We start from the raw sequence: 129,622 nt of genomic DNA, 5'->3' as shown, positions 1-129,622 counted from the left end.
GCTTCCGACGTTCCAGCGGCCAGGTCTCCCGCTAGGTGTCGCAGCGGACGGCAGCATCTGGCCGGTCCATCCCGCATCCTCGCGCACGCGCTCGCCGCGGCGGTGGAAATAGCAGCGCGGGAGCGGCATACGTCGCTCAGCGGCGTTGCCTTGTCCCCTCCACTTAATCCGGGCTTTGTCGGCAGACGGGGGATATTTCACGGCGGAGCAAATAATGGACGCCGAACCCCCCCTACTCTTTCCCGAAACACACACACACGCACACTTCCCCAAAAACGGCGCCCGGAGCAAAGTTTGCTTAGCAGCGTTTTGCGGGCCAGCCTTCTCTGATCCTCCTAATCCGACGACTAAGGGCGTCACACGCACACACACGCAGCGAAGCCGCCGCCGCTCTTTGCTAGCAACTCAACGAAGAGATACAGTATAACGCACGAATCGAGCCAAAAAAAAAAGCAAAAGAAAACAACCGAACGTGAGCGCGGGAGGTGTGGCAGTTGGGAGGGGGGATGCTTTGAGCGAATTAACACGTTAATTGGTGGCCCTGGTTGGAAAGGGGGGGGAGAGATGAGATGGAAGACACAGAGACGCTTGACTTACCGGATTAAAACAATACGGGCACCGCTCTGCTCTAATCGGATGATGTGTGCCAATTAGAAAGGGTCGCCGCATACGCAGACTGCTTGCCTCGCGCGCTTTTCTGGCGGGGAGATTAGGCAAATGAGCCAACGTTTGAGAGGGACTAGGGAAGTGGTGGGGATAGGGGAAGGGGGGAGTTGGGGGAGAGACGGGAGGTCGGAGATGCGCAACCCCAATTAAGCGAGAGCTTCTAGATTTCGCAGAGCGTGTATCGCTTTCTCGGGTTTACGCTCTGGGCAGTCTGCTTTCTGACAGAGGGAAGGGGGGCGATGTGAAAGGGGAAAGAGGGTTGTTTGGGTTTCTTTCGTCGAAATCTCTGCCCACTTGGGCTGCCGCGTTTTTGGGGCGGCCCCAGTCGCTTATAAGGTTTTCGCCAGTGCAGTTTTTCTTTTCTAGCATTTCTTTTGGGTTTTTGTGTTCTTTTTTATGTATGGGTGTTTGAGAAGCGTTAAGGTTGGAAGATGTACGTATATGCATATTTAGTTGGACGAGTCGCGTGTGCGCGAGGCTCGGTTCCGTTCCTAACTTAATTAGGGTTATCATTTATTTTCGGAGCTCGGAGGGTGTTCGCTGAAAGCCGCCGTCAAGTGGGGAAGCGAGTCTGCTTTATGTCACTTCCCTCCTCCGTTCTAATTTATATACTTATTCGTTCACTGAGTATGGTAACGCTTCAATCTTTAGTGAAGGTCGTTGATGGAAAAAAAAAAAGGATTAACGCGGGGACAGTTTCTTGCAGAGTTAACTGCACCCCTTCTTATGTGTATTTTGACAGATATCACTTGCACGATGTTCGATATTTCGCAGAGATGAGCTTCTCTCCATGTTTGGAACGCGTGCCAGAGCACAGTAAGCAAAGATGACAGCGAGGCGATTACTAGAACTACAGCGACCGGAACGCGTCTCCGAATGGCAGTCTTTTACACGTTACTCTAAGTCGTTGTTTGTTGGTAAACAAGTTCATTCAAGTTTCCGTGCAAGAGCGGCTGGGCACGGCAGCCAGCGCCACCGCATCGTTGGCGAGGGCTGCGGGAACTAGAGTTGGTGGTAATCAGATTTGTACACGTAACATGATTAAAGTGAACGGTTTCAATTACGATTACTCTCGGTTAAGAAGTGTTCATAGATTACTCGATTACATGAGAGGAAAAGTAATTAGCCGTATTTTGAAAATGAAACAGTTACTTTTCCGAATACTTCACATTTTCAAAACGTCAGACGTTTCTGTCACTTTGAAAACGGGCCTTGCGTACTGCTCGTTGTTATATTACAATCACCGAATATTAAACTATTTTCTTTTTTAATCCACCAATTTTGGTAAGCCATACTCCTATTGGAGATTTGGATCAAGGATTCCTTGGAAGAAAACTTGTACAAACAAAGAAGGGGAGGGAAAACTAGTAAGGTTTTCAAGTAATTATAATACTTCCAAAGGTGATCAGATTACCCCCGATCTCCACCTAATGACGTCGTAGAAGAATTCATGCCGTCGCCGGCCGCGGTCCTGGCGGTGTCACAACGGTGGTGCTGGTAGACGTAGCAGCAGACACCTGTCCTGTCGCAGGTCATTTTCCAGCTCGACAGTCCACGAGAGCTTCAGGAGGCAGGGGCTGAGAAGCCGCGGCGACAGCGACGCTCGCGGTCCCTCATTCCTTTTGTTTTTCGTACTTTTACGCCCAACCGCCAGGATAGCGACATCCGACAGCGTGACGGGTGGGCTCCAGTGAAGCCATTTGTAGCCACTTAGGAATCATGTTTGATGTACAGAACGCTAAGAACACTAGTCGCAGACGCGTTCCGGGCATCTGACTCGAACGGCCGGATACGTGGGCGAAAGAAGCACGCTTCAGGAAAAGCATTCGCATCTCATGATTAGCCTTTTTCACATGGCAATGTGCGCACATATACATATAAACTTGCAATTGAAATTGCACAAGCGCCAACGAGCGTGTAAATTTGAGAAATGATTAGGTCAGACGTCACTCGACTGTTCCACCTCAGTCTCTGACGACTCGTAACGCAACAAGTGATGAATCAGCTCGCAATCTGGAAAAAGTGATTAGATAAGATTTAAAATCCCCAACGGTCCCCTATCTTAAAACTCTATATTATGTTGAGTTTGTGTTTAAAAAGCAGAAAGTCAGTCAGCCCCGATGGCTGACCACCACACGGCAGTACGATGCTCATCCAGATTCCAAGGGACAGGTGGTGGGGATTGAGCCCAGGCTCGCCGGGTTTTGCAGCGCGAGCTTTCGCTCCACTTACCCTGAGCTGGTCTGCGCAAGCACCCTCGGCCACCGATTCACAGATAACGATGGGAAAAAAGTATGTATTCTGGGAATGGGCTAACTTTTAAATGCACCTTTTAAGAGAAATCTACCTAACTATAAAAAGTTGCCAAATGCTCCAACATTTTGCTTTTTTTTTTTGCAATACGATGTAATATATTTATAACAATGTAGTACTGCTTATAATGATCAGTTTATAGCCTACAAACACTCAAAATCTAATCCAGATACAACAATAATCTATTTTAACGATTTAAATGTTGGGGTTTTTTTTTTCGTTATCATTAAAAGTGTAGTGTACTACTACACTGTAGCACTGTGGTATAAACACGTGAATTTAAAAGAAATTGTAGAAATATCTTTGCAGTCAAGAACACGCGCCGACGTATCGGTATACGAAAGAAACATTAAAGTGGCACCGACAGATTCAAATCAATTTTTTTATTTATTATTATTATCCGAAACGATTGAAAACGATGCTAGGACATTACCCTCAAAATTCGAAACTTGCCAGAGACTCATCATTTGTGAATTAAAAAACAAACAATTTCCAAAAGCCGAATTTGAAGTTCCCGCGCGATCCGCGCCAGTGCAGTGACGTCAAAGATTGGGTCGTCCTGCAACTCGAATTTCTCTCACGCCTCGGAACCGTCCAGACCCAAAGTGTCGTGTTCGCCCGCATCCCGCGATCAGCCGCTCTTTTCCGTGCGTGTCGCCTATCGCTGTGAGCGGACGACGCTTCACTTTCCAGTTTAAAGCTCTTCTGGGGCCCTTTCAGAGATCTCAAATTCTTTGAAACGCTGTGAGGTCGAAAAAAACGCGCAGTGGACTGTTGTGAACGACGTGAGGGGCCACGTCGTGCCGGCTCTGCGTGAAAGGCTGCCCCGGCGGAGTCAAAACCGAAACTACAGTACACAGACACCAAACCCAGATGTCTTGACCGTTTGACGATTTCCATTTCGAAGTCTGAGAAGTCCTCGGGGTACCTAAAGAAGAGAACTTCGTCCGATTGCCCGACTTACCGATCATCCTCAGTGCTACTTCTACATGTGCCCAGCTCCGCCATGCTTTCCGAGGGAGAGAGAGAGAGCGAGAGAAAACTTCTTTATTGACCCTTAGTTCAGAGAGGATAAAACGCTAGGAGGCGACATCACTCCGGACTTCCATTATCGGTATTTCAAAAAGAAGGGCCGTAGTGCATTCGCAATTGCGTTAAAAAAAAACATGTTTTGCGAATGTCGTTCTTAAATAGTATAAAAATGTCGCTTAGAAAACTTCTAAACTTTATAATCGATTACGTCACAAATAAAATGAAGCGAGGAGATGAGAAGCGGGCGAGAAAAACGCCAAAGATAAAAAGGCGCGCGCGCGCGTGTGGAAATTATTTTGCGCGGTGTGGTATTGTATTCCGTGTATATGGCTACAACTTGCATCGTTTTAGACAACGACAAAAAAAAAATACGACCTTTGGGGTATCAGTGCCCCTTTAAAAGCACGAGGAGACACCCGAATAAGGGACCAGCTTGCACGCGCAGTTACATAACTCGTCTCTGAGAGTGGCGATGTAGAAGAAGATGGAGAAAAGACGTCGCCGGATACGATGGTATCGGGTTGTCTCGGCTCGTGTCGGTTGTTTATGCGATCGGAGACACACGAAGGTAGCGTAACATGTCTTCGCTTCGAACGAATAATTACTTTCTCTTTGTTCTTTTTGTTTTCTTCTTTTCTCCCTCTCTTTCTCTTGTGTGTTTCTAGGAACGAAACTGTAGAAAAGGGGGGGGGGGGGGGGATACAGATAATTTTGTTGACTTTTTGACTCGTTTTGCGTCCTATTACTTGGATTCGTTTAGATTATTATTTGAATTCCTATTTAGATTCGTTCTTTTTTTTTTTTTGCTTCCAAATTTATTTTTTCATTCGATTTCGTCTTTCTTTCTTTTTCTTTTCTTTTTTTTTTTGGGGGGGGGGAGTTTTATTAGAATTTATTTTGATTTTGTTTTTTATTATTTTGATTTTGATTCGATTTGCGTCCTACTATCGCTCCAAGCCGATGAAATTGCGGTATCAGTTGACAAGGGTGCCGAAGAGCGAAAGACCGGAAGACAGACGCTTTGTCGTAACAGGTCCCCCCCTGCGTTTGTTAAGTTGTCGGCGTCTAGAGTAGACAATATAGTTACAGTCAACTTAACATATACTCCGTTAAACATCCCGTGACGTGTTGATGTCGGGCAACATCGAGACGTGGCGTGCCACGACGACCTACACGAAACATAACCGGAGAAGAGCCCAAAGCAACCTTCGCCGTTAAAACACAAAAAGAAAAAGAAAGACAACTCAATATACCTTTCAGTTAACCCTGACGATGCCGTTTTCTCCCGATGGGTTCAACGTAATGAAACCCGTCGAAACGACGCGGAGAAAAAGTACCCGGCGCACACGGGCTCTGCGGTTTCGTACAGGTATTCTCCCGGTCGACGTGAAAAGCGAACGCGCGGCGCGTCAGGCTGGGAGAGAGGCAGCCAATAAAAGCTCCCCCCCTCTCCCTCTCTTTCCTCCCCTCCCCCTTTGCGGCAGCTAATAAATCCTGGCAGGCCCTCATTTAATTAAATTTTATGGCGCGCTGCCTCCTTCGCAGGCAACACACCGACCACCGCCCTGCAGCGTCAGCGAGCTGCGATATGCAAGGTTAAGAGACACCAGACAAAAAAGGAAAAAAGAAAAGAAGCATCGAATTAATCTAGAGTAGGCGCCGCCACGCGCTGCGCCTGTGAGTTGAGTCGCCGCGCGTAGGTTGTGCTCTGGAGAGCATTCACTCATTTTAATGTGGACGTGGTGGACCGGCGCGAAAGGTTAGAAGAGACGCGGCGGGCCATCGGGGTGCGTCACCGCGTTCCGCGGGACCAGGTGAACCAATGGGCGGGCGCGGTCACCCCATGACGTCACTCATCTTGGGCTGTGCCGACCAATTAGGTTTTTGGGAAATGGTTGACGCGACGTTTCTTTTTGTAGTGTGCACGAGCGTGCCGTACCTCGGTTGCGCTCCAAGTTGGGACTTGAACGGTGTGGAGTTTGAACCGCAGCTTCGAGAGAGGGAATAAGAGTTTGGCATGCGACACCACCGGCGTCGCTTTGCGGACCTCCACTGCGCGTGCGTCGGAACTTGCATTTTGATTTTGATTTTTTTCTTATTTCTTTTCCTTTTTTATATATTTTTTTTTTAATTCGCTGCTTGCTCTTTTTCTTTTCTTGTTTTTTTTTAATCCGGAGCGTCGCAGAGTTTGAACTCCGGACTCGGAACATGTGGTTCGACTGAAGCCGTGTTCTCTTGCCACAGTGGCGGTTCCTCCAAAGAAGCGAGCTTTACCGTCGAGTTACACGGAAGGAGACAGTATAGAGAGCTTTAGCAGAGATCGTTTCGATGTCTCCGATAACAATACCCGATCCTCCACCACCGCCTTTCCGCTACATCCTCTTGTTATCGGGTATATCGTTATCGGGTGTATCGGAGGCATCGGAGGTATCTTTAATTTTGTTTATAACACGATCTAGTTGCACGAGCGCGACGGACCCCAACGATCTTTCACGGCACGGCTTGCGTGGATTCTAAAGGCGCCGTTCACACTCTTGCGACCGGACCGGTTTTTAAGCCTTTTGCGACTTCTTAGGATCGGATGCGAGGCAGCGGAGCTGGTCCTAAGAGATCGCAAGAGGCTTAAAAACCGGTCTGGTCTCTCTCGGTCGTACTCGGTCGCAAGCATGTGAACGGGCCTTAAAGGCCGCACTAAACGGCTCTCGATTTGTCCGATATGCAAGACACCGCGGGCACTGAGGTACGCAACAGAGTGGTACGGCACGGAGGCGACGCTGCATCCACGAGGGCACGTACGACTCGTCAGACAAAAGCACACATGCTTTTCAGTGGGACGCTCGCCGATGCCTGACTCCACTCCTCTTTCGAAATAGATCAGAACTCTGCACACTCGGAAATATTTCAGTCCTCCATAGACCACTCCAAGAGTCACTTTCTGCTCGCTGTCGTCTTAAGGCTTGTTCACAGAATGCGACCGAGTAAGACCGAGAGATACCAGACTAGTTTTTAAGACTCTTGCGACGTCTTAGGACCATCTCCGCTCCAGAGCATCCGGTCCTAACACGTCGCAAGAGGCTTAAAAACCAGTCTCGTCTCTCTCGGTCGTACTCGGTCGCATATGTGGGAACGGCGCTTTAAGGCCCGACCAGATGGACGCGTTTTTCACTCGTTTGGTCGGTGTCCGCGTTTCTCGGCGTCAGCGGCAACTGACGAGAGGAAGAGCGGCCGACCCCATGGGGACGCGCCAACGCGCGTCGGTCGGGCGCTGCGCAGTGTCCCCCAGATCGACTAGGCCTAAATCATAGGACAACCGGCGACAACCACTTGTTCACAGTGTATTAGTGCTGCACCAAGAAGTTTATTCAGAACTTAAAAACCTTTCATTTTAACTTTAAGATCAGAAAAAAAAAAAATGTTTACAAACCTTTAACGCGAAATTAGACCGCTGCTCTGGAAGAGGAGGGGGGGAGGGTGCGGATGAAGGGTATGCCCCTCCTTTTCCTCCTGTGCTCCTCTTCTCCTCTTCGTCATCCTCTTCTGCTCCTCGTCCTCCTTTTATCCTTTTTTCCTCCTCTCCTCATCCTCCGCACGTTACGTCAATTTTTTAGCTAAATTTAAGGGGAGAGGTTGAATTCGTTCAATGGTGACGTGACACCAAGTCACGTGACGTAATTTTCCCCGCTAAATTAAGCGGAGAAAGTGAATTGGTCTTGCGGTCACGTCACGTCAATTGTACCGCTAAATTAAGCGATCAATTGAATTGCTGTTAAGGTGACTTGATTTCAATTTTCCCGCTAAATCTAGCGGAGAAACTAAATTTGTTCATAGGGGACGTGACACCGAGCCACGTGACGTCATTATCCCCGCTAAATTCAGAGGGGAAACTGAATTGGTGTTGAGGTCCCGTTACGTCGATTTTCCCGCTATATTTAGCGCCGTTATGCGGATGCCGCGAAATTCCGAAGCGGGCACCTAAGAGCTGCGCTCTAAAACAAGCCACGCGGAAGACACTTACGGCTGCTTACGTGTAGGAGTGCGAAAGCATTGTAGTGAAATGCTTTGCTCCGGTGCTGACATCACGCCCCCGCCCCCCCCCCCCCCCCCCCCCCCCGCAATGCGCAGGTGCGGTGCCCCCGCCGGCTCCACGGCTTCTGTGACGAAGCATCCGCGTTGCCGTGCTTTCCTTTGTGTATTATTTCTGAGGCGCATCTGCTTTGACCTTGAGCGACGCGTGCTTGATGAAGTATTTTTATGACCATCTTTCGGGCACAACACCGTCCCCTCTTTTTCCCGTAATGGGACATATAAGGCTTTCCCCTTGGTAATCACCTGTCAATCCCATGACTGTCGTACACCATGCTGCACGCGTCGGCAAGCATCATGCGCCGAGACTGACTCGGATGTTGCAGAGGGCACGCCGGGAGCGCCCGGCCTCACTTCCGGACACTGTGACTCTGGTTGGTTTCTGCCTGGCAAGCCACTTAGGGCTCGCGCGCGTCGCATTGTTGCGTGTGACTTCGAGCGACGCGCTCTGACGCTGGGAGACGCCGACGCGGCTTAGCTGCGCCAAAAACGCCCATGTGGTTAGGGCCTTAGTCTCCTGGGTGGTGGAGAGCGTTTTGGGCATGAGCAATGGTTCTGCTCTGCGCAACACCAGGAGGCGCGCAAGCGTCCACAGCCCGATGACTCGGCCTTTTTCGCCGGGTTGATGAGCGCTGGAAAACTGAATGGTTAGCATATTTCACGAGTTACGAAAAAGACGGACAGGCCTGAAGCCACCAATTATGGATGGTAAACGCCTCTGAATAACTATTCTGAAGCGGTGTTTTCATCGAGAGAGTTAACCAGCCGAACTTTTGAAACCATGAGCGATTCTTCCACCCATACTCCACCCGCGGGACGTTGGCGGGAAAACGTGTTTCGCCGATACGACTCAATGTTGAACCTCGCTTCGCCGAAGCAGAACTCGTCACGCTGACGTCACTTTCGAACTCACCCCATCACCCCGTTGGCATCCCCCCTTCTTTCCCTCCATGAAAGATGCTCGTCCTCGAATCCTGGGCGGATCAGAGGCAACCCCATACCCCCTCCCCTCCCCCTCCTCGTCGTCCGTAGTGCCCTTTAGACCCTACGTCCACCGGCGTACACATTTCCAAAGTGCCCCCCCCCCCCCCCCTTTTTTTTTTTTTTTCCACGCATGAGCTTTCGCGAATCCAGACTCCATCCATCCTCGAACGCGGAGCATGGCTTTCAGCCGCGCAGCGCTAATCGAGTTGGCGATTTAAAAATGGCCGCCGCCGCCGCCGCCGCACTTGGCGAGGTCACGACTCCGCCGGCCGGGCGTCGTCACCACTAACAGGGTTAGCACCCCTTTGCCCCGCGACGACCCGTGGTCGGGGAAAAACGGCTCTCCGGGACCTCGGTCCGCGATCGAGTGCGAGTCGCGAGTCCCGGCCTGGGCGCATCCCACTCGGGTCGCGCTCCCCGAGAACCCTCGGCCCTTTTTCGCCGCCATTCTCAAACTGACAGTGGACGATGAGCGTACGTTTCTCGCCGGACCAATCAGCGTCCGTCTCGCGGAATCGTGTTACCACGCTCCTCCGTTTCGCGATGGCCCCAACGGTTCCGTCCTGGCAAATAGTAGGGACTTTTAGTATGTCGTTTCGGTACATATGGTACCGATACCCGATAACGATACCATGGGGTTTTTTAGTAGACCGTTCCCATAACTCCGGCGACGCTACCCGAGAACGATAGTAGAATGCATGCGCAAAGGCGCCAGCGAAGTAATCGGGTATCAGTTATCGCTGCGATCTGCTAAAACTTCCTAACAGTCCGACGTCCTGCAACTCTTTTGAACCCGAAACGAACGCCTCCGTTTCACCCCTGACAGTGAAGCGGGAGCTACCTGCTCCTTCGGACCTGTAATACGTCCATCTTTTCCCCACGTGATCACGTGGCTTCCACCCGTTCCCCACACGCAAGGAAAAGGAGAGCCAGATCACGTGGCGGAAGGGAAGCCGGCTGATTGGTCCGGTGGTCACGCAGACTCCCACCGCACTGTCAGCTGAGGGGCGAAAAAGAGTGTAGCGCGTACGCCGGCGAAGGCGTCGTCCTTTCCGCTCCACTATCGCCTATCCCTATTCGGGAAACGAGGAAAGAGATGAAAGCGTAGGGGTACGCAGGGAGGGAGGAGAGGGTGTTAGCGGCGCCGTCAGAGTCTTAATCGACGGGGGTTCAGACCCGTGGTTGGCGTAACCCCACTCGTATACGATGGCGGAACTTGAGCCCTAGCCGACCCTCTCCCACTTTCTCTCCCTCGCGCCGCCGCGACGACTGGGGTTGCGTCCCGAGGGAGCCGACGGGGTTGTGTCGTTCCGTGTCGCTGCGCACAACTGTCCTCAGCTGAGGGCACTTACTCTCTCTCTCTCTTTCTTTCTCTCGCGCGCGTTTTATGCGTGCCCGTTCACGACGGTTTTTCCCCAACTCCTCCCTCTTTCCCCAATTGTGTTGCCGCCGCGTTTAAAGCCCCGTAGTGTTTGCAGAGTGTGTGTGGTGTTTCCATGTGTGACTGCGTGTCCATGCGTTGGAGGAAAAGCAAGAGTGTCGTTTGAAAGAAAGGGGAGTTAGGGATCTTCCCCACACCCCTCGTTTGTCCCCGTGATGGGAATCAGTGAATTACTTGCTGTTTAGAGCGTTGTTTAAACAGCTGACGGTGTTATTTTTAAAGCGATAAACTCTGGACTGTTTCTGAAAACGAGCCCCGACTGCGTGTAGAAACGGGCGTATATGGTCCGTGCGTGAAGTGTTGCGATGCGTGTTTTTATCCGCAGAGGACGGTTTGATCAATACGCTTTTGTGAAAGAGGATTGAGGACGCTGGTGTGCTGGTGAATATTTGGCAACATAATACAACCGGAGACGCGTAAACAAATAAGGACGTACACAACACCGCGTCGGGTTGACCGTGCCTCTGTACGTTGTTTTTGCCTGTGTATATGGTTGTATGATGATATGTTATGGTGCGTTAACTGTGTTGTGCATGTCAGCTGTGTGGAGCCATCCGCTCGAGCATGGTGTTTTCGAAAGTGCAAATTCCGTTTTACTGAGACGGCGTTGCGTGTGTCCTTTTTGTTTCCCTGTCTCCGGTTTTATTATGTTACATATCTGTGGGACTTGTGGCACTGCGCGTGAGTGATAAGGAGTTTAGGCCGAGCAATTATTGCAGGGAGGTATTTCGGGAAAAAAAAAAGGGGGGGGGGGATCCATTACAAATTGTTACTCGAGAACTGATTTGCACAAGTTAATTCACCTGGTAATGAATTCGTAGGTTTAGTAGATCATTTCTATGACTCTACGATAGCGATACCTGACAACGTTATGATGCATGTTCAAAGTCGCCAGCAGAGTTTCTGGTATTGTTATCGGAGTTAAAGGAACAATTTATTGAAACACTTTATTGCTATCAAATAAAATTACGAGTGCCTTTACGGTGTGAGGTTTTCTTGCGCAGAACAAAAAAAAAAAAAAAGGTGAAAGTATTGAGTTTTTGTTTGGCGAATCGAGAAAACCACCAATCAGTAAGCTTGCGAACGAAGAAAAAAAGAAAAAAAAGAAAAACGAAATGAATGTGCGCTCGAAACGCATACGTTCGCTATCCGTGACACTGCAACGTATAGCGGAATCCCCGGCAGAACAGTCAGATTCTTTGTACCAATGCTATTTTTATGCAGTATTTTTTTATTGGTTACACAGATATTCGTTGCATAAATATTCGTTGCATTAATTATGCGTAAAAAAGAGATGAGGCGTCGGAGGTTTTTGCTGTAATGCAGAAATTTAGCCGCTGAAGTAGGACAAATAGTCCGGGCTCCTCTTCTGAAGCGTGAATTACGTAGTAAGTGTTACACGACCTTGCACTGAAAATAATAATAATAATAAACTTTGTCTCCAGCCTTTAATTAGGCTGGTGCTCGTTTCCGTTTGCCACAAAAATGGCGAACGTGAGCCGATAACTTATATATATATATATGCAGAAATAATTCTTAGGTAACTTTTGTTTTGTTTTAGGGGTGCTTACGCTAAAGCAGAACTTCAATAAAGAGTTCTAGTAAATCGTTCCAGTAAGTCCGATAACGATATCCGATGACGAAACTACGCATGCGCAAAGGCGTCTGCGGAGTATCGTTATCGAAGGTATTAGAACGATCAATTAAAACTTTTTTTTTCTAATCTGGTATCGTTATCGGTACTATCTGTACGGTATACTAAACCTTCCTCGTACATCTGCGTTATGCACGACATCGGAAGAGCCACCGCTATCGCAGCCTTCGCTGCAATCAGTGAGGCGCGCGGTGTTCGCCAAAGCGCCTTGCATGTTTACGCGCGGGAACGAAAATCTATACATAACCGAAATATTCGAATTCGCGTCAAGGCATCGTGTGTCAACTACACCTGCTCCCCCTACCGCGAAAAGGCCTCGAGTGGTTTTGAATGGCTGTGAGACTAAACAAACGAGGATAACATTTGACGCGCATCAACCCGTCAACCCCCTCGCGTTCAGAAGCGGCGTTGCTAGTGTTTTTTATTTTTTTTTTATTTTTTATTATTGTTTTGTGTTTTTGTTTCAAGACAATTTTTGTCTTCTTTTGTCTCTATCGACTCTCATTCGGTTGTTTCTCACACACAGACACTCACGGGGTGGGTGAATTTGTATGACCATTCATATGCGGCTTTTGCTAAACGGCGTTTTTTCCTCTTTCGTTTTTTTTTTTTTTTTTTTTTTTTTTGGGGGGGGGGGGGGTTGTATTTAAAACATTCAAGGGACGCTGACAGGGTATTTATGGTGTCCAAGGTTTTCATTTGTACATGACATACGAGAGCTCAACTACCCAGAACACAATTTGCGACTCGAAATTCGGTCTCTTTACGCCCGAAAACCGCCGATCGAGGACTGGTCGGTTTGAGTCGCCCTCTCTCTTCTCCGTGGTCACGGGCCGTGTTCGATAGTCTATACACGACCACGAAAGGTAATCAAAGCCGTGGATCATCGAAGGCAGACACTCAATATTATAAATAGAAACAAAATATGACATCTATTTTTTGTGGCTTTTAAAACACTGCAAATACGTTGATTGAAAGGAAATAAAAAGTTGAGCAGTTACGTGAATTCTGGCAGCACTCCCTTCCGCTACATTTCTTTTCCTCCCAAGTGCAGTTTCGGTTTCGAGCAGATGCGCTTTTTGATTTTCTTAAAAATATTGTTTGGGTAGTCTTCTAACAAACAAGACAGAACATTTGAAGATGTCAGTGTTTTTTTGTTTTTTTTATGTTCAAATTAGACCTATGTCTCTATTTGCTCTCTTTTGGGTGCGATTCTATTGCTTGTAAGTTTGATATAAAATAAAAATTGCGTAAAATTCGAGTGGTAACCCTACGAGAGTGAGTGAAATTTCGGCAGTCAACAGCAGTTCAGCAATGTATTTTGTACTTTCTTTTTCTTTTATATAGGTTTTTAGATTGCATATACAGCGTCGCCTCGATTCTATGATCGTCGCGTGTGTGCTGATATAAATTCCGCATTATTTTTGCAAAAGAGTACAAGAAGTACGAGGAGAAGAAGAAAAACACAAAGTGGATTTCGACCATCGGTGCTTTTTCAGCCATTCTTAAAATGAACTATCGGTGTGCGTTTATCCCGGTCTCTCAGGAAATACAGAGAAATCAAAAACTTCTATAGTTGTGCACGAGTCCTTGCTGTGAGGTAGGTTGTTGGAGAGTAACTTAATTTTAAAAGGGTAAAAACGGCGCAAAAATACACTGTCGGGGAAGAAGTACACACAGAGAGCGCTGTAGTAACCCAAGGATGCCTCAATACAAGCGCGAACTTCATATCTGAGAAATTGTGATAATGTAACTCAGCAGGGCTCGCGCTCGTGTAGCGGGCGATGACATTTTTGGTAAGAGCTACCCACTAGCGATTATAGCCTCCATACGGCCGTTGCTCTAGAAAGAAAACTGGCGCCTAACTAAAATTTCCAGCGTGTTAATTTTTTTTTTTTTTAGTTTGATTTGGTAAAATGTTTTGCTGTCTTCCTGTTTACTTTTTTTGTGTGTATAGTCATCGCAGATGTTACATATTCGTTGGAAATTAAACAAATATATGGTGCGCGCGTTAGCGACAATTCACGTGAGAGCGACAGGCACGCGAAACGACGTCTTGCGTCGCCTTTATCCGCAGCAGTTAAAAGTTACGCTTTTTTTTTCATGCCTTTCGAGACTATTATATTCTCAAACGCGCACAGCCGAATAAATTATTAAATAAATAAACATCGTAACTCTCCCCTATGTTGTGTTCTCCCTCTCTTTGATTCTACTCTCTCCATTCATTTAGGCCTAATTCGTGACAAATTACCGCCGGACTAGAGTACTACGCTAATACCTTACAACCCCATCCATTACTCGCCCGCGGTGTCGCTGAGCCCACAACCACCGCCAGAGGGCTACCCTCGCGGCACAAGCGCGGCCAAGCCTCATGCGGTGCGAAAAACGCAAGAACAGCTGGTGTGCCGCTTAACCCCCCTCCCCTCATCCCCCGGCAACGTTAAATCCTCCGTAACCCGAACACCGTACACACACACGGCGACCACGGGATGAGCAGAGTCCTATACCACCGACACCGCCGCCGCACACAGCACGCGAAACGAGGCAAAGCCAACTCCGCTGCGGTAACTAATGGTCTCCTGTCGCGGAGCTCGAAACCAGGGTTACAACCCCATGTCCCCTCTCTCTTTCTTTCTCTCCCACGTGCACCGGACGAGTAGGCAGCTGGACCGCGGTGTAAACAAATGCCGCAACGATCCCGAAGTCTAGCCTCCTTTCCAACGGCGTACGCACCTCGCTACACTGTCCGTCTTTTACACCTGACGATGGACCGCGGTGACCGCTACGATGAGCCATCCCTAAAGAATAGTCAGAGTAACGCCGAGCTGGTGTAAGTTGAACATGGTGGTGAACCTGATACTGGGGTAGGAAAACAAAAAACGCAAAGAATCACAAACACACAAAAAAAAAAAACACAGAAAGAACAGGCAACGTCTGTATTAAGACGTTGCCTGCTCTTTTCCCGTCTTCCTTCGCGTTTCTGTTTTCCGGTTTCCATCATGTTCAAGTTGTTTTATCCCTTCGTATTTGTATTTTTATTTCTCGGTGTCTCGGGGTTTTTGAGTGCGACGTTTCCTAACCAACCAGCTCGCCGCAAGCTTTCGCTTCCACGAAAACACCCCGACTCCGTGCACCCCTAAGTTGACGACAGTAAGCTAGAAGCTGCGTGCTCGTGGTACCAGTTACGCGCCCACCTTTCGTCACGTGATTGCGCTCTCACCCATTACCCGGGCGCAGAAGGAAGCAGGGTCACGTGGACAAAAGGAAGGAGGTTGATTGGTCCGGCCAGAGCGTACTTTCCACCATACTGTCGACTCAGACACGAACGGAGTTGTACACCGGCGCGCCCTTCACAGACAAGCGCGCGTTTCCCCCCTCACTTGGCGTGCGGCGCTTGGCGCCCGTAGAAACTAGATTCGCGCGACGTAAAGCGTCCGTGCGCATGCGCAGTTTTCGACATCGACGCCACCACAGCGGCGTGACTTCGAAGAGTTGAGTCGGTGCACACGCGGCCTCCGGTCGTGTCGTATCAGCGGCTTTTGCAGTAACCTTGCTGCAAAGCGGGCGAATCTTTTTTCTGCAACCTGCATGTCGCGCCATCGATTTTGTTTTGTTGTTTTGTTTTTGTTTTCCTGGACAAGAACGAGCGGAAATTACCACCAGGAGGAAGCGGTGACGTCACGTGCAAGCCGCGTATATGAGCCCCTGCTCCGCGTGTCACGTGACACAAACGCGGCAATTTGATTGGTTTAGGAACGCACCTCGTAGCTTTGCTTTCCTTACCCCCGGTCCAGGGCAAGGTAAAAACGGAGTCTGTTGCCGCGCTCGCGCGCGTATCTCTGCGCGGGGGAGTGTGTGTGTGTGTGTCGGGGGAAATAAATAGGGAATTGGGGGAAGAAAAGGGGGGGACAGCCTCCGGGACGGTCTTCTTTCCCCAAATCCGAGCCGCTTACAAGCGGGATCTGGGGCGTCCCGCGGCGGGGATTTAAAAAGCATTTGTCTCACTCAGGTGAAGGGACCAGCCGCCAGGCGCGCGCTCTAGGGACCTTACTAGGGATGCGTTCTCTTCCACCGCAGCTCCCTCCCCAATTACCCGCCTAGATGCTCCCTTTTTTTACCCTCTTTTTTTGCTTCGTTCCGGCAGCGATGCTGCTTCGACGTGTTGGGGAGGTTCTTTTTTTTTTATCTGTGTGTGTGGTTTGGGGTTGTCGTTCGATACCTTCTGTCGCTGTTCTGCTTCGTTGTGTTAAGAAGAGTGTACGGTGTGTTTTACTACTCAGTCGAATAGTTGATCTGTGCGTGTGTGTGTGTGTGGGGGGGGGGGGGGGGGCGATCCGTTTGCTGATGTCGTAACCTTGTAAAAGAGCCCGGTGTCCACTAGAGGGGATTATTATCGATCTGGTTAGATGGTGATTGTGTGCAACACGGTTGGAAGGATTGCGGCTGTCCATGTCACTCCCGTTGCGGAGAGACCGTGAAAGAAACAAGGAGTCATATGTGCTAGGCCCGGTACCGTGAAAATGCGTTTCGTAACCGCCTTGCGTTGAAGTAATGATTAAAAAGCGCGACAGGACAACGGAGAAGGAGACACAGGCGCTGTGTCTGTGTCTCCTTCTGTGTCCCTTGCCCTGTCGCGGTTTTCAATCATTATGAATCACCAACTTGCCCAACTTTCTACCCCGCGTTGGGGTGTTCACGCCTTGTGCTTGAATCACATGGTGCGATTATACTTGCGATTTCGCAGTGGCATCGTCGCTCGAGAAGAAAAAAGAAACGCGTGGCGAAAGCATCGGTACTTACTGTTGCACATAAGACATCGAAAGCGAAATCGCACCATGTGAACTGGGCGTTACTTGGTATCGTGGTGGGATTATACATGTTGTAACATGTTAGAGCGTTGCCATCTTAACAGTGCTGAACGTTTTGCGAGTTGGCGAGTATTCAGTTCATGGTGGAAACGGCGTAAATATAAGAAAACGAAGGACCAAAGCAGACAGGACCGAGCGTTAGTAATTCTACAGTTTTGTTTGAAAATGAATGCATCGATCACTTCCGCCTTGAATAGTTCTGCGCGGGCCCAACACACTGCAATATGAAAATTACATTCTAACCTGAAAAAAAAGTGAAAAAAAAAAAAACAACTCCTGAACGCTTACAAAGGCTATCACGAATCTAAAAATGCCTCAGGGTTGCGAACAGGGGGCACCTAGCTCAGTCGCTGGTCAGCGCCCCTGGTGGACAAAAATAGCAGCATTGGGAAGGCCATGGTACTATGGCACGAGCGTTGTGTCACTGTTTGGCAGAGTATTGAGATGTTCATGCACGTGATCGGGTCCAATGGTTGCGGTCGTCGGCTGCCTCAAGAGTAGCGAAACCTTTACGTAAGTTTACATGTCGAACCACACATCACTGCCCGGCCGGTTGAACCACCATCTTAGTAATTCGGGATGATGATGTCAGCGCTTCCTGCTAACTCAAACGGCGCTGCCATGTGATCGAGATTTGGGTCGCTGACGTTACCTCCTTCTTCGGTGAGGCCCAAAGGGGCAGATGTCTCCATCCGTGGAATAATAAAGCCGTCGCCAGTTCTCTTCATCCGGAGCCGACGACGCGCGTGAAAAACCTCTGGCCGCCTCGACTTGGACTAAAGCGAAGCATAGGGCATGCTGGAAGGTGGGCCGATGTCAAGAAGTCAGTGAAGACGTCGCACGCCATCGAGGATTTTGACCGGTTTGGCCGGGAGCCGTAGCCTCGACTCTGGTCCAGGTTTGGTTGAGAGTCAATAGTAAAGGAGCGCGAGCGTACGTCAGGGAGCTTGATTTTTCTTTCCCACGACCGACACAAACCTGCGTGGTATCGGACGGACCTCGGCGTCGGTTGTCTGATGGATCACCCAGGGCGCCTCAAAAGCGTCTGCCGTGACGGATCCTCCGAGACCCGGGAAGCCATCTCAGAATTCCCAGACTCCGTTAAGAAAAAAAAAAAAAAAACCAATAAAGGTTAGAGAAACTAGTGCGAGATATTGTGCGCAATAACACATGTAAAAACGCGAAAAAAAATTTTTTTTTCGGAACGGTCGGGTTTTTGAAAACAATGTACGAGAGTTGTGACTTGAGTTACCAGACGACATGGTGCACAGTTTCGGTTTCTATCTCGCTGCGCCGTCTGCTCGGATGAATCTGGATAACGGAGGAGCTATAAGTGTAGCATTAGTATACAAGTGAACCTCTATGCCGTCTCGTATGCAATATAGTTCGACAAGCTTCACCTCTGAACTGGTACCACTGTTGCACGTGTAGTTCCCCAAAAATCTCGGGTAGGTTGCCAATGAGCTCGAGCATTCTGCAATCTCAGTGGCTGTGAAGCGATAATGAGATGTTCGGGACTCGCCAAGCCCCGCCTTTCTTAAGAAGCCGTGGTCCAAGATCTCCCATACACAAGGCACGGTGTTCGGTGCAGGCGTGATGACAGAATTGTTTCTGACACACGTCAAGCACTTGTTGTTCAAAACATGACTATTCCACATATATGCGTGCTTCGAACATGTCTGCAGACAGTTTTTGGATGACCGATGTGACAGGAGCGCCATACAAGGAATGATAGATGTATGTTAATGGCTATGCCCTTTGTACCGGGCGGTAACTTGCGCCACCTAGCCTAAGAAAACAAACATTTGATTCCTCCCGCCCTTCTAAGATGCACGCCTCAAACAGAGTTTGCAAACTGTCTTTTTAGTGCTATGTGTTGGCAGTGTGACCGTAGCTTTAAGCTATCGCTAACAAAATTGTGAATAACTAACCTGGATAGGAAAAAAAGAAGCATTTGCGAGTAATATAAGATAAAAACTATATTGGCTTTTGATGGCCATAGAAGATACTAACCATCTAAGGACAGTGTTGTCATAAGTTTTGGGTTTGTCGACGCGAACGAGCTCTAAGCAAAGGGAGCACCTTGCATGTCCCGTTTGAGCTTACAAGTCAGAACGCCAACACTTGAAAACTCGTCCATTGTGGCCTTATTTACAATGGGTTTACTCGGCACGATGCGAGACCTATCGCGCCACAGGCTGTAAAAGAGCAAGGACGAGGAAGCCATGGACAGGGTAGAGGGGCTTAACGTTAGAGACCTCCCACTCGTGTGGCGAACCCCCCCTTCCCCGCTGTAAATGTAAGCACACAGCAGATGCGGGGTCAGCGTCAATGCCGGCGGCTGGAGCACTACAGGTTCGAAGGCAGCTGGCGGTCCGTCAGCGATGGATTTATACCCGGTCAGCAGGTGTGTGCGTGGAGAGCGTGCACAAACGGGACACTTGTCCTTTCCGTTCGGAGTCCGAATCCGGAAGTTGGCGGAAAAACGATGATAAGATGATCGAAATAGACCCTTTTCAAATGTTCATCAGGCAACACTGGTGGTTGCCGTCACCGTCTAGGCTAGATGGCGCAAGCTATTACCCTTCATTAAGGCAACAGCCTTTAGCATCCATTCAGTCATCGTGATCGCCATTGCTCGAAGACGAGACGCGTGATTGGATCCGAGTCCTCACCGAGCGCTGACGTCAGACTCGTTCTTGGATGAGAGGTGAGACCGAGTTCACGCCGAACGCTGACGCAGGCTCTCCTCTCCAATATACGTGCTTGGAGTGCGTGATCGAGCAATGGCGGACAGGCGTTAGGCGCGGACGTTTGTAAAGGGTCTGTTCACCATGGTAGGCAGGGCTGTGAACGAAGCTCCCAGAGTTTGTCTATACGACGAAGGCCCGGGAAAGTCATACGTCGCCGCAGACAGGGACGCTCTGACCACGACAAACCCATAGCGCCGTGACGGCAACAAGTAGCGCAACTTTACACCCGTGCCGATGCAGAGTGCAAAGCCGCTGACATACTGCTCGTACGTCATACAAAAATGCACGGTGTCCCTGCAGACATTTGGACAGTCTTATTTGCCGACACGCCTAAACCATGTTCGTAGCACGTTTGCATCATTTATATGCATGCCTCGAACATCCCTGCAGGCGCTTTTTGTATGACCAATATGACCGTCGTACAAGAGAGAACACACTTAAAGGGGCCATGAAACGAATTTTGGGTTGGGATGAATGATTTTAAATTGGGACTTTACTAATCGCATATCGTTTAGTTGGCCAAAAGAAAGAGGCTAGAAAGTCAAAAGCCAGCTTTTTGGTACGAACATTTGAAAATATAGCGAACTATTTTGTACCTTCTTGCCTTCGAAAGCTCTCCGCCTTTTTACTACGATACATCCGCGGTTCCAAAAGCGCGTCACCGGCGCCAAACTGACGTCAGCAGAGCCCAGCTCACGCTTTGGACACGAGAACTGCGTCACCCCGACGTATGCGCTCGTCAACAATCAATCCGTCGACGAATATTCGGATTCGCGTTCGTGGCCAATGAGTGCCCTGACGGAACTTATTGTAACTGGGGAATGACAAGTTCTGTGGTGTGCATAAAAAGCACGGTGGAACCTAGAAGTCATCGCGCCGGTGCCGAAGGAATGTCACGACCACGTGATTTCACAATTCGCATTTGAGTTGAGGATTAAAGTTAAGGGGGAAGAAGTAGGAAAATCGTTTCATGACCCCTTTAAGACGGTGTTTGCAGGCTGTCTTTTCTATGTTGTAATAGCAATTGTGACCGCCGCGTTAGGCATAAAAAAGATGTTGGACGCAAAGAACTCTGCCAAACACTTTCGGTTCAATACCATTGGTCGGGTGTCGTCTCAAACCGTGAAATAATCTTTTTTTTTTCTTTTTCTGATGCAGTTATTTTAAGCATTATTTATCCCCCATTAAAAAAAACAACAAAGCTATACTGATTTATACGGTAACCGGACAAAAGCTCACCGGACAAAAGCTCACCGGACAGAAGCTCACCGGACAAAAGCTCACCGGACAAAAGCTCACCCGTTTTTTGACAGACCCGGACAAAAGCTCACCCGTTTTTTGACAGACACGGACAAAAGCTCACCTCGATTTCTCTTTTTTTACTATCCGGGCGAAACACGGGCTGAAATAAAGTGCGGACGCAATGGGCATTGGACCATTTTTAGGAGAACTTGTACCTCATCCACCATTGAGTTGAGTATTTTTTTTTTAATATTTTGAAAGAACGGGAGTTCGGCCTTTTGGAAAAGTACAAGACAGATGACCAATTTAAAAAATTGTGCGGTATTTTAGATAGGCTCGGGTTCCTTCCACCACAGCTTGTTCCTCAAGAACTGACCACCAGGGAAAAGTCTACCGGTGACATCGCTACCTACTGGACTATTTTGATTGCACGTATTTCAACGGCCGCTTCCGTTATGCTTCTGTTCCATCTGCGGCGGCACCCAGAGCGAATTCTTCCCTTCGCCTGCCTCTGCGCCGACGGCGACCGGAGTTTCCCCCGGTACGGAGGAATATGTACGACACCACTCTTCAAGATAAAGACTGGATGAGCAACACCTGCGAAAGATAGAGTACCGGGTTCCAGAAGCCCGTCGGCCACGCCCATCCAAGCGTCTTGAGGCTGATTGAATGCCTACAGCAAAATGAGGCGCTCGTTGCCACGGCATTGACAAAAGCCCGGAGAGGTGAGCCCACCGTAAAGCGGGTGCGAAAAATTACTCTGCACCTGCAGAACCGTCTTAGAAATATTTGCGAGGGCTTGATGTATACATCGAGATCTACCAAGACTGCTGGAGCTAGTGGGGCACTGCATTCGCTTCTAACCAATCGATAAATAAACTTGTTTCTATTAAAATCAACAAACCATGCGCCTGTCAGATTTAATTTATCGTTGCCTTTTTGTGTCGCACGCATGCACCTAAGTTGTCCGCACTCGTGTTAAGACCAACATGAAATTTTCTCGTGGTGAGCTTTTGTCCGGGTCTGTGAAAATATGGGTGAGCTTTTGTCCGGGTCTGTGAAAAAATGGGTGAGCTTTTGTCCGGTGAGCTTTTGTCCGGTGAGCTTCTGCCCGGTGAGCTTTTGTCCGGTGAGCTTTTGTCCGGGATTCGATTTATACACCCAGTGATCAAATTCATCGAGAACGAACACTGCACATGCTATGTACAGTGAGCATGCCTGAACGAATCAAACGTTTCTCACCTGGTTGGACGCTGGATGAAACTCTATTTAGAGCGCACATCATGATCACGCTTGTAATTGAATAGGGGTTGCCCCGTTAAGCTGGGACACTTGAACGACACAAAAAAAAAAAAAAAACCCTACTCCCCGACTGGTCATTTTTTTGCGGCTCGATGTTCGAATGTATCGGAAAGGTATAAGGCGCAAGACGTAAGCACGGCAAAATGTCTAACGCGACGTACGATACTAACCACAGGGCGTTTTATCGTGCTTGTAGATCGGGCTTTAGCGCACTTTTCCGGCTTTCATTAACGTCCAGGCTGCCTTCAGGGGTTCTTCGGTATCATGTGAGCCAGAATCACGAGCTCTCAAAACCGCAGCATCACAAAAGGCTAAAATCTCGCGCTTGTATTTAGAGCATTAAAAATAAAACAACCGTCACATTTACGCAGTCAAAACAAAAGAGAGTTCAACCATCCCGACGTGTTTTCCGATATATCATGCCTCGATGGCCTAAGCGACCACAAGCTTGTTCACCTTCATGCCATGTTCCCAGTGTGTACTAATGTCATTTCGCGAAAAGTTGTCAGAAATTACGCAAAAGGTAACTATGATGCAATTAATGCTAATTTGACAATGTTCGCTCAAGATTTTCTTTTCGATTTTTCTTCTCGTACAGTGGAACACAACTGGCTACTGTTTAACAATACAATGCTCGACCTAGTTGAAAAATTTGTTCCCATCATCAGTATAAAAACAAATCATCCTGCGCCCTGGTTTAACCGGGATCTGATGCTAATACTAAATTTAAAAAAAAAAAAAGAGTCGCTTCAGGAAAGCCAAGCGAAGCCGCTCCAATTCTGACTGGGCGAGTTATAAGGAGTGCCATCGTTTGTACAAGGGGAAGAGGCGGGAAGCTCCTAGAAAATATTTTACTCAAGGAAATTCGGAAAGGCGGTTAATCCAAAAGCCAATGCCGCACTTCACTTAACTGATATTGGGAACATTGTGTCTGAGGAAGGGTGTGCTTCGCTGTTGAATACGACTTTTGGTGCCGTGTTTCCTCAGGAACCACTGGGGGCAATCCCTCCGTTTCCTTCGTATTTTAAGCAATAGCATGCCTAACTTAAACATTACACTGTACGGCGTTCTTAACCTTATTAACAGCACTAAACTTTCTACATCCGCTGGTGAAGACGGCATTAGCTCGAAATTATTGATGTGTAGTAAGGATATTAGCTGTGTCAAACTATCCGAAATATTTTCCCAGTCATTACTAGAAGGTTGGCTGCCTAATGATTGGAAAATCGGGCGGGTCGTTCCTGTCTTCAAGGGTGGTGATAAATCATCTGCTAATGACTACAAGCCAATATCTATAAGCAGTGTGTCATGTAAATTACGTGAACACATAATCTATACTAACCTTGTTACTTTTCTTGAGAACAATCATTTCTTTTCTCCTCATCAACATGATTTTAAAAAAGTACTGTCTTGTGAGATACAGCTAGCTGGTTTTCAACACCATATTGACACTGATTTGGACAGCAATGTGGTTACTGATGCTATTTTTCTCGACGTTTTTAAGGCATTTGATCACGTTCCTCATCAGCGTTTGCTCTCGAAATTATCTGAACTGAATATTGACCAGCATGCATTAAAATGGATTAAAGACTTTTTACATAACAGGACCCAGTACACTATCGCTAACAACCATCGTTCAAATCCTGTTCCCGTGATCTCCGGTATTCCTCAGGGTAGTGTACTGGGCCCGCTTCTTTTTTCTATCTACATTAACGATTTACCTAACTCCTTGACCTCAAAAATTCGTCTTTTCGCCAATGACTAACTTATTTATCGTCGTATCAGTAACCCATCAGTTTCTACTGCCCTTCAAGACGACTTACGGAATATCAGCTCATGCTGTACTAAAAACTGGCTCATGATTTTAAACTCTTCTAAATGCAAGCACGTTCGTTTCATTCGTCCTAATAATTCTTGTTTGTACCCCAGTCAATATCACATTAAAAATACCCCGTTGGAATTAGTCCAATCTTACAAATACCTAGGAGTTCACCTAGCCTCCAATCTATCAAGGAACACGCATATTGTTTACATTCTTTCAAGAGCTAACCGTAGTCTCGGTTATTTAAAAGGTACCCTTAATTCTGCCCCATCATCTCTTAAACGATTAACATATATCACGCCTGTTCGACCTATCTTGGAATACGCTTGGAGCATTTAGAACCCTCACTATTATTACTTATCTGCCTCACAGGAACCACTCTAAAACAAAGCAGTTCGTTTCATTTTTTTCTGATTACTCACGTCATACTAGCGTAACTAACCTTAAAACTCGTGCTGACCTTCATTCACTTGAGGCACGCCGCACGGTATCAAAGCTATGTCTTCTGCATGAAATTTACTACTCGCCATCGCTTCACTCATCGATTCTCTCTCAACCCTTTTATGTTTCAGCCCGCGTTGATAACTTGTGTAAGATTAAACTTATTTCTAGTAAGTCATCCTTGTTTTTCTGCTCGTTTTTGCCGTCCGCCTATGCTGACTGGAACGACTTGCCCTATAACATTGTTTGTCAACGTAATCAAGATCTTTTTCGCTAAGATATAACTACGTTTTGGAGCCCTTGATGCATGTCTACTTAAGTGTGGTTGATTTCGTTGTTTTTGTGCTCTGTACTTTCGATTTATTCTGCTTTGTAACCCCCCCCCCCCCCCCCCCCCCCCCAATTTACATAATGCCCCTTGAGGGTGTGTAAGGTATTTAAATAAATAAATAAATACATATAAAACGAGAGTGTGGCCGGTGCCATATTGGGTGTTCGTGGTATGGCGCGTGCTTTTTTCGCATTCCAAAGTGACGAACACGCACGTGCTGGGCTGGGAAGGTCACACGCTAAACTGTGATTTTGTAAACATTGGAAAAGTCTATACCATTTCCCAAATTCAATATTCTAACTGAAGTCGTTAGGTTCTTGAAAGACAGCAGAATAAAAAATGGCGGCACTGCCAGGGGCGACAGCACCCTGGCACAAAGACGTCAACATATTTTTTCTTCGTGGTAGCAAACATCACAGGCGCAGGATGTCTCGGTATACCTTTGGTTCCCGCAAAGAGAACAGGATAAAAAATGGCGGTACTGTCCAGGTTGGCAGGACACTGACACAAATTAGTCAACATCGCTGTTTCTGCGTATAACACCACGCGCCCACGACGTCTCTGTGCCTTTTTTTTTTTTAAGTTAACAGCTTAACAGAGGTCGTGAATTTTCCCAAAAATAGCGGCTTTGTCAGGGTTAATAGCACTTTAACACAAGGACGTTAACGTCCTTGTTTTCGGGTGTAACACCACGCGTGCAGGACGTCTCTGTACCGTTTTCTAAAGTCAACAGCCTAACGGAAGTCGTTAAGTTCCCCAAAGAGGGTAGGATCAAAAAATGGCGGTACTGTCAAGGTTGACAGCACTCTAACACAAAGACGTCAACATCAGTGTTTCCGCGCGTGACGCGCGCGCGGGACGTCTCTATGGACGATGAAAAAAACAACTAAAACCCGAGGAGTGGGGAACGAAGCGGATGGAGGGGAAGAAAGGGAGAGGATGCAAAACTGCCACGTGACGGGAGTATAGTAAAAATCGGGAGGTGGGATGGGGAGTGGATTCGTACGCCAGCGCGGAGGCATTAATCACGTCGCCGCGGACGGAATTAGCGCCTTTTTGTCGGGAGAAGAGAGAGCGCCGTCGTCGTTAGTGCCCGAGGCTCGATTAATTATGGCGCTAATGGAGGCACCGCGCGTGACGCAACCTTAGATGCCGCCGTCTTGGACGCTCGCGCGCGCCCTCTACCGCTCGGGGCGCAAACTCCGAGGAAAAGGAAATAGCGTCGCGGTGTTTCTGTGAAGGCGGCGATTGAGGCTTGGATGCCGCGGTGTGCGAGTATTGTCGTGAGAAAAGGGTTGAAAGGCATGGTCATCGGTGAAAAAGAGCTGCGTATGAAAAGCGATCGGCTCGATGGATATCGTTCTATCGGGCGGGCCTGCAGGACCGCCACCGTGGTGTATATACGTAATACATATCGAAAACCCAATTTCTGTGACGTTTTTTGTTTTTTTTTTTGTTGTTTTTTAATGCACGTGTTTTTTTGTTTTAGAGAGGGAAAGCGCGTGATGGTAGAGTTACGCTCGCTTGATTCGATTTTTAGCGGTCCCCAATGAAACAGGGGATACGGACGACCTTTCTGAATCGGGTGGTGTGGAGCACCAAGTATAGCTAGCGACAGACCGCTTCAGAAATGCGGGACATTGTGTTAATTATGTTAACGCACTTCGTGATTTGTGTTTTAGGCGTTCTTATCTGCCAACCCCCCCAATCTCACTGTAGCTGCGTGCGGTGCGATGTAATAAAGTGCTCGGGAGTCACCACGTTACACTGCCCAAACATCGTCCAAAAGACACACTCCACCCTTCCCCATCACGCGCGCGATAATCGCGTTTGTCACCTTTAACGCTAGTGGATGTATACAGGTTGACGAGAGTATAACAGAGACATGGAAATCAAAAACGGCTGCAGGAAGCTTTTTTGTTTCTGTGTGAAATGGTATGCGTGCTTGTGTGCTTGCGGGTATATGTTGTCTGAGTAAGTACGTGTGCTTGTGTCCGTATCAATATGTTTGTGCGTGCGTGTGGCGCTGTGCAACTCAGTTTGCCTCAGTACTTTCAAGCGCCGATACAAGAAAAAAATAAAATAGATATGTATACAGGGTTCGTAGTCGGAGGAAGCGCCACCTTAACGCGGCCGAGCGAACAGGTCTGACAGCTGCGTGTCTGGCGCAAAGAGCCCCCTGCGGCGACAGGCGCATGCAGATGAGAGGCCATTCGGTGATGGAGACGACCGCGCTCGCTGCCGCCCAGACAGCGACGACGCGAGCGAGACGTCGGGAGCGCGCTTGAGAGCTCCGGGGCCCCCCGTCACCGCTGCCTCCGGCGCGCCTCGTCGCTGACAGGGCCAGAACCCCCACCCCCCTACGGCCGCGGTGTCAGGACCCCGAGGTTCGGTGAGGGTCGGGACACGGGTGTGCCGACATGCCGACGATGCATAAGAACAGCTCCTTGCGGAATAGGTTTTGTATCTCTTGTTTCTAACTGATTTTGAGAGGATTCGTACAAGTTTGCTTTTTCCTCGGCTGCTTACTACGGGTTTGGGGAGTTTGGATTCTGTTTTGATTTTATTCATTTATTTATTTTGATCGGGGTTTGTGTTTTACGATGAAAGAACGGATGTACGGGCTGCCACTGCATTTATCTCTCGGGCTTCGTATTCTGTGTTATCGTTAAAATAAAAGTTTAAAAAAAAGTTTTGGGATCGGCAAGTAATAAAGGCCAGATTTTACTCACTTTGAGACTTTCGTATACATACCGGGGAATCTCGTCTTTGCGTGCCAGAAAAAAAGGCGCACAAAGATGAGGCAGTAAAAAGCGTCAGGGAGGTCAAATTGGTCGTTTTAGTTGCCTTTGAAGAACTGAGGTGCTAACATGCAATCATAGTATATGAATACCTGCGGCTCTATGCAGGGATTGATAGACCTAAATCTTCAGATTCAACTGATAAACTCCTCGTATTCGCATAATTCAATCTTTATTTTCGTGCTTCAATCTTGTTACTATGTGTACTTAGCTTCCTTTCGCCTGCGCGTTCTTCATATCATCTTTCTATCCATAGTAAACCCGAGACGTAGGAATAATAAAATAGCGGACACAACAACGAAATCTCTATAGAGACTTTGTTATTCTATCCGTTTTTTTTTTTTTAATATTGTTCCTACGTCTTAAGGTTTCTATGGATGTCATTCATCAGCTCGCCTGCATATTCTACCTTTCATCATATTTGTACCTTCTCTAAGCACTAAAACAGCCACTACAAGATTGCTTGCTAGTAGCATGTGCACGATTCGTTGAAGATTATATACATATAGTAGAACGGGTGATATAAATTTGGTAAAAAAAAATAATAATCTATTGAATTCGAGGCGAGTATGCAGGGGCCGAGCTGGCTAAGAAAAACGGACATTGTGACTCTGGAACTGGGCGAAGGGCCAAAGAAAATATAAACACGATGCTCCAACCCGCTTGTGTTTTTTTTTTTGGCCCGAGCTCCCCACACTCCAAGGTTAGAACTTGGTCTACTATTTTACACATTCAAAAGGTAATCCGGGTTCAAGGTCGACGACCAGACTCGAGATTCTGCAAGGCAGAAAATCCTCCTCACTATGAGGGAGGAGGAAACAGGAAACGATGGACCGGGTAGAAGGGGGGAGAAGAGGAAGCGAAGGAAAGCTGGAAAGCGCGAACTGGTCGTCGGTACTAAACCAGTGTATACTAGCTTCCCGATATTTTACGGCGAAATTCGTTCTTGGCGAGATTGTAGGGTCATGACGTCATATGACGTCAAGTCACGTTACGCCACTTTCGACGCCGTGACGTCAGGAGAAACGCTTCCCGCCGGGAAAGTTATGCGAGGTGACACAACATGAAATTCCCGCTAACTTTAGTGGAGAAACGTATCCGATAAAGTGAGTGGAAATTTAGTCTGACGTGACGCCATAATGTCAGGTGACGTCTTGGCGTCGCGTGACGTCACATTGTCAAACGAACACAGTACGCTACCTTTGGCGGGAAGTATAGACCCGCCAAATTTAAACACGGAAGAGTATACCTGTGCGCGGCAAAATGTGCAACGCCGGCTTTCGTCGCAGTTCAACGGACCCTTTTTCAAAAATGCGCGCCGTCTAGTGGCCGCTGAGCCGACTATCCGGGTCCGCCGTTGTTCGGGCAGACGTACTCACGTATTGGACACGAGTGTGACGTCAGCGTTCGGCTAGGGCTCGGATCCAATCGCACCCTTCGTTCCCACGCAATGGTGACAGCCAATGTTGCTTGATCAGGTTTTGAGACGTGTGTAATGATCTAATCAAGGAGCCGTTACTTTTTTTTTCTAGTTGCTTTTTGCACCTGAATCTGTTTTTGCATACTGACAGCACCGTCTGCAATATAGTTTCCAACTTCTTTCTTTTTTTTTTTGCTACGTTTTTGTTGTTTGCTTTCTCGGAAACCGCAATATTAAAGGGACTCTTTAGGCTGAAGTGGGGGTGGTTAGTGTAATATAAAAACGTCGTAGCAGGTACCAGGGCCTCCTCGCGGAAGTGTCCACAAAATTTCTGCTCGCCATTCGAAGGTATAAAACGGCTCTGTAAATTTCCGTATTGCAACTCACTCGAGGAATGAGCCGTGCCCGTAACAGGGTCAGGATGCCGTATCCTTACGGCGCTCCATCCTCCGTCCTCCTCGCCATCTATAGACCGTCTTATCGAGGGTAGCGCCATTTTGATTACTGTATAGCGCCATCAAGTGAGCGTTAGGTTTTCGCGGCCACGTTGAGTGGTTAGAAACGTTGGCGAAAGATGCTCTTCGGGGCGCCGCTCTCATGTTGGAGATGTTGGTTGGGTGCTCCAAGGTGCTAAGTATCCGACTTAGGGTGCGTCTTGTGTTCTTGTGTGTCGTGGATGGCGTTTTTCCGCTCATCAGGAACGTTTCTTTCCCCGCATTATGACATCCGTCATTGCGGCGATGGAAAGAGCGACCGCGCCACCGAAAGAGATCGGAGGTGACTGCTCAAAACACTGTCTCAGCTTACGGCGATTGTTCTTTTTTTTTTTTTTAGATGCAGTATATCGGGAATTTGTTTGGCGTTTAGTGTCGTCCACAACAATAAAATGTAATGTTAACAAGGACGCGCTAAATAGGAGCATTGCAAAGAACGATCGAACGCAGCTCCCTCCGGCTTGCAGATGTTTATTAAAGTTTTAATTACGGATCCCGTGTCGAGGGGTGTGTCCTTTGTCTATAACTGAAAACCGCAAAGTCGAGATGGGCCCATTGTTGTAGCGAGTCTATCGGGTCGATCAATGATTCAACGATTCGAAGTCGATGCGCGAGCATGTTTCAGCAATAGAAATTGAAGTTTTCTTTCCAGCTACGTTATGTACTAATTTGCAAGATAAGAAGAACGCAGTCGTCTTGTGACGGTCAGCGTAAGTTCACTGCTCTCTGCTATCGATTCAAGCAAATTGATAGGTCTGAATTTTCGACAATTTCAAGCCACACCCGGCGGCGGAAATGAGCCTTCAACTAGGTGTTGTGGATGATAAAATAATGTAAATGTAATCGCTGTAAGATATCAGCATTAAGATAACTAAAGTTACGAAACGTTACAAGCTGAAACAGCGATCCTCACGAGAAAACTTTACCCACCTAGCGAGCGTAGGTCATGTTCATCGACGGTACCGCGAAAAGTTCGGAGCGCCCTCTATTCACGAAATGTTTCGGCCACCCTTGAGAGGATGGCGTCGGGGAAAAGTATTTAGTGTTTACGAACGCAACCAACTGCCGACGGACGTTCTGGTCATTCGGAAAGCGATGGAGTTTGAAGACATCGCAGCAGCAGTTGCCTCATCGGATCCCGTGCTCGATACAGATGTTATTCAATAATATTCTGCGCTTTTGGTTGTTATTCTTGCAGCCTATTACCGAATGGTGTCTGAATGACCAGGAGATTGTCGCCCACGAGTGCTCTAGCTCTAATTACATCTGGAAGTAAAAAAATCGAGGAAACCACGAAGAAAACAAGCGAACTCGGACCAACACTCGCACCCAAGGCGTTCAACCGGGTCAAGTCTGCTCGTTCCTAACACACCAGCAAGGAGGAAAGCGCTGGTAACCCTTTCCCCTTTTCTCTCTTGCATTTTTTTCTGTTACGGCCTCTGGGCGCCGCCATCTTGCTGCTGGTGTGGATAGACCGTCTGATAGTCTAGCATTGCTGAAGCCGTGGGTACGCCTCAGCAATGCTTAACTATCAGACGATCTATCTATCCACATACCACAAGCGAGCTGGCGGTGCTTAGTGGCCGTGCTCACAAACGTCTATACACGTTTGCAAGAAAGGCTCCTGTGCGCTGCCATATTTTGAGTGATGCTGGCGTTGCGTAACGTTTCCGCCATGTTGGGGTGCGCTAGGGGCACGTCATTGGGTTGCGTGATGGCAAGATGGCGACGTCTCCTGCATTGCCGACGACGAGCGTTAGCGACGCATTTACTGTTTCGGAACGCAGGAGGAGGTATCCACGCAGAATCGTAGCATCAAATATTGTAAGGGGTTGGAACTGATTTTATGACGATCGCAGTGTCTGTTTCGGCACGTCATGGTAGCCAAAGCTGCCGCGAGCGCAGCCATCGTTGATGCAATGACCATGCGGCTTCTGACGCATTGTGATTAGCGCTTTGAGATTACATGCTTTCCTGATTTTTCGATTTGTTGCCGGTTACCTGTTACGCCACGGGTTTCGTCGAATGACGAAACGAAATCGTGTGTGTCAAAATCTGAGCTTTTGGAAATAATTTCCTGATTAAATCTTAGCGATTTTGGTTCGGTAATTTTGCAGCGTATTTGGGGGTATACGTAAAACTGCACGAGATATGAAGGCCTACGATCGCTATTTTTCCTGCCAATACGCGCAAGCCATGTATCGCGTTTCCGAGCACGGGCCACATTTCTCCTCGCATACGCTTATCTGGCCGACATCGTCTTCAACACATTCACCGTTTGTATAGATGTCAACTCGCGGGTCACATAGAATGCCATCAATCCTTCGCGCGCATATTGAGCCCTTCGCCATCAACAAACAAACACCGTCCGAACCTCCGAGGCCGTTGAGCATATGCGAGCCACCAGCCGCAGACGATATTCGCAACACCAGTGGAGGCAGCGCGCCACCCAGCGGAAAAGACGCAAAGGAAAGAAACAGGGGGCTCCGCCTGGCGATAGAAACGTGAAACTGCGGAAAGGGGATTATAAAGGCGCGACAACACAAGAGCGTTCTTTTTTTTTTTTGCGTGTATGTGTAAAGTTAGCGCGTGCGTGAATGCATAAGTTTGAAAGTAAAGAGTGGAGACGCTTTAGCACACACGTAAAAACAGAGTGGCTTTTTTCTTGTGTGTGTTTCTGTGTGTGTGTAGGCCCGACTGTTACGGCGTTTGAGTCCTTCCCCGTCAGGAGCGGTTCGAAAGCTCGAGCCGTGCGGTGCCGAAGAGCAGAAGTGCGTGATCCGAGTGTACGAACGCGGGGCTTGAGGGCCGTTTCGTGCATATTGCTTCGTCGGCGACGTGTGAAGTGTGCCGTCGCGCTGGGAAGCGGCTGTTATGGCGAGGACGGGTGTACGTGTCATCATGGCATCCCAAGTACTATCGGCGCTCTTGACGTCGACGTTTGCCTTCTTTGGCTACGACGGTTATTTGAATAGCGCGGTGCGATCCCGTTCTTCTTGTTTTGGTGTCAGCTCGAAAACTATTCAGTGGGTGTACGCTGTTCTTGTGTTTGCGTGTTTGTGTCTTGTGTTTGTGTGTTCGCGCGTGTGTGAGAGAGAGAGGGAGAACGAGAGAGACAGTGAAGGGGGGGGGGGGGGGGGGGAAGGGGGGGAGAAGTGTAGGTGTTATTGGTCCCAAGATCGGATGATACGATTTTGGAGCGTTGCGGTGAAAAAGTGAGCTACACTCCGTGTAATCCTACAGCTGACAGCACAACGCAAGGCATAACTTCACGACGACAAGCCGAGAAAAATGATGTACCGTTTGAGGTACAAAAGAATTATCTAGTGTACTGTGTTTCGTATGTGAGGTGTGCAATACTGTTAAAGCTGTACATGAAAAAATATCTGCGTACGGGGTTGTTAGTTAGCCTCTCATTTGCACAAGAGCGCGATAAGTCTGATAAGTTGATAACCACATTTTCCTCTTTTTGCTATTGGTTGCTTACATTGAAATGTTACAAGCATCATGGAAAAAGCAACAAGGCAGACAAACTCGCTGAGTAAGATGATTACACTCTAAAAAAAAGGGGGTGTAGACGTTACAGCCCTTGTCACATATACGACACCCCAAAACTTCAGCCGTATGTACAGCACACTGACGTTGTACCGACGCTACCAAATTTCACGAGCGGCTTGATAGCCGAGTTGTACAACTCATTAAAATAGTTAATGTAAGTGAGACTGACTGCAAAAAAAGTTATCGGGGTTTTCTAGGCTCAACTGCAAAACCTGTGTGTTTTCTTCTAGTAGACTTTGGTACGTACTTTAGCTGCTTAATATGTTATATCTCACCGTTCTCAAGCACCTCGCAAAAGTTGGGGCAGTCAGTACGACGTCAGCGCGCTGTACGTCGAACTGAAGTTTTGGGGTGTCGTATATGTGACAAGGGGTGTAACGTCTACACCCCCTTTTTTTTAGAGTGTATATATGTCTAATCATTTCACCCAGCGAGTTTGTCTGCCTTGTTGCTTTTTCCTCGATACTTGTTACTATATATATATTGTCACGGGTGGTGACCAAAAAAAACAGGAAATAAAAAGGAAGAAATAAACGTTTAATGTGGCGAACTTGTGCCAAAAATAAAAGGGTACAAAAGATAATAACAGAGCGTCGCGGGAGTCGAAGTCGGCGAGACAGCAGAGTCGAGCACTTGGGGCGAAACTGACTCGACAAGGTCGCGAGCGGCGTCTTATCTAGAGTGAGTCACTATCTCGAAGAATCGGCGGAGAAGGTTCGAGCGCAGCGCGCTCGGGGCGAGAATGAACACGCACTTTCTAGAACAACATAAGCAGGGATAAACGACAGAAGTTATGTCCGGAGCAAGAATAAACGAGAAAGTTCTAGAAGTCCGTGACCCTGCGCGCGGCAATATATATATATATATATATATATATATATATATATATATATAGATGCAAGGTGACGGTAGAAAACAAACCAGGAGGATGGAGTCGTCGGCTCTAATTCACGGAATAGAATTGGATATATATATATATATATATATATATATATATATATATATGTATATCCAATTCTATTCCGTGAATTAGAGCCGACGACTCCATTCTTTTCAACTCTTAGGGATGGAGACACTGGACCAATTCCCACTCCTGGAATGGCTCAACTCAGCCATTCTATTCCTCTAATTATTATAAGTTAAAGAAATGGCCAGTGACAGCAACATTATCTAATTGAGGAGAAAAAAAAAAAAAGCAGCGTAAAGCTTCTGACGTATTCAAGCACGGAGGCTGCTGCAAAAGTATGCAAAATCTTCCTCATAGAAAGGCTCTCATTCTGCTAAGCCCAAGGGTGGTCACAAAAAGCGCTCCGTAGCACTTGGTGTCATTGCATATATCGATCGCGCGATCAAGCATATGTGGACAAAATAACACTAAAACGAGGGGGCAAAAAAAAAAAACAAAAAAAAAAACAGACAGACACGAACTTTTTTTTTTGTCCCCTCGCTTAAAGATTATTATGTCTATCCTTAATCAGCTCGCCTGCCCACTTCCTTTAATGTTAAGCATATATTACTTGCAAGCCGCAACAGACGCCAAATATTAAAACTACCCATTTTCTTCTCAAACGTCTGCACCATGGTATGGAATTCGCATTGAAACGCAAACGTTGGCGTTTGCTGCACGGTTCTTGCGATTTCTAAACACATTTAATCAAATTATTTAGTTGCGTTTCACGCAAAGGCTTCAAGGTCGGCTGGGTTCAGAGCAGGGAGTCGAACCGGTGATTAGTCCGGTTTGGTTCGGGTTCAGTAGCTTTGCGTTTAGTTCCAGTTGGGTTCTGATTCAGTGATGTTTTTGAAATAAAAGTTCGGTTACCGGTTATACGTACCAAGCGCAAACCAGTACAAACCGGTTCTTTAAGAAAAGGTCACAGCTCGTAGTCGTTAAGAAGAAAAGATGAGTTCAACACGGCGTCATCTGCATAAAAAAAAAGAAAAATTAGGTCATCAGATGCCGTGCTGCAGCAGCGAGGACAGGAAAAGAAATATATGCTTAATTTTGTCTTGTACTTGCACTTTTTCATGGATTTTTACTACAAACACTTTTATGAAAAGTACGTAGTTATACAGGTGCCTAGAAACAGTACATAAAGTGGAGCAAAATGAGACAAAATCTTTTATTTCAATAGTAATTTTTATTTTTGCTTCAATATTTAATAAAAACACAACATGGAGATATCCTTCGATGTCTTGGCTCTATGTTCAGTAATTATTACTTAGCCGGAGCAAGCGATACATTAAACAAAACTATAATAGCAGAAAGTCACAAAATGTCTAAATTTGCCCCGCCCTGTGGGGCAAAATGAGACAACGTAGTGGAGTATAACAAGACACACTTCAAAAACTTGATATGCATTCAGTTTCTGCAATAAAAGCAATTGAAATACACTGTCTGAGCTCCAACGCACTCTTGATGAGCGCACATCTTGCATTCTATGCACTCGATTTATACTGAAGTCTAGGCTCCAAAGTTTTTTGCATGCCACACACTGCCATTCTCTTGCGGTGTGACCCGCAGGGTCTGCAGAACACTCGGACTCTGCACGGCGACGGTGATAACTCTCCTCAGGTCGATGAATCTTTATGTGCCTCTATTTTTAACGAAGTTTTCACTAAATCTTTTCCTGACCCTATCAGCAACACTAATTCGTCTTATTGTGCAAGCAGTTTTCATTAATGGATCATGTCATCATTAATCCCGATGGTGTTTCAAAAATTATAAATGGCCTTAAGTTGTCTTCAGCTACTGGCACAGACGATATCAACTCCAAATTTCTCAAAGCAACTAATCAGTACTGTTCCCTCATACTCACGAGAATATTTCAACAGTCACTTGATATTGGGGTTTTACCAAATGACTGGAAAATTGGGAAAGTAATTCCTCTCCACAAGGCTGGTGACAAGCACTCCCCATACAACTACAGGCCTATCTCACTAACCAGCATTCATTGTAAAGTCTTCGAGCACATCATATACACGCAACTTGTTAACTTCCTTGAATCTATAACTCCTTCTTCACCTCAGCTCAACATGGGTTTAGGAGAATGTTTTCATGTGAAACACAGCTACTTTCCATTACTAATGATTTTCATGTTGCTTTTGATCAGGGATCTCAGGTGGACTGCATATTTCTTGATTTTTCAAAAGCTTTCGATAAGGTATTCCATAGACTTCTACTCCATAAATTAAGCAAACTTAACATCGACCCTAACGTGTTTAATTGGCTGATAGGATTCTTAACGAATCGTTCACAATTTGTAACCTGTAACGGTGTTAACTCTACCCTCACATCTGTTTCTTCTGGAGTACCTCAAGGGTCTGTTTTAGGTCCATTACTTTTCCTGATTTGCATTAACGAACTGCCCAATGTTGTACCCTCCTCTGTAAGACTATTTGCTGACGATTGTGCCATCTATCGTATAATATCTAATGACTCGGATTCCCGACATTTACAGCATGATTTGGATTCTATTTTGAAATGGTGCGAGCTTTGGTCAATGGAACTTAACATTAAAAAATGTAAATTCATGCGCGTAACCCGTAAAGTTTCTTTTCCTACTACTTACAAACTGAATAACACACCATTAGAACCTGTTGACTCTTAGAAGTATCTGGGTGTAATCCTTATCTCTGATCTTTCCTGGAATCTGCATGCTACTTACGTGACTAATAACGCTAACCGCATGCTTGGTTATCTCAAACGGAACTTTTTTCTGGCCCCTTCATCCTTCCAAGCTTTTTCTTTATAAAACTCTAGTACGCTCTAAACTTGAATATGTAGCTTACATCGGGGATCCCGATACGACCTACCTTAGTGACCTAATCGAATCCATTCAGAGTAAATCCGCACGTTTTATACTAACTAATTATAACCGTACCGCAAGTGTCACATCAATGAAGAACATTTTACTTTGACCCAGCCTCGTACATCGCCGTAAAATTTCTAGCATTTGTCTTTTTCACAAAGTATTCCACCACAACCCGGTACTCAGAAATCAGCTATTACCCCCACCATCCTAGATCATCAGCACAAGGTAGGAGTTTCATCTTGCCGTTATAACAAATATTTTAACTCATTTATCCTGAGAGTCACAAAAGAATGGAACCAGTTGCCTCCATCCCTAGCATCTATTGTTGATTGTGACCTTTTTCGCACAAGTGTTAGTAACAATGTTTTTCCTATTACTTAACTGATGTTTCACTGTTGTTTCATGATGTTTTTGTTTTGTTTGTTTTTCCCACTCCCCTTTGTAATGCCTCTGGCCCTGAGGGTAAAATAAATAAATAAATAAATAAATAAAATCTTTGTATTCTGTTTCACGATTTCTTTTTTTATTTTCTTTGGTGGAAAGGGGGGGGGGGGGGGGGGTTGGGAAGCGTAGAACACCGGTTCTTGGTTGCTTTCGCAAACATCAGCTTTGCTGTGTGGGGAGATGATGTTAGAACTGTGCCGCTCTCCGACCTGCTCGTTCTCGTTTTCGATCCTACTTTAGGTACAGAAGAAATGTTCTTGAAACTTGAAACGCCAGAAAGAAGGTTCCTTTTGTAACCCAACCGTTTTTTCTTTTCTTTTTTTTACATTCCTCAGTCGTCAGCTCGCCTTTGAAGCGCATCCTTTGTTACGCCAAAAAATGTGGCAGCAGTGCGAAGGAAGTGACGCTCTTACTTGACACTTTCAAGAGGTTTCTTCATGTCACTTTCGCGCTATGAAGTCCCCGTTTTTCTTTAACACGTTCGGACCACCCTATAGACACTGGGAAAAAAGAAATATGGCACAGGAGGAACCAGGATGCTCGAGCGTTGTGTACATGCGCGTCATGGAATGCCAGATTATATTTGGTTCGCATGGAGCTAATAAAGCATACCAATAAAATTAAAGCTTACAGTGGCAGAATAGTCGATGTCAACCGAGGTGCACGTCTCAAAGCGAAACCTCGCGCTGTATTTTGCGCCTTTCTGGCCGGGAGGGAGGGGGGGGGGGGGGGGAAGGGGAAGGGCAAACACGTCAACCTCAACTTTGTATTTATGTTTTCCAGAGCACCTTTGGGCCGACAGCTCTCATTTATTACACACGCGAAGTGTACAGGTCACGGCACCTCTCGGTGAAGTTTGAACGTACTCCGATTGCTTGTCTAGGATATGGATGGCACTGAGCACAAATTGACTCATTTTGCCCCGCGTCTAATTTTAAACTTCCTTACCTTACCAAATTAGAGCACTAACATGTAAAGTCAATCAACCAGCCCGCACAGTGACACTGTAACGGTAGGAAGCACCATACTTGCAAACAACCCACAAAAACAAATTGTTACTCACTGTAGATGAGAAGTTTAGCCACTGCTGCGCGACTGCTAGCCCGGGACCTTTAACGGGCGTCACGCAGCTGATAGTTATACATGACCACACGCCGGTACGATGCTCATACAGATCAAAATGGCAAACTACCCGCACGCGCGGACGACTTGCTCGAACGACTGTGCTGAAAAAGAGAAAGACAGCGAAGGTCGACCGAAAGACGATTAAGACAAAAGAAGGACATAGAAAGAAAACTGGCGACTTGCAGTTTCTAGGAAACGCAGACAAACGAATTTTCTGCAAGCAGCGTCCAGGCTCTGGGTGACTGGCTTCCCGGCGACCGGCGCCGCAGTGTCGAGCTCGTCGCGGCTTCACCTCTTGGCGCCTCCAGATTTCGCAACCGCTGAACAAACCCGCCGACAGCCGTCAACGTTTTGTTTTTATTTTGATGTTTATGTTCGTTCTGCTTTCTTGATGAATATCGCCTAGCAGCAAGAACCGAAAATACACGTACACACAAACAAAGAATAGCTCTTTAGCATCTCGGCATAGTCACATATGCCAATCTGTAGTTCTTAGCTTGTCGCGTGACTTCGCGTTCCCTGCGTTGCTCCGCCCTACTGGAAGGGCACGTGACACCCTCCGATGTATGAACTGGCTCTGGTGGCTCGTAGGGTCTTTTTCGGTCCACCGTAAGTTGAAACGAAGTATAGAAGTGCCTCCAAACCGACTCGACGGCGCCAATTCGTGCTCAACATACACGTAAAGTATACTTTTTTTTAATTATTTTTGAGCCGTCTCTTGTCGTCGCTGCCGTTTGTTTAGTCAGAACTGAGCCGCAAATGCCACCGTCGCGAAAATGTAAACAATTTCGCACCGCAACCTGCAAGAAGGCTCGGCTCACATTTTCCGTTTCTATAGAACCGGTAACCGCCACATGAGGTTACGGTGCCGTTCCAGTTTGGGTTCAATATCAAATATTTGATGTCGGTTACAGTTTCGCACCGGTTTATTAAAAAAATAACGGTTCTGGTCCGGTTTTCGGTTCGGGCTTGGTTCGATCATTATGGTTAAAAGCTGCCGGCTAATTTCGTTGAATATCCGCTTTGTCGCGTCTCGCGGCACCAGGAGCGACACGTTGTACGTTTGGTTGCTTTACTGAGGGCATGCCATTTTCATTCTCGAAGGAGCCTGAGCCATTGGGACAATCAAGCCGTCAGTCACCTCCAGGGCAAGGATACTGTTTCAAGAGCCACTTACTATGCACCAGCGCATGGCGCATCAGCCCGTAGTCCCTAGATAAAAATCGACACAGCTCGCATAAAAACTGAGCCCATTCCATTCCCACTTTATTCCGGGCGAAAGGCATCTAATTCCAGTCCCATTCCATTCCCCCAGGAATGGGAATGGAATGGCCCCATTCCATTTGTGTGTATGTGTGTGTGCGCGCGTGTGTGTGTGCGTGTGTGTGTGTGTATGTGTGAGCGTGTGTGCGTGGGTGCGTACGTGTGTATGTGTGTGTGTTTGTCAAACGGGCATCATATCTTTTAGTTACGCTTAATTAAGAGTGGTTAGCAATTACTGGAATATGGCTGAATTCACCCTTACGTCGTATATCGAACGTCCTGTATGAAAGAAACAAAAAAAAAAAGTAGGCGTGTTTTTTTCATCACCAAAAAAAAAAAAAAAAAAAAAAAACACTACGCATCGTTATAAGCTTAGTTTGTGCTCAAATGTAAAGCTGTAACGCCATGTTGGAACTATAGATGCCAATGTTTCAGAACTTAATGTTATCTGGTTTGAGTGTTATAAGATACTTACGGAAATTGTTTTAACGAGAAAGTAAAGTCTGTTAGGGTAACAGCAGACGCCTTCGTTGACCCGCATATTTGTCCCTAAAAATCAGTCGGTAATGGCCTCGTAACTTTAAAATTATACTTCATTTCAGCTTAAGTCAAGACGCAGTCGACGCTGCGACGTAGGTAGCAGCGTGAAAAGCGCAAGTCAGTCGGTCTTTACTGCTTATGGTTGGCTCAGCGACGATAGAACACGTACGGAAGCATCACTAACAGAATCGATGGTGCGCTTTTGATGCTGTCTGATTGATCCCATCTGTTCGTAGCGTCGGCTGCGTTTGGATTTAAGCTGAGATGAAGTACACACACGAGCAACTTCTGGAACTTTGGCATCTTGACCGAACCACTAGCTGGCCCGTAGCTCTCAAGTTTTGAGCAGAACTCGAGCAAAGAACTCGCGAGCAAAATCAAATATTTTCAGGTCGTGTTCCGATCACGCTCCCTCGCGTTGCTGAAAGGCGCTATGAAAGAAAACGTGAACGTAACCGCCGAAAGGAATGCATCCGTTAGCGTTTCGACACCGCGAAGCCAACATTACAAGGTCGCGTCTTGTGGACGCACTCGGGCACCCTAGGACGCACTCGCGCATCCCTGTCCGCAACAGTGCAAGAGGCTGAACTTTCGGATATTCGCAGCGAGAAAAACAAGGTTCTCATTGGCCCCAAACGACCGATATAATACATTCTTGCAGGGGATCTGCAGGTGCCAAATATGGCGGCACGCGACGCCAATCACAGCCTCCTGTTTCCAGCAACCTGCCCCCAATACGCCCCCGGAACACGCACCATACTCTGCCGTATACTCGGTGACTCTTATTTCCGCACCCTCAGTAACTCGCGTCATTTGCGCCCCCTGTATATGATGACACTCGCAGCGAGTTTAGATGCATTATACCACAACGGGGCTCCCCTCACCGGGTCCACGGAGCTGGGGAGAACTGATTTATGCAATCTTTAATATTATTTTTTGTTTTTGTTTGCTTGGCTTTACAAGGGTTCGAGGGTGACAGATGGATTGATCCATCACCGTCGACAGCTCACCGGGTTGGCTGAGGGAACTGAGCGAGCCGGGGCCATTTGTATCGACGAAAAACGTCTGCACCGTGAAGGCGCCCTTCTGCGATGACGCCGCAGAATTGGGGAACGCATGCATATACCTATAGACTACGTGAAAAAGTTTCTCATGAATGCTATAGCTAAAAAATTGGCTTTCGGTGCAACTTTTGTTTCTCTCTTTCGTTTTCAAATAAAAGATGTGTTTAAAGAATATGCATGCCTAAGCCTCCCAAATGGTATCGTTGCAGCAGGGGTGAATACCGTCAGAAGACTCAGGTGCGGCGCTGTTGGTGGTGACCCACTAGACCTGTTCCATATACCCGAACTGGCTAAACTAGTTCAGCAGTGCAGGAACAGTCGCATTCCGCGGGTTCAACCGGAAGTTGTATACGGGGGCTGTACCAGTGCGTTCGATTCATCCCAGTTCTGAACGGGTTTAAGACCCAGTTCCTCAAAACCGTGCACCGGTTCCGAAGTAAGTTCAGCATCCGCGGAGAAGCACGGCGACGAAAGCAGCTAAAGTTGAAGCTTGCGCGAGTTGGTATATACGACATACTTTAGATGATGAAAACAGCGCAAAAAACGACGGACCGGATGAAGGAAGACACGGACAGAGCGCTGACTTGCAACTAAATTTTATTGAACACAACGGTGCAATATGAACAAGCAGCCGAGAACAAAAAGCGAGAGGATCCGCCTAAAAACACGGAACAAAATGCACAAAAAGCCGCAGACAACGAGAGCAGACGACACTCTGCTCGCGGTACCATTTCTTGGGGCTCTTGCTAAAATGTCTGCGATGTTTGGTGCCGAGACGGAGATTACATTTCCTCTCATCGATGAAAATACTGTACTCGTGTTGGACACAGAAGCGCGAGGCTTTGACGAAAGCTATAGGATCGAGCTCGAACGTAATACCTTGAAAGCGTCTCACTCACCTGCTCGTGTTTTCTGTACTCTCTGTGGTAAGCGCCGAAAGATTAGTGCACGTCAATTGTTTCTTTTTTATACTACGTTAACATTTATTATATTTATATTATATTTAAAAAAATATATGAAAAAGAAATACACTCGTAATAGTCCTGCTTGGCAGTTCCACGTGCATCTTTCTGGAGAGTCAAAATAAACGCTTCAACTTAACGTCAAAGCGTCCGTCGATTACATGTTAGGTCAAGGCGATGCTCTCATTCAACCTTTGTCTTCGAAGACTGTTACTTCCGACACAAAATCATCATACTACCGCGAACCTAACATCAGAATGCGAAAGTCGAAACGCTTGGAACTCCATCTACTATTTCCGAATGCATGTAAATGCTATCGTGGCGTAAGTGCGGTCGAAGGACACAAATGCTCATGTAAAGAATAGGAACCGGAAGGTAACTGTCAAACATGCAGAGAGGATCGCATTTTGTGCTGAAAACGTTTTTATGAGGAAAACGGTGTGCGAACGATCCTATCGTACCACGAAGAATATAGAGGGTAGCATCGTGGCTCGGAGAAACAAAAGCTAACAGATGCAGACGACACCCATGGGTTCCGCTCGGGAATTCGATCACAGCGCCAGTCCGCGGTGGTTGTCCTGGCTCTACGCCGTCGCTGCGCGACCCCTGCATGCACACCTCTGGACTCGGACTGAACTATTTTAGAACTTTACTGACGAATCGAACATACACAATGGACGATTGCAAACAGGGCACCTGGCCCCCCGCCAGGTTCCTGCCTGCCAAAAACCATGGAGGAGGAGGAAAAACTTTATTTGACCTTCACGCGCGCGCGTGCTGCGTGTGCTTTCACGCATGGGACACCGGTCGAGACGCCATGATTGCAAACGTGCTGACCAGCGTTTGTCTTTGAAGGGGATTTTTGAAATCGATAAAAAGTATTGGCTTGGCAAGAAGGCGTTATCAGTAAATTCAATACAACGTATCCGTTTTTTTTAACACCTTCTTTTATTTAGAGTGGTCATTTTCTGACGGTGTGTTGACTGTATTTTCAACTGTGGCTGCACTGAAGGAGGTCTCCCTTGGCTATTAGCCCCGTGCGCGACCGAAAGCGTCGCTGTGGTCGGCCTTCCGCGATTGGCCCAAAAGCTGACTATGACGTCGGAAAGGGTATACCATCGACGGAAATAAGAGGAATGAAAGAACTTTCATTTCGACGGTGTTGGCTATGTTGCTTTGAGAGCGCAATGATTTCAGGCTTCCACCATGCTATTTACAAACACCATCGAACTTGCTGTTCGCAAGGTAATGACGTCACAAGGGGGAACCATAGGAGGGCGCCACCAAAACATCTCGCCGCTAATAGCGCTCTCGTCCGCAAGCCATATAGTCTCGTGGCTAATTCAACCCCTCGTCGGAGCAACGCCACAGGTTCCTTTCGGTGGTCACTCGGCCGTTTCGGCCTTTCTTGAAAACGACTGTATACAGAAATCGAGTCTGTATACATGGCTTGCCCGTGACGTGATCGCATCCTGCTGGTGGCCATTTTTTTTTTCTCGTGGCTGGTTTAGACATTTGCGACTGCCTGCGACCCGAGGGGCTAAAGGCCCGTTCACCCATTCTGCGTTTGACTAGGACCGACTTCGACAAGACCGGCTTTTGAGTCTGTTACGACTGGCTGACGGCCGACTGCACTGATTTGGAGCCGGTTGCAAAGGTCGGTTCACACACAATTGCGTCGAGTCCGACCGCGACTACGAAGGTTGCTATGGCAACAGCTGCGTCGGCTCCGACAAAACGGGGTTAAAACCGGATTTGTTGGACCCGACGCTGCTGTTGCCATGGCAACCTTCGCAGTCGGTCGGACTCGACGGAAGTGTGTGAGTCACACCTCAAGTCGTCACAAAAGGCTTAAAACCGGTTTCTAGCGCCTCCTGCCGTTAGCAGTCGCGAGCGCTTCATTCTTGCCCAGGAAAAACAAATTCTGTGGTGCGTAATGTGCGTTGCAGAAGCTATATAGATGCTTTACAGCAGCTGTGCATGGGCGCCGCCATAACCGACCTTCAGTTTTTGTTTCCCCTTATTTTTATCACTTGCCTTCATCATTACTACAGCAGGGCAGGCTATAGCCAATTCAGATTTGACGGTGTCCTTCTCCCCAGCGTTTGCCTTTGTGGAGGCTCGCCAAAGCCCTCTTCAGTGGTTTGGTATCTCGGTAAGACAGAAGAAGGTCGGCAATGGCGGCTGTAATTCGGCGCGTGTGTAAAGCGTCTATACGCGCTCAGCGGCAAGACCACCACAATGGCTGCTTGTGTAACGTCAGTCCGACCCGTTATTCGGCCATTTCTTCCCACCATAGCAAAAGGTACTTATCTGCAGGAGTGACCTCTCTCGGGCGTCGGCGGCCCCCATCACGGTTGTCAACTTAATATTTTTCGGAATGATTACGATGGGTTAGGCATAAAACCGCGGTCAGACTGCCCGTTATACGTCATGCAAAAGACGCGGCGGTCGCCTCAGGCACGATGAGAAAGTTATATCCTGACACGCCTAGCATTTTCAAAGCATGTTCGCTTCAAACACGTGTATGTTTCACACAGTTTTTGCAGGGCCGATCTTACCGGACCGTTACACGGAAAAAGCACGCCGCACACACTGTCTGAAACCTGTTTTTTTTTGTTGTTGTACGAGGTATTAGCAGTTTAGTTACGCGACTTAAAGTCCCTGGATACATCACTCTTCAAGCAACGACGACGAACATAAAAATGACGTAATATATTCCTCCGTTAAAAAAAAAAAAAAAAGTATTATTTAGTTGAGTGGAATACGTTACGCTGCCACTGTTTTCCGAAAACCCGCACAGCCACGCAGTCGACGCTTTAAAAGAACGTCGGTACTGTGGTTACTGAAAGCTTAAAGTGCTCGGGGTTGGTCAAGTCCCGCGTCTTATTATCGCGCAGCAGCCAATGGCGTCGTGGCCTTAACAGATAAGACAGCCAAACAACGAATCAAAAATCAAGAACCGTGAACATGCATAATCCACTTCCTGCGTGACATAAGATTTCAAAACTAGACATAAAATTTCCAATGAAACAAATGGGACTTATTCCAGCTAGAGTGCCTTCATACACAGGCTCGCTTTTGCTGGAGTGGTGACATCTCAGCCATTGTTTCGCCCAATCGTTTTTTTTTATTCATTTTGAAGTGCGTGCAATCCGGTGTCACTCAGCTCGAGCGCGTAGCTTTGGCTGATGCATAGACACCATTTTCCCGCCCAAGTCACGCACCGAGTGCGCGACAGCGTCACGCGCTGGCACCTTCAGGGAAACAATGGATGTCTTCACCCTGAGACAGACAGACATTTAGGCACCCTAATTCCAGCCGACGGCATACGAACCTCTCGCTCCCTTTGAGGGCTTTGTCGGCCGTCATTTTTTGATTACAGATCTCTGATAATAGCTTATAAGATTTCAACGAACCAGATAACGGCAACATTGCATACTGTTTTCGCGGACACACGGTATTTTGTTTACGTTTCCGAGGAACCGTTACAAGTCGTCATCATCATTATCGTCATTTCTTTTCCTCGAAGGCCCCCCAAGGGGTATTACACAAAAGGGAGAGGAGATATACCTATACGTATACTACATAAACTCAAATTCGACAAGTCTCCCAAAGGAGACGTCTCAACTTCGCTATAATGATTTGATTTTGTTGCTTCTTGTTTTTACGTTCTACGTTTCTCGGTATTCTCAGACTGGAAGCGTTTCTCAAGCTGCGAGGGACTTAATATGCATTGTTACGATACCCCACTTCTCTCTGTAACGCGTTCGGGCCCTGAGAGGAAAATAAAAATAACTTAATCGATATTCTGTTTGTCTCGACGCGTTTCTTCCGTTTTTGTAACCTCTTAACAATGCACACGCAGGGAATAGATTTGAAGGTAGGAGACTACGACACTTGCGACATCGACCCCGGAGCACATCAGAGCGCTCCGGAGTGCCCCGGGTTGCACCGGACGCGTATTCGAAAAAGCTTGCGGAGCAATTCGGGTAGCAGTCCAATTTCGGCATTCTGTCTTGTCCGTTTTCATGAACATCAGATTGCAATTTTTACGGAGGGGACGAGATATAAGATGGCCTGGCTCGAGGCTTAGGCAAAGATGGATGGATGCTAATGCCCTTTGTAACGGGCGGCAGCTTGTGCCACCTAGCCTCAGTAATCCACACGCTAGCCTTTAGCCTGCTCATATTTTCTTAGGCTTGTCGAGCAAGCAAAATCTGAGAGCCGGCTGAAGAACAGAGCGGGAATCGCTAAAGTGTGTTTACCTAGGACCCTCCCCCCCCCCCCCCCCCCCCCCTTTTCTCTCGCTCGACCCCGTAAACCAGCTGATGTGGCGCTCAGGAAAGAGGGCCAATCAGGTTGACGAAATGGAACTGTTTTGACTTCTTCGCAAGCTTTTTCGAATGTGCGCCCCGGACCCGAACTCTGGGCTCAAATCCCTGAGCCCCGCTGAATGCTTCCCTAAACAATAACATCGACATCATTTCAGTCAGCATGAGAGGTTTGCGTAAAAAGCTAACTAAAATACGATGAATGAATTAGCAAAAATAAGTTTATTTTGTATTACGTGCTTGTACAGGTTTATGTTGTATATGTTATATATATGAAACTACAAAGCAGCAAGGTGCTTCATCAAGCTGGTAAACCGCTTCTTTTCCCCCTTGCTTCCTCATTCATGTAGCGGAATGGAAAATAAAGTTGTTCAAACCACCCCCCCCCCTCTATTTTTTTTTTCTTCTGTCCTCTCTCTCTCTCTCTGCACAAACGAGGCGATGTGACGTCCATGAAAACGCACCAACCGTAGTGCCGAAATTGGTCGGTTGTCTTCCCCCACAAGCGTTTCCGAATCCGCGGCCCGGACCCGACCCCTGGACCCGAGCTCCGGAACCCCGCGCGACGGTCACGCAGCGGATCGAGACTCCGCTCCCGCCGCTGGCTCGTCCTCCCCGACCGCGGGCCCATCGTCCGGTGCGGAGAAGACCGCGGGTCGCCGCTAATTGTGGAGTTAATGGGGAGGCCGGCCGGGCCCCAAATCAATGGCTCCACTGCCCGGCCTCCGCCACCGCGAAACGAGCTGCTCTTCGGGTCATCTGGAGCGGAGGGATACACAAAACAAGAAAGAAAGAGTGCGCTACTAGGGTGCGCGTGCCACGGGGTGTGCCTGCGCGCGCGCGCGCGGAGGGAACCGACCAATCAGTGTGCAGGGTGGCACTTTGGGGCGGGACAAACCGGTTACGCTCCGCCCCTGCGTTTCGAACGCGGCCGCACTCTGCGCTGACGCGCGGGACGCCGAGGACAGCGCCGCATGGACACACCGTCGGGTTTAGTGGGCCCCATGGCACTCAAGTTCGCCCAGGTAAGTTCCGGACGGCCTTTTCTTTTGCCTTGCCGCTCACGGTGTAGTTGGAGCCGGTAGTCACCGGAGTTAGGCCCGAGTGCTGGTGTGGGTGGCCTGGTAGTGTCCGCGGGACACCGGAGGATTTTCTTTTTTTCGTTGGCTGCCATCGATCCGTCGTTGCCGGGCTTCGCGCCGGCCGTCCCGACTTGTCCCTGGCGGTTGTGGTCCCAGTTGAGGATCGGAGGAGCCATCACGGAGCTTTTTCTTGAGTTCTGGAATGCGTTGTGATCGGTTGCGGGCTTCGGTTGTGCGCGTCTGTTTCGTGCTCCGACTGGGTGCTGTGTCGTCCGGATCGTCTGCAAGACTCCGTGCGCCTCTGCTATGAGCTACAAGTTCACCTGTGGCAAGGTATTTGTAATTTTGTGACCTCTCAGTTCGTTCGAGATTGGCTGCAAGTTGGACTGCGTTCTTTATGCCTTGTTTGGGGGACCAACGCCTCGGTTGATATGTTATGAGTTGCGTTTGTCGTCTACAAAGTACGACACCAACCACGAGATCCTGTTCATCTGCTGTAAGATACAAGTTCTGCTGAACTAACGCATTGATCAATTGACGAACTCGGACTTCAACCGAGATTGTCGGCAAGTTTGTCTGCAATCCTTTTGACTTGTTTAGAGGACCAGTGTCCCAGCGTATCTCTTATAAGCTCCGTTTGTGGTCTGCAGACTTTGCATCATTTACGAGATTCGGTTCGTTTGCTAAGAGCTACAAGTTCTACTGTACTAACTTCTAATGTATTTATCACTCTACATACATCTGCGTTTTTTTTTTTTATTGAGTTGACGTATGTCCGAGTTTATCCAATATTAATTTCGCCCGTGGTCTACTGACGCCGACATCGCCTGCAAGACTTTGTTTATCTGCTTATGAGCTACAAGTTCGTCTGCGTTACGGCATTCATATCCTACCAACTTTCAGTTCGTCGCAGATTGGCTGAAGTCGATATGCATTCCGTCTGCCCTATAAACGCACGGATGTCCGAATCCCTCTGGAGTTACGTCTGCTGTCTACAAACGTCGACATCGTCTGCAAGTCTGTTCATCCTCTGTGAGCTGCAAGATTGGATATTTGTATTTTTATTTTATTATCACTGAATTTGTCCAAGATTGCCTGCAAGTTCGTCTGCACCCGGTATGTCTTAATTAGCGCCCAAGTGTCTGCGTCCTCCTGCTATGAGTTCCGTTTGTAGTCTATAGACTTGAACATCATCGGCAAGGCTCGCTGTTCATCTGCTCTGAGCTATAAGTGACAACTTATGTCAGGATATTACTCATTTTACGAACTCTAAACTGGTCTGTGATTGGTTGGACGTTTGCACTCTTCCAATGCCTGCTACTTGATTTGAGTTCCGTTTGTGGTCTATAGACCTGAACATAATCGACAAGGCTCGCTGCTCATCTGCTGAGCTATAAGTGACAACTTCTGTCAGAATATTATTCATTCTATGAACTCTGAACTGGTCCGGGATCGGCTGCAACTTCGTCTGTACTCTTCCAATGACTGCTATTTGATTTGGGCTCCGTTTGTGGTCTATAAACTTGAACATCATCCGCTATAACCTAGCTGTTGTTCCGCTTCGAGTTATATAAGTGACAACTTGTGTCAGGATATTACTCGTTGTACGAACTCTGGATGCGTCCGGAATCGGCTCCTCTACACACCCTTCCAGCGCCCGCGTCCTAATATTACGAGTTCCGTTTGTGGTCTATAAACTTGAACACAATCGCCGATGCTCGATGTCTATTCGGCACCGTCTGCTATATGCTCCTGCAAGATTTGCTCGTCTGTTATAGCCGCCTCGTTTATGGACTCTATACAAATTTGGGCATCGTCTGTTCTTGTCGTGAACACAGTCATCATCCGAGCGGTCAGGGATCACACAAGATCTTTCAGCTCTCTCTGTGCGACGATTATCCAGTGAGCTTTAACTGCGCCCGGCGTGAATTAGCAAAACCCATCCACTTCAGGCCGTGTTCACGAGTTGCGGGGGTTATTATTTCTCGCCCGATGCGAACTTCTCCCGTCCATACTTATCTTAATTCGTGTGCCATTAATGCTTTGAAAATAATTTGTCTTTTTCTCAGCGTCGTTGTCTGAAATGACGCTGAATGTAGACGTTTTACGTTGTTTACATTCGCTTACTACATATAATCCGCCATAGTTGCTCTGCAAGGATGCTCGGTTGGCCTTATATGTGTGTGCTCATTTCGTCTGCTCTGCTACAAACCTCAGTATATTTCCACCTTCTTCCCATGTTTCGTGAGTGCGACATTATATGTCTATATTACGAGTCCTGTACTTTTCGTTTCCGCCGTTTTAGTCTTTGTGATCATGAACTCTGATTTTGTCATCGTCAACCATCGCTTGACCGCGTTCGTAATTAGTTAATTTTTTTTTTGTGCCGAAGAGCAGCCAAGTTATAGTATTGGTCCCGATTTGTGTCATTATTCGATACTATATGCACAAAATAAAAACTGTATTAACAAAAAAACTGGAATGTGCAGAATTACTTCATCAGGTTCTGATGTAAACATCAGAACAAGATGAAGTAATTCTGCACATTCCAGACGATACACCGGGTTATAACTTGTAACTTCTCCACTCATTAACGTGGAAATTGTTGTTTCATCTTAACGCAATCAATCCGGAATCCAATAGATGGCCTCAGTATACTGCAGCAAAAAAAAGTATTGTAAACATTAAAGAAAGTATATGAACGAAGTGCACCTCAAATTTTTGTTTGGTTAGTTATTCCTAGGGAGTGCCAAGCGACAGAACAAAATTCAGCATTGGTATCAATTAAATTAGTTAGTGATATCATCAAAACACGGGTACCTTCAGAAGTTTCTCGTAATTTATGCTACGATCACAAGCACACGATATGAGACAATAACTACGTTCACCAACATGCCCGTTAAACGGTAGGTACGAAGCAACGTAAAACAATATGGGATCAAGTGTTGAACAGTGGGGAACTTCAGAGTCAGCGCAACACCTTGTAAAAGAACACCGCTTCACAACTTCGATTGGCTGGCATACAATGGCAGCAAACCGCAGTAGTATTTGTAGATTTAAGATCCTCAACCTTGCGCATCGTACTTACAATGGAAGGTTAGAAAGAAATGTGAGGAAACTACCAATATTCTAATTAATAACCACTACCGTAATATCATAAGCGAGCGCCCAATCAAAATATGGAGATAATCACATAAAACTGGGGGAGGGGCGCTTGTTAGGTCAACATTATGCAATGACGTGTCCTTTTGCGTAATTTCCGAACAGAAAATTGAGGGGTGGGCGAATGTTGTGGGGTGGGCGGAGGTTCGGTATCTCACGATGCGTGTCAGATAGAACGGATAAAAGTTGCAAAACTGGGTTTCTCCCAGGTGCACTTTTTTTCTTTGCAATAATTTTTTTTTAGACGTAGAGTGGTAATGTATGTTAAATCAATTTTCATATTGAAAAAAAAAAAACTGATATCGAAGTTGACGGCGGTGAGGAAATACATATTGCGCGAGAATGGCGTGCTTATAATCATATGACTGCCGTTGAAAACAAATTAAACATTGAAATAAAAGAGTATTGGTTCTATGCAGTTTGCGCAAAGAAAAAATAAATACTAGTTTTCACGTTTACCACACTAAAAAATTACACGCACTTCTTTGAGGTCTTGTGTCTACGCAGAAATCACAACACGAGGCAGTAAGAAACGAAATATCGTCAGCTCGCCCTTTAGGCTTAGCGCTTTCAACAGATGTAAAGAAAGGGTTTGATTTCGAGAACGCAACGCATGTCGGCCAAAGTCGTACATAAAACTAAAGACGTAAAAACAAGCTTCCATTCCCGGTGTGCGTTTGTCCCACAAAACGCGAAAGTCTACAGTCAGTGTATTTTGCTATTTATTTGATCTAACGGAAAACAGTGGGAAATTTTCGACCGGGGCAAACGCACGAAGACGTTTCAGCAAAAATACTTTTCACGTCGTTACTCTACGCAACAAGTGTCGAACTTTCCTTACGGAAAAAACCGTGTGTAGAGATTTTCGCGTGATTGTATGCGCACACTGTGTGTACTCAAATCGAACAAGGCTATTTTTGCGAACACCTTCGTGCAATGTGCGCGAGGTTCCTACAAACGTAACGTGAGCCGTATATTTTGGCCCTCTGTGTAATATTTTAGACTACTGTGCGATAAAAGATAGAAGAAGAAAAGACAACACGCAAAACACCAAAATCTTTTGAACTTCGTTTCGTGCCACGTACGTCCCATTCGCCAACAGCCCAGCCAAAGCTCAACGTGCGTGCTGGTCCAATCAACTGTCTCCTCTCACACCACGTGACTTCGCTATGTGCACGTTCACGTGATGCAAGAGTTCATTGGACGAGAGAGGGCACCTTCGCTTTCGAGTTCGCACTTCCTTCCGAGTAACGGCCAGCCAGACAAACTCAACGAAAGAGCAACGATCTCTCACCAAACCCCACAACAACAAAAGTGGAAAGGGTGACACGAGAAAGGGGAACTTTAGTACAGAAACGACTCGGCCTGTCTTCAAAGAGACAGGATCATCAGTAGCATGCAGCAGGGCAATGCGACGATCTTTCTCTTCACGAAGTCCACGGACGGCATACCGCCTTCTGCAGGGGAGAATGAGCTCTTGCAGTGGTGGAGGACACAGTCACCAGTTAGGCAGGGTAAGCGATGGAGGCATCAACGCCGCTAAAGTTACTTTAGCTACCGCCAGCCTTTTGGCCGATACGACGCGGCGAGAGGGGCGGTGGGTCGGTCGGCGCCCCCGGGGTGCTTTGGGGGTGTCCTTGCACGCACTAATTGGGCCCCGTGCTCGCAAAGGGTGCCGCTGATGAGGCACGTCGTTGTGGAGACACCCCGAGGACCTTTCTGCTCGTTGTCGTGAGCGAAGCGAGTTTTAGGGAGGGGGGGATTTGGAGATCGTTGCGGTTTTTGGGGAAGCCAGCCGTGGCGCCTTGAAAATCTTGGAGACGCGGGAACGAAGTAGTTTTTGTCGGTCGCTCGCATCTGGGCTTCTTGCTTATAGTGTACTTTTATATGGTTTCTGTTTGTTGTTGTTGGTTTTTTTTTTTTTTTTTTTTGGAAGGGGGGGGGGGTAGTTAGAAGTCGGAATTCTTCCCCATCTTTGTTCAGTTTGGGAAGTTGTCTAAGGGCTATCGCAGGCTTTCCGACGGGCAAGCTCTTGTGCACTCTGACCTGTCTTCGTCCTAATAACTTCTTGTATCGTTTTCTTTTTTTTTTTTCTTTTGCATGCAAGAGAACAAGAAGGGACAGTTTGGGAATTGGGGAAAACTGGTTTTAGTCGAAGTAGAAGGAGAAAGAAACGGTGGGCGGCATATTTGAGTCTTTTGTCGGTGGGTGTCTCTCTTTAGCCGCCAAAGATGCTTCTCGCTTTTGTTGGTGGCCGTGGCTATTCCCGTTTATGACCGACGTTTTTTTTGTATTTTGTTTCCCTTTCCGATTATCTGGAGGACTATTAAACGAAGCATCCCCCCGCCCCCCTTTTTCAGGGCGACGGGGACAGTGCAGGGGTGGGCTTCCTCCAAAGGGTGATTACGCGACAGACTTTTATGACCTTTGCGGGTTCAAGGGCGCGGCTCATTGGTTGTGAGACGGCCGAGAAGGAAAAACACTTCGATTTGGGCACGCGCTTGAACAACGTTGTTATTGTCCAGACCGGTTAGAACGAAGTCAACGGGAATCGGAAAACGGTTCGCCATATCCGCTATTTCGTTATAACCGACTTCGGTGATAACGAAGTGCGAAAGGGAATGAGAAATCGTGCTCGCTTTGCTGTAGCCGCTATTACGTTATAACCGACAAGTGTCGACGGCGGACTTTCGATAACTGCCGCGCTGTCATACATTGCTCGTACAAAGACGCGGTGGCAAAACTGTCTCCAGACACGACTCATCGAACGTCTTTGCTTCATACATTTATTCATGTTTTTTTTAAACGTGTCCGCAGCCAGTGCTTTTCTTTTTTTTGGTGCGTGAGCCCAATGCCAGGGTGACGTCCGTACGAGAAAGAAACGCGCCTCAGACAGTTTTAGGGAACCCGTTTTCTTACAGGTCCGATACGGTATATACGATACGCCCTCCGGTACGAAACTGCGCATGCGCTATACCGCAGAAGACTTGCACCTGCGCAGTACGTACCGGAGGGACCATCGTATACCGTGTTGGATGTACAAAAACGGTTACCTAAAACTCTCTACTGTCTGCAGACTGTTTTTTGTACGATGTGCATTAGCGATACCACCGCGGAAGATTGATCGCGTTGCTTGAATCTGATCATGGGGTGTTTTGGGAAAAGTCCCACTCGCGAATATCAACACCGGTTATTTTTATCTTTTTGTATTTTATCTACCGAAAAAACACACACACAGACTAGATGAGCGTTCTGGTTACCCGAACAGTCGCCGGCATTATATACCGCTTCTCTGTATATATACATGTGTTCCTCGGTGGTCGCTTCTTCGTAATCGAGGGTTTTCGTTGCATTAGTCAATTCGTTGTATAGCGCATGCGCTGTACTCGCGTATACGTTGTATTTGCACATTCGTTGTATGCGCTCTAAGAAATCTAGAACGTCTGCGCTTTCGCAAAGCACGTGTTTAAACCTAAAAAGAAGAAAGAAAAAACATTATTCGCGTTGTGGCACTCAGCGTGTTGTTTGACAACGGCCAGAGTACCCAAAGAGCAAATTGTTCTTTTTTGGGTGTGGACATAGGATCTGCCCCTGTGTTTCGCCTCTTCCGCAAAACGCAGTGATTCTCTCTATCAAGTGCTTTGCGAAAAAGCAGACGCTAAGATTTTTTTAGTGTGCAGCCTATTCGTTGTATTCACTCGTTTACTGTAGCGTGTTCATTGCATTCGTGCATTAGTTGTAGCGTATATAGATTTTATTCGTCCATTAATTACGGTGTACCCGCTTTATTCGCGCATTATTTGTTGCGTATTCGTTCATGAATTGTAGTGTATTCGCTGTACTTGCACATTCGTTGTATAGCATATTCGTTCTATTCGTAGATTCGCTGTAGCGTGTTCGTCGTAGCCTATTTATTGATAGCGCAACAGCCCGATTGTTAAGGCACAGCGTATCCATGGCATTCATACGTTCGTCGAAGCCTTTGTATTCTTACATTCGTCGTATTCGAACCGTCTCCCAACCTTGTTGGTGGTCTAGTCGTTCCCGTGTGACAAGGCCCTAATCTCGGTGTTTTCTGTTGCTTTTGGTTTACGGTCTTTAGCCTAGTCGGAGACAAACAACCAACAAATCGCTTTGCTTATGGTTTTTTTTTTTTCTCTCTTTAACTTTACTTTTGCACATAAAACGAATCGACGTTGCTTGTTGGCGCTGCTTTCCAGCCGTATTCTTGGAGGCTGTGTTGAAGTGTTCGGCCGAGGTGCTCGACGCGGGAATGTGCGTGCGCTGTCGGCCCCTCAAGATGGATCAGATGGGCGAGCTAACACTGTGATCGAGAGGAAGAGGGTGTTTTTTTGTTTATTTCCTCCCCCACACTCGTATCGTATTGTCTCCCTAGGGTAATTGGCATTCCGAGGCAATGCTGTAGATACGGGAAAGCTGCGACCATAAAGCGTGAGACACTTTTCCCAAGGGCGCCGCCATCTTTAAAACTCGTCGCTTCCAGTAGATATATGGCCGAAAACATTGTTTTGCCACCGCCACGCCAATGTAAAAGTAACCGTCACCCGTTCTCGTTTCACTCCCCCCCCCCCCCCCTTCTATTTTTTTTCTTTTTTTGGTTACTATTTGGTTACTATTGCCAGGTTGAAACGTTTTATTATTTTTTTGTCGACCTTACCGGATATGTCTACATGGGTGGCAGGGACGAGAGCAAACGAAAATGGTCTATACTCTCGCAAACCACACGTCGCGCGATATTAGAGACTTTTCGCAGATCGCGTGAAAGAGTTTTTGCGTTTCCACAGGCGACGTGCGCGGCCAAAACAGTCGCTGTAATTACGGCCTTCCGCGATTGTTCAAACGATAATTATTCCGCCTCGATGGGTATACGATCCCTTCCACTTGAAATAATGGAAAATAAGAGCAATTTCAGACCCTCAACTTCGACGGTGCTGGGACGCGACGGCTCCAAGCTTCCACCGTGCTTTCACACAAACACACACACACACATGCGCGCGCGCACACAGATATCCTGCCAAAAGTAAATGGCAGGATGAGAACAGGAGGGCGTCTCTTTCGGAGGACCAGCCTTTACCGCGCGCTTGTTGCCTTCCGTCGTGCTTCGGCGGCGCGTGCACGCTCGAGGCTCACGAGACGCCGAAGCACCATCGAAGGAGGGAAGGTGTCGCTGGAGGAGGGGCAACGGAAAGACCTCCCTGCCGTTCTAGCCCTGTCGACTGTAGTTAGGGCTCACTTCGAGTATACGCACGGAGCGCGCTTGCCCGCAGGGTGCTCTCGATCTGCTGCGTATACCCCAGGCGGCACAGACACGTTGTAAAGACGTCGAAGGAAGGTCGATGACGTCAGGAATCACATGTCGAAAGAACGTCGAGAGTCTGAACGTCAGGTCCCTTCGACGTAATATGGAAAGGCTAATGTCTGGAAAAAGTCGTGGATTTTACGTCGGCATAACGTCCCACTTAACGAACTTAGAACGTCGAGTGCACTTCTGAATTGAACGGGAAGTCAAGTGATAACGTTATATCAACATTGACACAATGTCCCATTTAACGACCTTAAAACGTCGAGTATACGTCTAAACTGAACGGCATGTCAATTGAGAAGGTCATATTAACGATGTAATAACGTCCCATTTAACGACATAAAATGTCGAGCGCACGTCTGTGATAAAATTATGTCAACTTTGATATAACGTCCCATTTAACAATCATAAAACGTCGAGCATACGTCGAGACTGAACGATGTCAGTTGATAACGGCCTCGACCTGGGTGTAATTCGGAGTCACCTTAAACAACGTCCTCAAGTGCCCAAGGACTTTTCATATCACTTTTAAGATTTCTCGTTAATGACAGCGTTTTCGGTACTGTGCATGCTGTCCACCCTTCAACCTGGTTAAGCTGCAGAAATCTCTTACATTATTATCATTCTCTTACATTATTATTATTCTCTTACAGCTTCAAAGACGTTGATATTAAGTTAGAAACCCTAAAAATGCTATAAACAGCCCCGCTGATTGAACTAAATCCTGTTTTGTTGTGAATTTTCGGGTTTTTAAGCAATTCCTGTTGAAACAACAATCACGAGAATGATAATATTGTAAAAGATTTCTGCAGCTCAGGCCAGGTTGAAAGGTAGATTGCATACACAGATATCAGAAATGCTGACATTAACGAGAAATTTTAAAAGTAATATGACAGCACCTTGAAATCAATAAGCCGCTTGTTCAGGGTGATCAAGGTGTTCGCTCAGACATTGTTGGGACATTTCGCGCTCAACGTTTGAAGAACTTCCCGAAAAAACGTAGAACTGACGTTGAATAATGTGGATGAAGTCAAGGTGTTGCTCAGGACATAGTTGGGACGTCTCGTGCTCCACGTTCAAAGAACTTCCCGGAGAAAACGTAGAACTGGCGTCTAATATTGCCAATGACGTCAAGGTGTTGCTCAGACATTGTTGGGACGTTTCGCGCTCAACGTTCGATGAACCACTCGGAAAAACGTAGAGCTGACAGCGAATGATGTTGAAGACGTCAAGCTGTTGCTCAGGACATTGTTAGGATATCTCGTGCGCGACGTTCAAATAACTTCCTAGATAAAACGTAGAACTGACGTCGATTAATTTTGAAGACGTCAAGGTGTTGCTCAGGACATTGTTATGACGTCTCGTGCTCGTCGTTCAGAAATCTTCTTATACAAGACGTCAAACAGACGTCGATTACTGTTGAAGACGTTGAGGTGAGGCTTAGGACGTTTTCACTACGTCGCGTGTTTGACGCTATCGGAATCTCTCATATAGACGTATCAATGTCGTCAATAAAAAGTATATTAAGGACTTCGACGTCGCCCAACGTCTAGGACCTTATTTCGACGTCATCTCGGCGTCTTGTGCTTCCTGGGACGCGATCTAACAAACGTCCCGATTTAACGCACCAAACGTGAGAAACATATACGGACCGATATATGTTACTTGTGTAACCGGAAACACCTTAACGCGATTGCACGATGAATTTTGTATGACGGCTGTTCACAAATATTGTACGAAATGAGAACGCTGGGAAAGACTGAAGCCAAACAAACGGCTTCTATCATTTGAGTGGGACGCGAGCGCAACCGTATTATTTCGTCGAAATGACATCGCGCCCCGAGTGAGAACCGGTATAGGAGTTTGTGTGGCGAAGAGATATTTAAGTTGCACCGTTTTATGATTCTTACCCGTGACGTTACGAGCAGTTTTCGTCTCAATACAGCGCAGACAGACCTTTTTTTTTTTTTCCCCACCAAGTTTTTTTTTTATTATTATTATTAGTTTGCAGCGATTTCGTTTTTCGAATTTCAGTGCTCCAGTTTTTTTTGTTTTTTTTTCGAATGAAAGGTTTTCCACGATCCCCGGTGGACGTGAATCTTATGAATTCCAGTTTAAGCCGTCGCACAGCGCAATGCAAAAAGAAAAAAAAAATCTTTAGTTGTCAGCATGGACAACAACCTAGGCTGCACGAACATTACGAAAAAGCAAGTGCCAAGCAGCATGTTAACCCTGGCGCCCCACTATGTAGCTGATAATTGCATTTCAATTCAGTTTTAATAGCAATCACGGAGTCATTTTGACGAATAGGCGGGTTATGTATACGATCAACTATATTAGGTCCCACTGAAGCGATCTTAGTACATTCTTTTGGTTGAAATGTGAGCCTAGTTGCCTAGGTGTACTGCAGAATAAAAGCATTTTACCGAAAGTGAGATACCAAATGATTCCGCCGGCAGGACGGAGACGAACGCGAAAAAACTAGAGAGGCAGTCTCTATCGGAGATTCAGGCAGACTTGCTCTGCATCGAACTCGACTTCGAACCCTGAACTGGGAAGACATTGAGTAAATTATGGGCCAATAATATTTCGTGGCCGGACAACCTAAAAGAACAAAAAAAAAAATGTAGACATATTCCTGCAGCTGGCGACGTGGGCATCGTATACATTTTGGAGGCGCGAGAAATCGTAATGTCGTGACAGCTTCTAACTTTGCGTAAGGTGTCTTCCACTTCTTGATAGCAGGCAATTGCCCTCATTAATTGTATGCAGCAATCTGATTTTTTTTTTTTCGAAATCAGGTAATTGCGTAATGTTTTTATCCTTGTGTTTGCATCCTTCGGTGTGCTCGAGTGGCTTTTTTTTTTTTTTTTTTTTTTTGGCGAGAAGCAGGAATAGGCAGCGACCGGCGTGGATGCCTGAATATTATGGCTAATCGGTCACAACTGGACTCAGAAAACATCTGCTATCGAACCTTCTCATTCACTTGACTGCAACAATGCTGCTCCGTCCAGTGAAACACAAAGTCTGTCGCCCTCGATCCGCTGTTCTAGATCCATATGAGCAAACCACTTATCAGTTAGCAAGTAGTCATCCCTTTGAATGTGATTCGAAACAGACGAGAACTCAAAACCTCCACAATGTTGAATTAACCTGAGACTGGGGTAGAGAAGAAACTCAAAACGTAGAAGGGATAGAAAATAGAGACGTCTCTATTTTCTATTTTCTGACCCTTCTACTTTTTGAGTTTCTTCTCTACCCCAGTCTCAGGTTAATTCAACATGGTTAATATTCACCAGCTCGCCTGCACTCTTACGATTTTTTCTCAAAAAACCTTCTTTCGTGATTCCTCCCTTTCTCGAAAACATGCGTTGTGGAGTAAACGGGCTTTCAAACAGGTGATGGAAGAAAACAATCTACTCAGGCAAACTTCCACACTAATGAACACTCAGGCAAACTTAGAAATATTCGAACTTTTGTGAATTTCCATCGTTCGGCAGCGCGCCGACCACACGCGTGTTCGCAAAAGCCGCCAGAGATGCGGAGAGATGCAAAGCGACCTGCTCCAGCTGGTTCCCGATTTTCCCGCTAGGTGCCGTCCGTCTTGCTGGAGTCGCGAATAGTCCCCAGGAGAAAATTTCTGTTCAAAACAAATATTTTATTTAAAAAGTCCGTACCTGGTCATAGTCTGCGCGGAAATGATTATCATATAGAACACACCTGGACGTCATACAAAAGTTCACACTGTCTGCTGGTAATAATTCGAAGCACGTACTAATGCACGAAGCAGAACGATCTTGGAACATGCGTGAGACGTCTCCGCAGATACCTTCTGCCATCCTGTCTGCGGCGACCCCAGGTTGTCGTTGTTTTGTTTGGATAATGTACGAGCCGTGTGGGTGCGGCTTTAGGGTGACCTGCCACTCATTGTATATAGCACATGTGTGCCGTATCCGTTCCTATTCTATGTCCACGATTTCCTGAGCCATAGCCTCCTGTATACTAACGAAGCCTGACAGATCGCCAGGGGAAGCGGCCGCCGAAACAGAAAAGGTGGAGCGGCAGACAACGGATGAGAGGAGAGCCACGTGACTGGCGCCCCGCTGCGGCGAAACGCCGAAACACACTTCTCCCGAGCGAACAAGTGTGTTTTTCGGGTCCTCGCGGCTGCAAAAGCTGTGCGCTGACGTCCAGATTCCCCTAGAAATGGGTCTTTGATGCGCTGTGCGCGCGAGCAGATCCTGGCGCTCCGAATCTGCGACCGGGCACAATGGCTCCGTCGTCAAACTGCAAGGGTTTGTAAGTGTAGAGGAGGTTATGCTGAGCGTTATTTTCTTCTGTTTTTTTTTTTTTTTTTTTTTTTTTTTTGTCTGACGTCTATTAAGTCGCCCAACCAATATACTATACTACCTCACCCGCAAGAGGATGTGACGTCGCCACCTTTTTAAGACAGACGCGTATGCACGTTAAACGCACCATATAGGTGAGACTGCATAATAATAAAAAGGCGTTGAAAATGGAGGCGTCCTTTTCAAACGAGTCAGAGTCTCTTCACTTCGGTTGTTGGCAACTGCGCGCGCAGGAAGTAGATAGCTAGGTGGCGCAAGCTACCGCCTGTTACAAAGGGGGCCATTAACATCCATCCATCCAGATTCGTCCTACGTGATGCCGCCGCGCATGCGCAGTGTCAAAAGCTTAACCACCGCAATGGCGTGACGTCAGAAACGCGTTCTGTGACGATAAAGTCCAAGCTTTGCACGCACGCTCTCCACTGCCTTTTTTAGAATGCCACAGAAAGTTGAGTATAGAACGAATAGATCGATCTCACAGCCAGTGACATCACGCCACCGTTGCCGCTATGCATAATGGGATCTGTAGACTTTCTATACGCGCGACAACCCCGCAGGGAGCGGAACGATAATGACCCTTTTACCGAATTCCCCAAGCATCGAAACGAACGCTGGGAACGTAGGTACAAGCGCTGCGTGTGATGGCGTCTTCCGCTCTAACTGTTAGAACGCGAAAACCTAGAGAAAAAAATGGCGCTTCACACGAGGGTTGCACGGATATTTTATTTTGGTTATTTACTTTGAATCTTCTTCTTATAGGGAAGGCGGGCACGTGCAGCGCGTGCACCTACGTTCCCAACATTCTCTTGGATGCTTGGGTGATTTAGCAAAAGGTCTGTAAGACGTATTAACCCTCGCACGAGGATGAAAGTATACATACAATCACTTTCTGAAGCAGTCGTGTGAAATGAACTATATACAGGCTAGAAATAATTAGACGTATCTGGCACGTTTTAAATACAATAAAAATAGTTTTTGTAAATTTGGGCTAAATATTTCATAGATAATTAAGAAAATAACGGTGTTCCAGGTGGATTAAAACTAATAACAATAATGCTTTTTTTGCGTTAGTGCAAGATAAGACGCGTTGTTGCTGTTTCGTACTACAAACCCGCCTTAAAGAAAGATAAAAAAGAATAAAAGAAAAAAGGGGGAGGGGGTAGGAGAGGTCATTTGTGTCGCGTCATCTGGGAGAGGGAGCAATCACCCACCGCAGGAGGATATATAAACGATGACCATCACTGCGAGGGTCTCCCTGCTGCTTCTGACAGTGGCAAACGACCCTCCAAACGTTGCCCGCTCGTTGTTGTTTGTAAGACGAGCATACGAACTCTCTTGTCGTTTCTTTGTCCTTTATACATATATATGTCAATAACATGGACAATACACGATTTTTACGTTCGCGCGAATGTCAAAACTTCTTTAATCACGGGCCTCTATCAGACCGTTCGTACTGGCACACAAAAGACTCGGTGTTCGCTCCAGTCACGATGAAAAAGAATCATCCTATGACGTGCCACGAGCATAATTCGAAGCACGTCTGCTTTGTACATACTTGGAACATATATACTACGGACAGTGTTTGCATACCCAGTAGGACACGATGACATATGTCATCTTGTCATAGTATGACAAGTATGTCATCTGTCACAGTCGTATGTCGTAGCATGACGTACAAGGAAGAAACCCACCTCAGCCAGTGTTTGCGGACTGTCTTTCGTATGATGGTATTAACAGTCTGACAGCGACTTTAAGTTGTTTGCGCGCTAAAAATGCAAATCAGCAAAAGATATTACAAAAGAATAACGAGCGGCGATTTTTGATTTTTCAGGTACTATAATGCATCAGATGCATTATACAGGGAATCGGCGTATATTTTCCCACTACATTTAGCGGGGAAACTGAATGGTTGTGTAGACCAAGGGATGTAAATTTCCCTACCGCTAAACTTGGCGGGGAACCTGGACTGGTGTCTCGGTCACGGGACGCGGACTTTCCCGCTGAGAAAGAGAGAGAAAACAAATTATTGTGGTGGAGAGATTGACAGCCTTAGAAACGGCGCCGGCAGCACCACCTTTTCTGCTAGGTTTAGCGGGTAAACTGAGTTGGGGGGGGGACGAATATACATGTCGCGTCCGTCAATTTGTATGGGTTGCGCGACTTCAGGTGACGTCACGTGACGCCGCTTTCCCGCCAAATTTGGCGGGGAAACTGGATTGGTGTATAGGTCACGTTACGTCAAGTTTTCCGCTAAATCTAGCGGGGAAGCTCAGTTGGTCCGCACGTCTCGTGACGTCGGGTCACGTGACATCAATTTGCCCGCGAAATATAGTGCTGAGGAACCTAATTCGTGTAGAGGTCTCGTAATATCAATTTCCCCGCTAAATTTAGCGGGAAATAGAGGCACGGACGGAGAAACACAATTTTGGGATACGGGTTAGCGTTAAAAAGCATTTCATGCTTTACAAAAACCAATGATACACCTATTTCGACTTCAGATTTGTTGACACGTGCATCTAAACGCTGAGATATTGAAAAGTCGGCACAGCATCAGCGACACTCCAAGGGCTGACTCATCGCTCAATTAGAGCTGCGATGTACGCGCGAAAAGGCTTTGCAGATTTAGTTTATTAACCACACCGATAAACTTTATATATATTCATATAAAGTGTCTCGTCCGTGATTCACATCAGTCGCGGAGGAGGGGGGAGAGGGTAGCACAACTCCCCTCGGGATGCAGTTCGCGCTTTCGCCGCTGCGTAAAAAGGGCCCGGGCATGCGCGAAACTCTTTTTGAGAAACACTTAATTTCATTTTCGTAGGTCATGCCCTCGCGGCGAGTGATGCGCCAGCGCAGCCACAGGCTCGTGCATGCTCGTGAACAGATCTCGTCACCATTGCCTTTTATTTCTGAAATTCTAACGTTTAAAGCCTGGTTCACATGATGCAAAATTTCTTGCGATTTCGCGGCTGCGGCGTTCAACACCACAGCCTCCACCGCACTCTTATTTTGCCGCACGAGCGACGTCGCAACTGCGAAATTGTGGTTAAACTCACACCATGTGAATCGGGCATAACGAACAAGACGTTGGCAGCAAGAGGTTGTTCAACTGTTCGCGACAGCATGAATGGATGAGTGAATAGAGTTTAACACTCTTAATCGGGTGGCGACTCGCGCCACCTCCATAATCAACGCGTTTAACTTTAGCAGCTAACTCAGTGAGGGCTGATTAAGAAAGGCCATGCCACGCCAACCCCCTAAAAAAAATAAAAGAAACGTGAATAGCTATATACACGGTTTTGACATTTGTCGCTGGAAGTCTTCTTTACCCCGTCGCCATAAAAATAACAAACAAACAAAGCGAAAAAAAAGTCATGTTAGCCGATAGAATTTGCGGCGCACCTCAGATCTGACGCAGGTATATCGGACGTCCTCCACAAAAAGGGCAGAGTCGAAGAATGCGACTAATACGAAACGTCCGACGATATAATAGAGAAAGAATGCCGAATCCGACCAGGCGCCGACCAATCAGGGCATCACCTTAATGCGCTTGACGCCGTAATTGGTGGACATCCGGTCGAATTTGGCATTCTTTTCAACGTGTTGTATTGATATATCACCTATAGGAGCCAAAAGGCCTGACCATGACGTCATGGTTAGTGGATTACCCTCTCCGTCCCAAACGGCACACGCTCTGCGAAAATGTCGAATACGGAAGTGCTCGTTGAGGTCGTGATCAATTCTTTTAAGTTGAGCCATTCTTCGACTCGGTAAATGCAGTGAAGCGTCGCGAATGCAGTCATCTGAATGTGTACGTATACTTGACGGAACGCGTGACGTTGCATGTTCTTAGAGTTATCCCATGTCATTTCATAAGTGATTAAGGCTCCATGACTGCGTTAAGAGCACGTAAAAGGCTACATATACTGCGGGGGGCAAGGTGGCAGCTTTGCTATAGCAGACGACAGCGTTGTCCCCGCTCTGGAAGGGACACCAGCCCAGCAACCTTGGGGCACTCTATATGGACAAAGGTGACGGCAAACAGAAGTCTGTTTACTGAACTGGAATGCTCTGTAGAATCTGTCGGGCGTTTTGTTGTGCATGTATTATGTTGACCCCCTCGTGCCCTCTGTGCCGTACTTGACAACACCCTGAAAAAAGCTGTATATATATTGCCTAAAAATTAGGAAGGTTAATGATTCGTCCGTCTCTTGATACCCTGGTACGAGGTACTTAAGAAAACGATAGTGAAATTGAGTGATACGTATGTTTCAGAAGCACGTACGTGGAAAGCTCTTTCATTTCATTTCATTTGTTTTCTCTCAGGGCCCGGAGGCGTTACAGAGAGGAGTGCGTTTTAAATCAGATATATATGAGTATATAAGAAAATGAGGCGAAAATGGGAAAAATGGCTAAAAAATAACAAAAAAAAATAATTAGTACTCGCAATTTTAAAATTAGCCGCAAGTGTTATTTAGACAATTACCGCGGGAAGGTGATTCCAATTTATTAAAGTTTGGGGAAGAAAAGAGGAACTGAATGCGGAGGTGTTACATTAAGGGATGCCTACTGTTAACTGGTGATTTGTTCGTGATGATATGCAAGATGGTTCAATAAAGAATCTTTCATGAAGTGTGGGATTACAGTGGGAAAAAGACACAAACGATATCATTTTTGACGAAAAGAGAGATTAGGTAAGGATAGTGATACTTTCATAGAGGTTACACTGGCTGCGTGAAGATGGTTTGAAAGAATGAAACGAGCATAACGATCTTGAATGGCCTCAACAGCAGATGCTAGGGTGATACCAGGGTCCCAGATAGAGGCTGCATATTCCAGTTTCGAGCGAACTAAACTTTTTATAAAAAAAGTTTTAGAGACAGAGGAGTTAGCGAAACGTATACATTGAGATAGCCTAGTAATTCATTAGCGCTTTGAGTGACATAATCGATATGGATATCCTGGGAGAAGTTATTGGATAGATGACCAATAGGAGGAAACAGAAAGCAGAATCAAATTATTTGCTTAGTAGGAAGAACAGGTGTAGTTTTGACGGGACAAACTCATAGATCTGCCTTTAGAAATGATAAGTTTCATGAGCTAATGTGCACACCAATAAGTTACATTATTAATATCTGTTTGAAGGACGAAGATGTCAGAATCGTTAAGAATTGCTTTATAAATAACACAATCGTCAGCATACAGGCCCCTGAAAGAGGAGACACGTGCAGGAAGGTTGTTAATCAGAATAAGAAATAAGGGTGAGCCGAGTACGGAAACTTGTGGGACACCGTACCTAACGTGCGAGGATGATGAACTGGTTGCGTTAGCCTGAACAAATTGGGTGCGGTTCGTTAGAAACTTTTCTCTACAAGCGAGTAGATTGTAATCTAGGTTTAGGTTGCGAAGGTAATGAAGAAGAAGCAGATGGGGAACCTTGTCGAAATCTTTAGAGCTTATAGATGTCACACTGACAATCATTGTGGTAACCTTTCTTTTTAATGCGTGCTATTTCGTTTTCTCCACGAGAACAACTATATATATATATATATATATATATATATATATATATATATATATATATATATATATATATATATATATATATATATATATATATATATAAACACTCCAGTCATAGCTCCGCGCTCTCGCGTCAACTGTGCACTCCGGTCGACACTGGCGCAGACTATCCGATTATGCAGAGTGCAAGTTCGTCTGCTCCCTGAGCAGGGGTTGTGGTGACGTCAGAACGCCGAGCCCTGATTGGCTTCGATTGGAAGTCTAGTGGGTAGACCTCGAGGCAGCTAGCATTCAGATGTACCCACTAACCCTCCGTCAAAGCAGACGAACTTCCGCTCTTTCGCTTATGTTCTTCTCCACCTCCCCGTCCTTGAACGGGAGTCACTGAGAACGATAGGGAAGCATGACATGTTTGACTCCTTATCCACTCCCTCTTCTCTTAGGGTGTAATAACAACCACTTTCTTAACTTTTTATTTTTGATTTTTCTAAATAGCCGCTTTGGGGTCGTTCCGAATCATTTGGCGACGCGTCTTGATTGCAGAGAGGCGAACCAGATCGGAAGAGACAATCAGCGGTGTCCTATACTTGAATCGGGAGAAGGAGCTCGTTTGGGGAAGAAGAGAAGAAGAAGAAAACAAAGAAGGGGGGGGGGGGGGAGCGGGAATGGGGTCCTTTCTTCGTCGTTGGCGCGAACAAGCGTTGTTCTTGGTCGTTCTGAATAGAGGATCAAGCAGCAGCCGACGAACAGACACAAAAGAGAGCAAGCGACAGGAAGGTTTCGGAGAGATTCGGAGACAAAAGCCGAACACGGATTAGAAGACTCGGGAGTACGCGGGAGACACTCGCGCGTTCGGTCTTTGTGCGTCGCTGGCTGTACAATAACGAGTCACTTTAAAACAAAAATATGAAAGAAAAGTATGAGTAAAGCAAACGCTGTCTCCCTTGTTCACAGCAGCTTGCAAGCTTTCATGGTGCGGCTTTCCGCATTAACGCGTCTGTCACGCTCGCGCGCGCGTCTTTGCGGAAAATGGTTTTATGCCAAATTGTGGTTTTAATTTGCACTTTTTCAGATATCATAGGAGGCATTGCGGTGCCTGCAATAAATATTATTAGTTTGAAATCAAAGACGGTGGATAGGTGGCGCGAGTCGCCGCCCGATTTGAAGGGGTCAGCCGCATATCGGTCGGTTCATAAATCTAGAGGAACCTTTTCGTCTGCTATCTTTGCGAGCGAAAAAGTGCGCGATGAGCCGCATATTGTAGCTACGTGTTCTAAGCTAGGGCCAAATTAAAGTACACAACACATCCACGAACACTAGGCTCGTAAAACGCAAAGTTGGGGTCCGAAGTTTACGTAGCGCGCGTGAACTCTCGCGGTGATGACGCCGCTATTTTGTCGACCGAAGTCCAATCAGCAGCGCGCTCCACTAACTTGCCACTGGTCTTCCGTGAGCCTTCCACCCCTTGTGCCCTATACACTCTCAGAAAAAAAGGTGTATTATTACACCCCTTGTCCCATATAATACACCCCAAAACTTCAATTCGACGTACATCGGCCCATAATCGAACAGGAGGCCCCAAAGTTTACGAGGGGCTTGATAGCCGTGTGGTACAACTTATTAAGATAGCTGATGTACGTATTATTGACTACTAAAAAGATTATCGGAGTTTTCTTGGCAGTACTGCAAAAGCTCCGTGTTTTCTTTCTTTGGTCTTTGATACGTACTTTAGCAATTTAATAAGTTATATCGCACCGTTATCAAGCCCCTGGTAAAATTTGGGGCCGTTTGTTCGACTATAGGGCACTGTACGTCGAAATGAAGTTTTGGGGTGTATTATATGGGACAAAAGGGTGTACGGTGATACCCCTTTTTTTTAGAGTGTACTGTGGAGGGCACCACTGCGGAATGCTGAGCGGGTCCTGGAAATTTGAAGTCACGGCTAATGTATGTATGCACCTCCAGTGCTTTAATTTACGATAACGAAAGAGGGGCATGGAAGACAAACAGACAGCACAGGCTTTGCTGTCTGTTTGTCTTCCATGTCCATCTTTCGTGATCGCAAATTGAAAACCAACACAATCAACCATCTACACACATCAGTGTTGTCTATACTGAACGGTGTTCAAAGAAACTATAAGGAGTTTTAGTAGATCGTTTTCAAAGGCTCGCAACCGCTACGAGCGCGCGCTTTAGAGCATACATCGAAGTGGCTGCGCCAGCCCCCGCTACGATTAGCGTGTCCTGAAAACACGATCTACTAAAACTCTCTAATGTTCATGGAAGGCGTTCCTTTTAGGAGGAACGGGGGAACGTCGCAGTTTTATTTTGCGTGGGTGGAGCTGGAACGGAAAACTCTCTACATTTTCGAGGGAAAGCCTAAATAAACAAAGCGTTTCTTTCTTCTTTTTTTTTTTGTACAATTTTACTTAAATTCGGGAGGCAGGTAGTTTTTTTGTATTAGCGATTATGTCAAGCTCCCACTTCGAGGGACGGTGAAGTGTCCGACAGACATTCGAAAACAAAGAACGGTAACGAACGCGGTTGTGCCGACTCGACACACATATATATAGTTCGACGTGGGTATATTGTCACTCGGTCGCTTTATTTTATTTACAAATTACCCAGCCCGATATTTTATTAAAATAGTCAAACGTATAACGTTAACGTAACGACTCTTTACAGCTATAGAAACGCGACGGGAACGCGTTCGTTCTGTACCACCGGAATGGTCAACGCAAGCTCGGTCCACGGTTTGGAACGAGAAACGAGCTTTCGTTCCTGTTTTCGGTAGATCGCGTACAGAACAGTGGTAATTTGCACGTCTAAGGCTACAACACATAAAAAAAAAGTGCAGACGCACAAACTAAACGCGTTGGGACCCCTCCGTACGTTCCCATCACTTGATTGACCGAGAGGGTATTAGCACACGCACGAAAGAACGACACATGTGACATGGCATAATCGAGGCTGCCTGATTGGTGCAATCCGCTCGTAACGTAGACTGGGCTCTCACGTACGATAAAACGAAGTATAGCTTTTCGTTCAAAACAGCTCAGATCAAAACAAACAAAAAACGAAATTAAAGATATAGGAAGACCTTCGAGTCACGGCGGACAATGATAGAGGTGTCCGAACGGCACCACCTCGCCATGGAGCAAGTGTGGCGGAGGTATACGCTCGCGTTTTTGACAAACGCCATGAGATGGCGCAACGCGTTGGGGGCAGCATGAAGCCGATTAGAACTGATCGAGGAGCCGTCCTTATTCGCTGACGCGCTTAGAAAATCGCGCGGCCGCGCCGGCGCGAGGCCCCTAAACGACAGCGCCCCTACCGGGAGGTGCGCGAAGCCCGAGAAAACTTTTGCAGCCTTGGTTGGCCTCGTTCGGACACCTCTCCGTTCTTCCACCGCGCTCCGGGCTTTTTACGTTGTTCATCATTTTACTTTTTTTAGGAAAGCGGAGGTGTCGTAAAGTTCCCCTCTCTACGCGAGCTGGTCCTCGTGAACACTTTGTGCCTCTGTAGCGGAGCAACGAGATGTACAGCAGCGGCGTCCGGCAAAGCTGTCGTCGCCGGTGGTCTGGAGGAGTGTATCCTAATTGAAACCGAACGGAAGGAGGGTGTTGCTCTTCGCAAGTTTTATGGGACAACGGTGGGCTCTAGCGCCAGCGAGTGTTGCCGAGGGCTATACTCGGCCACCCTGCCTACACCAATACCACCAGGCCTGTTCTTCCGGGTGTATTGCCTACACACGTGGTTTCACTTAGGGTGCGCGTTTTACTTGAAAACTCACTCTAAAAACACTTTTTTTTTTTTTTTTATGGCGCGGCGTATTTTGATTGTATACGTACCGTCGTGGCCCGTTAAATTTTGCGGGAAAACTTGTTCGCTAGACTTGGAGGGGGAAATCACAGCGTCGTGACGTCGCAGTGTCACGTTAGTAATATGTCACACGACGTCACAATTTTCACGCTAAATTTAGCGGAGAAATCTCTACACGAATTTAAACGGCGATTTTTTTTCCACCACGTTTTGCGGGATATCAGTTTCACGTGACGTCACGGTGCTACGCGACGTCGCGGCGTCACGTCATGTCGTGGCGTCACATGACTTGAAGTGTCGCGTGAACGCCATCCGCCCTAAACGTAGCCGGAATCCACTGAATTCCACCACGGCAGTGAAACTGCGTGCAGCATATACGGTGTCTCGGCTATCGCCACGGTTCTTTTGCAGTACACGGCAACGAACGGGAATTTTCGTTTTGTATATATATTTCAAAATTGTATGTAGGTTCCTACATGTGGAAACTGTTTTTGTTTTGTTTTGTTTTCGCTTTACAATCTTATTGGTTCAGCTGAACAACAAGATGTTTGAAACTGATTCGTTTTGCTTCTTGGCCGCCCATACATCGACTATACTGAGAAAAACTGAGAGAAGAAGAGAGAGAGAGGAGAGAGAGGAGAAGGAGGAGGAGCAGGAGGAGGACGAGGGAGCGTGCAAGAACGTCAGAGCATCACGCTCTGATTGGAAGGATTAGTGGGTGTAGAAGCAAAGGCTATACTTCATTTCTCCTTATTCAAACACAGCCCCGACGCTACGAGCGAATGGGGCCAATCGCAGCGTCAAAAGGCGCACCATCGTGATGTTCGTAATGTTTCTGGACGTGTTCTATCGTCGCTGAACGAATCACAAGCAGAAAAAAGCCCAGTTACACGCTTTTGACGCTGCTGGAACGCTCCCTTAGGCCTCCTGCGCTGAAGCTTTGGATAGCGCGTGAAGGCACTCTAGCTTTGAACATACTGTGGCGCCCTCATTTTCGGTAGTGCAAGCTCACCTGATTAAGTCTCGAGCTATTTCTGGCAACTTCGTGGAGCTTGTTCCTCCTTCCGCGTGTACTGCTGAAGAAAAAAAGAAGAAGCACCTTTCGTCCTCCAAAAATGGACTAGATTCAACGCCACAAGGCACTCGAAACTGCCAGATTCATGCCACCTACCCGTTTATTATCTCTGGGTGGTGACGTTCGAACATCCGGCGTCTTTTTTTTTTTTATTTTAATTTTAATTTCTACTTTGGAACGCGTGAAATGGCGCGCCTCTTGGCTCACGCTCTTGGCGTCTTAGCTTTGACTAGAGCCACTCTATATGGCAGCGTAGCTGCCAGAGTAGCGACACGACGCAAAATTATCTAGATGCACGACGTCAGAAGCGCTGAGAGTGATCTCCATTTTGGGCCTGGGAGGTTGCCATGGTAACCGTGCTTCTAGTGACGCCGGGCGGCAACCTTTGTAGTCTAGTTGATATTTCCATTCGTTCGTTGAAAAGTGGTATAAGACGCTTGGCATCGCGGTACGGCAAGACCCTCTGAAGGAACGGTGCTTGTTTTTTTCTGAAAAGTGGGACGATTTGCAGCCCGGGGACTGTCGGGCGACGAGAGCTGCTATGGTATCGTACGTGCACGGACAAGGCGAGTGGTTTTCGGCGCCGCCGGGATGGCGGCCGCTTTGTGGGACGAACGTACCGTCCTAGTACTTTCGGACTTCGCTCCGATGGAACAAAATCCGATTATGCCGGCCACGACAGGACGATTGTCTCGGGATATGACTGCTGCTCGACTGCCCCATAGCGAGCGAGTATATGTTTAGCATCATACTTCTTCAAGACCCGATCATCCCTTCAAGATGAGATTTTCTCACCGACTGGTGAGGAGCGACGTCGACGGGGTTCATCCAAGAAGGACGGCACGGTGGTCTCTAGGGGATCGTTGACGCCATCGAAAGAGACGGACGCCGGATAGGAGGTGTTGTTGCCGACAGGCCAAATGGTCGTTCGGAACTTTACCGGCTTTGAAAAAGTCGATATTTTTATCTGGTGTAGCACACATATCCGTGTTAAAGGGGCCACGAAATTATTTTTCAACTTCTTCTTCCTTACCTGTAATCCTCAACTCAAAAGAGAACTGTGAAATCACGCAGTCGTGACATGCGAGGGCACCGGTGCGATGACCCCAAGCTTTCACCGTGCTTTTTAAGCACACCGTAGAACTTGGCATTCGCAAGTGATGATAAGTTTTGTCAGGACACTCATTGGCCAGGAAAGCGAGTTCAAACATCCATGGACGAATTGATTGCTGACGAGCGCATACATCCGAGCGACGCAGTTTTCGTGTCCAATGCGTGAGTTGGGGTCGGCTGACATCATTTTGGCCTTTGTAGGCATTGTAAAGAGGATATTTGGAACCAAGCACACTGAAATTAAGGAGCACAAAACGGATCCAGCTGCGTAAAATAAATATTACACTCGTAAGAAATAAATACGTCTGTAACTTGTTAATTACAAAGACGAACCCACCTCTGAGCATCTAAGTTTAATAGCATGTGTTGATGCATTGTCATATAGCAGGACATTTCATATACGTCACTTGAGCAAACGCCAGTTTTTCACTTGAAAAACAAACCAAAAAACACTGCGATCAAATGCAAGCTATTGCAACAAAACCAAGTTATATAAAAATCTTCAGAACTACCAATTCGTAAAATTTGCGATTAGTAAGAAAGGTTAAAGATCGCAGGAGCTTCCTTGCTAAAAAAATGCTGTGGTTATTCGGTGACCCAGGGCTGAAACAATTTCCCCTACACGCGCCGTATACCTTTCGTTATGATTCTCAGAAATTAAGACTTTCAAAGGAAGCTAGAAAAATGCGAAAGTTTTATCATAAAAGCTATGTGGAGCGCAAGTTCGTCTGCTTCTTTTTTCAGGGGTTGTGGTGCCGTCAGAACTCCGAAATCTGTGTGGCTCCGATTGAAGGATAGGGAGTAGACCTAAAAGCAAGCTGCTTTGCGGCCTAACCACTGTTCTTTATTCAGAACCAATCAGAGCTCGGCGTTCTGACGTCACCACAACCCCTACTAAAAGAAGCAGACGAACTTGCGCTGCGCGTATCGTAAAATCGTCGATTAGTATGCTTGGGAGTTGTGTGAATATTTATACAGCGTGTAGTTGGTCAGCCATTTCAAAGTTGCGACGAGTCACTCGCTGTAGATGAGCCAGTGCAGCCAATGCAGTATAACCGCTAGCCTGGGGTCTATAGGTCTTTAACGTGCACCACGCAGTAGTGACACACAACCGCAGGCCGGCACGATGCTCACCCAGATCGAAACGGGCAGAGGTGGGGATTGAACCCAGGTTCCCTGATTGATTAGTACAAAACGTAAACATCGCAGGAGCTTCCTCGCTAAAAGTTTGTGATCATGCGGTTACCTGGGGCAAAAACAAATTCCCCAAGGACCAACATGCGACGCATAGATCTCGCATCGATTCTCAGACACTCCAACATTCAAATAAAGGTAAGAGAATGCGAAAATTGCTTGATAAATGTCTTATCGATCCTCAAACACATCCGGAAACCCGAGCACCGCTAAGGCGATATTACTGATGCTGTCGCAGAGGTGCTAATATTCAGAGCGATCTTGCACAGAATGGGTATAAAGTATCATTCTTTCAGATCTTCACGTTATACCTACGTCAGAAAGCACGAAGAAGCCCTAAATCGTCGGCAAACTGCGGCACATCACGACTCCGCGCACCGAACAAACTCGCATCCACCAGCTGTGGGCGCTGCCATCTTACCGATGACATCACGGCTCTTGAGAGGTCACGTGACGAGTCGTCACTCGGTTGCTACGGAAACCGAGCCAGCTCAGCTCGTTGCTATGGTACCGCGTGTGACCAATCGCGGTGAGAGGCGGCACAGGGAAAAGCGTGGCGCTACTCTGGCAGCTACGCTGCCATATCGAGTGGCTCTAGCTTTGACCTGTTCTTGGATGGCGTTCGAATGTTCGTTGTTTCTTCGTATCTTTCTCGTGATCTCGCGTTTCACTCCAGAGCAGGCACGCTTCTGCATGCGTGACCGTCTGAGACGCTCGAGTCTGTACTGTACCCCAAAATAAGTCCTAACAAGTGCCTGGGCCACGCAGGAGGCCCATATATATATATATATGCCGAGAAACTGGGGGAGAGCGGAGACGGGAGCTCGCGCGGGGACATCGAAACGCCGAACTCTGGTTCAAATGACTAGTGGGTAGACGTGAAGCTATAACTGCCTTTGTCTACATTGCACCTGTCGAAGGCGTTTGAATACGAAAGCAGAACGCCGGTGTTCCGCGTACTAACGCGTACGCCGAGTGCAGTGGAGACGAAGGTGGTTAGCTTTCCGCCTACCCCCTAATCGTTCCAACCGGAGCTGGGCGTTCTGACGTCTCCTCCGCGCTCTAGACTCCTCCTCTCCCTCAGTTTGTCGGCGCATAGGCACACCAGGGTTGACCATGCAGGGCCGGCTTGCTAGAACAGCGTCTCGCCTGAGACTGGGGGAAAGAAAGCACTGCAAAGGCTGGGGCGCTCGAGAGTCTCGAGACGCGGTTGGAGTTCCCGCTCAGCTCGTGCGCTGGGAGCTTTGGCTGTGCTTTCCTTTTCACCCAGTCTCGGCTGAGACGATGTTTCTAGCAAGCCGGCCCTGGACCCCGGGACGGCACTTCTAGAGATAGTCCCGATTCTGCGCCGAATTACTACCGGGACAGACGCGATAGACCCTTTTCGCAAGTGGGCGCCATCTAGCAGCCAACTACACCATTGTTTGGGCACGTATCGACATACACGCACCGTTTAGAAACAAGCCCGCGCTTGCCAACACCGGACGTGGGCCATCGCGCGTGCCCAAAAACCAAATTCGCCTGAGGCAAAGCATCTGCGCATGCGCAGTGGGGTGACGTCAGAAGATTGAGTTGATCTATGTTCACGAATCACGAGTATCTATCAGACAAAAGTGCCATGTCAGCGTTCCACGTGGCCTCGGCTCAGCTCTGGTCGAAAGGGAAGGCCACGTCACCGGTCAGCGAGGATTCGGATACACTCGCATGCTTCGTGGTCGAAAAGTGGCGGCCGCCAACGTTGCTTGATTGGGTCTATTTCGAAGGGCAGTCTCTCGTAGCTAATCCCTTTTGTGCGTGTTAATGACGGTGCCTCGCGTTCTCATCGAGGAGGCGAAGCTGGCGGTGAGCGGTGCTCGAATTCAACGAAGATCGAACCTTCGTAATGAAACGTGAAAATGTCCTCGATAACGGGTGCTCTTTAGCATGATACGCGGCAGTCACCGTGAGTTTAAAATCCCCGCAAATACGGATAGCGCCATTTTTTTAACCGCCGTCGTGGTAGTTAAAGCAGGATGAGTTACGGCCGATGATAAGTTTTACTAGGTCGTTCAGATACCCCCGATAACGATGGCCGATACTCCACCGACGCATTTGAGCATGCGTCGTATCGTTATCGGTTGTCGTTATCGACGGTATCCAGTAATCCACTCAAACTTCCTACCACTTCGGCTTATACGAACCGATCCTACTTGCGGGGATACCTTTGTGGGGTAGCGACCTTGCATTGCGAACTTCGGTTTTGGTTTGGAAATGAAAGCAAGCTCACCGGTGGGCATTGGACTGCATCTCAGGGTTCGAACAAGTCCAAGAACTCTTCGAGAAGCAGTAGCGGTTGTCTGTCGGGGCCATCAGCAGAAGTGACACGCGAAAGACTGAAAACAGGAGCTTCATGAGTATTCGTGTCTCTAATCGGGTCTCTGCTGCGCAGCACGAGGAGGGGCCCGAGCAACCAAGCACAAGGTTGCCCTCCGTAACCTCGCCTTGGTACTTCAGTCAAACCTTTGAACTCCCCCAACACGGACATATGTCCCAATAAAACATGATAGGCGAGCTGATGCCCGAGCATTTTACCACAAGTTTCTGTACTTGAGGTCTTGGCGGTGTTGCAATCGCGGGAGACTCTTTGTCTTAAAGGGGCACGGAAACGGAATGATGGCACTGTTATTTCTTTGTTTAGATGTGGTCCATGTTGTGCCGGTGACCCAGAAACGCTAGACTATAGCGTTTCTGGGTTGCAGGCTGCAGAAAACTGAAGAAAACTAATTTTAAAACGAATGAACAGATTTCAAAATTTAGTCTTGTACCGGTCTGTGAAGCTCCGCTGAAATGCCGTCATGTCATGTGCACCGGTAGTCGCACACCCGTACCTTTTATTCCGTTGTCCCCATGCCGCTAATGCATCATACAAAAGACAGTCTGCATACATTAGGGAATATTAGGGAATCGTTTCTGCACACCCGATACGGTCTGATCGGCCTTCCGGTACGCACTGCGATGGCGGCAATGAACCTGTAGCCTGCTGTATTTTACCGGGCACCGACACTTTTGCGAGTAAACGCCAAACGAGAATCTGCTCTTCACTGTAATATTTTTTTCTGTCATCTCTTTTAGTGTCGACGGCCACAAAGATGCAACCACGCAGTCAGAACGGAGCGCCAACCCAGATAGGCGCCTTGATAAAGCTCTGTACATCGAGGGGCTTGGAGGTCAATTTTGTGCTACTAACAGATTAACTGGGCCCGAGTTATAAATATGAACGCTTACGCAGATGTTGCTTTCAAGTCCCGCTTCGCAACGTGCTAACGTCTCGAATGTATAGGCCTCGAATCCTCTGCTTGAGAGCATCCTCAACTTGTTCCTTCAACAGTTAACAAAAGGCCCTTATGCCTTTTTTCAAATGATGGTGATGATGATGATAGTGAACAAAGTGGCCAGACTGAATTTCGGAAGGGGTCTATTCCGCAGACAATTCGGTGACTTAGTAAGTGTTTGCTAGCGTCGACGCCAATGTTACACGAGCGTAGCAGAGAATCGGAACGCGAAACACTGCACACGTCCGGGATCTCTTGGAGAGCTTGAAACGTCTAGGCGATTTCATGCGATTTTGGATCCGGTTTTGGATTTCTGATGAGCTGGACGCTTCCCTGTACTTCCATTTTTCTTCTAACTCAAAGCCGACAGTGGCAATGCTCGTCTCTTCGTCAGATCGGTTACCTAATCTCTATCGAAGTAACATTGGAGTCGAATTAGAACTTACAACGAACCCGGTTGCCGCAACACTTCTCAGAATTACAGCTGCGCCAACGTTTCTTCCTTGCTCACACTCACAAACCAATAGAACCCGCACTGTGTATCAGAGAAGCAGTCGGAAGGACCATAAAATTTACCACCAACTCTAGTTCTCGTTGTTTTCGCCAACGGGATGGTGGCGCTGGAGAGCTGTGCTTGCGAGGAAACGCCGAACTTGTTTACTAATAAACAACAACAACTTCGTATATATGTATACTCGGAACGGATTCGAAGTTCCAGATAGATCCATTTTGGCGGGAAATCCCGAGGTTGAGAAAGAGAGAGAGAGAGAGAAAGAGAGAGCGGTCGCGGAATGATCCGCGGAGCGCGATCTCGATCCCGGCCCCAAACCTTTTTTCGTCTTCCGTTTTTTTGTTGTTTTTTTTTTCCCCGGGACCCGGGTTCACGCAATGGAGAAGACTCAAGCCCGGGGCTCGTTTTTTTGTTTGTCTTTTTTTTAATTTTGTTTTGTTTCTATTGTTTGTGTGTGTGTGTGTATGTGTTTGGGGAAGCTTCCGCCGTTAACATCGACCCTATACTCGCTCGGCGTGCGAGCGGAGCGATGCGAACTCTCTCGCATCCGCCGCGCAGTCCGCAGAGGCGGCGCGTTCGACCAATGACAGCGCTCGCAGCCGGCGCCTCCGCCCCGGGCCCAGCTTGGGAACCCGGAGTTCTAGCTCCCCGGCCCCCGGGGAAAGGGGCGGACCTTGAGACCATGCCGGAGAACTCAGTGTACTGCTCCGAACTGCCACGCCCCTCTTCCCTTTTGCGCGCCATTTGTATTTTTGTTTTTTTACTCGTAGTAACGATACAGTTAGATGGAAAGGGGAAAGGAGGATATGAAGGGGAAGGGGTTGAGGATGTCTATACCCGTGGTACCGATGAAGTTGGCGGCGGAAACCGGCTGATGTTTCGTCTGGTTATCTTCTTTTCTCTCCTGTGAATCTATTATTACTTTTTTTTTTATATATATATAACTTTTACTCTTTCTCTCTCCATTGCGACATCTGGGGATGGAGTTTGAACGCAGTGTTCCCAGTAGACCCGGGGCGAAAGTGGGAGACGACCGCTCGCGCTGCGCGGAAGTCGACGGCCGCCATCTTGGAACCTGGAGTTCGAGACTCGGGTTTGCGCTTAGACTTGTCCGGATAATCATCGTCCCGCCTTTGGGGCAAACTCGTGCGGTACTCGTTACAAGAAATCAAACTGCTTGTATTCGATTACTTTTTCGGGTAATTTTTGTGCACATTCGATATCTTTTATTAGGAAGTAATGACGAGAAAAATCTAATTACTTTTCGAAGTATTAAATTTAATTTTAACCAGTCACTAGTTTTGCCATCCCCTTTTATTAATGGCTCCCTCTGTTTGTGCCAGTTTCCTACCAAGAAATCCCCGAACCCAGCCTCCTACCGGACGATGTTTTACCAAAATTGGTGGATGAAGAGTATGAGTATCTTAATATTCGTTTACTCTACTTCAATAATCAACAGTACGATCAGAAAAAGAATTTTCAAACCGGCGAAAACATTTGGCATATTGAAAATCTGACGTAATCGGAGATGTAAAGGTTACGTTTTCAAATAACGGACCAGTTACTTTTTTCTTCAAATATTGAAGAAAAATAACTGAATACTTTTTTTTTTTTTTTAATCCCAGAGAAACTGGAATTGTAATCGATTACTGTACAAGACTGGTTTCTTGCAGAAAAAAACCGATTTGGTGGTGCGAAACGCGTTCTCCAGGAGGCATGCATACATGCGAGCTCAGTGGCAAGGGTACACCATGATGTCCACTGGCGTGAAAAGGAACTCAGAGCGCAGTCGAGCTGATTGAGGTGATGTTTTTTTATGTTTTTTTTTATTTTTTTCATGTTTTTTGAACCCGAGACTGGGGCAGGGGGACACTTTTTTTTTTTTTTTTCACTGTTGCCCCAGTCTTAGGCTAAGAAGTATCATGGAAAAAAAGAAACCGTTCGAGGAAATTAATCAACACAGGCCACGAAGTGTGGCTCTGCCAACAGATTTAATAGCCTGCCTTCTCCGAAAGCATATTATACAGCTGCAAATTGCATTGCGACAATTAGGCTCAAATACCTTTCACCCCCAGTGATATATTTTACGTTCTAATGCCACACGTGTTAATAAATGTGTCTAAGTTGAAGACATAATATCGGCTGCAGCAGAATTCAGTTTATCAAAAGTATTGAAAAAGCAGTAAATCTTTTTACGGCTTCTTGTTTCTTGTCGATTCTTATATTTACCAACATGCTACGGCACAAATTATTGAACCTTATCTTGTAGTTTTTTTTTATCTTTGTGGGTTGCATTCTTTTTGCCTTGTGTAAACGTATTCACAGAAAAAAAAAAATTCACGGCAACCATTTTGCATTAACGCAGCACGACTTCGAAATCATTACAATAATCTACTTTTGTTTTCGAATTTTCTCTTGGAATATTTTGCCACCTAGTGAAGAGAAGCGCAACGGCGCAAGAGCGTCAAATATCCTTCAAGAACAACAGTCACTTCCCGCAATGTTTGGATAGAAAATGGTGTACACCATCGCGATTCACGCCTTTATCAGCGACGTCCGCGCATTTCCGTGGCCCGTTGTTCGGCAGCGCCAGGAGTTGCGTAGTGAATTTAACGACAGTGGGAAGTGCGGGACATTTAAAGATTTTGATATTTCTTGCGGGACGCGGGACACGAGCCCTCAATACGGGACAGTCCCGCGAGTCGCGGGACGGGTGGTCACCCAACCCTGTGGTGGAGCTCCAGGGGTTGGTGCCGGTGTTGGCCGGGCGGCGGTCCTCGCGAAAACGGGTCTTGATGTCTCCCAGCTTGCGGTCGTGCTTTAACCGAGCACCTTGATCACCTCGTCGATCGAAGACATAGTGGTGCCACCGGTCCTGCTGGCTCTCTGACGATGGAAAAGACACGTCTTACGCTCAGCTGGCTTCCCTTTCTGTGGGGTTCTTTTCTCCGCGTCGATTAGGACACTTACCTCTTTACCTAGCCTTGTTCCTGTCATGAGCGATCCGTGGTGTCCTGATGGTTTCCGAAGTTGCGATAAAAGAGTGATATGACGACGATCCCGACGGTGTTACTTCACATGTCCTCACCACGCGGCATTTCCCACATCCTAACCAACTATAGTCACTGCAATGGCCGCCTCCAAAACAGTGGCGCTTCGAACGACGGGAGAATACTCAGAGAGTTTGGCCGATGGGCGAAGCTTGTTGCCCGCTAGAACCAGCAGATTTCGCGAAAACTCAAAGTGGCGTTAGTTCTTGGTCTCGTTTATTCCTGAGAAATTGTGTAGAGTTCTTATGAGTCAGAGCCACAGAATGGCGGACGGAAGTAGTCATCCCCCGGTTGTCAGACTACGCTGCTATGGTTGCCAGACCGCCAAGATCTCCTTAAGAAGGCTGAACTCTCTCGGGACGCGAACCGAAGTAAGTGAGGGAGGGTGTGTACTGCCGCTACAAGCAGTGTCGATGAGGAGTTCCGTAATTGAGCTAATCTAATAACGTTGACTGCTTGTCTCAGTAAAACAACCTCGTTCGAAAAAATACAAGAGTTGCGGTATTGAGGAAAGCCCAGTTCTTCGGTGATGATCTTTGTACGCTCCATCAACCACGTTGATCAAAACCGGGAATAAGTCAACGCCCGCAACTCTGACGTTACCATGCCTGATGTGACGGCACGACACGACCAACCCTGCATACTTGCGACATCAAGCACGACGTTTCGTATTGATGTTCATAATTGATTTAACTAATATTGAACGTGTTTTAGTAAAACAAAAAATGTCACATCTGACTATATGTAGGCCCTTTCTACGTGGCCAGCACAAAACCTTAGCAACTTCCGAACCTCACCGGAGAGTCCCTTTAGTATAGCTCCAATTTATCGCCTGCCAAGAAGAACGATCCTGATTGGCTGGAATACACGTTGCAAGGCAATATTCGTGCCTTTCTCCCAATCAAGATGTTCCATGGCCAACGCTATTAGATTAGCTAATCTAATAAAGTTGACAGCAGTCAAGAGCTGTCATGGCCCTCTTCGCATTATGTTCCGTCAGAGATTCCGCGGTTGCCAACGAAAACGGTGTGTGTTTCTGCTGATGCCATCTGAGCAGTTAGGCTTGGTTTTAAAAATGAATTACTTGAGCGGCGGAGGATCAAAAATTTGGAAATTGTGCGGAAGATGTTCAAAAAGCAATGATAATATAGTTAGGTGTTTTCTTAAAGACAATTGTGTTACCGGACAATCCATTTCAGTTAAGACGCAGCCGGCGCTACGACCAGTCAAGCAGCCACGAGGCCTTTTGTCTTTATGATTGGTCAATCGATGATAGAGCACGAATAAAATCATGATAAGCATCATGGTGGTGCGGTGATACGTCGGATGGACATTGCTTGCGCTGAAATGTGATTGGTGTTTTTTTTTTTATGGTAAACATCAAGTTGGCCCATAAATTGGCCGAACAAGGGCGTCGTTTCAAACATAGAGTTATTATAATGTACGGTAGAAGTCCCACGTGGAAGGAGTGTCTTTGGTATTTTGGATCTTACATTGAAGCAGACATTAACTTTTGCGGTACTCCTGTGCATTTATATGGGAAGACGCGGGTGTATTTTGTCTCATCGCCAGAGAATCACAGGAACCAGCTTTGTTACTGGGTCGTAGAGAGTAGTTGGTAACTTTATTAACATTGCAAAAGTGAAATTGCTTTACTTGCAGGATTTTGCCTATCAGTGAGTGTAGTTTAACTTCCCAATATTCCGGGTCCAGTTCTAAATCTTCCACAGGAAGTGTAAATGCGAGGAGCGAATCTAAGCAAGAATAACGGTCGAAAGGAAAGTAGGACTTGTACAAGGCGCGGCAACATCCCGATGACGCTAATATCGATAATATGCGATATGTGTATGTCACTGGGATGACCCCATTTACGAGTGGTTAAAATGCATAAAATAAAAAAGTACAAACGCTATATTTTTTTAGTTATTTATTATTGCGTTAGCATTAGTACACACATGACGGCGAAAAGCTGACGGCGTCTCTCCTCGGACAAAACAGTAGAAATGGAAGCGCGCCGCGTAGAGAGGAGAGTAGTGAAGGACAAAGGCGGAGAGGGAGGTGACGTCACGGAGTGGAAGCCAATGAGCGCGCGCGGATGCTGGGGCAACTCTGAACTTGCAGGTGCGCGGAGCGCGAATGCCTTGGTACGTAAACCTCACTGGAGAAAAGCGCCGATGTCGTGTTCGCGTATAACTGTGTCGGATAGTGCACGTAACTACATATCTGAAGTTTTCTTTCTTTGTTTTTTTTTTAATGCGAGGAAATCGAAAAAGAAAAGAAAAAAACGCAGTGACTTACCAATATTTTTTTGTAATCTTGACTGAGAAATGTTCCAAGCTATCCAGTACGTACTAATATTTCGTGATATTTGCTCTTATATTCGAGCGCAGAGAGAGAATGCACTCAGTTTTTTTTTCTTCATAAAAATGCATTATTGAAAGTAAATTATAGGCTGGTTGCCATCTGCTCCGATTTCAAACCGCACATTAGCGCCAGTTGAACCTCCAGCGTACATTATAATAATACTATTGTTTCAAAACGGTCCTTCTTCGTTACTCGTAAAGGCGTCGCCGCTGGGGCCGTCAAGAACACTATCCGCCTACATCATGCTCACGTGCAGGAAAGAGAGAGGGATCTTCTTTTTTTTTTAAACACCGCTTTTTCGTGGAGCTTTTTATGTGAAAGTTTTAAGCAACGTTGACACCTAAGAACGTTGCTGCGAACAACAAACAGTATGGCGTCTCGTGAGCAGACATTTGCACTCGCTGTTCCATCAAGAAACAAAATAAGAGTTTTGCGCATTTTGCATGCGCTGGGCAGAGTAGTTCTTCCAAGATTTGGTTGTCAAAGGAAAGAACGGCGGTCTTTGGCGTGTATTCCTGGGTAAAATAACATAAAGCTAATCTAAGATGCCCCTACATCTGTCTTAATTCGTCACATGAATGAGGGGGCGGGGGGGGGGGATTAGTATCATTCCGCGATGAGCCGGATGATTTTTTTTTTTTTTACTACGAGTATAGATCATTGCAGTAATCGTCTTCTGCGGTCCGCCGTCTTTGTCTACAGTGCTGCGGAACTCGCTCTGGGCATGCGCAATAGGTCTCTTCGGCGTGATGTCGGACGCCGTGCTTGCGTAAACTGTCCAGTGACTCAGCATTTCCCGCCTCGGTGATAATCAGTGGGAATATATATGCCCCATTACGACGATCCGAGCGGTGTCTAATTCAGTGCGTTTGGATTATTGTCCAGAAATCCGCGACGTTCTTTTAAAGCATAAAATGCGTTTCAACGCTACCCTCTAATCCCAAAATTTTGTCCGTCCGTCCCTTCGTCCATACATTTCCCGCTAAATATAGCGGAAAAATTGGTATCACGATAACTATACACGATTTCGGTTCCTCAGCAAAATATAGCGTAAAAGTTGACGTCACATCAGTTCAATTTCGCCGCTAAATTTGGGCGGGAAAGTGGCGTCACATGACCAATGCACCAATTCAATTACACGCTAAATTTAGCGGGAAAATTCTCGTCTTGTGACCCAGGCACGAATCCAGTTTCCCCGCTCAATTTAGAGGGGGAAATCGACGCCACGTGACCTGACGTCACGTGTGACCCATACAACATTTCTTCCTCGCTAAATTTAGCGGTAAAATATACGTCACGTGACGCAACAATATCCCCCCCCCCCCCCCCAAACAAAAAAAAAAATGGGGTGATGTTTATCGTTTATGCTTATACAGCCTAGAACTTCGTCTGCCTCGACGGGCGGCGAGTCTCCCAGCTGTAGATGAGAAATTTAGCCAGTGCGGTACAACCGCTAGCCTGGGGTCTTTAACGTGCATCACGCAGTAGTGATACACGACCGCACGCCGGTACGATGCTCATCCAGATCGAAACGGGCAGGGGTGGGGCTCAAACCCAGGATACCCGAGTTCTGCAGCGCGAGCTTTCGCTCCACGTGCTCCGAGCTGGTGTGCGCTAGCCCACAGCAGGTCGCAGCTGATCTAACCAGCATGCACAACACATAAAGGCACCTTAGCTTTAAAGGAATACTTCAACGAAATTTGAAAAATTCCCGTCGTGTTCAAAAATAAGTTGAATATGATTCACAATATCCGTAAATGACAATCGCACATTTGTATTTTGAGCCTAGTGGCTGTATTTTTCGCTATAAACGGCCCACTCTGGCAAGCGCTGGGAGAAGGCCCAGCGGAGGCCACGTGACATCCAACGCAATCGTGACGTAGGTCGTCTCAGGACGAGCAAAGCTACGGTGAGGCTGACGTCGAGAGGATGGCCTAGTCGTTCCAGCCACCGAAGCGGCTGCTTTTGTACGAATTTTGAGTGACGGGTTAATCTTCTATAATCTCGCAGGGGGACAATAGACCCTTTCCGGAATTCAGTCTGGCCACTTTGATCACTATCATCATCATCTGAAAACGGCATATCTGCTATACTAGTGGCGGCCTTCTGTTTACAGATGAAGGAAGAAGTTGAAGATGCTCCTGAGCAGATGATTCGATGCCTTTACATTATCGACGTTAGCGCGGCGTGAAGCAGGAATTGGACGCAAGAGCTGCGTAAGCGGTCATTCCTAACTCGGTCCCAGTCAATCTGTTAGTAGCACTCACTCGGCTTCAAAGCACCTTGATGTACAGGACTCTATCAAGGCGTCTATATGGGTTGGCGCTTCGTTCCGACTGGCCGCATTTCTTTCGCCATCGACACTAAAAGAGATTGAAAATAATTGTAGTGAAGTGCACATTCTCGTTTACCGTTGACCTTTAAGTGACGGTGCCCCATTAGATACTGCAGACCACAGGTTCATAGTCGCCATTAGTATAGTAAAAGATAAACTGCCATTTGAGTCACCAGATGGCACTGAATTCTGGAAAGGGTCTATAGCGGCTTCTGCGACACGCACAAGGCATTCTCGGGAAGAAGGGAGTTCCTCGTTCCCCTCTTCTTTCGTCGTGGCCGGAGGCGAGACAACCTCCGTCACCAGCTGTCAAGGTTCCTAGACGGGCACTACAAGCGAGGCGTTAGCGACATCCACCAGGTGCTCTTTGCTAATCGTTTAATTCGTTTTAAAATTCCTTTTCGTGACTTTTTTTAACAAGATATTGGTAGGTTCCATGTGATACTGCTCTTTTGAACACATATAGACCAAAAAATGAGCGCCGAAATTTCGTTGTAGTATCCCCTTAACAACTTAGACCGCCTGTTGATACTATCGTCCATCTGTCTCCCATTATTTTTTTTTCCCTTGGTCCTCAAGCAAGAAGCAAATGCAGTCACACTGCGCCGGCACTGACCGCGTCGTATTTATAGCAGTCGGGCTCGCTTTTCGCGCGGCACATATATATATATATATACACTAAAACTTACTACATTTGGTGAATATTTACAACGTGCAGCGGTAGAAATGAAAATGTGCAACTTACCTTCTGTTTTGAAACTCCACGTCGCACTGAGCCGGCAGTGTCGGTGCGTCTGCTCAGATGAGTGGGACAAGATTTACGTCATGCCGTCGACGCGCCGCTGATTATCAGTGTTGCCAAGCTGCCTGAGCCAGTAGTTTCGGTTTCGCCGTTCCGCCGGAACGAAACTTGGATGCGCGATATCTACAAAACTATATACGCTACCGAAAAACAAACTATATCTCGTGATTTAGGGTCGCCGACTCCGACTTAACAGATCATAACCCAGAATATGTTAAAATGGAGTGGAGTGGATGCATGAAAATGGAGTGGATGCATGCAGACGAAGAAGACGAAGAACAAGCTTATGCATGCTAACCAGACAACGTTTTTTTCTTTTTTTTCAAGATTTTGACAAGGAAAGGGAAAGACAACCGTACTCCCTCAAACTCGCTCCTGAGACCGGATTGGCCTCGTTTTCTTGCCTGCTGGAGGCTGTCCATCTAGGCTGATGGAATCACCAGGAGTCTTCTCCGTATCTTCTTGTGGGCTTTCTTAGTCCAAGACAGCTTTCTTTGTCTCTAATATTTTTTTAGTGGCGTCGTAATGAGTTTGCAATTCGGTTTCTTAGTTGTTTTTCATTTTTTTTCAATATAAACTATCAATGCGTTAGCATTTTATTCACGACGTTTTAGAAAGAGTGCTACACGATCGCCCGAGCTCGACCCGGGTCCGGACACAATCCGAGCTACCCGTCCCCGGCCCGTCCCGCGAGCCGGGCCGGGCTTTCGGGTTGGCCCGGCCCCGTCCAGAGCTCTAGTCTGTAGACTTTTGTACGATGTTTAGTGTTAGCAGCGTGTCGACCGCGGCTTTAGTGTATAAATCAGCTTGTCCCAGGGCTAACGCTTCGAGGGAATTACAGTAACACCCTTATAGTGCTGCGGTGCCCCCTAAAATTAAAGTGGCTGGCAATCTTAACAAGATACATATTGTTTTCTTTCTTTTATCTTACGAGCCGCAAGTTTACGAGCGCCCCATACCACATACATTTGTCACTTGTTCAGAAAGCATGAATAATCAACCGTACACTGTGTTGGAAACCCGATCCAATTCGCTGCTCCGACGCCTTGTTTACGTGACACTTGAAAAATACTATACTTTTTTTGTACCTCAAGAACCGTAGTTAAAAATAAGTCAGGCTCCATGCGGAGCTTTACTAACTTCGCCTTTTATGTGTAGAATTAAGAAACACGTAGGTGCATTTTAGATTCGATATGTGTTATCATCTCGGGATGTGCACGTTGCGAACGCCAATAAAATCGTTTCTCCCTCCGACAACCAAATCTTGGGGCCCAAAGCGCCGGGGCGACATATCTTACAAATCCGTACTCGATCTCTGCTTCGTGGCTAACCGTGGGACACTTGATTCAACAGAGCGCAGGCGGCGGCCTGGACGACGGTGGCCCCACGTCCCCGTTCCTGCTGGGCGGCGTGCCGTCCAGTCCGTCCCCGGACGACAAGGGCCGCTCGGGCAGTGGGGGCGGCGGCGTGCCCGGCGGCGTGGGTCCCCTGCTCCCGACGGCCCAGCCCCCGGCGTTCCCGTTGCTGGGCGGCAAGCAGCCTGGCGGCTTCCCGCTGTCCCTGCTCTACGGGCAGCCGTCGTCCTACCTCCTGGTCGGGTCGGCCCCGTTCATGCCGCTGCCGCCGCAGGGGGACCTGACCCGGGGACTGCTCTTCCCGCCGCTCCACGCGGGCTTCGACCCGCTCGCCAAGGTACTCCACGCTGTACGTGAGCCATGCACGCTTTCTACGTCCATCACGCTCTACCCTGCTTCTGTGGGAAACAAAAGAGCACTTGGGACTGGGACTTGGGAGGCAGTCGCTGCAGTCTCCTGAGGGCGCTCGGCGAATGACCAGGTGCTCAAAGTATCGCTTGGAAGAATCGTTCAGCGATTCTTCCAAGCGATGCGACGAAGCGACTTGCCAAGACCCGCTGTCTCTCGGTCGTTTGAAATCACATGCAAACAACGCACGTCACGACGAAAAACACGGTAGTGACGTCGCAAAAGGTATCGTTCTATTGGCTCCCGCCGGAGCCACTTCCGGGCGACACGCTGAAAACGGGTGTTATTTTCTGGAAATCCATAGAAAAAATGAAAGCCGTTTACAATTCCCTGTAACGCCGGTTGGAGCGCAGCTCTTGAGGAGGAGGATGGAAGCGTACTGAGGGACAGGTGACTCCTTAAGGTCACGTGAACTCATGGGAGGTCGGGTGACGTCAAGGGGGTCACGTGACATCGGGGGAGGGGGGTCACGTCACCTCAGGAGAAACACGTGACCTCAGGCGGCCACGTGACCTCAGGGGTCACGTGACTTCAGGGGGTTCACATGACTCCAGGGGGGTCACGTGACCTTAGGGGTCATGTGACCTTAGAGGTCACGTGACCTTGACGATGACGATTTGATGACGTCATCAGTGATGATGACGATGACGATGCGGATGCCAATGACGTCATCAGTGATGATGACGATGACGATGCGGATGCCAATGACGTCATCAGGGACGTCACTGATGACGTCATCAGTGATGATGACGATGACGATGCGGATGATGTCATCAGGTTGCATGCAACCTGGATTGCATGCAACAGGTTGCATACAACTCGTATGCCAGTTGCATGCAACTCCCGAAGGAACCCTAGGTCCTCCCGAGGTCTTACCGAAGAAACCCGAAGTCCTCCCGAAGGGACCCGAGGTCCTCCCGAAGGACCTCGGGTTCCTTCGGGACGACCTCGGGTTCCTTCGGAAGTCCTCGGGTCCCTTCGGAAAAATTTACCCATAATGCACCGCGCGGTTACGCCGACGGCGACGGCGACGCCGACGCCGCTCAAGCCGGAAACGGGCGCCTAAGAGCTGCGCTCTAAAAAGCGAAGGCGACGGGCGACGGGCGACGGCAATTCTCGTCGCTCGTCGCCGTCGCTTGGTCTGTCGCTCACCGAATCGCTTACATTGTCCCAGTCATGCAGATAGGAAGCAGAAGAAGCGACATTCCGGCTCAAGCCAGTCATACAACGAAATCCGAAATGAGGCCGGAAGTAGAGGTTGTGGTCCGTGGGAAACCCTCAAAGGTGACCAAACCAGCCGTTGGCACCAGATCAGCTCGTCTTTTCGTTCAATGGCGTCTTTTTGTTTTGTTCGGTTTTGTTCATCGTCGGGGGCGTGTCTCTCTAAACTGGCAGCCTCCCCCGGCTTCACCCCTGGTTACGTCATGTCGCCTCCAGAAGCTTCCTACCTCCCTTGTCCCAGTGCACACTGTACTGGTAGACCTAAACCTGTTTTCAACCTAGACGATCGCCGAGTACTATCTCCAACTTACAAACATCTACAGTGCACACAAAGGCATGGACACGAGCACGTGGCTTGGGAATGTGCATCTATGCATGCACGAGTTCTCGTACAAACAAAAGCATCCTGCTGAGCAGTGGCGTACCAACTTGTTTTTGATTGCGGGGGGGGGGGGGGGGGGGGGGGGGGGCAAACCAGCCGCCGGCCAGTGTTTGCCCTGCCCTGTGGCGGCTGTTCCAGGGGAGGCAAAACACATGCCTTGCCCCCCAACCCTGAGGACTGGGGGGGAGGGCAAGCGTCCCCCTTGCCCCCCCCCCCTGGTCGGTACGCCCATGCAGCTGAGGGAGGCTCGCGCGCTTGTGCCCGTGTCTTTGCTGTGAGATGGAGGATTGGACAAAGTGCAAACCCTCTCAATAGATTTGCCATCACCGTAGTAGGCAACAAAGTCCAACCATCTACCTCGGCCAGAGTACTCGGAATCTACATTGATGAAGACGGCTCATACAGAACCTGGATGGCCAGGGCCAGCCAGCAATACGAGACAATCATCCGTGTCATCAGAAGGATATGTAGTTCCAGAGACGAAGCGAACGAAGAAATTTCACTCCAGATGGTGAAGGCACTCATCGTATCAGAAGTCGGCTACTGCATTTCATATTGCAACGTCTCAAAAAGCCAGTGGAACAAACCGGAAACCATCAACAGATAAGCCGCGCGGGTCATTACCGGCTTACCCTGATTCACGCCAATAGCGACTAATGGAACATGCCCAGCTGAACACCTTACAGGAAACTGCAATGGTGCGATCTGTCGCCCGCCGTGAACGACTAACACTCACGACCCGGCAGAACCATTCTCAGTCTAACTCAAGCACACAAAACTCCCGCTTTCCGACCTAACAGAGAACGAACCCCGCTTGGGTGAGTACATCGACCTCGTGGAAAACAAGCCCATTCCGAAAAACGCAAGCTTCAGACATCTATATCGTCAGACATCGCAAGCCCGTAGCCACAACAAACCGATCCAAGCTTGGGAAGGTTCGGCTGAGAAACAAGCCATCTACTCAGTGTCACAGACGCGGCTTTCGCGACACTCCCAGACCAACTTGGTACCGTCGCAGCGGCAATACCAAGAAGAGGAGTTACATTTACCAAGCCATTACCGAACAGCACTTCCGTCAAAGGTGGCGAACTCGGAGCAATTCAATATGCAATTGAAACAATCCTCAAGGACACGACCATTGGACGGTAAGACTTCCACGCTTTTACTGACTCGGTAGCCTCGCTCACCCTTGCACGAAAGCAAAATCTATAAAAAGATGGACCTTCAGCTTTTTATGCAAGCTACGAAAGTCCAGCTGTTCTGGGCGCCCGCCCACACAGGCGTAGCTGGTAATGAGCAGACCCCTTCTACAGCTAGCTCTAATAGCTACACTCCGCGAGACACAGAAGCAGCCCAGCCACCTCCACGATCACGGCTACGCATTTTTCTCGCCCGAAGATGACGAAGCCACTATATGACCCCAACGAAGCTAAACAACAGATCAATTTTTCGTCCCGTAATGCGCTGAAGGAACATCTTCCGTCCATCTCCGACCCACTGCCGCGAGGCTCATAGGACGGAGAACGAGGGTGCTCTTAAGGTGCATTAGTACAAGTTGTGGACAACCAATACCGCCTGCACGCCGAACAGAAGAGCAGCGTGGAAAGAAAGGCGCGCACACCACCGACATGCTGCCACTGCAAGGACTCCCAACATGCGGTCAACCTTATATAGTTCACCTGTTACGGGGCTGCAAAGGCCTCGAGGCAACACGTACGGAAGAAGTAGTACCTAGAGGACGGAGTGACATCCAAGACAGAACCGGGTCTTCCCTCCAGGCCCTTCATGGCAAGCAATACCAAACTCTGCACACTCTTCTGGATTATATCCACGAAGCTGGCATAGAAGTGCACATGGGATTCGCCCCCCCTTCCCCACATCTCCCATACCGGGAGTTCAAGCCTCGATGCCATTGGAGAGTTGTAGGGAACCGTTTTTGCACGTCCGATACGACACGATGGGTTCTCCGGTATACGAACTGCGCATGTGCGAGCCTTCTGCGGCAGCGCATGCGCAGTGCGTACCCAAGGGCTCATTGCACCGTATCGGATGTGCAAAAGCGGTTCCCTAAAACTCTCTATTGACTCATTCCCCTCCGCCCTTAAAGCGGTCCAAATAAACACTTTACACTACAACTGTGAGGCGGAGTATAGATTGCAGCGGCTGGATCACCCCAGTGCTTTGCAAAAAGTAGACGCACAAGATTTTTTATTTCTTTTTTTAATGATTACTGACAAAGTGAGAACGGCAGGGAGAAGCTTCAGTTGTTGGAAGCTCCAGCGCAAACTTACTACCTTCGACAACGTTCGGTCGTCCAAAGCGCTGCCGAAGCACGGCGGAAGGCATGAAACGCGTGCTATACCGGGAGTTCGAAAGGCACGCCCCGTTATTCTCACCCTGTCGATGACTATTTGCGACTCTAGCGGCTAGAACGGAAAGCTGCGGCGGCAGGTTCGCCCGCCAGCCTTCTCGAGCAAAGCGGATATTCACAACCGCCAGACTCGTGTTAGTTTTCCCGCTAATTTTAGTGGATAAAGTGAATTTTTGTGAAGGTCAGTGACACTAAGCTATGTGTGAATTTAGCGGGGAAACAGAAGTGGTGCTGACGCCCCGTGACATCAAGTCGTCACGCCATTTTTAAAGCTAAGTTTGGCGGGGGAACTGAATTAGTGTTCAAATCATGTGACGCCGATTTCCCCGCTAAAGTTAGCGGGCAAAAAGCATGACATCAGATGACTTCATTTCACTTGACCTACACACAAATTAAGTTTACCCGCTGAAAAATTTACATGTGACCTGCCGCGGCTCTTCCAATCATGCCTGTAGCTGATCCCTAAACTTGATTGGTGCTAAGGTCACGTGATGTCATTCTCTTTTCTTAATTTAGCGGGGAAAATAAAAGGCCAGAAGCATACCTCCATGTGGCCTGAAGACCCTAAGAAAGCTAATTCCTTTAAAACGCGCGATGAAAATCGCCAACAGAGTGCTCCTTTGCCGGCAGTTGCTGCTTAACTTCGTACTGCAGGAAAGTGAACGCACAGGGTTCTGAACCCGAGCCCAAAAATGTCACAGTTCCTCGCGCTCTGTGTCTTCGCGTTTCGACCCCCGGGAATTCCCACCGCAGGAGCGCATGGCCTCGTGTCTGGACCTTGCCGCGCGGTCGTACGCCCACCAGCGCCCCGGGTCTAAGGGGGGCGCGGACGGCCGGAATCCGCTCCTGTCGGCCCCGACCCTGCCCTTCCCGTGGCGCGGACCCCACCTGGACATGATGGGGGGCTCGGACGGGGCCGGGGGGTCACCGCCCCCCTTCGGACAGGACCGCGGAGGGTCGCCGTCCAAGGGACTGGACCTCAAGCGAGCCGACCACTTGGCCGGTGAGTCGCTTTGGAAGCTACGTCTTTGTGATGGGCCCTTTCCGAAGTTCAACCTGGCAAATATTATCACTTCTTCTAGTTCAGCTGGCCTTAAGTGAACTATGAACCAACTAGCTCAGCTCAAGCCTGTTACAAATATGATCACTATCCTTACAACGCTTACTACTACTAGCACGACTACTATCATCATCATCTGTATGGCATCTGTGCCAATCACTGGCCTTCTTGAGGCTGATGAAGGTCAAGAAGTTGAAGATACTACAAAGCGAAAGATATGTGAGGAACATACGTGCGAGAAGTCAGTACAATTTACAACCAGAGGTCGGCATTTTAGGTCGCCCTGGCTCACCCTCACAGCCACTCACAAAAGCCCCTCACTCACCCGTTGCCCCCACAATCACACTCACCTTGACAGTCCTTCACTCATCCTCACTGAACCTCACGGCCCTCACGCACTTACGGCCCTCACGCCCCTCACGCCGTCACCGCCCTCAGGCACTGACAGTCCTCAGGCCCCCTCACGGTCATTCACTCACCCTCACACTCATGAATGTTCTTGGTACAGAAACTCACCCACCCTCACCTCACCTGTGAAGATGGGGTGACTGAGGACCCTCATGAGTGATGTTTGCGAGGTAGGAGTACGACACGACGCACGAATTAGATACAACGGCTGCGTAAACATTTTTTTTTTCTTTCGCAGTGTAGTTGAATAAATTTCTTGACACTAGTCTGACTCTAAAGCATTTCGATGGCGGCAATTTAATCGAGGGGCTTCTGGGTCGACGCTTTGTACTGGTCTGTTTTCATGTTCCCGCCATCAATATCAAACAAATAAAAAAACGAGGTGATCGCAGAACCAAGTCTCGTCTGCAATTAAAGGGGTATTCACACGAGGGAGAAATCCCGGGGATTTCTCCCCGGCTCGCGCGCATCACGAGATGAAAACGCGAGGCTTTTGCACATCGCAAAGCCTGACGTTTTCGTCGTGGGATGCGCGTGCCGGGGAGAAATCCCCGGGATTTCTCCCCCGTGTGAATACCCCTGCGAAAGGGAGGATGCCCGATAAAATACACGTGTCATGACTACCCTTAATTTGTCGAAAATTAAACTACCTTTCGCACCCCTCCCCCTTCTTTCCCCCACAATCCCGCGGTGCTTAATTTCAAAATCTCTTACCTCTTTTTTTTTTTATTTTGGTCATGGGGCACACTTTATTGTTACTGCGACCTTCTGTTTTACTGCTTCACGAGATTCCACAGCTACACAACCACCCTCGCGTCGCTTACCACCCTGAAGAACTATCAGAAACACTGTGGCAACGCGTAATACACCTTCGAGAGAAAAGTCAACGGGTCGGCGCACACCTAGTGGACGTCAATCGCAGATTCGAAACCTCCTGACCGGAGCAGCACGACACGCCGAACAAACGCGATCAAACAACAAAGCGACACGGTGGAATAGGGCAAGTAAAAAAAGAAAGAGAGAGAGAGATGACGCTGGGGGAGGGGGAAGGGGGGTTGAAAAGGGGAGCGAGGCGTAAAACGGCCAAATCAAACGAGACACGAAACAAAAAAAACAAAAACAAAAAAGTGACAGACAGCCGCGAGACGGAAAGAGATGCCGAGAGCGGTTATCGAATCCAATCCAAGTCTCGCAAAGGTCCGCCGAAAAAAAGAAGAAAAAAATAGGAAAAAGAACAAGGCCCATGTAGAAAGAGAAGTCAGCGGAGAGGAGGAAGGGGGGGGGGGGGGGTCGAGTCCGGCCGGCGTTTTCTTCCGGATCGAATGTCCCGACGGAAGAAAAATGCGGAAAGAATTATCGATTCGAACGTTAGCAACGTTCCCTCGATCGCGCGGGCGCGCGCGCCGTCCGGGCACGCGGGCAACCTACGCAGCAATGCGCGCCCTGTATTATTTTGCCCCCCTCCCTGTTGGCGTAATAGTGTGTTGATATGAGCGCTCGTCCATCTCGAGGCAGTCGGACAGCTCCCCCTCGATCCACGAATCCGCTCCGCGCGAGCTCGAAATCCGAGCGCCACGGCAATCAACGGGAGGGGGGCGCCCATTGACCGCAGGTTGCCGACGGCCCCACGGTTAGCCGCAAACGCTAACCTCCTCCTCCTCCTCCCCTTTTCCTAAAGCGACGCTCCGGAACCGGAACCATAGGTTCTCGTCCGTCTGTCTTGAGGTTCTCTTTTTTCTCTCTTTCGAGTCGGGAGAGGGCAAGAGAGGAAGAGCCAGGGTTATTTTTTTGGGAGGGTGGCGGGGTCCCAGATGGATCTCCCATGTCCGCGTAAATTGAGAACAGCTCGGCCGGATTAGGCCTATAGCTCGATCTCGGGAGCGCCCCGCGAGCGGGCTCGGGGTCGGGCGCACAAGAAACGAAGCCGCCGCCACCGCCGGCCGCCGCTGCCGGGGGCCCGGGTCTGTTTGTTTGGGCTGGCCACCTGGTCGGTTTTCGTTCGGCTCCCTTTCTCGCCTACTTCTTTCTTTATTGTTTATCTTTTTATTATTTCTTGAGATATAGGGGACCCCCCGCACGCTGTCGACAAGTGTGTCGACGGCGCGGCGTCTTCCGTGTGACAGGTGGAAACGGAAAGCGCGCTCGCCAGGATGCGGCGGTTGTAACGACGGACGGGCGGACCCGTGTCAATTTCCCCCGGGGGTTCAGGCTCCGAGTCCGGATCCTATTTAAAGAACAGTTCTTTTTTTCTCCCACGGCTGCCCGCCACCCGCGCCGATTGCCTATCTCTCCGAGTCGGCGTCTGGGCGGAAAAGGGCCGGCATCGACCATCCGATGCTGGCGGGGAGGGACGCGCCTCCGCAAAGCTCCGTTCACCCCGAAGCTGACAGTACGGTGTAGGCCACGTGAGCCCCCGGAACAATCAAACCGCCTCCCTTTCATCACCCGATCCCGCTCTCCGCGCGTGAATGTATAGATGGGAGTGTGATCACGTGACAATATGGAGTCGTACCATTGGTCCGACGATCACGTAGCTCCCGCCGCATTGTCAGGTTAGAGGTAACTGGAGTAGAGCCCGATCCGTTTAGCGCTTGTGTGCGTGTCTCTGGGTGTGTGTGTGCGCGTTGAAGGAAGGGAGCAACAAACACCAACAACAACAACAACGGATTTTAGGTAGCCTCCAGGCTTCTCGGGGTCGAAACATGTTTTGATATTCTTTTCTACGAGTTGCCTTTGTGTGTAGTATGGGATTTTCTGAACGCTGCGCGTGCTGCGAAATCGCCCAGAGCGCGGTGCCGGTATTAGATGCATGGACTGGATCTGCCGCTTCAATTTTTTTCCCCTCGCTGTCAAAGTTGAAGTGCCGGGTTCATGTATCGAAATATCGATTAGCTGTATAGATTTAAATTACTTTTTTGTGTGTGTGTGTGTGTGTATGTCGCACGGTGTTTGATGTATAACAAAGTTTAGAACGTGGACGATCGTTGTGTCCATTTTTGAACCGGAGGATCTTGTTCAGTATTCGGTCCTGCCTTTTTGTATATTTATTTGATACTCCGTTGCGTGTGCGCTAACTTGGTAAAAGATAAACTATATCGTTCATGATTGAGCGCTTTGTCAAGCGTAACTCTTAGTTACCGGGTCAGGTTGTATACCGTAACGCGTCACAAACATTCGTCGTGCCCAATGAATGGATGGATAAGTGCTAACGAATGTACCCTTTTTAGAGGGCGATAACTTGCGCTAAATGTTAAACACAACAAAAAAGTACGATTCATCCTTCGCCCTTTCTAAGCCAAGAAATCACGGCCGCCACTGTTGCTCGATGAGGTTTTCGAAAAGGGTCTCTCGGTGCCCGACGCAGTGCGGCATTCGACGCGTTGATTGGACGCGAGGCCCGGCCGAACGATGAAGCGGCGCTCGTGTCCGATCAGCGTCTGCGCTCCCGATCACGCCGCGATGACGTCACATTTCCACTGCAAGGGCTCTGCTATTTTCGACTCCATTTCGCGTTAAGTCCGGTCAACGCAGCCGGCGTTACCTCCGACGCCGGCTGCGTTACCTTCGCCGCATCCTGGGCGAAGGTAACGCAGCCCAGGATGCGGCGAAGGTAACGCAGCCGCATCCTGGGCTGCGTTACCTTCGCCCAGAAGGTAACGCAGCCCAGGATGCGGCTGCGTTAAATTGCATTGCCGAAAGTGCGTCGTCATGGTGCGCTCGTTGTCTCTGTACCTTGGCCATCCCCGGCTAAGCCGTTCGCGTACAGCGAATGCGCTCCGATTCTGTGCTTTCTTCTGAACGCGATCGGTTCAGACGGTAAACAGAAGACCGACAAAAGGGACTTTTAGGGAACCGTTCATTTGATACGGTACGAACTGCGCATATATGCGGTTTCCTAAAACTCCCTTAAACGGTTTCCTAAAACTCCCTAAAGACAACGGGTGCCATGACCATGCACTTTTGGCGATGCTCGATTGGCACGATCGAATCGTACATGTCGGCTGCGGTATAACTTTACGTGAAACAAGGTACATTGGGTGTTTTCACTGATGTCATTAGGGACCTTTCGCAAATCGTTACCGTGTTCGGTAACGGTAACAGTTTGCTAAAAGTCCTTCTAAGGAATATTCACTGGCGGTTATAGCTGTGTGCGCGACTGCTGAGCGCGTGCTGACTGCGAGCTTCCGCAGTTGTATTGTAACGTGCGTTCCACACCATTGAGACTGCTGGTCTCAGCAGCCTATTAATGTGAGCTCGTTCTGAGCCTGCGCTCTAAACAGCGCCCTCAGATATGGTGCCCGGTGAATACCCCTTATTACGCCTACCATTTTGTTGTTAGAAGCTGCCTGGCGCACTGCCAAAGGCGAACGTTTGAAGGAACCATCCGGCACCATCGAATCCATAGTGCACTGGGGCCCGTATAAGTTTCATTGCGGGACGTCTAACAACAAAATGGCTGATCGGCGTCGCGTGAAAACGCCCTATATAGACGGTGTCGGTTCGACTCTATACTAACCTGTCTTTTGAAGCGCCCAAAACTCTGCCGTGTTTTTGACGAGGTGCCCCATGCAGCGTGCGCTTTGCGACCCGTCCTGCGGTTTGGACCGTATTCTACAGGCCCCCTGGGTTCTCCCAAGTGGAGCCTGGGACAGGCCACGAGCTGCCCCGTCTGCGGAGTCACGCTGGCGCAGGCGCAGATGGCGGACCACTTCCAGCTCGAGATGGACAAGCTCGCGGATTTCTACAGGTTGGTCCATGCGTACGGCAACGCGCGGTCCCGCGCACGCGCCGTGCGGACAGCGGCGTCACCTCAACAGCGTGACGGTAGAACCACGTTAGCGAACTCTCGAGTTCGCCTTACGGGCTTTCAGCTAGTTCGGTTCATATTTGTTGATGTTACCGTCCGCCAAAAACCACAATCTCGGCGATGTGAAATGTTCGCTGTGAAAGGTTTGCGCAGGCTGGCCATTAGCACGATACCTTGTCAAGAGGTCCAATAAGTCGAAAGATCCAATATTGGACCTCTTGCTTCGCTGGATGTCTTCACTCGATAGATTGGTTGTATCGTTGGACCTCTTGACCCATATTAGATCTCTTGACCCATGTTATAGATCGCTTGACCGATGTTATAGATCGCTTGACCTGTGTTAGGTCTCTTGACCCGATGGATACCGTGACCCGTGTTATATGTCTTGACCCGTGTTGGATCTTGTAACTCGGTGGATCTCTTGGTCCAAGTTAGATCGATCTTGACTGGGTGGACCTCTTGGCCCACGTTAGATCTCTTGCTTCAATGAATCTCTTAACTCACGCAAGAGTCCTTCACTCCGTGAATCTCTAAACCCGGCTGTCATCTGACTGCCAGGTCCCCTGAGTCGTTAGACTTCTTAACCAGAAACGCATCAACATGGCGGCTGATCTTCCTTCGTGTAATTTAATGTTTGTTTAAACAACTTTCAGTTGCCGTCGCTGGGTTGACCGGTCTCACGAGGAAGCGTCTCTGGTACGTACACGTCATCGGTCTCAGCCCACTCGTCTGGCTCTATACCAGCACTCGACGATCGATCTCTGATTGGCCGCTCTCGCGCGTGCGCAGCCGGAGCCCCAAGTGCAATGCAGGCCTAGCTACGACGCCGGCAAGCGGTCGCCGCTTTCTCGTTGGGAGGTGAGTGCAAATGACCGCCATCGAGTCCCTTGGAGGTCAAGTGGCGCGGGTTGTTTTCGGTGTAAGCAATACGGTGCCTTGCACGTGACATCTTATAGTACCGTACCAGCCGCCATTGCTCTGTACCATGGTCCTTTGTCCGTACCTTCGGCAGCATACATTTCGTACCATCGAATTTGTTCTTCTTACCAATCCTTGTCGAGAAGAACAAAATCGATGGTTCCAAATGTATGCTTCAGAGGATACCGGCACAGCAGCATGGTACGGAGGAATAACGACCGATGTGACGTCGATGCAAGCTATGTATAAACAAATGAAGGCTGCATGTTAGCGTTCACCGGATAATTTGTTACGGGTAAGCTTGTCCCTTAAGCGAAAGGATGACGCGTTTCGTTAAGTAGAAGCGTCTAACAACTGAGTCTACACGCAACATGTGACGCGACAATTATTGGTTCTTTTTACAGACATACCTCAAGGTCCGTGGAAACCGGCATCAAAGGCTGAACGGTAAGAATACACTGCTATTTGTCACTCCCACTTAGTCTTAAGAAAGAGTTAGTATGAATTAGCGTAGTTACTTCGTACCTGCAGAACAGTACGTTGACTACATCATTCATGATTATGCCATCAGCACCGAGGTAACATATGTTGTCTTTGACTGGGCTGAAGGGAGTTACGTTAGATTCGCATGGATAAGTTAAGCTTGATGTCTGATGCCGAATAGAATGCAACGTTTTGCAGGCTGTCCCTAATTCCTCCACTATTCAAGGTAAATTCGCACGATGTCTTAGTTATGTACTATAAGCCACTAATCTACAAGAAACGACGTGGGTGTTATGGCTATTGTCGTCACCAAAACTTACGCAGGTAAGGGCCAATTGGAAACGAGTCTCGACAAGGCTGTTCACTACTGTCAGCTACTGTTTTCTCGGATACATGGATTCATGAACGGCAGAATAATTTTATTCGGGTAGCGGCTTGCTCCATTTCGCCAGTGTTCTTATTTTCAGCACTTAGCAACCACCTATACGCAAAAAATCAAGGTCGGGCCTTTTAGCAAACTAACCTGCACGTCTAACCCTATCTAATGGCCAGCATTGTATTCATAACGTTAAGCAAGAAGGGAAAAAAAGACACGAGGATAATAAGCGCGGACGAGTTTTACAAAATCACCAGAACAGATGTGAAACGCTACTTCAATCCCCCCCTCAAAACTTCGGATCCCGAAGTTGAGACGGGTTTCTCGCACGTAGCCCTCTGCGGTCGACGACGCCGAGCAGAACTCCCGTTGGACCTCCAGTCGGCGGACGGTTCCCCACCGGGCACACCGCACGGCAGGGGGCCCCCACCTCCGCCGCCGTCGCTCAAGGTGGAACTCTCAGACAACGCGTACGACCACGGTGAGTCGCGGCGCCCTTCTGACGTTCCCGGCGATGCGCTAACCCTAACCCTCACCGGGTCGGTGCCCGACGGCCCGTGAGCCAATAATGTCGGCATCTCCAACACGTGGGAGTCGGTTGAGCGCGTCGCAGTTATGGCATTCGGCAATGTCCCTACCCCACCGCCGTGGTGTAGTCGGGCGGAGGGACGCTAGCAGACGACTGCGGGAGCGTAGCAGACGACGGATGCCGGTTATGGCGGGAGGGAGGGTTGCGGACGGTGGAGGCCGGTTATTAAAAGAGTTGGTCACGCGTGCGTGTCTGTGTGCGGTGGTGCTTCGCAGAGGGTGCAAGAGGAGGAGGAGGCAGCAAAGATCCGATGCTGCGTTCCCCGGCCACAGGGAGTTTTTCGGAGTCCGGGGAGCAGTCGCGGGACCGACAGACCCCCGGAGCACAGGGACATGGGTGAGCTGTGTTGGTATATAGCTATAGAGTACAGCGACTTTGTCGAAAGGAAGTGCCTAGGAAATAAAAATAAATAAATAAAAAACGAGATTGAAATGTTAAATAAAAAAAATAAGGAAGTGGAGGGCAGAGGGACGGTTGGCTGTCATGCAAATCCCCTCGAAATAATTCAATTAGAGCTCCGTTCGACAAGATGTTCTTCTCTTTCGAACCAGCGCAATATGCACGAACAAAAAATAACAATAATAAAAGAAAAGGAAGATGGGGAGTAGTAGGGAGTGGGGTGGTCCGCTTTTGGGGAAACTGGCTCTGGCGTTTTCGCTCGTCAGCCTCGTGAAAGAAGGGGGAAAGGGCGGGGGGGTGAATGACATGGATCGCTTTTCGCGGCAGCGCTGACTGGGACCGGCTTTTAGCCAAATTGCGGGAGGTCGTGTTGCTTTTTTTTGACTATCACATTTGTTTAGATGACTAGTATTATTAGGTTTATTTTTTGAAACACGGCGAAAGTGGCGGTGGTTTGAGACGGTGTAGACGGTCAAGTGGTGTCTTTGTCCGTCAGTAAAACATTATGTGTGATTTTTTTTTTTTTTTTTTTGCTCAAATTGGTTAAAGTTTTTGAGAATGACTTGTTACGTCCCCGGAAGGAGAAAGAAAATCAAGTTATGCACGCAGTTTATACGTTGCCCGAAATAGGTCTTTCGAGATTTGGTTGCCAGAGAACAAAAACGATTCCTGTTTGCATCTGAAACGTGTACTTTTTCTTGAAATAACGCATATCTAGGCTTAAACACGTACACAAACCTCTTACTTCGAGACATAAAATGGAAAAAATTAGGAACGCTGCGCGCGGAGCCGCACTACTTTTACTACAGTTCTTGATGGGAAAATGAGTAGCAGGCGATGCAGTCTCAAGCGATCGGACAGTCGGATCGACCAAGGAAACATTGTTTTCGTTCGATTTTTTTGCTGCTTTCCAGTTGGATTACGCCAAAACTTTCAAACAAAAATACATAAAAACAAAAGCTAGCAGCTATGCTATGGTCGCGCTTGAAAGCAGGCGTTTGAACCGGCTTCAGTTCGTGTTGGGGGAAAAAAAAAAAAAGGATGTGTCCACACTGATATAGATATGACAGGCAGCGTGTTACATCGATTACACGTCCAAAAACGGACCTAGCACTCCTCACTCTAGCGGAACAACACTGACTCCGCGACGCTTTAGCTCCTGCTCACAAAGTGTGTTAAGTTTTTGTTTATTTATTTGTTTTTTGAGGGAGAGGGGGAGGGGAGGGAACGCGGCCGGGAACCATGTGTTCAGACCCGCTCAGCCTTTCCCGAATCTCGGAGTTCGAACCCGGTTCACGTTTTCGAGCCTACCCCTCTTTTTTATTTTATTTTCTCTTTGTTGTTCTTTTTTCTTTTTTTCTTGTTTTTTTAAGGGGGAGCGTGGGAGAGAAAGAAAGAGTGAAAGATACAGGCGTGCGCTCGCCGAGCGGTCGGAGACGCAAGCCAGTCGAAGCGTGACCGAGATTTTTGCTTTTGTCTACGCCGGCGTAGCTTTCGTCGTGTTCCCGTTGACAGACAGGATGAACGTGTGTGACGTGGAGCCTAGGGTTTTTGGGGGGAGATTCCGCTAGGATTTTTTTTTTTTTAGGGAGTTTTGGGAAAAGGGGACTTGTGCAATCCACAAGCGTAGGGGTCGGTGGTGAGACCTTGCTGAATGATGAAAAATGGAACGAAACAACGCCGTGGTGGTGTCAGTCTGCTACTGGCTTTTAGGTGTCCGATGCGCTAGACCGGTGGCTTCAATTAAATTGCGTTCGCGGCGCTTGCGTCTCAATGTATACGTTTGGTGTCGGGGGTATTTCATGTCGGGGATGATGGACAGTTGGCGAAAAATGAAAAAAAGTATACGCGCCCTAAAAAATACTAAAAAAAAAACGACTCCCGCACATTTTGTTGGTGTAAAATTATTCGTTTGGTCTGAAGGTGATTCCCATGAAACTTTATAGACCAGGGGTGGCCAAACTACGGCTCTTCGAAGGGTCCAAGTGCGGCTCCTTGGTACACGTCCCTTCTCCTCCTGTATCCCCCTCCCCCCCCCCCCCCCCCCCCCAAAAAAAAAATGTCTCGAATTAAAAAAAAGAAAGTACACAGTCTTCGCAGCCTTGTACTACACTACGCACACACAGTAGCTCTTCGTTTTGAGACATACATGTGTCCAGTGACCCTGTTTTCTTTATTGTTCGAGAAAGAATTTCGAATCGCATACGCATAAGATGGGCGGCTAGCGAACGTTGCATTCATTTTTGTTTAGCGGTTGATGAAACGTTTTTGCTGCCTCGCATCATTTGTCGTAGTCGACAATTATACTTGTCCCGGTTGGAAAGGACTGTTTCCTTGATATCGTTTCTTGTTAAAAGTAGCCTCCCTCCCCCCTCCTTTTTTTTTTTTCTGCGGCTTCTTGAATTTTTGTTGTTCTGTCTGCGGCTATAGACCATCCCGGCGTTCACAAAGAGGCCCGCGTTCGCCCGCACCCGAGCAGAAACCAGATTCGAGAGAAACGAAGCGTTTGCTCATGCGCAGTGCGGACAGCAGCGCCAGCGCAGTTGCGTGACCTCAGAGGCCAACAGCCAATAGGATCGCGGCATTAGACGCCGAACGACCAATCAGAAAGCGAGCGGGGAGCGATCATGAGGCATGCCCCTTGTGTGTGTGTGTATGTGTCTCCCTTTTACTCGCTTTGGTATATAAGGTATATTCTACGTTCAAAGTTCGTTCTGAGTCGTTCTAATAGTATACTCTACCGTAGGGTTATCTCTGAGTTTGGGAGACTCTACGCATCCAAAAGCACTCATTTTATCGCCCCCCCCCCCCCCCCCCCCATATATATATATATATATATATATATATGAGAGGGTGAATTTTTGTGGGGAGTAAACAACTTTGTCCAACTTCCTGCGCAGCTCTCCGGTCACGGGCGAAGGGGGCCAAGGCTGCGCGTTGGCGGCCGAACCCGGGTCTGAGCCCTGCGCCGATGACGGAACGCCTTCCGACTTGAGGTGAGAGAGAGAGAGCGGTGGTGACGTGGCAAGCGTCCACTGCTACGGCTGTAACGACAGCCAAAAGGCCGTAGTCAGACTGTTCATAAATCGTACAAAAATTACACAGCGATCCCAAAGGACACACGCCTTGGGTGTGCAAAGACTTGGTTAAGGTTATTTAATTTTTTTTTATTAGGATGTGGGCAGGCATAAGAGAAAGTGTCAGTTTTGAGAAATGTTGGTTTCTGAAAAATAACAATTTTATTAATTACCAAAAACCCCTTTTTTTTCGTAATTGTATTGTTTAAAAAAAATGTCTCAGGACAAAGAGGTTTGTCACCGAGTCCACGTGGCGTCGCGGAGTGCGCGTAATAATTATATTAATTATATTAGTAATATCAATATTATCCGACATGTCCGGCTGCGTCATTTTCCCTAACCTTGCACCTGTTCCACAGGAGTGGCACCGCCGACGAGACGATCCGGTGGAAGTGCGTCGTGTGCTCGGTGAGTCATGAAATCCTATCCGTTGCTACCAACGCAAAAAAGAAAAAGTAAATGGCAATCTAACGTAGTGTTTAGTGCCGTCTTGATTGACTCCTTCTGGTCTCGGCTCTACACAGTTCTGGCACGTCTACTTTCCCGCAAAACAGCGTCAGCGTCAGCTATTGACAGAGTCAATAGCTGACGAGTTTTCGTTCGGTTATAGATCGTGCTCAATGTCAAAACGCAAATATTTATCTTTATATGCGTATTTTGAGTTTCAAACTTCACCTAGCTCTCTCTATAGGTTGCATCGACAGACCCTTTTTGTACTTCAGTGCCATCTACCGACTCAAGAAGCAGTTTCAATTTCAACAGACCAATTCGGTCATGAAACTGTATTTGATCCGGCACCGTCACTATCGCACGTCAATGGCAGACAAAATTGGTTCCTCCGTCGGCTCGTAATTCTTTGTTAATTCTGTTAGAACTGACCAGTACAGCGCGACGATCCCATAAGCACCTCGAATCAATTTTCGCCATTAAAAGGCTTTACAGCCAAACTTGTGCCAAGGGATATATTGGACAACACTCCGAAGTAAACGCTCAAGCAGCCGTTGTATCTGGTTCGTGCATCGTGTTGTGCTGACGTCTCGAAAGCGCAGGCCTCGCACTACATCCCGAGTTTTTTAGCGTCTTCAACTTCTTCCTTCGTCAGCCTCAAGAACGCCGCCATTAGTTCGGCAGACGTGCCATACACTGAGATCAGGGTGTAAGATAGACAGGTGGGGAAACGGCCCATAGAAGCCTACCGCAGCGCCGTGACCGGATTGTGTACTCGTCTGCTTGCGGGTACCCCCGCTTTGCGACAGATGGCGCTGCGGCGAGAGGAAAAAAATCGGAATCGGATTTGCGTGGAACTCTATGGGAGAGTGCGCAAAATAAACCGAGAGCACGACAGTCCTCTATTGAAAATCCACGAGAAACCATCTCCGTCAGTTTAGTCGGTCGCCCACACGGAGTGAGAGTTCGTGGTGCTCCACATAGATGGCGCCACGGAAAAAGAGAAAGCCGAGGGGTACACAATCCGGTCGCTTATTTGGCTCTCGTTTCCCCACCTGTCTATCTTTTACACCCTGACTGAGATGATGACAGTGATCAAATTTTCCCGCCCGAATTTCGTAAATGGGTTTATCGGCTCTGACAAACGTTTTGCGGGGAAGCACACGCGCTGAGTTTATTTTTTTATATTGGAGTTGACAGTATCTATATGTCGTATATCTGTTGTTGTTGTTTTTCTCGTCTGTGACCTCAGGAGCCGTACCGGACTCCGCTCGTGTCCGTCTGCTGCTGGCACGTCCACTGCGAGCGCTGCTGGCTTCAGACATTGGTGAGTCCCGGATTCTGGAATCGCCCCTTGGCGCCTGGTTTTGGTCCGCCTGGATGTCTGTAGATATCCGGTGATCGAGCAGATCTTTCGGAACCTTAGGAAATCCGGAGTCGCCATTAAATACGACGAGAACAACCCTATAGGTGAACATCAAAGTTTCTCGAGATTCAAGTTGCCCGGATGATATAGGGGAGAAAATATACTTTTCGTGTAGTTATTGACAAGTGCAGGTGTTCCCGCTATATTTAGCGTGGAAATGGAATTGTTCTATAATTAATCACCAGTTCCGGTTTACCCGGTATAGGTAGCGAGAAAATTAAATTTCACACTCTCGCGCTATTTTTTTTTTTTTTTTAATTTTTACTTGTATTATGAAACACTAACCCTAAACTTGTTCTGCATAGAAAACAATATTAGACAAGCCCGATCATGCTGACCAAGACAGGGAAGCACCGAATACGTATGGAATGAGCTGGGCACATGCCGCGTGTGTGACGTCACACTATATCATGACGTCACATGTTCACGTGACACCACGGCGTCACATGTTCGCGTTACGTCATGTGGTATCACGATGTCACATGACGCCACAATATCACGTGACATCGTGATCCTCCGTGACGGCTCTTCACAGTGGCTTTCTCATAGAGTTTGGTTCATCAAACACACACTGTAATAAAACATAAAAGAAAGAAAAACTAACGGTGCGTTTGATGGCGTGTCTCACGCAGGGATCGAAGCGGCTGTGTCCACAGTGCGACGCGGTGACGTGTCCTTCCGACCTGCGCAAGATCTACCTGTGAAGCGAGCGGGAAGAAAACACGCGCAGCCGTAGAAACTGTCACTGGTGCTGCTCCGAGTCGCTCGTCACCGCCGCCTCTGCCGCCGCCCGATGTCGCGCGGTCGTCGTCGGCGGCCGAGCGGGACGCAAGGCCGGGACTACGTCGTCGTCCCTACCGCCACATACGGTCGTCGCCACGTAAACCACCACCTTTCCTCCACCACTCCAGGGAACCCGGAGCGTCTGCTTTCCCGCAGAGCACTTGGGAAAGCCAATCGCGGAAAACCTAAACCTAAAAAACAGAAAAAAAAAAGATGTGCAGTTTTGCGTCTCATAAGCAACGCTTTGAATGCATTTTTCTCTTTATTCTGCCGTTGTTTTTGAATATTTCGTAAGGCTTCTCAAGTGTCTCAAAGTCCTCTCTCTTGCCTTTTTTTTTTTTTACTTTTTTTTTTAACATTTGCGTTGCGTGGTTAGTGAAGCATGCGGCGTAAAGATGTTTGGCACTCGACCCGTGGCCACCGTCAAAGTTTACAGAGGTCACCGTGGCAGTCTTCACTGTACTAATTCAGCGTTGGGCTCCACTAAGAAAGCCGGTTATACAACAAAAACTCTGTGCACCGTAGCACTGAGCACAGTTAAACGTCACACGCAATGCAAGAGCGCAAGCCGCTTTTCTTTCCTTTTTTTAAGTCGCAGCATTTATTTATTTATTAGCGACGTGCAAAGGAAATAAAACAGAGGTTTGTGTGTGTTGGCTCTGAATCACACACGCCACTGTCGCTTTGGAAATTGAGGACTCGGGGGAAAAAAAGGCATAGTTAGAAAAGTATAAAGAAGAAGAAAGTTTTTGTTCTCCAATCACCTTATTCAGCCCCATCAATGGCCGAGATTCCTGCGTGGCTTGCGCGCCTATTGGCTCTCCCAAGAGCATTGCGGGAGAGTTCGACGCTGCGGCTCCCGGAGTGCACCACGACCCCTCGTCGTCACCCGTGTGCGGTCGGCCGCGGTCCCATATCCCCTTTTTTCCCTCGCCCCAGAAAACCAAGACTCCCCCCCTTCGTCCGGTGTGCGCCTGTACATAGAGTGGTTGACCCCCCGTGGTACGCCCCTGTTGAGTTCTTTGACCGCCTCGTGCGTTAATAAAGACAGGTTCTCCTTTTTAAACACCCCGGCCCATCTTCGTTCGTTGCGCCTTCGCTGGCGCGCTTTCCCTGGTAGCACTCTTAGTTCCGCGATGTCCTTAGGATGTCCTAACATTCTGGGGATGTCCTGTGGACGTCCATGGGACATCTCAGAACGTTGGGACATCTTAAGGACATCCTAAGGATATTCACAGAACTAAATGTGCTACCAGGGTTATAACAGGAACGCCAGAAGAAACACACGAATTTGAGACCCCCAGAGGGAGGATCATACGCAACAGCCTCCGATGTATGGTGGGGTTTCATTTTAACCGTGGGATACGATATTTCTGGCTAGCAGGGTGCCTCCGAAGTAAACGAAGCAATGTCACAGACGAGACTAAAATCACAAAAATGGTGGAACATCATCAACGTAAAGTATTAACGTTATTCGGGCGAGCTGTAGCGCCACGAAAAGATGTAATATGTCACGAATGAACTGTAAAGAAGAAGGTAATGCTATAAAAAAAGTTTTAGTTTGTTCGCGCGAAAAAAAAAATTTTTTTTGTTTAATATCGTTCGACACTTTCAACGTAACGCTCGACTTACGAATGCGAAGCTGCGGCGAAGCTTAACGTGAATATTGTTTCGCGCCATGCATATCGAGGCTCAAGGCTGAGCGCTCTGTGTGTAATTGCATTAGAGTTTGTTTTTGTTTTTTTCTGCGTGAGATTGGTTTGCGTGATTGGTTTAGCGTCGTGACGATTCACTTTTGCCGCTTCTTGATTGGGTACATCCGATCGCAGCGTCGGCTGCCGGCTGCGCTTCCACGTATCCTGAAACGGAGTGTAGCCAATCAAGCGCCGTGAGCGTATCACGTGATTCCGCGTCTCGCTCTAAGCCCTCTTGAAAGTCACAACGTGACACTCACTGGCTCCGATGGTCCACTAACGTCCATCCCAAGATGCAAAGGAGCGTAATGACGTAACGACACTGCCGAAGAATCGCTATCCCTCCCGTAACGCCATTCCAGGCAATATATCTTTCTAACCGACGCCATTAAACGCAGCAGTCCGCCGCGCACGCGCGCGGACGCCGTGCAGCGTTTTTGAAACGGGCGCACGTCTCCCGGAGCTTCGCTGAGATGGAGAGGAAGCCTCTCGGCAGAGCGCTCTCCCGCTGTGTCGGCCGTGTACGCTGAGGTGCGCGCTCGAGCTGGGGGAACCCCGGGTTTCGGTCCGCGGTGCTATAGATCCAACTCCCTCGCCGCTCATCACGAAGCGATCAGAGAACGAAGCCGCCATCGCTCATCTCGCGCGCGCGCTGGCTAGCGCGGCCGCGATGCCGCTGGAGAAGCGGTCCGGGAGAGAGATTTTCGGGTTCCCATTCACACCTCTTTCACGGGGCTCCCTGGAGACAAAAGCGCGAGATCTTTTGAAGCGTCGATGCCTTTTTGGGGACTAACCGCTGGAAAAGCCCCCCCCCCCCCCCCCTCTTTTTCCCCTTTCCTTTTCTGGGAGAGGGCGGGAGAGCAGAACGAGCAATCCTTTGAGAACGTTTCGAAGCGCGAGTGTTCGCGACCGCTCTCCTCTTCTCCCGATCATAATTGCGGGCCGCTGCTTGGGGAAACGAAAATGAGCTCAGTTTTTGCTAGGGAGGTGGGGGGAAGCGACGGGTTTATAGGGGAAAATGAGGGAAGGAAAGTCATCTTCTCTTTTGTCGAAACAGAGCGGCGACGGAGATTGCCGGGCGATTTCACGGTGCTGCGGAGGAACGCTTGTTGCTGCTCGCTCGTCGACGTTATACGCGGTTACACGGGTGGAAGTTGAAGGGGGAGGGGGCTAGAAAGAATCAAAATTCGGTGCTGCTCGTCGGTGGGTGCGTCGGACCGAAAGATCTCTTCCGCTATTGCGGAGTTTTCGGCGGGGAGGGACGATTGTTACTGCTGGGGCTCTTGCTGCGTTTGACAGAAGCGGCATTGCTTTGCCGCGGGCTCACTACGCTCCATGTTCGGGAATACGGCGGAGGACAAAAATAATAGAGAGGGAGAAGGTTAGAAAAGGGGGGGGGGGGGGGGGCGTACAGAAGGCGGTACACGCCGCTTCTTCGCTATCGCGCCAAGCGGCTCGTTTTCATCGACCGGTTCTTAATTAGCTTTTACGAGCCTCGCCGTGTCCCGCCCCCCTTTCCCTTGAACACGTTTATGAGAAGGGGGGAAAGGGGCGTCCGCCCCCCCCCCCCCCCTTTCCTTCTAAACACCGTTCTTCCGGCGCGCGGACCGCGACTCCGATACGGGCAGCGCGCGCTAACCGAATTAATGCGTCGCCAATAAAAGAGGCAATTAGCCCCGGCCGCCCCCTAATTGTTCCTATCGGGTCGCGGTGCGATCGCGGTGTCGATAGCGCGGGCCACCGCGCGCGCTAGCGCGCTGACTCAGACCAGCGGAAGCGGGCGTTACGTATTATAAACCTCGGTTTTCGCGTCCGCAACCTTATATGTCGTAGAACGCGAACGCTCAACACAGAACAGCTCTTGGGCGGCGCGGCTGAAAACACTTTTGGCTCTCCGCTCGCTCGCAATGTGAGTTTTGTAGGGGTTGGGATCTTCTGAAGGGAAGGTAGGAACAAGGATAGCGGGGGGGGGGGGGGGGGGGGGGGGGGATGTCCGTTACAAGCTGTCGGCGCTCTACGGCCTCCCCCGGGTCCTCTTGGGGAAGCTTTCAATTGCCGTGCAGGCGCGGTGAGCGTTGTATGTGTGTGCCCGCTTTCGGCGTTCGTGAGCGCGCTTTGCCGGTTCGTCTTTTATGGGGAGGGGGGGGGCATCTCTTTTCCACCCCGGCCGCCGCCATTCGGAGAACCCCGACCCGTGATTTGTCGATTTCATCATGGGCTCGTTGCGGGCTTGTTGCTCCCGAGGTGCTTGTTTCCGGAGCCTCAGTCTGAGTTGTGGCCGCTGCCTTTTTGGTTTTACTTCTTCCGCGCGCGCTCTTAACGTCCCTTCTAACGCGGTATATATCGCGAGCCGGCGGCGTGAACAAGCACGCTCGTAAGAGGAAGTAAAAAAGAACGAGAAGAAAAAAAAACAGACTGCGATGTGTCGGACGCGATTCGTGCTTCTCTGGATAGGGAACACACACAGACACACGGCGCACACGCGAACGCTTGTATCTTCGCTACGGTGGGGTGTTCCTACGGGACCGTTTTTCTTCGCCGCACACAAAGAGCCGAGAAGTATAGAGTTGGCCCGGTCTCGAGAGTGTCATCGAGATCGAGAGATGTTTTCTTGAAGAGGGGAACAGCGCAGCGGCGTCTCGCGGGTTGTGTGCAGTGCTGAAGTCACTGCACACGATGAAAACGGTATATAGGGCGTCTCTCTCCGATGCCCGGCCTTTGGCACGCGCACGCCGCCTTCCGTCGTGCTTTGACCGCGCGTGCACGCTCGAAGCCCACGTGACGCCGAAGCATTACAAAAAAAGGCTCGCGCTGGTTGCGGTACAAATGGAGGACCTCCTTGTCGTACTTATTCTGTTCGTAGCTATGCGGAACGCAAGTTCGTCTGCCTCATTTGCGGGGGTTGTGGTGACGTCAGAATGCCGAGCCATGATTGGCCTTTATTGTAGCATAGTGGGTAGACCTCGAGGCATCTTCCCCTGAGGTCTACCCACTATCCTTTAATCGGAACCAATCGGAGCTTGGCGCTTTGACGCGTAGTGTGTTGCAACGAAAGCATCTCCTCCGTCTGGTGTAAAGCGTCCTACTCCGCCCATGCATCAAAAGTCATCCCGAAGTGGCAACAGATGTGGTCACAAAAGCCGCAGCGTCAGGCTGTCGGATGTCGCGATCCTGGTCGTGGCGGCGTCCCAAACTTCTGGCTGCCAAAGCTTCCGTGCACCGTCAAGCTGAAGAGGGACCTGCAGCAAACCAGGCGTCTGCTATACCACCACTGCTGCTACACCGCCAGGATCGCGGTAGTTGACGACATGACATTTCTCTACGACGTCATCGGTAGGAGATCGAGGGATTGCTTTCTAGGACACGGTAAACACACCATGGTCGGAGACGCGCTCCAAGCACCACATACCCAAACTAAGCCGACGACAGTGGGGGAAAAAAAAGCTCGTTCCTTTTCCCGCCGTTCCTCTTTCCGAGAAAGAAGATACAAACTAGTATAACATTGCTAATAATAATAGTAATACTGTACGACGGGGGAAGCAAAAAGAAAACAGAAACGAGCGTGGAGAGTTGTTCGAGTAGAAAATTGAGCCCGGGAAGGGAACGAGAGAGGAGGGATGGAGCGCGAAAGCGACACCTGCGCCGGGCTTTGTTGTCGCCGCCCGTAGTCACTCGTCCAGAGAAGGGCCGCTCTTTTGTGATGCCAGCCGGAGTCACTCGACTTCGCCGCCGCCGCTGTTCCCGTCGCCGGCTCCGGGCCGCATACTCTGTCGTCGGTCTTCTCGCGCGGAGGGGGGACACACACAGGGCAGGGGACACGCACACAACTGCCACAGCTGTGCGCGAACAACTCCGACCCCCCTCCGTCCCCTCCCCATCCTTCTAGTAGAAGGTCCCCCACGCACCCCGCCCTCTGCCCTCCTCCCTACTGTGTCTGCGTAGTCATGGTTCGAAATTCCCGAGTTCCTGGCTTCCCGTCCCGTGTTATGGAGTTAAAGCGAGCGCCGCTTATAGCAGCGTGTACAGACCCGGTTCGGTGACACTATGGCTGCGGCGTCCATCCACAAAGGTGTGACTGAATTCGGATTTGCGGTGTTTCTATGTCCGGTGACAACTTTCCTGCGCGTCGCTGCAGGGAAGAGGGTGTGCTGGCTCGCGCAAAAGAGGTTCGGGTCGCTCGCGCCTTCTTCCGCCACTGCACGCTCGCGGACAAGAGTTTTTTAGTTGGTAGATTGTTTTAATACTTCCGATAACGATAAGCGATAGTCCGCCGACGTGTTTTGCCTATGCATCGTATCGTTATCGGAGCCGTCAAAACGATCTACTAAAGCGCCTTTATGTGCTGCAACAGTAAATCCGACATCGTTTCCGCGTCTGCGGTCCGCCCGGAAGCTTCGGTGCACCTCGATTTGGGATATATATAAAGAAATTATAGATTTAAACTTCGTGTTTCATCACTGAGTTTGGATCAAAGCCCCTTGTTTAGAGAAACATAAAGGACTACTAGCTGTTGCATCTCATATTGACCACGATAGTACAATTGGTGAAATTGAAATAGTGAGCGTTGGCGCTCTAACGCGTCAATATGTGCGTATGTGCGCACATACATGTAGCGACCGGGGTTGGTGCATTCGACCATGCAGGTACGCTCTGTGCAACCTTGTGCCACAATGACGAACCCTCTTTTTTTTTTTTTTTTTGCTCCTGTGCTTTTTTTTTTTTACGCGATTGCAGCAATTACATTTTTCTGATTCCGCCTTTTTTGTGGTCGGTGGCAGTTTTCAGATTTTCCTGTAGCAACCAATTGCCTCCGAATAAAAAAAAAAAGAGTAGAAGTGCCTATACCCGGGTTGTGACTGTAGCCGGTGTGATTATTAGCGGAGTGATTTACACACGCGGAATCGCGTTCCGGGACCTCGAGCAGTCTGGGGGCCGGACTCCTCCACGCTGCAACCAGCCCAGCTGTGCGCGGCTGCGGTGGCCTGCGTGCGTGTGGCTTCGTTTAGCGACGCCGTTATTGCCTCGGACCCTCTCGCCGATCGCTTTTCGGGTGTTTTTCGCCCCCCTCCCCTCCCCCTTGCCCTCTCCCCTTTAGGCCTCTCCCTCTTTCCCTGTTATTTTCATCTTTTATCTTCTATGTTAGCGTTGCCTGTCGACCATCCAACCTTCCTCCCCTTTTTGGGTGACGAGAAGTTTGCCAAAAGAAGGGAACTTCGCTTTCGCGTTGTAACAGTACGACAGTACTCACCAGCATCTGACACCCCCCCCCCCCCCTTTTCTTTTTTTTTTTTTTCTTTTTTGTTGGTTGGAAAAGGGGAGGGGGAGGGTGTAATCGACACTACCACCAGTGGCAGCTAACAAGCTTGCTTACCTGTCCTGTCAGCGGCGAAGAGAAGTCAAGGGGTCGTCTGCTTTTCGAATCGTCTGTTTTCTTATGTCGTCTGCTCTTTTCCTCTCGTCAACTTATTTCGGTCGGTTTTTTTTTTTCTTTTTATTTTATTTTTGGTTGTTGTGTCGTCTGCTTTTCGACTCGCGGCTTGGTGGAGCATTGAGTAGGTTTGAGGGTTGAGTTCTGGGACTTTAACAATGGCTGTTTGTTGTCACTGCGGCTGTGTGCGTGGGAGGCCGCCAAGTTGGGTGTAATGTGGTGTGTGTGTGCACCCGCGTGCAAACTGCGGAGGTGACTCGTGAAACGAGTGTCTGACACCCGGTTCGCACATCTCGAGTCATGGCCTTTCGGTTTCTTTTCGCTTCTTCGTGCACTTTATTTTTCTTTTACGATACACAAGATGCGTCCTGTCTGACTATCGATCTGTTCGACGCATTCTGTAAGAAAACGGGCCTGAAGCTATTCTGCAGCATGTATTTCCTGGAATTTGTTTTTACATACCGTTTATTGGGGTGCCCGGATGACTGACGGCTGGAAGCTCGAACGCATATAATGGATGACGGGGTGGAATGATCGTGCGTGCGGATGGGTGAGAAGGTTGTAAGTTTGACGGGAGATATAGTGAACAACTAAAAGAATACACAGGGTGCTCATTTTTAAGGCTTCGCAGAGTTGTTCTTTTTAAGAAAAAGCCATGAAAGCTACGCTAATGCGGTTTATGCAGGTGAGTTATACGGCCAGGGGGACACAATAGCGGGGGCTAATGATCACGATGTTTGTGTTAATGAACGCAAATTGGTTAATTAACTTTTTTTAATTAATGAAGGTAAGCATGTGGTTCTAATCAAGAACTTTCTGAGCGGTAAGTTTAAGAAATATTTGGGGCGTGTGGAAAGCTTACACACGTGTGAACGCGGAGGCACGCCTGTTCGCACTTGTGTGTACCGCGGGATTCCCACGCACCACTCTCAAATGTACTTATTTGGTGGTATTCGATGTCGCTCGGCAAGTTTCTAATTTAAACCCAACGTTTAATTTTCTCGAATTGAAAGGTCAATTAACAACTTTTAGTTAAATATTTGGCTTAGTGTGACAATTAGACCTCTATATTATGTCCACCTGGCCGATGAACTCACCTGCACAGACCGCATTCCCATTTTTGCATCTTTCGTGTTTTCTTTAGACAAATCTGTAAAACTTATAAAAGAAACAAAACAAAAAAGCTGAATAGCATTTATAATGAAAGCGTTGATTTCACTTGCAATGAAGGCTTCGTTTATAGTCGTCACGTGAGAATCGTCCGCTAAATTTGGCGGGAATTAAGTTAACTCACGAGCTCTTCTGTGAAGGGGGTCGTGAGGCAACTAAACCTCAACTCCGTTGAGTGCGCTTCTTAGCACGCACTGGTGCACTACGGAGAAGTGACACCCGCGGAGTCAATATGTTGAAGTTTTGTGCATTGGTTCGCCGCAGCGCAATGGCGTGCATGGGGGAAAAAGCACTTCTCCGGGGCAGACCTCGCATGTGCCTGCGTCAAATATTTAAAAGGAATTAAAAAAAAAATATGAACGTTTATTTGATAACTTTAGTTTCCATTCACATAGCGATATATTATCCATTTTTTAATACATTCCCAGTTATTGTGCAAGTATATATGGCAGCGACGTTTGTCCTTCTTACTGCACAGCCAATCAAATTTAAATTGGAAACTAAATTAGGGCTTTATCGGTGGAGGAAGAATGTTAACGAATTCATGATGTACTATTTTTAACAAGGTAATATAATTGCTCGCATACTGATCCTGCATTATTATAAAACTGAACATGCAAAATGCCATTGGCGCGTATAATAAAACAACGGGAACTTCATTTTTAACGCACTTAAGAACTGCACACTTTTATTGCAACCTTCAGAACTTTAAAACGAATTGCGCGGCTTGGTGTTTATAAATGTAATATTTTCTAACATTGTTTAATCGGAATGTACCTTTTGGCTTACCTTTGTATCCACCGCCTAAAAGGAGCATTCACAGATCTTCGTGCTACCTATGAATAAAAAAGGCGGCTGCTAAAATGAGTCTTTTTAGTTAAACGAAAAGATTCTTGTTGCCATGAACGAGAAGATTCTTGTTGCCATGTCTGGTGCTTTTAAGCTATGATAAAACAGGTCGAGGAGAAAGCTCTCCAGCGATGCAGTCTAAGGCATAAGGCACGCATCCTCGAGATCGAACTAAGGGTGGCGCTACTGTCGCGCTATCATCATCATCAATGTGTGGATAGGAAGATGGCTGCCCCATAGGCTATCTGCGGTCGTGGCGAACAACCTGCAGAATATCGCGTTTATTTCCTCGTACGGTAACATTGTGAAAGCAATTTTAACGGAAAATGGTCCAAACTGTTCAGGGCCTCAGTCCAATACCCACTGCACCGAGGTGGGGGTCAGTCTTCACCGATATCCAGCGGCCGGCGCGCTGAAGAAAAAGTGGCTCTCGAAGTTGAGATCTGATTCCCGAGATGGTTTGCTCTAAACATTTCACCGCCGAAGACTTCAAACCAACGATGCATGACAACCCAGGTAAGTGGAAAAAGAAAACTGTTTTACATAAGTGTCACGAGTGGCCCAAGGTAGAGTACGCGTGAAGCGTGCGCGCTGGTACTCGCTCGCTGCTGGGCAGTGTGATCGTCCTTAGTGTGTGTTCTCCCGCTGCGGTGTTTCTGGAGAGGATCCCAATGCCACCAACTTATTACTGCGTGAGAATCCGACTTTTGAAACGTTGTAGAAGTGTCACCCCCTGAATCCCACCTACACCATGACACAGCCAAGGAGGCATCAACTGCAACGGAAATGACTCGCTCAGTGCCTGAGTGTGCGTCGTACGCACCTGATCAATTTTCTTGAAGTTCGGTCGGAAGTACGCTGTAAATAGGGCTGATGGCAACTCGTCAATCTACCAAAGGAAAACGACGGACTACCCTGCCTAATCAAATGATTGTTTACACTCCATGAATTTCGCTTGTACAAACTAATTTTCAACGGAAAATCACTCTACATGAAAACGGGATGATTACATCTCGTCTTTTAAAACATTCACGGTCAGTCTTTGACTTAGAGGGATAGATCACCTTTGATTTACCTGTCTGTGTTAAAATATTTAAAAAAAAAAAAGCAAGCGTCGCGCAGCACCACATGCAAGAAACATAAAGGTAACGCATCACTTTGAGAGATTATTTGACCAGTCATTACATTCACATGTAATGAGTGGTTGCTAGAGATAAGTTAGGTTAAGTTATGTCAAGTTAATGACACTGCTGAAATTTACTATATCGGTGGTGTCAGAAGTGCTTAGGAGACAAGCATGGCAATTATACAGTTCTAATGCCATTGCAAAGAGAAGTTTGGAGGGGTTGTGACTGGTTGCCTATCCCTCATGTTCTAACGCCGCGTGATCACACGCGGTATACCTCGCCTCTAAGGACGTTTCCGGCGGTTGGAGTTACAAACAATAGTTATTCGGTAGAGCATGTGCACGAAAGTTTATATATCGTGGAGTTTCAGATCCACAGTGTGGGGATCCTTGCGTAGAGCCGACGACTGCAGTATGTAACTCCGCACGTGTACGCTCGTTGACGTGGTCTTTGGGGCCACGGTGCTGTTTTCAATACTGTGCCCGGCATTCCCAAGTTGTTCGCCTTTCACAAGGCACCGCTTTTCACTGGCAATGTACTCCATGAAAGTATGCAATGGCGCTGAAACTGAAACAAAGAACCGCGTCAGAACACCAACCGCAGCAGCAACATTATGTAAGTATCCGGCTTGGCATTCCTTGCCGTCGCGTGTTTCCACGTTCGTGGAACGATACAATCTTTTCGAAGAAACAAGCATTCACAACGTGAATAGCGCAGCTTACCCGAAAACAAGCTTTCGTCGTCGCCAGGATCCATGCTTCAGCGTGCGCCGAGAGCAGACGACGTGCGACGGTATCCACACTTGTTGGGTTTCCAACATCGGCCGCACGGTGGCGACTCTGTTCGATCTCGAGTAGGGAGCCTACATACAGACGGAGTCGGCGAGTATGTAGGCTCCCTAATCTCGAGGCGAAACCGTGAGCGCGCTTTCTTCCTCTACTCGGAAATGCCACAGAAAGTTTCCCCTAAGTATAGTTAGGTGTTCGAGGGAATCCCTGTCAGATCTGCAATGAATATTAATTTGTGGTTTCGCGGGAGCGGGAAAGAAAAGAATTACTCTCCTTCCAGTGGAGTAATTTATAATGAAGTATCTATTTTTTTTAAGCTTTATAGATTTGCTTAAAAAAAGCCGTGAAAGCTATACTTATGCGGTTTGTGCAGGTGAGTTATAAGGTCAGGGGGACATAGAATAGGGGGCTAATGGTAACGATCCGTCAACTAATTAAGCAAAATTTGTTAATTAACTTTTTAGTGACTGAAAATAGACATATGGCTCCGATTCGGAACTTGCAGAGCGTCATCGACACCAATAAAGGACGTACAACTTCAACGCTTCAATGGGAACGGATTACTCAGACGACTGAAAGGTGAGCATCGAAGTTCTACTCGGTTCCGCTGTATGACTGTTGCTATGTGTGTTTGTGTACGCTATCGACACTTCTTTGCCAAATTTACTGGGCCGAATGTCGGTAGTCTGTCGCGCTACTAACTGGGAAAGAGAGGGGGGGGGGGGGGGGCGCTTTACGGCCCGATAGTACAGAACGCGCCAATAACTCGCTCAGATAACAACTTGAAACAAAGATGCTCGGGAAGGGGAGGGGGGGTGCTTTCAAGTGCCGTGTCTCACGCAGTCAAAACAACATTATCCGAGGTGTAGCGCAGTCTTGTACGAAAACTCATTACATGTAGTCAAATTACTCGATGTCTGTTTTTGAGGGGTCCCTTTAACAGTTTACTCTGAAAACTTTAGGACCCCCCCTACCCCCCCCCCCCCCCTCCCCGGGTTGTCTGAATAAGTGTAATTAACTAACATCTTGTTTACAAATAAAGACATATTATAACTTTAAGTTTGAGTAATTTTGTAACTGGAGTGTGAATGCAATTGCTAAGTTGTGACATATGCTTGTGATCACAAGACTAATCTGATTACCTTTGAAAGCACCAAAAATGACTTGTAACCTTTCCTATTCTTCCCCCCCCCCCCCCTTTCTAATGGCGTAATTTTTTTTCTACGAGTTTCCTACAAAAAATCCGGGAACCAAGTCTGCGGGATGATGGTTTAGCAAAATCGGCGGATTAAGAAAATATGCAGTTCATAATTCGGTGATTCTAATAAAGAAAAATTGACAGTACAAAAGACCTGTTTTAAAACCGACAGAAAAAGCTTTTTGTCGTTTGGAAAACCTTAAGTAATCGGATAAGTTGAGGCTACTTCTTGAAGTAACCGCCAATTACATTTTGTGTCAAGTAATCCAGTAATCGAATTGAATACTTTTCAATCGAGAGTAATTGTAACCGGTCATTTTCTTTGAGTAACACGTAAGAGACTGTTGTAGTGAAAGTAAACTTTTCGCTTCTCCTCTACAACCCAGGTGTAGAACGTAAAAAAAAAAAAAGTTATATTTTAATTAATGAGGCACTGCAACTCCAAAGGAACATTTTTTAAAGTGCTCAAATTTAATGCGCATGTCGCAAAATAGACACTCCCCTGAAAAATAAAATACAACTGTTTATTCCAGTGTAGGGACCAAGTGTAGGTCCTACACATTTATTTACACTATTTACACTTTACACATCTAACGCTATGAGGGATATCTTCGGTACCCGCCGAGATCGTCGGCCGTGCTGCACGCTCCTCTTCTTCTCTTGGCGCTCGGCGCCTACACCAGTAATTACCTGGCGGGACATATTTCGAGTTAGGATCTATTTCGACACACGCTATTACTTGGGGACGTTGATCCCAATGTACAGCAGGTCTCAGAGCAGCTCAATATTTTCGTCATTCTTGTCCGGCTCGCTTGCACCTTTGCATTTAATGGCATTATAAATTATAATCAATAGGTCTCACAATTTAAATACTGACCTTCTTTTCTTCTTCTTTATTTTTTTTTTGTTGAAAGTTTATTTTTTGTTTGTTTTGTTTTTTTAGGGAGGAAAAAGGGGGGGGGGGGTCGGAGTTTAGTGTTTTTTTTTAAGGAAATGAGTTCAGGTTATTGACTGCTGTAAATTTACTGCTGTAAATTTCTAACCCATTATACTTTACCCTTTCCCGTCACTGACACTGCGCAAAATGGGAACGGAGGGATGCCTCAACCTCCAAGTTCGTGTCAATGTCAATTACTTCAAAAAACAAAAAAAAAAAAAAAAACCTTAGGTAAGAAAAAATACCTTTTTCAAACGTAAACAGATCAATAAAGTCACCACTCAGTAAACCAACAAACGAAAAAACTTCAACCAATCTCGGTACCGAAAAGATAAAAAAAATCCGTCAGCTGTCGCGTAGCGAGTAGAGACGCATCTATTCCGTCGCCACCACCAGCGCCACGCGCCCCGGCGAGAGATGCCCCCACCGTCCTTTTCACGTCCTCCCCGAAATTCGGGACGCGCAAACGCCCGGCACCCATTGTTTCAGATTAAGGGTGCCTCCCCCCCACACCCTCAATCCGGAAATGGCAGGTCACAGTGTGGCCAGTGTAAGTACGGTGAGTCCGCTCCGGCCGTTCATAGTGGAAACGTCCCCAAGGGAGCGAGCGTACATTTCTCGTCGCCAGATGCGCCCCCTGTCGGCCGTCAGCGAAGCTTTAGAATGGGGACGGAGCGCGGCTGCAACGGATGGAGCGGAGGAGGCCTTTGAGATCCGTTTTTGGGGCGTTTGTCTCAATCGGTTTCTGGGAAGGGGCAACTGCCGGGGCAGTTGGAGTTTCAGCGCCGAGTTTTTTTTTGTTTTTTTTCCCGCCCTATAGAGCAGCGGTTTTCGAACTGGGGTTCTCGAAACCCCGGGTTATCGGCAACGATATTGGATAGGGCGGTCCGCACTGGTTCGGTGTTCGCTCCCCCGCTAGGTCAGGTAAGCTGTTGAAGAGCGCGGAAATCGTAAGACCGAATATTCTTGAGGCTACACTCGAGACCTCAAAACCTGTTCAAACATACGCCACACCCCCTAAAATTAAAGGACCCCTAAAAGAAAACTTTTTTTTTAATAATTTGGTTGGGTCACGCGTGTGAAAAATTTAATTTTACGTGAAAAAAGATTTTTAGAGCAATATTGATGGCGCGAGGCGCGATCTAGTTGGTAGTCACCTCCTTTCCACTTATTTTTTCTCCGGGCATTTCGGGTGTGAGGAGGAGAGGTGGATCGGCTTCGCCTTCACGCTGAGGTGAAGAGAGTCTATGACCATCTCGTTGAGGTGGAAAGATTGCATTGCCATTCCGTGAAGTCATGGACTTTGCGCCCAAAATTTAAAATGAATCTCGCGCAATCAATAATGCTTTAAATTTATTTTTCGCATAAAATTAACTTCCCGACACGCGTGTCCCACTCAAACTGCTTAATTTCTTTAGGGGCCTTTTAAAGCATTGGAAATTGTGCTGAGCTTGCTGGTGTATAGTGCTGACTTCGTATTGGTATACAGTTCTGAGACTGCGCTGCGTTAGGGCTAACGCAGTCTTGTACAGGTTACTCAAAGTAATGGATTACAATTACAATTACTCTTGGTTAAGTGATCAACCGTTTCTTTTCCGATTACTTCAAATGTTCAAAACAAACCGATTTTCCTGTCTGTTTGAAGACGTGTTTCTTGTACTGTCGAATATTGGGTTAGAATCGTCGAATTACAAACTTCTCATCTTTTTTAATCCACCGATTTTGAGAAACCTTCTTCCTGTCGGACGAAGGCTTTTCCTTGGTAAGAACTTGTAGAAACAAAGGATGTCATTAGAAAGGGCAGGGGAAAACAGCAACAGCTACAGGTCCTTTTAGTACTTCCAAAAGTAGTCCGATAACTCTCTTGGGTACTTCCTGATAAACGCATCCAAAAAATTACAAAAGTACTCCATAGAGTAATCGATGACAAGTAATTTGATTGCTTGTAATGAGTAACGTACAAGACTAATGCTAATAGACAGTTTTAGAGAACCGTTTTTGCGCATTCGATATGGTACGATGGGATGTGCAGAAACGGTTCACTAAAACTCTCTAATGATCACAGCGCCGAGACTGTATCCAAATCGGTTTTTGCACTGACCTTTCGCCTGGCCTTGGTGGCAGGATACGAATGCATTTGATGTTCCGCTTTGGATAACACCAGGGCCTACTTGGGTAACACTCTGGCGTACGCCGAGTCAAAGCCCAACCAAAGGCATGAAGCGCGTGAGGCGAAAGCTTCATCTAAAATCCTTGCCTGCAAAAAAAAAAAAAAAAAAAAAAAAAAAGCTATTTTTTAGTTAGGGAAGTCAGATTTTTTATATTTAAATAAAAGTTATATGTTTTAAGTCACCTTAGCTGGAAAAGAGTGTTTTTTTTTCTCACTAAGTATGTATATCAAAAAGGGGTGTCTGATATTTTTTTTTTCTTCCATGATGATTGTTTGCTTTATATACAATATAAGTGCAGATGGAGAGCACGGAAGAATAGACAAACGGTGAATGATAAAATACCTTAATGATTATTTTTAAGTGGAGAAAGCGTTTGATTTAAATCATTGCAATATATAAACCCGGTGTGATATAAATCATGGTTTATTTATTTATTTTGAAGATACTGCCGGGTCATTTTTTGAAGGCCAAGGCAAGCTGTAGGCAGGACAATAAAAAAAAGACACCAAAGCAAACACATAAACGCAAACATTCAGTAAAACGAGTAAGCAGTTCAGTTCTGGAGTCCATTCTAACGAAGAAAAGTTTGTGAATTGCACTAGAAAATGTAGCAGAAGAGACATCTGGATCGAAACTGCGTGCTTACAGTGCAAAGAACAACTGGATTCAAACATAGAGTTATTGATTCAAATATTAATCCAAAAGAATTCTTCATAAATCTTTTCAGCAACCTGTGAAAGTCGGAAACATCCCGTTTTCAGAAGTTTATACAAGCACTCCGCTTCAACTGAATTCAAAACTGCCCGCGCGTCTCGAAAGCAGCTCTATTTCGCCGGTTCGGCGACAGGTGACGCCACGTCCTTGGCTCCCGGCATGCATTGCGCGCGTCGATGCCATGTTTACACATGGCGGCGCCCATGGCGAGTTGGTGCGGCGATGCTTCGCGCAAATCGCATGTAATCGTGAAGTGCGTTGTCCGGGTATCAGCATGAGTCCGTGCGAACACCGGTAAAGTACGGGGGCATTCGTGCGGGCGCTGTTATCACGTTCGGATTTGGCGCGAGCGCGCAAAAAAAGCCGCGGTGGTTTAGCGATGGATCGCGACACTACTGTCGGTGCGGACACGGCGGCGGAACAACATCAACAAGAAGACCAACGCGATTTTGGGAAGCCAGCTGACGGAGTGGCCGTGTTTGAAGCGGTGAGTCCGTTCAGCGATCCTTACCTGAATTGTAGTGCACGGCTGAGCCGTACTCGTAGCTTGTGCGACCAGTGTGTCACTAGCGGGAACGATATGTTGATCGCGTAGTCGATGGAATCGAATATGGAGGAAGCATTGAGAGAAGGGGCAAAAAGGAAAAGAGAAGTCTCTTTTAGAGAGATGACCCGGAGAGAGGTTGCTAATGTGGGACAGAAATACTTTCAGCTTGAAATGTTGATTGTCAAACCGCCGCTAGCTTGACAACCAAACTTGACAGCAGGTGGCTTGTGTTACAATCGCAGGAATTTTATACCGTCTGACAGCTGTCTCCGAGTCGTCTACATTAAATTAATAATAATAATAATTATAATAATAATGAGCTTGTAAGGTACCTGTGGAGTGTGTGGGCTGAATGTCCCGAGCTAAAAAATATTACTTACGAAGTGCGTAAAAAAAAAAAAAAAAAAAAGAAAACAAAGAAACATGCTTTTGTGGTAGTGTCGAAGCTCTGGAACCCAGGTACGCTTCCAAGCACACTTCCAAACACTTAAAAAAAAAAAAAAATGGCTCGTTGCGAATATGTTTTTGCCGCAACTTATTTGCGCTCATAAAAATATTTATATTTGTTTTCTGATTGTACTCATCAACTGTTAAGAAGATATCGGAGGTAGTGCGGAGCTGTGTTTTTATTACACAGAACACATAGCATAATAATAAAAGAGAAAACTAAGTTTGAGAAGAGACGCTACCAAAAACGTGAAAACGAAACCGAAATTAACTTTGGAGCGAATACCTCCGTTGTCCCGTTATCTGCTTCGTAAGCTTTGTGTATGCCGAAGTCGGCGATTGTTATTTCCATTTGGATGTAAAGAGAAGACAGCTCGTTGATTTATTGCTTGTTGCCATTCGATGCCAACTGAACTAGCCGAGTCCACGTGAACTCAGAGTGGAAAACTGGCTGCTCGGAAATTTCACCGGCGAATTTCGGAAATACCGGGAAGCACTACCTCTACTAAAATAACAAAAAAAAAAAAAAAGGTTGTTTTTTTTTTTTTAGACAAATACGGAATAGGAGTTGTCCGATTTTTGTCAGGTACGACGATGGGCTTCACATTAACGTCAAAAAACGAGAAAAAAATATTTTTAAAAAAGCTGGGAGCGAGGGGGGGGGGGGGGGGGGGGGGAGGGAGGGAGGGAGGGAGGGAGGGAGGGGAGGGGAGGGGTGTTTCGCTTGCGTTTCTGTAGGGCACGGATTCGTATTCGACAGAAGTCGGTGGCCCTTCACACCTAAAGTGGTTTGCCCGATCCCCCAAAGGTCTGCCTGGCGATCAACTTCATCACCTGGTGACAGTTAAAGAAATGCATTAGTTTGGAAGGAGGAAAGAGGAAATAGTTTTGTTGTTGTTTTTAGGCTAGGTGGCGCGAGCTACCGCCCGTTATAAAGGGTACAGCCCTTATTATCCATCCACCCATTCAAGGTTCTTATTATTATTATTATTTAGTTTCTTCTAGGTGAAGGGATAATCTATTTGTCCCTAAAGGGTAGAGAAGGAAAACAGCGCCGAAATACCACAGGGACCAAGGTAAGAGGGACAAGACAAGGTGTAGCTTTTAGTGCAAGAGAGAGATAAAGCTCCAACTTTAATCTAAATGTTAGAGACGAGAGGCAAAGCAAAGGGGGGTGGGGGGGGGGGGGGGGGGGGTAATAACGTTTGTTGTCATTTCGACTGTGTGGTGTTGGCGTTCGCCGTTATAGGTTAGAAGGGCTTGGCTCGGAAGTTCAGGAATTTTCGGCGTTGCAGGCAAGTACGCATGAGGACCATCTTGATGTCGATGTGGACGTGGATGACTCTTCCAACCGGTTGCTACGCAGTAAGTGTTTCCTTTTTTTTTTTTTTTTTTTTTTTTTTTTAAAGATGAAATTTAGCGCATTTTGGTCGTGTTCGCGCAATGCCAGACTACCACGCGGCAACGGTGCAGAGCCCGGGATCAGTTCTGAGCTGACCAAGCGACGTCAACGTGAGCCGCACATTTTCTGGACTGTCATTGTGGAGGTGGGATTAACCGATTCGGCATCAAACACCTCTGCAATGCCCCTCTACTCCGTTTCAACTTCGGTGCATTCGCAGCAAGGAGGTTAGAAGTACAAGGAGGGGGCACGTTGCAATATTGGTGAAGCCTAGTCATAAAAAGTTTAAACGATTTTGTGCCCAGCGTGACCGCAGATTTGTCTGGCGATTGGTGCGCGTGACATGTCACATGTGAGATGGATGGTTGACTGTAGAAGGACTCCTTGCAGGCTTGCGCGCGCTCCGTCCGGTAGGTTTTATCAGATCGAAGGCTAGACTGTGGTGTGTTCTAGTACCCCATAGCAAGACGAAGGCTAGCTACTGTCACGTGATGTGGTCACGTTGGCATGGTAAGTGAGGAGAGTAAGGAGGAAAATGAGAAAGAGGCGAGGCGTCAAGGGAGCATGGCTTGTGGAGGCTACGCGGCTGACGTCATGCCCTCTCCTACCCTTCTATTCTCCATGATTCGCAGCCACGGGGACCAGCCTAGAGGTATTATAATGTACGCTAGAGGTTCAACTGGCGCTAGTGTGCTGACGCAAATTGAAGCAGGCAGCAGTCAGTCCAAAATTGACTTCCGGTAATGCATTTCTATAAGGAAAAGTGAGTGCATTTTCTCTCTGCGCTCGATCATAAGAGCAAATAACCCGAATAATTCTTACGTACTAAGTAGCTTGGAACATTTCTCAGTCAGGCAGACGAAATTATTGGTCAGTTACGACGTTTTTCTTTCAAATTAATTGCATTAAAAACGGGACTAAAACGGCTTCGTACATTTATGTGCACTGTCGGACACTGTTAGCGCGAACACGACGTCGGCGTTTTTCAGCATGAGGGATATACGTGCCAAATGAACGAAGGCCATCTGGAAACCAAGAGAGTCGGCAAGAACTACGCAGTAACACTGGATCAGTAACTCCCTCCGCATGTGCGATCAAAATAAATTGAAGGCCACGTGATATATTCCGATTTTAAATAAGTAAGTACCGCTTTATTCTTTCTACTCTGTGCGAGGATGCTTGTTCTACGTTCAAAACATCACTCGCACACTCGAAATCTTTTAGAACAAGTGCCCGATAAAAGCTGCCCAGCAGAGAAAACAGTAAAAAAACAGACTTTAATTTTTACGTTTTGAGTGTTTTTACCCGCTCATAAAGATGCACGACGAGGTCATTTTTCTATAGTGACAGAACTGGCATGTTGGCAATATATAAGCGTCACCGGAATGCTGGCGAACCTTGAACACACTCCATATTAATTTTGATTGTTATTTTGCTTTGAACCCTCGAACCGAGGTTTGGGTGGTTTGGGCCTGATATATAACGAAGTTAAACACCGTTCACTGATGAAGAAAAATGGGCTGACTTGAGTAATTACACTTTTACAATATTAATCAAGCTACATACTTTTCGGTACCACCGAAATAACCAAAGTGTTCCACGTTCTCTTCCGGCGAAGAGACAAAATGCGCGCGCATTTTGCCATAGGAATGCACAGGAGCACCGCAACAGTAGACTGGTTGCTGTCCGCTTCAATTTGCGCCACGGAAGTCGCATAGACACTAGCGCCAGTTGAACCTCTAGCGTACATTATAATAGCTCTATGGGACCAGTCCATACCACCTAGAAGAGAGGGTCTGCAACTTCTCTTTTCCAAACGTCACCACTGATCCGCGCAGCGCCACCTAGGTTCCGTCAGCGTCGCCGCCAGTGCGTCTTGCAGCGTCTCACACTGAGCGCGACGCTAGCACGCGACGACGTCTAAACTGACGCAAAGCGGCAGACGCAAAGCGGCGTTTGCGGCCCTGACGTCACGTCGCTGCGGTGGCGCTGCTGTTGACGTGGCGCGGACGCCTTGGTTCACACCAGTCTGGTTTCTGAGCATGCGCAGTTCCCACATTTTGTGTGGGAACTGCACGTTTGCTTACACCGCTTGTGGGCAAACGCGGGGTTGTTTGTAAACCGCGCTTTGGTCTATGATGAAAGGGGTACTGACACCCCAAAGGTCGTATTTTGTTTTATTGTCTAAGACGATGCAAATTGCAGTCATAAACACGCAAAAAAAAAAAACCGCATCGCGAAAAAAAAAAAATTTTTCCCGCGCGCGCGCGCCTTTTTATTTTTGGCGTTTGAATCTCCCGCCTCTCGCCTCCTCGCTTCTTTTGATTCGTGACGTCAGGAATCATGAATTTTAGAAGCTTTGTAGGTGACATATCTATAACATTTAATAACGGCAATCCTAAAACGCCTTCTTTTTGAAATACCAAAAATCGGGAGTTCGTTGTGGTGCCGTCTCCTGGATTTGTATCCTCCCACGGAAAACAGCCGACACCGCTCAAAACCGGTCCGCTGCAACGCCGGCGCTCGCTCCTTTCCTCCTCGCTTTGGGTCGCCATGGCAACAGCAGGGAGTCGTGAAAGAAAGTGGACTCTCAGGACTCCGCAATATTTGACGTCAACGCACCGGCGCGGATCGCGCGGGAACTTCGAATTCGGCATTTGGAAATTGTTTTTTTAGTTCACAAATACTGAATTTCCAAATTTCAAATTTTGAGAGTCATGTCCCGGCATCGTTTTCAATCGTTTCGGATAATAAAAAAAAATATGATTTTGATGTGTCGGTGCCCCTTGAAGGGCGATTCACACTCACACACACGTTGAGTGGGACCGAGTGCGAGGGTTGCTATGGCAACAGCTACGTCGGCTCCGACGAAACCGGGTAAAAACGTTTTACCCGCTTTTGTCGGAGCCATCCCAGCCAGTCCGACGCTGTGGACGCGTCACGTGACTTGGCGCCCGACGCGTCACTGCGCGAGTTTAGATCGGCTCACCGAAAATAGAGAGGTGAAGGAGAAACCACTTGTTCCATGGACCGAAATGGCGGCCATACGGGGACCTCGGCTCTGCTTCCCCGGGATCCAGTGACTTTTAATTAAGTAGCGTCCTCTGCACGTCTGATCTGTGTTTGCCGCCGGTTGGTGACGTAGCCACAGCCCACCGTCGCGGCCTCGTTGCCTCCGAGGCTCCTCTGAAGGCGCCCCGGGGTTCGTGCTCAGGGCCCAAGCGACGAAGCTGCCCCTCCACGTCCCCGGGCTGCCCGGTGTGCGGCGTGACGCTGCGCGCGCAGGAATTGCAGCAGCACTGGCAGGTCGAGGTGGAGCGCCTCCAAGGGATCGCCAGGTGGGGGCGCTGCCGATGCCTTCGCGCTTTAAGGCCGACGCACAGACCTCGTTTTTGTTTTGTTTTTTTTTCTGCGGGGAAGATAATCTTTTTGGTCACCCTCCTCTCCTAAACTGCGAGGGAGAGGGAGTGACGAGCGGGGAGTGTACGTTGGCCTTTAAAGCCCCTTTCGCAATCGCGTGGGGTTAGCTGTTGCAGTTAGAAACACAGGCGCATGCTACCGCCCGATTAAATTGATTCAGGTAGAGCCAGTCTTATTATATGCGTATCCAGCGTCTTTTTTTTTTTTTTGTCGTTTGTTTAAGTTTTTTTTTTTCTGTCTGCATGGGGTCACCACGTGCCTATTGTTATGTTTTTGTTTTGTTCTAATACGCGACTATCTGTTTTTGGTGTGTGTGTCATCCGTGCTGTGAGCCTGCCAGAGTTTGTGTGTTGGGTGAAAAGGAGGGGGGGGGGGGAGGGTTCGGCTATGTCAAGCTGTCGACGTCACAGCTTTTTTTGTACATACAACCAGCATTGTGTACTTTTGGGCGCAAATAGACGTTTTGATTAATATACTGTTCGGAGTAATGACGCCGCTGTCTTGTTGCCTAAGCTAGTTGTTGCCAGCTATCCGAATCCTTATCTGAAATCGTAAGAAATGCTCTTACGTCCTCCAGGAGACCGCGACCACGAGTTCGCGAATGGACCAAACGATGCTGCCCGAGACTTGTGACACTGTGCCTCAGAAAGTCACATTTTCGAACCGTATAACTAAGCAACATAATGGCGGCGCCCATGAGACAATCGGGACGCCCTTTTTGCACGTCGTCAGGGTGCAGTCACGTGACAACACGAATCACGTGACCACCTGCGTGTCCCTCTCTTCCCCCATCTTCCGGTTTTTATTTTCACTCGCTCCGTGGCATTTCCCTCCGCGCATCTTTTTTTTTTTTTTTTTTGCTACAAGCTGGAACTTGCACAAGCGCACTGATGTGAGGTGGATGCACAACGACTTCTCAGAGTATAACATCAGCTATCAGACCGCACGTAATGTTTGCTCGCTTGTGCCCAACATTAGAGAACACGGCACCGTTGCTTTTCACGGTTTATTTCGAGTGTTTTATATAGGCAAAGGAGCTGAATGTCGTGTCATAGTTTGCAGTTTATTGGAAAATACGTGTCCTTCGTTCGTTCGCACCGGTCAAGAAACATCGAGGAGGCGATGTCTGCATTCGCAACCTATTAGTTAATATCCCGATCGCTTCGTAGCTAACCCAAAAGAAAATCTAAACAACGAACTCAACGAAGATAAACGGGTGGCGAATGAGAAGGTGTGCCCTCTCAGCATCCATCAGCAAACAAATCGGGTGAAACACTTATCCCCGATAATAATAAAAATATTTTTTCATTGTTTTTAGTGCTTAGTTCGAAGAGACAAGACTATAGTGCTTTGAGCGTGCAAATAATTGAGTAGCACGCAGTTCGTTTTCTCACCTGTCGAGCCACGCAACGCGCACAGACGGAAAAAAATATACGTTTTCTAGCTTTTTTTCGA

At 47.8% G+C, this 129,622-nt stretch overlaps 2 protein-coding genes across 3 annotated transcripts in view; both read left to right on the top strand.

The window, feature by feature from the left end:
- Window positions 1-47,753: 47,753 nt before the first annotated feature.
- Window positions 47,754-106,196, top strand: LOC121048491. The gene is made up of 11 exons (XM_040504899.1): window positions 47,754-47,774; window positions 87,119-87,469; window positions 92,256-92,505; window positions 97,588-97,717; window positions 98,431-98,473; window positions 98,567-98,635; window positions 99,100-99,142; window positions 99,889-100,111; window positions 103,979-104,027; window positions 105,319-105,393; window positions 106,125-106,196. Exons 1-11 carry the CDS (start codon window positions 47,754-47,756, stop codon window positions 106,194-106,196), a joined length of 1,326 nt encoding a protein of 441 aa, XP_040360833.1.
- Window positions 106,197-122,241: 16,045 nt separating this feature from the next.
- LOC8038017 (E3 ubiquitin-protein ligase RNF220) overlaps window positions 122,242-129,622 on the top strand; it is a 30,109-nt gene continuing 22,728 nt past the window's right edge. For both annotated transcript variants that reach the window (XM_042289371.1, XM_029970928.4), the window contains exons 1-3: window positions 122,242-122,838; window positions 124,641-124,710; window positions 127,962-128,085. In XM_042289371.1, the coding sequence (XP_042145305.1) occupies window positions 122,731-122,838; window positions 124,641-124,710; window positions 127,962-128,085 (302 nt within the window). In that variant the 5' untranslated portion in view covers window positions 122,242-122,730. The remainder of the gene's footprint in view (window positions 122,839-124,640; window positions 124,711-127,961; window positions 128,086-129,622) is intronic.

Source organism: Ixodes scapularis, unplaced genomic scaffold (genome assembly GCF_016920785.2).
Source record: "Ixodes scapularis isolate PalLabHiFi unplaced genomic scaffold, ASM1692078v2 PGA_scaffold12__126_contigs__length_90152505, whole genome shotgun sequence".
NCBI classification, from domain to species: Eukaryota; Metazoa; Arthropoda; class Arachnida; order Ixodida; family Ixodidae; genus Ixodes; species Ixodes scapularis.
The sequence above is the reverse complement of the archived record's forward strand: the minus strand, read 5'-3'. Positions and strand labels throughout refer to the sequence as shown.

Coding starts and splice junctions, on each gene's coding strand:
- LOC121048491 (XM_040504899.1), top strand. CDS start 47,754: ATGGCACTCAAGTTCGCCCAG. Junction 47,775..87,118: donor TGGCACTCAAGTTCGCCCAG/GTAAGTTCCGGA, acceptor TTGATTCAACAG/AGCGCAGGCGGCGGCCTGGA. Junction 100,112..103,978: donor GGGTCGGTGCCCGACGGCCC/GTGAGCCAATAA, acceptor CCTGTTCCACAG/GAGTGGCACCGCCGACGAGA.